Source organism: Martes martes (assembly GCF_963455335.1).
Source record: "Martes martes genome assembly, chromosome: 2".
NCBI classification, from domain to species: Eukaryota; Metazoa; Chordata; class Mammalia; order Carnivora; family Mustelidae; genus Martes; species Martes martes.
This window is the reverse complement of record NC_137889.1, coordinates 128,575,912-128,716,998: the sequence shown is the minus strand read 5'-3', so window position 1 is coordinate 128,716,998 and position 141,087 is coordinate 128,575,912. Positions and strand designations below refer to the sequence as shown.

The following is a 141,087-nucleotide window of genomic DNA, read 5'->3' as shown; positions in this document are numbered from 1 at the left end:
CCTTGGTTCCAAGCTGGGCTGGCCCCGTTAGGATGGAGTTTGGGAGGGGAGCCAAGCGCACTTAGCCCAGCCTCCTTGAAGATGTAAAGACATGATAACACAGAAATGCAGCCCCTCCAAACAGCACTTAGGCACACAAATGTTCATCTTCAGACCCCAGTCATTTTCTCCATAAATACAGCACTTATCGGATGGTCAGTTGGAAGTCTCACCTGAGGGGAAGACACTCCTCCCAGGTCTCTCAATTGGGACTCCAAACTGGTTGTCTCCACAGGGCTTCCCCAGCTGATGAGGTTAGATGTTATAGGTACCCAATTTGATGTAATTCTGTCTTATTCTCCTTACTGCTTACTATTGTTGTCATCTCTGTGCAGATTTTCCTTTTCTTCCTTCTGTTTCCTTAGATTTTTATAATATCAATAAGGTGTTATTTCCCCTTGGAAACTGACAGTATGGCTGGCATGAATCTTTTCTTCAGAACACATGGTGGAAGAGCTTACTATTGTTGTCATCTCTGTGCAGATTTTCCTTTTCTTCCTTCTGTTTCTTTAGATTTTTATAATATCAATAAGGTGTTATTTCCCCTTGGAAACTGACAGTATGGCTGGCATGAATCTTTTCTTCAGAACACATGGTGGAAGAGCTATCTAGCTATCCAGGGAGAAAACTTGATCTCTGACAGAGAAGCTATTAGAAGCAGAGAGAAGAAAGAAAAAAGAGAAAGGAAGGAAAGGAAGAAGGAAGTGGGGTGAGAGAGAGGAAGGGAGGGAGAAAGAAAAGGAAGGAAAGAAGGAAGGAAGGAAGGGAGGGAGGAAGGAGCAAGAAAATTAGCCTACCTCTTATTCTATTCCTTCCCTCCAATCTTCAGGTTTTGCCTTCCTTTGGCTGAACCTATCCAGAAACCAGATGTCAGGGAATACTACAAATATTTTCATTTTCTGTGACAATGAATAAAAAAAGAAAAAAAAATAGAACTGTTGAGGGATGGATATGAGAGCAAACTGAATTTGATAATCACGTGAATAGTATCCCATCATTTTACAGATTAAAAAAAAATAAGTCCAGAGAGATTAAATATTTTGTGAGACCCTACAGCTTTTTAAGGACTGACCTGGAAGTGGAAATAAAGGCAGGCAGACCCCACATCCCTCAGTTGTTGTCACTGATGACATTTTATGAAAAACAAAATGTTTTTTCTTGCACAGACATGGTATTTTTATATCAGTAAAAGTGAGTGTTTGTGGTTTGTGCATGTGTTTGTGTACATGTGTACAAAAATGAGTCTCTTCTAAATTAAATTGTTAGCTTAAATCCTTCAATAAAGAAAAAAGGGATTTTCTTTTTTCCAGTGATGTTTGATAATATCCACCAATGCCCGTTTTCAAGCAGTAAAGTAATTCTAACTACCCATTAAGGCACACCTCAGCAACCCATAATATACTTCCTGGCAAACAGGAGGCACTCAACAAATGCTTTTTGTTGGCTATTATGCCTTTAAGGGTTTTATAATTCCAAAGCCTCTGTATACCTGAGATTGAACAAGATTTGTGTTAGTGTGATTGCTCCTATAATTCATGTGAAGAATCAAATTTTGAATGTGAATAACTCAGGTATTTCACTTCTATTTATCCTTTGTAACATTTACTTAATACAGACTTTGTACTCTTGCTGAACCCTTATGTTATACTTTTTTAAAGGTTTATTTGCTCTGCAGATCAACTGTGGAAAGAGCGTTTCATTCAACATTATAAGAAGGACTTTCCTCTTTCTATTATTTCTACACAAATATTTTTTAAACATATATGGACTGGTTTACATTTATCTGATGATTCCCAAAAATGATTTGAGAAAACTTTAAAGTTACATGGCCTGCTTTCTATACACATAATCCACACTACTAAGTAATTTATAAAAATCCATAAAATACAAAATTAACTTAAAGGTCACTAGGCTCTCAGAAGAATAAATGACCTTTGATGCTGGAAATCACTGAAGTTTTTTTTTTTTTTTCAAGTTTTGCATAATATATTATGCTTCAGTTCTCTCATATTTCTAGTAAAAATTAAAACAGAGCTCACACAGAATGAAACATTATAGAATATGTAAGACTTTAAGACTCTCATAATTAGATGGATACCTAAAAATCTACCTTTAAAATAGAATTAGAAAATTAAGGGACATTTATCTTAAAATGGTAGCATGTTTTCTGCTTACTTAAAATAAGTATAGATAGAGATTCTGACAAAAAATGATAACATGAAATTACAACAGGAACATCATTTACTGATCAAATAAGAGATAAAACAGGATAAGAATTCTTCTTAATGATGTTCTCATCTTGGATTTGTAAAGACCATCGCCGTGTATAAAAGGCCAATTTCATGTCGTGTTATCCTGGCTTTGGTCTAAGCTAAAATCCCTAGTAAGGAATTTTTGGAGACTCTGCCTTGGGAACATTTTGTGCTAGCCTTTTCCTAATATACCCAGTGCAAAATTGAGAATCCAGGTGTATATTAGTCATGCCTCCACTTGCCACACTTCTAGGACCTTATATCCTACACTTGGTTGATCTGTAGTGTCCACTAAAGCTCTGCTAGGATCTGAGATCATTTCCTGATGGGTGATCGTCTCTTCATCACCTTCAAATTATTTATGCACTTTTTATAAGACAAATATTTATGTTATGCATTCACAATTGAGTATGAAATCATACTAATACTAATGTAGTACACATTTATTGGATACATATCACATGTGGGTTATTATTCTAGACCCCAAAAATGGCTATATGACAGACAAGTTCCTCTCTTCATGGAACAGAGAACAGATATTTCCTATGTCAGGTGCTAAAATACACTGTGAGAAAAAAGAAAAAAAGAAGAAAAGTAGGCAGGGGTTGCATTGAAAGTAGGGAGGAGCTGAAAAGAAAGGTCAATATTTTATACAAGGAAGGCAGAAAAGACTTTTAGGATAAGGTGACATTTTAACGAAGATCTGAAGAATATAAATGAGTGACACAAAGCCATATCTGAAAAGAATGATCAGTCAGAGGAAGCAGCAAATGCATATGTAATGGGAGAGAAATGTTCTTTATTTAAAAGAGAGAGAGAGAGAGATGTGAATGGCCAGAGTGGGATGAGGAAGACAGAGGGTATTAAGAGACAAAGTCAGACAGAGGACAGAAGACCTGATCACTTAAGAACTTGAAACCTTATTAAAGGATTTGATTTTACTTTGAGTGAAAATGTAGAGAAAACAGAGGATTTAGACCAAAAGAACAATTTGACTTACGTGTTAAAAATATCACTTTGAGAGCTGCAGTTAGCATAGGCTATAAATATGGAAGCAGATAAGGAAGCTATTGAAATTACACAGTCAAGAATAATGCTCTCTCCGTACTAGTAGTAAAATTGACATATTGTCACAGATGAGAACTGGACAGTTATTGTGATATATTTAGAGGGATAAACTAAGCAAGTTATCTAACAGATTTCTCTGCAGCATGATAAAATAAGATAAATAAGACTGACTCAAAAAATTTTTGACAGAGCCATAAGAAAGATAAGGTTTCTACTTATTGAAGTGGCAACAATTCTGAATTATGTTAGGATGATTTTAGGGTGTGGGGCTTATGTGGAGAACACAGGTTTGGTTTGGGATTCCTGGTGTTGAAAATATATTTTGACACCCATATAGAGAGGAGTAGCAATTTTTGTGTGGTTGAATTTAAGTATCTTTTTGCTGTTCAATATAGATGTCCAGGGTAGATTAAAAAAATGTGATTAACCACTGTCAAGGAATCATGCTTAAGACCATCTATGAAGTGAATGCCCACAGAGAAGAGAGAATGTCTAAATATTTGACAGAACATAACCTGATGTTTAAAAGTGAAGGGACTGATGATGAAGAAACAACAGTGATGTTTCAGAAGGCACCTGGAGAAAGTATTTAAGAAATGAACAAATGTTATCAATATAAATTGTGGCATGATTGATTGATCTAGATAGGACATAAAATTCAGTAATGTATTTGCTAGAGATGTGTTTCATTGAATTTATGAAGATTAATGCTTATCCCAAATGTGATAAAATAATGGAATGAGAGATAGTGGCCTTAATAAGGGTATTAGAGAAATGAGGCTGTAGCTGGCAAGGGATGGGATATTGAGAAGATTTTTTAAAATTATACTTTTCTTTGTTTTTAAAATGGAAGCTATTATAGCAAGATTTTACACAGATGATGATAGTTCAGGACAGAGGGGAAATTTATTTCATAGGAGGAAGTGAAAATAGCAGATAAAGTATACTTTTGAAAATTTGAAATGAGATGACACTGGTGGGGTAACAATGTGTATACAGCAACAGCAGAGAGGTAGATTATATGCATGTAGAGTCAAGTGCATTGGCAGATAGCATAATGCAAAAATACGGTTCTGTTATGATTGCCTCAATATTCATAGTAAATAGAAAAAAATATTGTTTTGTTGTTGCATGGAGGTATTAGACATCATTTTCTGAAGTTTTCTGTTTCTGAAGATAATGCCTTTTTACCAAGCAAAATACATGAAGAGTAGGAATTTTTGCACTGAATTGGTTTTGAGGAAGATAAAGGATGAACATATTAAACTATGTTAATTATAATGGAATTTCATAATGCTTCTCACATCATCATGTGGGCAGCTGTTAATGGCATATATGACATCCCATTACATTTGAATGTTGATCATGGAGGAAGAAGTGTCTTTTTGTGTTCTACTTACTTTAGGAATTAGGATTAGTAGAATCTAGAATGATTTTTAAGCTGATCTTTGATCTAAGAAAAATATCTAGAAAAATTAAAATGTAAGCCCTAAGATTTTTACCCTAAAATGTCATTTTCTTACAACCTCTATTTACAGGACACTGTTTTGGATAATTTATATGGATTAGATCTATAAATTTTCATGGTAAGATTATGAGAATTTATTAGTATTGTCTGGTTTTCTGGATGAGACAATTGTTTGATTATGTAGATTATTAAGTTACTAGTACAGTTTGATTATTTGAAATATTGTCATGTATATATGTAATGCAGAAGAAAATATATAATTTCATAAGATAATAAAAAAACACACACAATCAAACACACATACATTAGATGATTAAAGTAACTGACAAAGCATCAAAATAACTAAGAAAAAAAGCCTAAGAAAATATAAAAATCATAAAATAATATTTCAAAGAATTAAGCTCATCACACTTTTCGACAAACCATGCTATTGGTAAATACAGGTATTACATATTCAGAATTGTGCATTGGATAACTTGATTCAGCATTCTTTCACATGACCATAGGATATTTTCAGATATTGCTCACATTCTTTGCAACAAAAGTAGAAAATTAAGGACATATTTGTCCAAAGGAATATCCTAACAAAAGGAAAACATCTCAATTCCTCATCAATTTATAGAAAGCCTAAAAATCATCTTGTTAAAGACATGAAATCTATAGCTTAACCTCTTCAGAAGAGTGAAATGAGATCATTATGTAGAAAAGTTGTGGCTTTATTCATTGACATAATGAAGGTATTGGCGTAGAATAATATTCATTTTAATTAAATTTAAAATAAATATGACTTTGTATTTTTCAGATTATAAAATAAATGATGTTTGATAGTCTTAACTATTATTTAACATTTCTGTAATATTTCAAGCTAATGTCCTAAAAATTATAGATCTAAAGAAATGGAGACAAAATGAACTTTCTCTGTAAATATTACTACTGAATTTCTGCAGAACTTTGGAAAATATAATATTTAAGTACTACAAGTAAAGGTTCAGTAAAAAAACAAATTATAAAATATATGCATGAAAATATAAATTATATTTATTAATATGCTATAACAAATCAGCAAAATATGCTGGGGGCAACATTAATATTTAAAACATTATGAAGCTGGGGGCACCTGGGTGGCTCAGTGGTTAAGCGACTACATTTGGCTTAGGTTATGATCCTGGAGTTCCAGGATCGAGTCTCGCATCAGGCTCCCCGCTCACTGAGGAGTCTGCTCCTCCCTCTGGCCCTCCCCACTCACTCTCGCTCTCTCTCATTCTCTCTCAAATAAATAAATAAATATTTACAAATAAATAAATAAATAAAATATTATGAGGCTGGGAATATATTAAGTAATCAGGAGATATAGGAAAATAAGACTGAAGCTTTCTGATTAAAGTAAATGTTAATGCCATTAAATGAGAAAAACTATAATGCAGTAATATTTCTTAAAACTCTAAAATAGAATGAACTGATCAGGAATTAAATTAATTATTTAAAATATTCATCAAAAAAAGTGGTTTCACAATTTAATCAGGTGTTATCTTCTGTCCTTTTGTTTGTTTTTAAAGATATAATAGTAATTAACAGTTACTGAGTATATCCATATACATCAGGTATGGAAATAACACCTTTACAGTTGTTACTTGAATTATTAATTATAGTAAGGGCATACTAAAACTAAAATTGCTATGCTTTTTACACATGGGAAAATTAAAGCTAGGCTCTAAGTTAATTTGTAGTTTCCCTTCATAACTCTTAAGGTCTTTGCAGTCAAAATCATCAACGTTTCATATTATCTTGCTTTTTAAAAATATTTTATTTGACAGACACAGAGAGACAAAGATTTTATTTATTTATTTGACAGACAAAGAGAGATAGGCAGAGAGACAGGCAGAGAGAGGGGGGAAGCAGGCTCCCTGATGCTGGCTGGATCCCAGAACCCTGAGATCATGACCTGAGCCGAAGGCAGAGGCCCAACCCACTGAGCCACCCAGGCATCCCTCAAATAAAGTTATTTTCTACCTTTAATATTCTCAAATAAGATAACTTGTTTATTCACATTAAAAAATAAAGCAATACCAAAAAAAAGGAAAGAAAAAAATAGAGCAATAGCATGTTACATGAAATAGTAAAATTCCCAAGTAAAGGAGTAAATAAAAGGCTCTAATGTGCCCTTCCCAGTTCCTGCCTCATAATTATTTAAACCAGTTTTCAGAAATAAACCTACTAATATCAGTATATGGTGCACTCTCACAGAAAAAAAAAAATACATACTCATAGAATTTTTTACTATAATTGTTTAAATTTACTCCAAGGTGTTAACGCACACACCTCTGTAATTTTCTCTTGTAAATAATAATTATTCTTTAAGTGTTTTCTTTGTAATCCATATTATGTATATAATTAACTATTTTGTAATCTCACAATAAGTGGACATCTATGTTTCTAATCAACAATGTTAGAGTGACCAAATGAGCAAATTCGTTTTGGTGATTTTTCAGTATTGTATAGGATAAATTTCTATCAGTGTAATTAATTTTAAAAGATTTTATTTATTTATTTGAAGAGATATAGAGAGCACAAGTAGGCAGAGAGGCAGACAGAGAGAGAGGGAGAAGCAGGCTTTCCCCTGAGCAGGGAGCCCGATGCAGGGCTCAATCCCAGTACCCTGAGATCATAACCTGAGCCAAAGGCAGCCGCTTAACCAACTGAGCCACCCAGGCACCCCTATCCGTGTTATTGATTCTAATTTGATATGCATCATTTGGAGAGTGAATTACAAATTACCGTCCTCTAATTGTACCAATTTGAAGTCTTCTAGTGTAAAAATACCTGTTATGCCATATCCTTGGCAATAGTGTTAACATGGCATAGTATTTTTTCTACCCCATTATGTGCAATTAAATATGCTTGTGTGTGTTTTATGTACCTTACATGTATTATATAATTTATACAGCAGAAACATAATCCTTGAATTACGCTTTTAGAAAATAACATTTATACTTATAGTAGGCACTTAATTTTTCTATCACTCAGATCAAGTTAAATGTTGAATTCATGTCTAGCTTAGCTTTGTCATCTGAAATCTGAGAATACTCTATCTTTAAGACATATCCTGATAGTGTAGAGCTTACAAAACAAATTATCTCAAACGTTAGGCACTTGGTACTTTAAAAATATTTTAGCAAACCGTCTCAATGGACACTCCCCTCAACTTTGAATCTTTGAGAAACTTAGTTTTTAAGTACATCTCTTAAGTTTTTCTGCTCACTTTCTTAAAAGAAAATCTAAGACAGTCTAGGAAAGAACTGGAAAGACATCTGAGATATTTTAAATAATAATAAACGATCTCTTTTCCATCCAAAATAGTTGAGGAAAAAATAAAATTAAATAACACAAATCTGTTGAAGGACAAATTAATTAAAACTATTTTTAGACAATTTACTTTCATGATGAAGGAACTTAGTGTACTTTATGCTTACATTTGAATGAAGCACAGTATATCTAAAATAAGACATTTTATTCCTTTGGTTGAGATTATCCACACTTCAATCTGTCTATTCCTGTCAGAACCATATTGGATAAGCTATTACATTTGTGTGTATCTAATTGTCATTTAAATTCTCAAAATAATACCTTAATTTAAAAAAAAAAAAAACAAAATACATTTAAAGAAAGCAGTGAGTGGTTAACTATAGCCTCTGAGTTAGATAATCTAATAAAGATTTATTCACATTTACTGAACATTCTTGCCTTTACTATCACTGGCTCTTTTTAAGAATAATCATATAAAAAGGTCTTTTCATTTCTGTTGACTACCTGTTTCCTGCTTGTGTGAATCTCACTAGTTAGGATGTACTGTTGATTCATGGATATGTGACTACATAGGTAGCATTTACACAAAATCAGTATTTTTCACATGCTACTTAAATATAGTTTAATTCACCTTCATATTTCTCTTAATAGTTTGAAATATTATAGAAAGCTATAATAATTTTCATCTAAATAAAGACTCAAGATAATCTAAGTAAAGGGGGAAAGAACAAGCTAATTAATATATTTAGATTATTCACAACATATAAGAAGTAAGGAATAGATTAATTTTTTGATGTTTTTAATAAATAACATGGGCTAGACAATTTGTTTTTAACAAAATAAAATATATAAAACCTTCATAATTCATGTAAACATTAAAAGAAAGGTAGATATTAAACATGAATGTCCTAGTATCGTTAAAATAGTCATGGACCATTGATAAGTTCATTTATATGTGTCTTGTTATATGGTGTTTGTCTTTATTTTCAGTGAATATAACTTTCAAATCTGCAAATGGAATGACCAAAAAAATAACATCATTAAGGACTGATGTATTGTGTTAAAACAGATCATTAATAAGATACATATTATAATAAAATAGAGATAAGCTTTTTAAATTTTAATAATATTTAACAATAAAATTACAAATCCTGTTTGGAAGAGGTTAATGTTGATGCTGATACTACATCCTTTTTTAAAATAGGTTTTTTTACTTTCAGTTCCTCCATATGCTCACAAATTTTTCTTCTGTAAATAGAATATAGTTCGATTTTGTATGTTTTAGTTTAACACCTGTTTTACGTCTCATTGGAGCATGTACTCATATGTATTTCATTTAGTTACTGATATATCCCTGTTTAAAAGTCTCATTTTATTTTGTGTTTTCTTTCACACTAAACACTTTTTTCTCTTTAATGTTCCCTCGTATTTTTAATTTGTACATTTTTTGCATTTAATTGTTACCATCTTTTTGCAATTTACACCAATTTCATTCTTTAATATTTACCAATAAATTTCAACATGCATAATGATCTTATCAAATTTGAACTCATAAATTTGTTATTTTCCTAGATAACCAAAGGACCTTCAATAATGTTAACTCCATTAATCTACACATCAATTTTATGTTAGTGTTATCTTATGTTTTATTTTTCCTTTTAGCTCATTAGATATCATTATTTCTCTGTTCCAAAGTCAAATTAATATTTCCTTTGTTGATCATTTTTTTCAATTTAGAAATATTGCATATTAATCACTCTTTTCTTCTGCTTGAGAAATTATACATATGTATGTTCTTTTTTTTAATTTTTTTTAAAATTTTTTTATTTTAATAAACATATAATGTATTTTTATCCCCAGGGGTACAGGTCTGTGAATCGTCAGGTTTACACATTTCACAGCACTCATCATAGCCCATACCCTCCCCAATGTCCATTTCCCCAACACCCTCTCCCGTCCCCCCTCCCCCCCGCAACCCTCAGTCTGTTTCTTGAGATTGAGTCTTTTATGGTTTGTCTCCCTCCCAATCCCATCTTTTTATTTTTTCTTTTCCTACCTTCCCTTAACCCCCCTGCCTTGCATCTCCACTTCCTCATGTCAAAGAGATCATATGATAGTTGTCTTTCTCCAATTGACTTATTTTGCTAAGCATGATACCCTCTAGTTCCATCCACGTCATCGCAAATGGCAAGATTTCATGTCTTTTGATGGCTGCATAGTATTCCATTGTGTATATATACCACTTCTTCTTTATCCATTCATCTGTTGATGGACATCTAGGCTCTTTCCACAGTTTGGCTATTGTGGACATTGCTGCTATAAACATTCGGGTGCACGTGCCCCTTCGGAGCACCATGTTTGTATCTTTAGGATATATACCCAGGAGTTCAATTGCTGGGTCATAGGGTAGCTCTCTTTTCAGTTTTTTGAGGAACCTCCACACTGTTTTCCAAAGTGGTTGCACCAGCTTGCATTCCCACCAGCAGTGTAGGAGGGTTCCCCTCTCTCCGCACACTCGCCAGCATCTGTCATTTCTTGACTTGTTAATTTTAGCCATTCTGACTGGTGTGAGGTGGTATCTCATTGTGGTTTTGATTTGTATTTCCCTGATGCCGAGGGATGTGGAGCATTTTTTCATGTGTCTGTTGGCCATCTGGATGTCTTCTTTGCAGAAATGTCTGTTCATGTCCTCTGCCCATTTCTTGACTGGATTATTTGTTCTTTGGGTATTGAGTTTGATAAGCTCTTTATAGATTTTGGATACTAGCCCTTTATCTGATATGTCGTTTGCAATTATCTTCTCCCATTCTGTCAGTTGTCTTTTGGTTTTGTGAACTGTTTCCTTTGCTGTGCAAAAGCTTTTGATCTTGATGAAATCCCAATAGTTCATTTTTGCCCTTGCTTCTGTTGCCTTTGGCGATGTTCCTAGGAAGAAGTTGCTGCGGTTGAGGTCAAAGAGGTTGCTGCCTGCATTGTCCTCAAGGATTTTGATAGATTCCTTTCGCACATTGAGGTCCTTCATCCATTTTGAGTCTATTTTCGTGTGTGGTGTAAGGAAATAGTCCAATTTCATTTTTCTGCATGTGGCTGTCCAATTTTCCCAGCACCATTTGTTGAAGAGGCTGTCTTTTTTCCATTGGATATTCTTTCCTGCTTTGTCGAAGATTAGTTGACCGTAGAGTTGAGGGTCTACTTCTGGGCTCTCTATTCTGTTCCATTGGTCTATATGTCTGTTTTTGTGCCAGTACCATACTGTCTTGATGATGACAGCTTTGTAATAGAGCTTGAAGTCTGGAATTGTGATACCACCGACTTTGGCTTTCTTTTTCAATATTCCTTTGGCTATTCGAGGTCTTTTCTGGTTCCATATAAATTTTAGGATTATTTGTTCTATTTCTTTAAAAAAAATGGATGGGATTTTGATAGGGATTTCATTAAATGTGTAGATTGCTTTAGGTAGGATAGACATTTTCACAATATTTGTTCTTCCAATCCATGAGCATGGAATATTTTTCCATTTCTTTGTGTCTTCCTCAATTTCTTTCATGAGTACTTTATAGTTTTCTGAGTATAGATTCTTTGCCTCTTTGGTTAGATTTATTCCTAGATATCTTATGGTTTTGGGTACGATTGTAAATGGGACTGACTCCTCAATGTCTCTTTCTTCTGTCTTGTTGTTAGTGTAAGAAATGCGACTGATTTCTGTGCATTGACTTTATATCCTGACACTTTACTGAATTCCTGTATAAGTTCTAGAAGTTTTGGAGTGGAGCCTTTTGGGTTTTCCACATATAGTATCATATCATCTGCAAAGAGTGATAGTTTGACTTCTTCTTTGCCGATTTGGATGCCTTTAATTTCTTTTTGTTGTCTGATTGCTGAGGCTAGGACTTCTAGTACTATATTGAACAGCAGTGGTGATAACGGACATCCCTGCCGTGTTCCTGACCTTAGCGGAAAAGCTTTCAGTTTTTCTCCATTGAGAATGATATTTGCGGTGGGTTTTTCATAGATGGCTTTGAAAATATTGAGGTATGTGCCTTCTATCCCTACACTTTGAAGACTTTTAATCAGGAAGGGATGCTGCACTTTGTCAAATGCTTTTTCAGCATCTATTGAGAGTATCATATGGTTCTTACTCTTTCTTTTATTAATGTATTGTATCACATTGATGGATTTGCGGATGTTGAACCAAGCTTGCAGCCCTGGAATAAATCCCACTTGGTCGTGGTGAATAATTGTTTTAATGTATTGTTGGATCCTATTGGCCAGTATTTTGGTGAGAATTTTCGCATCTGTGTTCATCAAGGATATGGGTCTGTAATTCTCTTTTTTGGTGGGATCCTTGTCTGGTTTTGGGATTAAGGTGATGCTGGCCTCATAAAATGAGTTTGGAAGTTTTCCTTCCATTTCTATTTTTTGGAACAGTTTCAGGAGAATAGGAATTAATTCTTCTTTAAATGTTTGGTAGAATTCCCCTGGGAAGCCGTCTGGTCCTGGACTTTTGTTTGTTTGGAGATTTTTGATGACTGTTTCAATCTCCTTACTGGTTATGGGTCTGTTCAGGTTATCTATTTCTTCCTGGTTCAGTTGTGGTAGTTTATACATCTCTAGAAATGTATCCATTTCTTCCAGATTGTCAAATTTGTTGCCATAGAGTTGCTCGTAGTATGTTCTTATAATTGTTTGTATTTCTTTGGTGTTGGTTGTGATCTCTCCTCTTTCATTCATGATTTTATTTATTTGCGTCCTTTCTCTTTGCTTTTTGATAAGTCTGGCCAGGGGCTTATCAATCTTATTAATTCTTTCAAAGAACCAGCTCCTAGTTTTGTTGATTTGTTCTATTGTTTTTTGAGTTTCTATTTCATTGATTTCTGCTCTGATCTTTATGATTTCTCTTCTCCTGCTGGGTTTAGGCTTTCTTTGTTGTTCTCTCTCCAGCTACTTTAGGTGTAGGGTTAGGTTGTGTATTTGAGACCTTTCTTGTTTCTTGAGAAAGGCTTGCACCACTATATATTTTCCTCTCAGGACTGCCTTTGCTGTGTCCTACAGATTTTGAACAATTGTGTTTTCATTATCATTTGTTTCCATGAATTTTTTCAATTCTTCTTTAATTTCCTGGTTGACCCATTCATTTTTTAGAAGGATGCTGTTTAGTCTCTATGTATTTGCGTTCTTTCCAAATTTCCTCTTGTGATTGAGTTCGAGCTTCAGAGCATTGTGGTCTGAAAATATGCAGGGAATGATCTCGATCTTTTGGTACCGATTGAGACCTGATTTATGACCCAGGATGTGGTCTATTCTGGAGAATGTTCCATGTGCACTAGAGAAGAATGTATTTTCTGTTGCTTTGGCATGGAATGTTCTGAATATATCTGTGATGTCCATCTGGTCCAGTGTGTCATTTAAGGCCTTTATTTCCTTGTTGATCTTTTGCTTAGATGATCTGTCCATTTCAGTGAGGGGAGTGTTAAAGTCCCCTGCTATTATTGTATTACTGTCGATGTATTTCTTTGATTTTGTTATTAATTGGTTTATATAGTTGGCTGATCCCATGTTAGGGGCATAGATATTTAAGATTGTTAGATCTTCTTGTTGGACAGACCCTTTGAGTATGATATAGTGTCCTTCCTCATCTCTTATTATAGTCTTTGGCTTAAAATCTAATTGATCTGATATAAGGATTGCCATCCCAGCTTTCTTCTGATGTCCAATAGCATGGTACATTGTTTTCCACCCCCTCACTTGAAATCTGGAGGTGTCTTCGGGTCTAAAATGAGTTTCTTGTAGGCAGCATATTGATGGGTTTTGTTTTTTTATCCATTCCGATACCCTGTGTCTTTTGATTGGGGCATTGAGCCCATTAACATTCAGGGTAACTATTGAGAGATATGAATTTAGTGCCATTGTATTGCCTGTAAGGTGACTGTTACTGTATATTGTCTCTGTTTCTTTCTGATCTACTACTTTTAGGGTCTCTCTTTGCTTAGAGGACCCCTTTCAATATTTCCTGTAGAGCTGGTTTGGTGTTTGCAAATTCTTTCAGCTTTTGTTTGTCCTGGAAGCTCTTTATCTCTCCTTCTATTTTCAATGATAGCCTAGCCGGATATAGTATTCTTGGCTGCATGTTTTTCTCGTTTAGTGCTCTGAATATATCATGCCAGTTCTTTCTGGCCTGCGGGTCTCTGTGGATAGGTCTGCTGCCAATCTAATGTTTTTACCCTTGTATGTTACAGACTTCTTTTCCCAGGCTGCTTTCAGGATTTTCTCTTTGTCGCTAAGACTTGTAAATTTTACTATCAGGTGACGAGGTGTGGACCTATTTTTATTGATTTTGAGGGGCGTTCTTAGCATTTCCTGGATTTTAATGTTTGTTCCCTTTGCCATATTAGGGAAATTCTCTCCAATAATTGTCTCCAATATACCTTCTGCTCCCCTCTCTCTTTCTTCTTCTTCTGGAATCCCAATTATTCTAATGTTGTGTCGTCTTATGGTGTCGCTTATCTCTCGAATTCTCTCCTCGTGGTCCAGTATTTGTTTGTCTCTCTTTTGCTCAGCTTCTTTATTCTCTATCATTTGGTCTTCTATGTCACTAATTCTTTCTTCTGCCTCATTTATCCTGGCAGTGAGAGCTTCCATTTTTGATTGCACCTCATGAATAGCTTTTTTGATTTCAACTTGGTTAGATTTTAGTTCTTTTATTTCTCCAGAAAGGGCTTTTATCTCTCTGGAAAGGGTTTCTCTAATATCTTCTATGCCTTTTTCGAGCCCGGCTAGAACCTTGAGAATTGTCATTCTGAACTTATGTTACCTATGTCCGTATTGATTAGGTCTCCAGCCTTCGGTACGGCCTCTTGTTCTTTTTTTTGAGGTGAGTTTTTCCGCCTTGTCATTTTGTCCAGATAAGATTTGCTTTCTCCTGCTGTGGAATTCTGCTGTTCTTGGTGAGCGAAGTTGGTTTTGGCTGGGTTTCTTGTTGATCTTCTGGGGGAGGGGCCTGTTGTAGTGATTCTCAAGTGTCTTTGCCGCAGGCGGAATTGCACCGCCCTTGCCAGGGGCCGGGCTAAGGAATCCGCTCGGGTTTGCTTTCGGGAGCTTTTGTTCCCTGAGCGCTTTCCGTAGAGTTCTGGAGGATGGGAATGAAGATGGCGGCCTCCCAATCTCTCGGCCCAGAGGAGCCGAGAGCTTGGGGTTCCGCTCCTCAGTGTGCTCTCAGAGCAAAGTGCCCAACAGCCCCGCCTCCCTGGCTTGCGGTCGCGCCTCGAGGAAAGCAGTCAATTGCTGGCGCTGGAGAAAAGCGCCGGGTCGCTTTTGTCTCCGTGGCCTCCGGTCGCGCTCCGAGCCCACCCAGCCTGCGACCGGCACAAGGTAACCCCGGGCTTAGAGCTCACTCCTCGACTTTGTCGCTGTAGCCGGCTTCCCCGCTCTAATACCTGCGAGCTCTGTGGCACTCAGACACCCCCAGTCCTTCTGTGACCCCGCGGGACCTGGGGTTATGCTGACCCCGCCTGGGTTTCCCCCCAGTTTAGCCTCTGGAGCGATGTCTCCCAGTGGAGCCGACTTTTAAAAGTCCCGATTTTGTGCTCCGTCGCTCCGCCGCTTGCCGGGAGCCGGCCCCTCCCCCCGGGGTCTATATTCCCGTCGCTTTGGATTCACTTCTCCGCAGGTCCTACCTTTCAGAAAGTGATCGATTTTCTGTTTCTGGAATTGTTGCTCTTCTTCTCTTCGATTTCCCGTTGGATTTGTAGGTGTTCACAATGGTTAGATAAGCTATCTAGCTGATCTCCTGTCTCAGCCTGCTACTTCTCCGCCATCTTGACTCCTCCCCCCTACATATGTATGTTCTTAAAGATTTTCTTTGCTGAATGTTAGTTGTTCATAAGCTCAGGGTATTTTGGCTGGATTTATAATCAGGGCTGATTTTTTTTTCCTTTCATCTCATTGAAATTTTGTTTTTATAATTCTGTTGGCTTTTATATTGCTTTTAATAAGTCACTTTTTTGTCAGCCACATTTTAGTGTCTTTTTTTTTTCTTTGGGTGTTCTGAAAACTTCTCTTTCTCTGTCTCTCTGTCTTTCTGTCCCTTTTTTGGTTATTATTTCTTCTTCGTTCATGTCAGGTTCATTATTAAATGCTATCTTAGGGTTTTATTTGTTTTTTCATTTTGTTTTTGGTTCACTGCCTTGTTGAACAGATACATCACTGTCCTCCATGATTTTTAGAAATGCCTAAACCATTAACTAATTACATATTTCTTTGCCCTAACTATATTCTTTGAAAACTCTTTTTAAATAAATCATCCCACAAAACTTTCCAATTCTGGTAACCCCTTTTCATAATCTTCATCATTTTTTCTCATTGTGGCAAATTGTAATCTTTCTCTTTCACAGTCTAGCTTCCACTCATCTAATTCTTCCTTTAGTTATATCCAAAATGCTGCCAGGCTAATCCCCTTAATGTCTTGCTTCACTTATTAATTGTTTGTTACTTTATGTTTGTTACTTATTTTTTGTTAAATTGACTTGGAAGTAACATTGCACTTTTTACTCTTATTTTCAAGCTCTTCAAAAATTTCTTGAAAATAATACAAGTATTTGTTTTTTGGTGTCTTTAACAATACCAGTTTTTGTGATTTTTGTTTCTATTGTTTTTTCTGCTGTTTATTACTTATTGTGTTTTGTTTCCTCATGTGCTTTATTAACTTTAAAAGTGGGGTGCTCACTGTCTGTCAAAATTATTTTAGAAAATTCCCCCAGTCCTGAAATGAAGAATTCCCACACAGAATAATTTCCTTTATTTCTATCAGGAGGCTCTGGAAATTATTATCCAGAAAAAATAAAAATTAGTTTAATAGACCTTCAAAGTAAAACAAATAAATCCTTAAAATCCCTGTGACACCCAGTCTAGAGATTCCTCCTCACAATCAGAATTTTCCTCTTCTTTTTTTTGTAATATGCTTTAATTAATTTTCAAGTATCATTCCATAAATCTTCCTGGAGGTGGAGAGAGACTTAGTGAGTCCAGAAGTAGAATTGCTGGATCATATGCTAACTCTATTTTTAATTTTATGAGAAACCTCTGTACTGCTTTCCATAATGGCTACACTAATTCACATTCCTTCTAACAATGCACAAGTGTTTCCTTTTCTTCACCTCTTTACCAACTCTTATTATCTTTTATTTTCCAATAATAACCATCCTAACAAGCATGAAGAGATATCTCATTGTGCTTTTGATTTGCATTTTCCTGCTGATTAGTAATATTAATGACCTTTTCATATACCTTTTGTTCATGAGAAGTGTTGGGAAAACAAGATAGTCACATGTAAAAGAATGAAAGTGGATGTCTGTCTTATGCCATACACAAAAATCAAATCAAAATGAATTAAAGACTTAAATGTAACACTTGAAAACATAAAAATTCTAGAAAAAAACATAGGGAAAAATCTTGACATTGGTCTTTGGAATAATATTTTGGGTATGATACCAGAAGCTCAAGCAACAAAGGCAAAAATACACCAGTGGGATTACGTGAAATGAAAAAGCATCTGTAACTGCAAGGGAAATAATCAACAAAATAAAATGCAACCTATTCAATAGGAGAAAATATTTGCAAAGCATCTATCTATCTGAAAGGGGTTAATATCCTTTAAATATATCAGGAACACGTATAATTCAACAGCTCAAAAACAAATACCTTTTTCAAAAAATGAGCAAAGGATTTTAGTAAACATTTTTTTTTCCAGAGGAGTCATTGATTTTATTAGGCATTGTTATCAAATTATCTCCACATACTTGATGAAAGAAATATATATATATATATATATATATAGCACTATAAATTAGTTGTTTTCTCAGTTACATATAATTTTATTTATTTTATAAATAAGTAGAATATTATTTTATTAAACAAGGAAAATCAATTCTAATTATACTAAATCTTCATGATATGTTTGAATTAAAATATTTACTTTATTGAAAGAACATTTCAAATTTGAAAGATTTTTTATGCATATATTATTTGGAGTACACTGAATATTTGTACCTGAAAATATAACATACAGTTAACATAATAGATGCACTACTTATACTGCCTCACTTATTCAAAGGTGTCATTATTTACAGCTAATAACTTATTCTAGGAAGAGGATTAATTGTAGCTGAAAGCATTGCTTATGTTTAAATATGTGGAAAAGGCAAGTTTGAACATGCTATATATATGGCCCACCTTTCTTCTATCATTGCTTTTCTCTCAAGGGATTTTCCCTTCAGAGGAATTTTTGCTTTGACAATAGAGAATAGGAGATTTTAGGTTTAAATACTGTCAACACTCCCACTGCTCTATTCAGAACACTTTTTTTTAACTCAAAATACTCCCAAATACTTCAGTTTATGATGCCAGAACTCACCTTAAGAGAAGTAGTCAAGTTTTTAGTAAAGAAAAATAAATAACATAATGAGGTACCACAATACCTACACTAATGATTAAGGGAAGATTACTCTAAGATCAGATTTATCCACTTGCTTAAAATAACCTAATAATAACACACACACACACACACACACACACACACACACACACAAAGGGAGGGAGAGACAGAGACAGAGACATGACACTGGATATGAGTAAAGATGGGCAGTAACATCTGAGAGAAAAAAAAACAGAGGAAGGGGCCCTATGGACGCCCTATTTTACTTACTGACTAAAGAGAGGTGCAAGGCAGTTAGGCAGGGTAAGTGACTCCTAGAGTTGAACATTCAAATTCAAGGATTCTGGGGGAATTATGGTGGCTAAAATTGGTAGGTTTTAGAGGGTAGAAAGTCAAAGAGAAAACTCTCTCGTGTCTGCCAATATTATCTTTTGAGCATTTAACAGAGTATATTAATGCACACATCTGAATCATTTACTCTAGGCCAGGAAAACTTGTAAGGATTAAAATAGAGTGCCAGACATTCACTTAGATTATGCAGGGCTTCACCAAACTAAAAAACAAACAAGTAACAATAACAAAAGACAACAAAGCAAAACAACAACAACAACAATAACAAACTCATAGCTCAGAGGGCATTTGGTAAAGTAATCAGGGGAAGCCTTACCTCAGGAGCAGGAATTGATTACATTTATACTGAACATGACCAGAAACCATCAAAAAATCGTAAATGTCAAAATCTGAAAGGATCTGTTTCTAATAAATTATATGTGTTCCAGGGGGGAAAAAAAAAGCTCAAGGATATCCACATAGAAATGCAAAAAAACAGTATCTCCAAAGATAAAGTTAACAAAATGGTCATCGAAAACTTCAGACAAATTGAAATTTCTATGACAGATTCAAAAGAGGTTGGCCACATTAAATTTTGTAAAGCTTTAGAGCAAGAGGAACTTTCACAACTTTATGGTAGGAATGTAAAATGCTTTAACAATTTCTCAAAACCCTTTCATGATTTCTCATAATGTTAGACTCATATATATCCTATGACCAACAACTCATTTGTAAATTCCCCCTTCCCAAATAAAATATAGATGTTCACAAGATAATCTGTATAGTAATGTACATAGAAATCTTATTTAAAAAGCTAAAATTTTGAAATGTTCTAAATGTCCATCAAAGGAAGAATAGATAAACAAAGTGTGCTGTATTCAGGCAAGAAATAGCCTTTCAGAAATTAAGAATTATGAAATTCTAATAAACAAATTGACTCAATGAATCTCAAACACATGTTGAGCCAGACAAGCCAGGCATAAATGAATATAAACTGTCTGAAGTTTAAAAGGAGGTAAAAGTAATGTGTAATGATCAGAAAAAAATGATTACTTCTCTAGTGAAAGTTATTGCTTAGAAATAAGCATGAGGGAACCTCCCCCTGCTCATGATCTCCCTGTCTGTTAAATAAATAAATAAAATATTTAAAATAAAGTTGGGGTGGTGGTGTCTGGTTGGCTCAGTTTTCTGTGTCCAGCTCTTGGTTTTAGCTCTGGTCATGATCTCCTGGTCCCTGCATTATGCTCCCCATTTAGCAGGGAGTCTGCTTCCCCTTTCCCTGGGCTCCAACCTCCATTTGGCCTCTCTCTCTCTGAAATAAGTAAGCAATGTTTTATAAACATAAAAATAAATAAAAATAAAGAACAATACTTTTCTTGCCTTTTTTTTTTTTTAATGAAAGTTTCTACTAACTCCCCAAAGATGAATATTTTAAGCATTATTTCTTCTTCATCATGTCTATTCCTCCAAAAAGCCTGGATCAAGTCTCGATGTACAAGTGTGCAATAAATGGCAGCAAGCTTTACTATAACATGATCTGGCTTATTTATTTATTTGTTTATTTATTTTAAAGATTTTATTTATTCATTTGACAGACAGAGATCACAAGTAGGCAGAGAGGCAGGCAGAGAGAGAGGGGAGGAAGCAGGCTCCCTGCTGAGCAGAGTCTGATATGGGGCTTGATCCCAGGACCCTGGGAACACGACCCAAGCAGAAGGCAGAGGCTTTAACCCACTGAGCCACCCAGGCGCCCCAGGCTTAGTTATTTAATATGGGAAATGCTATGTCAAAATATTTAACAGTTTGTTTACTAGTCAGGGTTGAAGTAGGGAAGTAAAACTAGTTGAAGACATATTATGACATTTTCCATAAGAAACTGACTTATGGGGAAATCCAGTCTTTAGGGCAAGCTGTGAAGGAGGGCAGGCTGGAACTCTGGGGCAGAAGCTGAAGCTGTTGTCCACAGGGAGAATTTCTTCCTCCAGATGACCCAGGATTTTGCTTTTAAGGTCTTTCTTGTAATTGAATCAGACTCACTCAGATTTACTTAGGATAACGTCCTTTACTTAGAGTCAACTCATTATTGACTTTAACCAAATTTAAGATACATCTTCAAAGAATACCTAGATTAGTGTTTGAATACTGGGAACTGTAGCCTAGCCAGGTTGACACAAGGACAAGATCATTTAAATCATTTTATGACTAATTTATAAAAGTAAGAATAAAGGTATAGTAAAAAAAATAATTAGAAATTACAATAAAAAATAAACAGAACACACTTTTTTAAAAATGTTTTTCTGGCTTGAAAGCATATATTCCCTAACTGAGTCACATCTTCTGAATGCAATAAATTTCTCATCTCGTGTGTGTATGAACTTGAAACATATTCATCCTATAAATAATGACTCTGGGATTTAAATAATCTCTAATAAGTTCTAGCTTACTGTTAACTCTTTATTTGCTAAGCTTTATTGAGATATAATTAACATATAACATTTTGTAAATTTAAGGTATACAGTATGATGATTTGATAACCATTTATGTTAGGAAATGATTACCACGGTAATGTTAGATAACACATCCATGCCTCACATAATTATCATTTTGGGGTGTTATCAGAATTTTAAATATGGCAATGCATACCAAATACAATCACTGATAAATGAAACAAGTATTTTACATACAATTTTGCCAAAATATCTATTCAAAATATCCTTCCTTTCCTTGAGTCCTAGATTTTCTCCAGTTTGAACAAATATTGGCATTTTTAACTCTGTACCTAAATTAAATAACTGATTAAAGATACATCATGAATCTATTGAACCAATGTGCAAACGTGCAAATGTTATTTTGAAAAGCAACAAAAAAGTAAATAAGGATATTTAATTAAGTCAAAGAGTCCATTTATTGAATAATTCAATCTCATTAATTAGATGACTCATTATAATGTAGAGAGTCTACATTTTTTGTCAGTGGCTAGAGAAAAAAATATCTCATGTGTATAACATCACCCTACTAAGAAACTTGAAGATTATTTCATTGCTATTCATCAAGTTAATATGATAAGAGCAATGAGATAAAAATTAATGACAGTTACTTCTTGGGTTGGAAGCAGAGAGATTTAACAAAAGAGGAATACTTTAAAGTATTCCTGTTTGTCAGCAAACTTTCATTGGAAAGGGCTAGATACAAAATATTTTAGGTTTTGACAGTCATATGGTTTATGTTGCAATACTCATTTCTGCATTGTAGCACAAAACATACACAGTCAATATGTAAGTGGATGAGCATGCCTGTGCACCAGTAAAACCTTATTAAAAGACATTTGAAATTTTAACTGTAATTTTTACATGTCACAACAGTTTTTTTTTTTTTTTTCAAAACTGTATACTTAAAACTCTACAAACTATTACTACCTTACAGGTTATATAAAAACCAAGATCCATGGACCTAACATCTGTGTTGGAGAAACAAAATTATGGTATCAGTAAAGTTTCCCCACTGAATACACAGTTTAAAATGTGAGTATCAATTATGACTAGGAGAGTTAACTGAAAAGTCCTTCAAGCAAGATTGAGAGGGTTTTGCTGGGTATTCTTACGAGAAGGAGTATGGAGTTCTGGATAATGGCAAGTAATTTTGTGGGTTTCAACATATGTGTATGTGTGTGGAGGGGGGAGATGTCAAGAGATAATAGTAAATAATTTGGTTTAGAATAAATTACAAATGCCTTTAGACCATCCAAAGTGCTTGTAATTTATTCTAATGGAGGTGACAAGACACAAATTGGATTTAAATAGGAAATAAAAGAATGAGACTTACATTTTTGTAAGTCTCGCCTCAGATGCATAGGGAACACACCATAGAGAGACAAGACTTCAGGAAGAGAGTTTATTAATTAGATAATGCTTTCAATAATCCATGAGAAATACTGAAGGTGACCCCAACTACAGTTCACTTATATGTATATTATTTTTACATGCCACTAAATGGAAAATTAAATACATTACTACAATGGCTTAGATATTAAATCCTTACTATCAAGAAATTAAATTCATCTTAAATATCAAAACCAGTGAATTTATCTAAGTTCTAATGTACTCTCTTAATGACTGTCAAATGCTGAGCTGCCAAGTGTTGAGGTGATCAATTTAAACAACAAATTAAAATGAAAGTAATAATCAAGCATTTAATTACTTACTGAGATAGTATAAAGAGCTAAGGAGGAAAAATCAGTAGTTCCCCTATGTTCCATTTTTACCCCCAGAACAGCTCTGCGTAAGGGTCAGGTGGGTCAGCATGGATGTGGGGATCTTCTCACTACCAAGGAGCTATGAACAAAAGGTTTCTCCCAGTTTATAGATGTGGGCTTTGAGGGAGGAAAAAGAGAAAGGGCTAGGAAATGTAGTGAGTACTGAGTCAGAGTGAAGAAAAATGCTCTCAAGAGTTCCCCTTTTCCCCCCACCCCCCACCCCCCACCAAGGCAGTCTCAACAGAGGCACTTGGAAAAGATCAATAATGTAGTCTCGACAGAGGCACATGGAGAAGACCTCTGCTAAGCATCTCTAATAAAGAGATCTCAAATGGAGGTGCTTGGGTAGGAATGGCAGATACGTGCAAAAAGATAGCTGGTTAGCATGATCTTTTGGGCCTGATCATAAGGAATTACAAAGGCTTTATCTGACAGACTTCACAGGGAAAGCTGTCTGCTCTCCAGACTTGGTGCACAGACAGTACATCTCTCTCTGGAGGTAGTTGTTCCATGACCCCCAACCTAGCAACAGAACCTAGCAACAGAAGTCAGAACCTTCTTCCTTTGGACTAATCAGGAGACATTCATCAAGATGCTCTCCAATAATAATCAGCTAAGGAAAAGGCTCTTTTACCCTGCCAGGCCTGAGACTGCTCTCTCTTTAGAAACACCAAAGCAAAAGAGCAGAACCAGCAACAGGGACCCAGTTCACTGAGAAGCCTGGTCTAGAAAGATTCTTTGTGCAAACCTGAGACTCTCCTCTCCTGCCCAATGACACCTGTGTTGCCAGGAGACATTGTGGGGAATTCCACCATACTCTTTACCCGCTGAAAAGTACCCTGCTTTGGAAAAACCCCTTCCATCCTCCTGGTTAAGACTACCAGGGACCAGTAAGATCCTGAGCAGCACTATGTAACCAAACAGACAAAAATAACAATGTTAAAGCTCTAAAAATTAAGCTGGCATTAGAACCACAGCCCCAAAAAGCAGGCTAGGATCTTCATGCTATCTAAAATCAGTAAAACTGCCTGCTAAAATAATTTAAATAATAGTCAAAGTCATCTAACATGACAAACAAAATGTCTAGGATCAAATAAAAAATCATCTATCATAAAAAGAACCAAGAAAATCACAACTTAAATGAGAAAAGGTAGTCAATGGACAGCAGCACCAAGATAAATTAGATGTTAGAATCATCTGAAAAGGATTTTATGGTAAACATCACAAAAAATGTTTCAACATCAGTTACAAAAAAAACTGATGAAATTTAAAAATTGACAAAAAAAATTATCAGAAAAAATAGGCCATGTAAAAAAATCAAATAAATATTACAGAAATAAATATCATAGAAAAAGAAATTAAGAACCTGTGAAATGGCATCAACAACAGCATGGAGATGACATGACAAATCAATGAACATGAGAGCAGAATAATAGAATTTAACCAAGTTGAATATGAGAGATAACATAGAATGATCAATGAAAAGAACACATACTCAGGTTGTGTGGGGCAACAAAAGATTCAACATCCCTATTATATCAGTACCAGAAAAGAGGAAAAAAAGAGCTTTAAAATCAATCAATCAGGGGCGCCTGGATGGCTCAATGGGTTAAAGCCTCTGCCTTTGGTTCAGGTCATGATCCCAGGGTCCTGGGATCGAGCCCTGCATCGAGCCCTGCATCAGGCTCTCTGCTCAGCGGGGAGCCTGCTTCCTCCTCTCTCTCTGTGCCTGCCTCTCTGCCTACTTGTGATTTCTGTCTGTCAAATAAGTAAATAAAATCTTAAAAAAAAAAAATCAATCAATCAATCGACAGTTGATTTCTTATGTGAATCAATAGAGACCAGAAAGAAATGACACAATGTTTTACAACTGCTGGAAGGAAAGAACTATCAACTGTGAGTTTCATACTTGGTGAAACTATGCTTTAGGAATGAAGGGTTAATAATATTTTCAGGCAAAGAAAATTTGAAATAATTTGTTACTTGAAGACTTTCCATTAAATGTTTGTTAAAAGATTTTCTTCAAGGAAAAAAGAACTGATAAAAGAAGGAATTTTGAAACCTAAGGAAGGAAGAAAGTAATAACAATGGCAAAAGAATGGATATATAAGATTGATAGCCCTTTCTTAATGAGTGTTAAAACCAATCATATTTAATGACTGAAACAAAAATTATAATCTCATCGAGTTCAAGGTAATGATATTTAAAAGTGAAGAATATAAAGTGACATAGGCTTTCACACTTTAAACAGGAGTGTAAGATGTTGATATTTACAGACTTCTAAAAATCACATACATATAGGGGCACCTGGCTGACTCAGTAGGCAGAGCTAGTGGCTTTTGAGCTCAGGGTTGTGAGTTTCAGTTCCAGGCTTGGTGTAGAGATAACCTAAAATAAATAAATTTCTAAAAATCATATACAGGGGTGCCTGGGTGCTCAGTGAATTAAGCCTCTGTCTTGGGCTCAGGTTATGATATCAGGGTCCTGGGATCCAGCCTTGCATTGGGCTCTCTGCTCAGCAAGGAGCCTGCTTCCCCCTCTCTCTCTGCCTGCTGCTTTGCCTACTTGTGATCTCTCTGTCAAATAAATAAATAAAATCTTAAAAAATAAAAGAAAATTAAAAAAATAAAAATCATGGGGCGCCTGCATGGCTCAATGGGTTAAAGCCTCTGCCTTCGGCTCAGTTCATGATCCCAGAGTCCTGGGATCGAGCTCCACGTCAGGCTCTCTGCTCAGTGAGAAGCCTGCTTCCTCCTCTCTCTCTGCCTGCTTGTAATTTCTGTCTGTCAAATGAATAAATAAAAACTTTTTAAAAAATCATATATATATATTACAGTATCTAGAGTAATTCATTCACTTAAATATATCAACATTCCCAGACCAAAGAGTGTATAAAGTAGATAAACTCAAAAACTGTTTAAGTAAATCAAGATGAAAGTGCAATGGGAAAGTAAGAGAAGAGAAACAGAATGAGAAGCTGAGGAAACAAATGCATATTAATAATTTACCTTACAATGTAAATGGTTTAAATACACTAGTCAAATAAGAAATTGGCCGCGTGGATAAAAGCAGCCCAATTATATGCTGCTTACAAGAAACTCACTTCAAATACAATGACATAGGCAGGTTGACAAAGAATGGGAAAAAAAAAAAAGATCAGGGAATCATTTATAAAAATAATAAGGAAAGGAAATAGTGGTTCTATTAATATTTGGATTAATATTTGATAATCCAGACTTTAGACCACAGAAAATTACTAAAACAAAGAGGGACTAATGAAAAAAAAAGATCAGTCCACCAGGAAACAAACAGTTCTAAATGTGTATGCACTAAGTGAAGGAGTCTCAAAATACATGAAGAACAAACTGATTGAACTGAAAGAAAAAATAGACAAACTCACAATTGTAGTTGTGGATTTTGCTCTTCCAGCAACTACTAGAACTTCTGGACCAAAAAAAAAAAAAAAAAAAAAAAAAAAATCAACAACAGCAAGCACATAGGAGATCTGAACGACGTAATCAAAACCAGCAGGATTATACATAAGCACACACATGTATTAGTTAATTGTGTGTGTGTATATGATATGTGTGTGTACATACATGCAATCATAGCAGAATATGATTTTTTCAAGTGCCTATGGAATATTTGCCAAAATGGATAATCCCTTTGACCATTAAACAAACCCTGACCATTTTAAAATAATTGATATCATACAGATTATGTTCTTAACCATAGTGGAGTTACATTAGAAATCAGTAAGAGAGCCAACTGGGAGATTTCTAAGCACACAAAATTAGACAGCACCATTTTAACTAATAATCCATATACAAAATAGAAATCCTCAAATGAAATTTAAAAAATGTATAGAAATAAATGGAAAGAAAGATAGAACATATCAAGATATGTGGGATGAAACATTATTGGAAAGAAAATTTAGAGCACTAAATGCTTAAATTAGAAATAATGGAAGGTCTCACATCAATAGTTTAAGGACCTACTTCAAGAGTCTTTAGAGTTTTTTATATAAAATCATGTCTTCTGCAAATAGAGACATTTTTACTTCTTCCTTTCTTATTTATTTTGGTATATAATTACCTTAGCTAAGACTTCCATTACTAAGTTGAACAGAAAGGATGAGAGTGATTACCTTTGTTTTGTTCCTGATCTTAAAGGAAAAACTTTCAACCTTACATGGTTGAATATGATGTTAGTTGTGGGCTTATTATATATGGCCTTTATTAAGGTGAGTTATGTTTCTTCTATATCCAATTTGTTAAGACTTTTTCTCATGAAAAGATGTTGTACTTTGTCAAATCCTTTTTTTTTTTTTTTGGTATCTATTGTGATTGTCATATGATATTCTATTTCATTTTATTAATGTAATATGTCACATTTATTGATTTGCATGTATAGAATCTCAGCATTATTTCTTATAAAATATCGTGAATCTACAATTTCAATTAAGAAGTATGAAATGGATTGGAAGTAGAATTGTATTGTCAGGATTTTCTTACCATAACTAAATGATTGTTCTTTAGTATTATCAGACTTGCTTTCATATATACATTAAAGTTGTTGAGAAAATAAAGAATGTTACATTTAGATTTTATAGGGCCAAAAGTGCAGAAAGATAATACTAAGTTGAAGAGAAAGTTTCAAAGAAATATCAAACTGTATTTAATAGATAGCAACAGAAATATGCAGGTCAAGATCAGAGAACTAGAAAATAATTAAAATACCATTTATCTTCAGGGTTTGCTTAGTATCTTACTATTTTTGTTATAAAAAGAGATATATCTAAACAAAGTAAAAGTTACCAGAAACTCACAAAACAACAACATAAATTGACAAATTTTCATTATAAAGATAAACAAAGTAGTATTAAAATGTAGTTTTTTTTTTTAAGATTTTATTTATTTATTTGACACAGAGAGAGAGATTACAAGCAGGCAGAGAGAGGGGGAAGCAAGCTCCCTGCTGAGCAGAGGGCCTGATGTGGGGCTCGATCCCAGGACCCTGAGATCATGACTCCAGCTGAAGGCAGAGGCTTAACCCACTGAGCCACCCAGGTGCCCCAAAATGTAGTTTTTTATATTCTAAAGTATGTTTCAAGATATTTGTGCCCTAGCTTAAGAAAAGTGCATTTAATAGACAGCAACACAAATAAGGAAAAACACAAAACAAAACAAAACAACAACAAAAAAAACCCAACCAAGTATCTTGGGATATAGAAGGAAAAGCATCACAATAGCTCTTAAATGAAAATAATGTTTGTGGTAAATGTGTACTTCATCTGAAAAGTATGTGAGTAAATGAGAAGTTGATTTCATCCCCCATGGATTAAATATGAAATCGATAGAGGTCAACCAGCGGGAACTTCTGACAGAAGGTTTGTGGGGGGAGGAGGGATATTGGAAACAACATTAGTGTGCCCTTGGAGATTCAAACACACACACACACACACACACACACACACACATTTTTAACATAAGCTTTTGAAGAAACATGATAGAGGAGTATTTTAAATAATTGCCATTTATTTTTTAAACAAACTTAGAGGTGATCCAGAACGTCACAAATTCTGCCTTTATGCTTTTCACCTAAGCATTCTTGAAGATTCATGACTTGAGATTGTGTAAATCTAATTATGTTGTTGTTTTCCAAGCCAATATATATCAAATAGATAATTTTTATTTATTTTTTAAATAGATAACTTTTAACTTAAAATTAGAATTAGCTAGGTGATTTCATGAAAATAATTTCAAAAATATTCAAATCTTAAGATATTATTAATTTTAAATCAAAAATGATTTTTGATCACTGACCAAATCCACACTTAGCATTAAATTTTTGCATTTACTGAGCTTAATATGAAAACTGATGTGTCTTAGCATTTCAGTGTAATATCTGGACGATGGAAACCTATTTTTTCCTCATGACCTTCAAAAACTTGCTACTACTACATGTTGCCTTTGTATTATATTACCATATGTAATATTACTGACTATATGATTGTTAATATACATATTTATCAAGCTGATTTATAGAGAGGGTAAACAACTTCTCAGGAAAAAAAGCACACTTAGAAATAGAATCTTGAGGGCACCTGGGTGGCTCAGTGGGTTAAGCCGCTGCCTTCGGCTCAGGTCATGATCTCAGCGGTCCTGGGATCGAGTCCCGCATCTGGCTCTCTGCTCAACAGGGAGCCTGCTTCTCTCCCTCTCTCTCTCTCTGCTTACTTGTGATCTCTCTCTGTCAAGTAAGTAAAATCTTTAAAAAAAAAAAAAAAAAGAAATAGAATCTTGAAACAGAAAACAATCTTCACCAAGTAAACATTTTCTCTAATTTACCATATTTTCTGTCACTTACTATACCTAGATGTCAATATCACAAAATTCTTTTTTTTAAAGATTTTATTTATTTATTTGAAAGAGAGAAACACAGCGAGAGAGGGAACAAGCAGAAGGAGTGAAAGAGAGAGAAGCAGGCCTCCCGATGAGCAGGGAGCCCAATGCAGGGTTTGACCCCAGGACCCGGGTGATCACCACCCAGGATCTTAGGATCACCACCAGAACTGAAGGCAGATGCTTAACCACTGAGCCACCTGGGTTCCCCAATACCACAAAATTCTTATGTTAGCTTTATACATCATTTTATACAAATCTATTCAATAATTTCAATACCTACCATACTAACTTCCTGATTCTCTTCTACTGTATATTAATGCATTTTATCACTCATCACAAACCCCAGTGATTACTTTTTATTATCCCCAACTTTTTGGCTAATGTAGTATGGCAAGTGTATGTCTGAATCCCAAATCAGTGTTCTTAAACTATGAAACATTTCCCACATATACTAAATATTTAATAAATGCCTGGTACTTTCTAGATGTACAAATAAAGGTTTTTAAAGATTAGAGAAAATGGGAAGTGTATGATTAAAATACTTCATCAATAAGTTATTACTTAGGGAAACTAATGGTACTGGGCATAAGAATGCAACTTAATCCTGAATTTTAGGAGAAGGTTTGTGAGTACAATCTAGGAAAAAAAGAAATACCGACCTCAAAGATAATAAAAAGAGAAAAATAGCACATTATGGTGGCAAAAACAGTGTAACTGGAGTATAGAAAGAATTAAGAAAATTAAGAGGAGGTCAAGGAATATCTTAGGACAAAACATGAAGTTTTCTCTTTCATGATAAAAGTCCTAGGGGACTTTTAAAGATTTAAAGAAACGTGATGTAATGATCAAATTTATCTATGTAATTTTAATCACTTTGACTTCTCTGCAAGAATGTAATAGAGATAATATCACTGAGTAGTATCACTGAATTGTTATTATAATAATCTAGGTTAAAAATACTATTTATGTTGGGGTGCCTGGGTGGCTTAGTGGGTTAAGCCTCTGGCTTTGGCTCAGGTCATGATCTCAGGTCATGATCTCAGGGTCCTGGGATCAAGCCCCTCATTGGGCTCTCTGATCAGCAGGGAGCCCTCTCTCTCTCTGCCTGCCTCTCTGCCTACTTGTGATCTCTGTCTGTCAAATAAATAAATAAAATCTTTAAAAAAACCCAATTTATGTTTAAACTAAAATGTCACTAATTTGAGAGATGGAAAGAAAAGAGAATACATAGAAAGTAACAAATTGCAGTTGGTCCCATAGAGATATTCCTTCAAGAGAAGAAAAAAATGTCTAGTATACAATTTGAAAATATATATGAAATTTAGAAGCAAAATCTGAGTTGGTGATCTAGATTTTAGAGACATCAGACACTAACTGAAAGCATGGGGGTGCAGGATGTGAGTCCAGGAGCATAGGTAGCATGAGAAGAGAAAATGATTGAGTACAAAAACCTTAGGAACTGGAATAGTTTAGGATTAAGTGGAGAAATAGTACCCTTAATTTAAATCTTAAGAAGAAAAGATGACTGAAAGGAAAAGCAGCAATAATACTACAGCCAATAATAACATGGAAACTCTGATTCAGATTATGTGTGAGACAAAGATTAAAGTGTTTTAGATAGGTCAATTCATTTAATCTTCACAGCAAACATTTTTTTTTCCTTTGCTTTCCACATATTAATTTATTTACTCCACAGAGCTAGCCGGCGATGTAAATGCTATTGTTATCCATAATTTACAAATGAGAAAACTGAGGTAAAGAGAGGTTAAGAACTATTGCAATATGGTAACAGCAAGGAGTAGATAAAGCCTGAATTCACATCCAGTTAATCTGATTCCAGAGATGCCGTGGTTCTCTATCATGGGAAATTGCCTGAGCAGAGTGTGCTGTCACTGAAGGCAAGGGAAGAGGGTCTTCAGAAATGAAGAGAAATGGAAGATAGTGTCATCATTTCAAAAATGACAGAATAGGGAAGGAAATGTTATCTTTGGAAACATTTAAGAAACATTTAAGAAAGGGCAATCTATTGGAAATCAGGTATTAGCTTAAAAAGATTGAGGAATGAGAAAGATGTGTGTTGATAAGAGCACAGGCTTGAGTAAACTTTTTTTTTTTTTTTAAAGATTTTATTTATTTATTTGTCAGAGAGAGTGAGCACAGGCAGACAGAGAGGCAGGCAGAGGCAGAGGGAGAAGCAGGCTCCCTGCTGAGCAAGGAGCCCGATGTGGGACTCGATCCCAGGACACTGGGATCATGACCTGAGCCGAAGGCAGCCTCTTAACCAACTGAGCCACCCAGGCGTCCCTTGAGTAAACTTTAAAAGATGATTGAGAAAAAACATTTCTTAATGAATGAATGGCATAATTGATCTATTTATGGCTCTGAGTAGTTTGGAGAGGATAATGCTGAAACAAAGTTGGTCGGAATAGGTATACAGAGAAAGAAGCACATATACCCTGTCCATTTTAGTATACCCAGATGTTACCGTCATAGCAGGTAATAGATACTTAAAACATTTCAATCCAAGAAATATTAAGGCCCTTATTTTTCAGTTAATAAACTAATATTTGTTAACCAAAACACATTAGTTTATGACTTTATATGGTGTTATAGTTTTCTCCTCTGGGTTGAAACATAGTATATGCTGAATTATGTCAATTTTTCTGTCGTAGGTGCTCAAATTAAAAAAAATAATAATAATTCACAGTTTGGGTGTAGAGGCCATTGGGTTAAATATAAGAAGTATATTACTGACTAGACAACTTTATGTAAGTAATAAAACCATAAATTAAAGTTTTACGTGAATATATTTTAATTAATTTTAAATATAATTGTGCTGAGGCTGTATATCATATTCTTTTAGTTGATAACCAGTTCTCATGATATCTCAATTAGCTTGCTTTTGTTTTATAACTAGATCAATTTAGAATTTAATTACAGCTACTTAAAGGAACAGAAGCCTCCATATTGTTTGCTTCTTTACTAGTGCCATACATCTAGGGGAAGAAAACTGATGCTGAATTGAAACCCTTATTTAAGTTCTTAAATTTTTTAAAATATTTATTTAAACTTCAGAAAATACCATAATATAAACAAATACCTAATATGTTATTAAGCAACACAATAGCTGATTAGGCTATTGAAATAAACCTATCAATATAAGAGGTTGGAAGGATTTTAACAATAAACTATACAAGATTTTCATTTGCAATATAATGATATATATTGGTCTCCAATATCTTTATACTTACAATAAAATTAGTGAAATGGTAGAAATAAGATTGAGACAATGTATGTATTGTGACAATTAGTTGAGTGAAATTCCTGTCATGTTGACTTTTTTGAAAAAGTCTATTCTAACTACTATCTATTCATATTTATTTATTTATGTATTCATTTATAATCATGTCCTTAAGCATGGTAGCTGGAGATGATTTAAATATTTATTTATAAAAATATCTTATTTAAAAAATATCTTATTTAAAAAAAATATCTTATTTATTTATTTATTTATTTATTTATTTGACAGAAAGAGAGAGACACACAGTGAGAGAGGGAACACAAGCAGGGGGAGTGGGAAAGGGAGAAGCAGGCTTCCGGCAGAGCAGGGAGCCCGATGCGGGGCTCAATGCGAGGCTCAATGCGGGGCTCGATCCCAAGACCCTGGGATAATGACCTGAGCCGAAGGCAGACGCCCAACAACTGAGCCACCCAAGTGCCCCTGGAGATGATTTTTTCAGTTGACTTCAAGAATGTTAAAGTTTTGAAACTGTGATCAGTTTTAAGAAAGAACATTATGGCAGTATTTTGGATATGATACATCCCTCAAACATGTTACATTTTGAAATATAATTAGTTCTAAACAGTCCCAGGCACTATCTATAAAAGAGGTTCTATAAATTCACAGGTTTTCATCTTTTAGAGATTATAACCAAAAACAAGTTTATTTTTCAATAGTTTTATGTAATAAGTATTAAATACAGAAAACAAATGTACAACATTAAAAATCATAAAGAATAGATTTTTTTTTGGTCATGTCACAGTTTTATTTTGTCTGTTATGTGTTAGTTTGTTTCTATACAAATGAAATACCTCACAGGTCAGCAAACATATTAGTACACGTTTTGAAGGGGTATTTCCAATAATTATTTGTCGTTGGAAACATGTGGAATAAAAAGTTATGAACAAAACAAATAAAACATTGGGTCTAATTTGTGATTTGTTTTTTGATCTCTAAGTAAATCATCGGAATTATTTATGATAGCTTCAATTTAAAAATGTTTTGAAAAACTTGCTGAAAAAGCAGTAGCATCCCTTTAACTAGCCAGATCCCTCAAGAAGTTACATTATGACTTTCATGATCACTCAAACTTAGAAAAGATGTGTTGTAGCAAACCATTGTTCTGCTGGGATATAGATAAATAAAGGATAAATAAATAATTGAAGAGTTTTGGACAGCTGGGTGTCTGTAGCAATTGAAGCAAGGGGAATCTCGCTGTGAAGCTTTGAACTAAAGCATCTTGTTCACATAAGCTGACAGGGTAATGGAGAGGATAGGATAAGATAATACATATATTATAGTCAGTGCTTGTCTATGATACATGATTCACTAAGCTGGAATTCATTATTTATATTATTTATGGGGATTATTGGTAACTGCCTTTTGATTCTATTACAAACACCTTAGAAAAATTCATGATAGGCCTAGAGAGGGAATAACACTGTCATACACATCATTTTAATAACCTTTGACTATTATTAAGTGTTAAGCTTTCAAATACTCTTTTTTTTTTTTTTTTGGTACATCTTTCCTCCACAGAACCGGGTAATAGAAACAGAAATTTAAACCATTTGTCCTTCAGTCATATAATAGTAATTCTCATTCTACAATAAACTTAATAAGGCATCGTTGAGGGAGAATGTTTGTGATTAATCATATTCCATTATTTCAGACATTCTTTTTTTTCACCTCACAAAAATCATATCATAAATACATTCTAATACACCTGTAAAAATTGAATTATTTATCCAAAGCTTTGTATCATTCTGATAAATTAGATCAAGACATAATTTTGGCATGCCTGGGTGGCTCAGTTGTTACGTTTCTGCCTTCCGCTCAGGTCATGATCCCACCGTCCTGGGATCAAGCCCTGTATTTGGCTCCCTGCTCAGCAGGAAGCCTGCTTCTCCATCTCCCACTCCCCCTGCTTGTGTTCCTCTCTCACTGTGTCTCTTTATGTCAAATAAATAAATAAAATCTTTTTAAAAAGTTTAAGACATAATTTTATTTCATTCCCGTTATAGGATGTTATATGAAGACAAATTCTGGGACTCAAAAATCTGTGTATATTTGGGTGAGTGAGTTAGATAGCTTGTAAAATACATTTATATGTTTTTAAGCTAAGGGCATACATTGTGTCCATGTGTGTGTTTGAGTATACATACACATTATACATTCTTCTCACTTAAAGATTGTATTTATTTATTTGAGAGAAAGGCACATGAATGGGGGTCGTGCAGAGGGAGAAGGAGAAGCAGATGCCCCGGTGAGGATGGAGCCCATGCAGGGCTCCATACCAGTACTTTGAGATCATGACCTGAGCCAAAGGCAGACACTTAACTGACTGAGCCATGCAGGTGCCCCACATTATATATTCTTAACTTATATATTCTTGATATGACCATATATATGAATATATAGGCACATTATATTCTACAAACAAACAAACAAACAACAAAAAAAAAACTCCAGGCATCAAGGAGTCCTGAGAATATTCAGTAATAACTGCTAATAAATTTTAAAGAAGAATATATTGCATGAATAATTTATGAAAGACAATACAAAATCATGGATATTGTAATTTAAAAATATTTTTAAATTACACAAAATTAAAAACTTAATATATAAAGTGTTAATGGTATAATATAAGTGATGGGCATATTGATGTTCATTGTAATATTACTTCAGCTATTTAGGTCTTTGAAATAAAATATTGAGAAAGAAGTAAAATAAAAACAAATGCATAGCTCAATGCATTTTCATAATGTAAATGTGCTGAGATAACCACCTCCCAAACCAAAGTGTAGAACAGTAGCAGAATGAAAAAAAATCTACCCATTTCCAGTAAGCAATCTCCTCAATGTCAAGTTCTTAATGACAAAATTAGTTTTTCCTGTTTTTGAATTTTCTGTAAATGGGTTCACATATAATTTACTCTGTGTCCAGAGTCTATCTCCGTATTATGTTTGTGAAAACCATGCCTGTTCCATTCCCTTTTTGAACATTTTGCTTATATCCAGTTTATATCTATTATGTACAGTTCCATTTTATTATTTTATGTGTGTGTGTGTGTATGTATGTGTGAATGTGTTGAATGTATGAATGCATTTCTACTGAATATTTTGATTGACACTGAGATGCACCAGCCCAGATCCAGGAAGAATATACTGCCAGCTGCAAAATCTTTGGTCAGCAAATAACTAGAAGCTGTCACCTCCTTTATCATTGCCTCAGGTACAGAGAGCTGCCTTGCTTGCCATGCATTCTTCTTAGAAAGCCTGAATTGTTTCCCTTGCCTGAGAGACATATCTATAATTTTATTTTTTTAATTTTAAAAGATTTTTCTGTATTTATTTTTCTGTATTTTTCTGTATTTTCTGTATTTATCTGCATTTATTATTCTGTATTTTCTGTATTTATTATGTTTTCTGTATTTATTTATTATTTTCTGTATTTATTTCTTAATTTTAAAATATTTTTCTGTATTTATTAGAGAGAGAAAGAGAGAGAGAGAGAGCATGCACAAGCAAGGGGAGCAGCAGACTCTCCGCTGAGCAGGGAGCCGAAGTTTGGGCTTGATCCCAGGGTCCTGGGATCCTGACCTGAATGGAACGCAGATGCTTAATCGACTGAGCCACCTAGGTGCTCCATGGATACGTATCTAGAAAAAGTTGCCAACCCAGTGTCCAAGAAATTATTGCCTATGTTTTCTTTTAGGAGTTTCATGGTTTCAGGTCTCCAATTTAGATCTTTAATGCATTTTAAGTTTACTTTTGTGCTTAGTATAAGAAAGTTGTCCATTTTTATTCTTTTGCATGTAGCTATCCAGTTTTTCTAATACTATTTTTTGAAAAGACTCTTTTTTCCCTGTTGTGTATTCTTGCCTCCTTTGTCATAGATTAATTAGCCATATAAGAATGAGTGTATCTTTGGACTCTGTTCTGTTCCATTGACCTATGTGTCTACTTTCATGCCAGAACCATACTGTTTTGGTTACTCTAGGTTTGTAGTATCTGATACTGCCCTCTTTGTTCCTCTTAAAGTATCTAGTTTTTCCTTCTTTTTCAGGATTGTTTTATTTATTCTTGATTCTTCATATTTCTATAATTTTAGAAATGTTTGGGGAGAATTAATATATTTATTAATATATAAATCAGATTGGGGAGAATTCATATATTTCTAATATAGAATCTCATAATTTGTGAGCATGATATACTTTCATTTATTTAGAATTTACTTATCAACATTTAGTTGGAATTTACAATACAAAGTTCTGTCACATTATATGTATTTTTTTAGGTTTCTTTTTCCTTTTTTTGGTCAAGGAAATGATTCTTTTTTCTTGTTTGTTGCTGGATTCTATTTGTAAGAATTGTGTGTAGTAACATTATATCTCTGCTTATAATAGAGTTGGAAGCATGATTTCTTTTCTGTTTCGTGTTCTTTCAGTATCAAGTTTATTCTGGCCTAATTAAAAGGGTCAGCATTTCTGGTTTCTACATAGAATGTAACAGCTAGAGAGTGCACTCCGACATTAAAAATAGGAAAAAGCCAGATAAAAAGAAATTCTGAACCCATCAGAATGCTGAGACTGGAAGGCAATCAACCAGCCTCAAATCTAAGGAAAAATACACACTTCTGAGGGTAAATATGAGCACAAGCATGGTTGTGGAGCGGAGCGCTAGAAAATATGGGAGTATCATTAAAGTAATTAAGAAGATTTCAGTTAAAAAGTTTAATGAATTGTTAAAAGCCAGCTAATTAGCTAATGTGTATAAAATGTCTAGGAGCCACGGACAAAGGATGGGTTTGCACAGACTTGCAGGCTCTTCCTTACAGACACCACTATGTGCTCATGAGAAAGACTGTGGGCAGATAGGAGGCTGAGCAAAGCTTCAGGCACCTGTGCAAACTAGGAAGTCAGGAGCAGTCATTTCGGATGGAAAGACAAAGCGTTCCCCTTCTCTCCTATCTCTCTCAGGGAACAACAGCCACAAGCCCCAGGGAAGGAGAGCAAGCAGTCATCCGCAAGACATGTGTTTGTCTTTTTTATTTAAATCCCCTTTTCTTGAAGATCACCTCATAAAATGAAATCTCTTTTTAAAATCCGCACATGAAAAGTTGAGGTAATGGAATTTCCAAGAAAAATCCAAAAATGTTTCCTCTAACCAACTACTAATCTGTTCATATAAACAAAATGTAGTTGTTTCAGATTTAATCAATGTCCTATATAGTGTGAAATTTTAGACCAAAACTATTAAACTCTATTAAGCAAAAGAGAATCTCAGTATTGCTCTTGAAGAACATTTGATTTGGTATCAGCATAAAGCTGAAAACATTGTTTGCCAGCAAATCAATTAATGTATATGTTAGATGGATTTATTTTATATTGTTATCTTGAACAATGAAAGAGAGTTCTGAAGCACAGAAAATTTGATTGTACAAAATTATTTATTTAAATTAAATTGTTGAAATATTCAGCTGCTCCTCTACTTAGCATTTTTTAAAATTTAAGTATAATTGACAGAATATCACATTAGTTTCAGATGCACATCATAGTGATTCGATATCTTTATATACTATAAGATAATCGTCGCAATAAGTTTAGTTACCATCTCTCACCATATGAAGTTTTTATAATATTAGTGACTTTATTTCTAACGTGCATTACATTCTCATCAGTTATTTTATAATGGGGAATTTGTACCTCTTAATTCCCTTCACCTATTTCTCTCTATTGGCTTTTAATAATAAGATAATATCATAAGCATTTAATAGTATATCAGTTAAGAGGTCTTTGGTTTCAAGTAACTAAATGTGGAAATAAAATAAATATGATAATGTGTTACCCTACAAAATACATATATAATGTGTTACCATACAATATAAAAAGAAACATTCATTAGTTAAATGCTTTACTCATTTCTCTCTTGTCTTCTAAACAATTATTTTGGCTTTACTCTGATACTTTTTACAATGACTTATGAAGCTCTAAGCATCATCCTCACGTGGCAATATCTAAGACAGTAAAATGTTAGCTTCTGTGCTGTTTTATTTAAACTTTCTCAGGAACATCAGTGGACTTATCCTTAGGCGTTATTGGCTAGATATGTGACATACTCATGTTGATTTCCAATTACTGGCAAAGGAACAGAAATGCCACTGTTGCCTTGTACTAATCAACATCTACCAATTACCCAAAGCATGGATAAATAATGGCTCTATTCTTAAGAAAGTAGTAGGAGGGTAATAGTTGTTTTGTAAGCAGCCATGTGAAAATATTATTTTAAATAGCAATTGATATGTTTAAGAATCACAAGATCTAATATTGGTCTAGTAAGAAGGGACCTTTTTTTTCTTCTCTTCAGAAATCTTTGAATCTTATTGCTAGTGTAGGATTGACGTCAAACACATGCAATTTTCTAAATGTTGAGGCCAGTCTCCTATTGAGAAAGGAGTTGTGGGTGTAAAATGTACATAAATACACATACAGCCTGAAAGTATGAAAATTAACTCATTAAGCCACAGATGAAAGTTTCTCTTTCTATAGATACAATTTCCAAATACATGAAACAGGCTTTTAAGGGCTACTTTAAATATGAAGAGGCTTATAAAATTGGTTTGATTTTTTTTTTTTTTTTAATTTGACAGATAGAGATCACAAGTAGGCAGAGAAGCAGAGAGAGAGGGGGAAGCAGGCCCCTGCTGAGCAGAGAGCCCGATGCGGGGCTCGATCCCAGGACCCTGAGACCATGACCTGAGCCGAAGGCAGAGGCTTAACCCACTGAGCCACCCAGGCGCCCCTGCACAGTGACTTTTTAAATTCCCCCTGTATATATGGCTGCTTTTCACCCACAAAAGTGGAGAAAAAGGAAAATGAAGATGAAATAAAAGACATTGGCCCTTTAAATTCCCTGGAAGTCATTTTGGCCAGATGGGGAGGAACTCTAATAATGTGGATGGGTGCAAAAACAATGGCTTCCCAATAATTGAGGATCTGAAACAGACCCCCAATATTTGAAATACGGAGTTCTATTTGCCTAACCCAACCCCCGGCAATTTTCAGTCTCCTCTTGAATCTGAGTCTCCCGGATTTAAATTCCTTAAAGACCCCAAATAAGCTTTTGGTTTGCTTTGCCTTCTCAGTTTCTAGTTTCACACTTTTACATTCCTATTCAAAGAAATCTGTTCTACACATTGAGAAATTATCATTTGCATTAAATCAGAGATGTGTGATTGACATACATAAACTTAACTTTAGATTTTGCTCTTTTCTTCTTTTTTTTTTTTTTAAGATTTTATTTATTTATTTGGCAGGCAGAGATTACAAGTAGGCAGAGAGGCGGGCAGAGAGAGAAGAAGGGAAGCAGGTTCCCTGCTGAGCAGAGAGCCCAATGCAGGGCTCAATCCCAGGACCCTGGGATCATGACCTGAACCCAAGGCAGAGCCTTAACCCACTGAGCCATCCAGGCGCCCCATAGATTTTGCTCTTTTCTAAGTAGATAACTAATAACAGTGAATGAAAAGTGAAAGCACCACTGATTTTGAAGAAATCTAGAATGTATGATGGAATTTTTTTTTTCCTAGTAAGTTGTTGTATAATGAAATCTGTTAGAAAAAAGGTGTATCTTTTAATTAATTAATTCATTCATTCATATATACATATATGTGTGTGTGTGTGTATATATATATATATATACACACACATACACACACATACACACACACACACACACACACACACATATATATATATTTTTTTTTTTTTTTAAAGATTTTACTTATTTGAGAGAGAGGGACAGGGCAAGTCGGGAAAGGAACAGAGGAGAGGATAGGAATCTCAAGTAGATTCCTCGCTGAGCATGGATTTTGGCTTAGGTCACAATCTCAAGGTCCTGGGATGGAGTGCCATGTGAGATTCTGCACTCATAAAGAAGTCTGCTTGAGGATTCTATCCCTTCCTACCCCTCCTTTTGACCTTCCCTTTCAAAATACATAAATAAATAAATAAATAAAATCTTTAAAGAAAAACACAACATATTGCATGGAGCACTGGGTGTGGTGCAAAAACAATGAATACTATTGCGCTGAAAGTAAATAAATAAAAAAAACACACACACAACAAATCTTATTCATGGAAGATACTATCTGCTATAATTATTTTAGGTATGATAGCTTATCAAAGTGGAATAGTATCTGATTTCAAGTCAAACGTGCCAAGTATAATATTATTTCACTATTGTACTTATACTTTGTATCAGTTTATTTTATTTATTTTGGTGTAAAGGAATTTATGAAATTTAGCCACTTTAAATACTACTATATCAAATAGATGCAGCATTTACTTTACTTCAACTCCAAAAGAAATGCTAGGGTCATTATTGGATTTAAAAGTGGCAGAGTATGTTTAGTCTAAGAGATAAATTGATTTTAAGAATATTTCAAATGTTCAGCCTTGATGACTAGAGAGTAATGGGCTCAATGAAATAGTCAGAACATTTGAATTTTGTTTTCTAACTCTGTGCTTCAAATATGAGCAAACTGATGCACTAGGCTCACAGAATAGCAAAAATAAGTTAGATGCCAAACATATGTGTTTGGGTATTTGTATGTTATGGGCTTTAAAAAAGAAACATTGGAGGTGGCTTTATTTTGAATTACCTAAATTAGTGGTAAGTTCTTTTCTATTTGTTTTGACATGGGATAGTTTTAAAAAGCTCAAAATGCCATCTACAAAGACTATATGATTCTATTAACACTTGTCCCTTTAAATTCTATCTTTACAAAATATATGGCATGCTCCTCAGAACTTCTCCACTGTGTTATCACCTAGGGAAGTTTGTCAGTTATTCAAGATTATATTATGTAGCTCTGCAACCTTTCACAGAAAGTTGCCACGAAGCTTCCTTCCCTTTTGTTTCATGTTAGGCAGAGTCACTTCCTTTGTACTGGTTTCCATGTCTTTCTGTAAGAGACATAGCCAAATAAAAGACTATTTTTGATATATTTATCTTATTAGGTATAAAAGACAGCTGGACATTAAGGTCTAATTCTCCTTGATATGCTTGAGCCTTCCAAAGAGTTTCCAGGAGCCAGTCAGCCCAATTTATTCAAATTGGCATATGGATGTTGTTACATCGTCATGCTCTTTGCGCACCTGGCTTGGGAAAAAAAAAAAAAAATCTACCAGGAATTTGAATTAAAAGGAATAATCCTCATTTTACTTAAACTGCTGTGGTTACGAATATTATGTGTCTGGATGATTTACTTTGCTTTGCGTGAAACCTTTAAGGACTGTGGCAAATGTACAGCAGAAAACAAAATGATATGGTATTTCTCATTTCAAAGCAAGGGTAAAGATACACTCACAGAATGCAAACCTCAGTTGGTTCTGTTAGGAAAATAATACATATTTTTAAAAGATAGACCGCTATTAGGTTCTACTGTGTCAATAAAATACCCTTGTTATATATTTACCCAGTGGATTTTAGTGAATTCAGAGAGAGAATCTTAACATTATGATCAATCAGGTCAATTACAGGGTTGGGGTGGGGTAAATGATACTATTATTTGCATGATAAACTCTCTTTCATTCCTTACACTGCTTCAAACCTGCACCTGCTTATGCAGCTGCAGAAAGAAAGAAAAAAAAAAAAAAAGAGCAGCAAAAAGCAGAGTCTTAGAAATATTATAGTGAATTACAATGACAGGATGGGGTTAAAAACAGCAAGATTTTAGGTTATGAAGTTTATTACACCTACCAGCTATTAATCTATGTTTGCTTCTGCTCAACTTCCCTTTGCTAGAGATGTATGGAGGATATATGATAACAAATACAAAAACAGGTGTTTCATAATACGATAAAATGGAGTCTTTTCGAAAACTGTGTCCAGAAAAGTATCATAAACACATCTCCACACAGATAAGCAGAACAAATGAGACTACTGAACCAACAGTAATGCACTTCTCAAACTGATAGGTGCTCTGTGAGACAAAGCTTTTAGTCCTGAGGAAAAGGGGCTGGTGATCTGTTGCTTAACGTGTTTCAAACTGTAACAGCCTTTTTAATTTTCAGACTTTTACTAAAATGGAGACTACATATATATTCTGTTTAAAAAGAATATGTTGCCACACATTACAGATCTCATTCTACCTCATGATCCATTACATTCTTAGTTCAAAAAAATTACATAGTTCAAAAAAAAAAAAAACTAAGAGACTTTAAGTTGAATATTTTAAATAAAATATGTGTGTGTTTTAGATAATATATTGTGTATTTAAGTATATAATAAAAGTTAAAAAATTTAAAAAGTTAAGAGTGAGGCAATTCCATAATTACAAAATATTTCTAAATGTATAAATAATCAATTTCCTCTACCTCAAAACTAAATTGACACACACATGTAATACCGAGTTCCAATTAAGATGAATGAGTCCTTGGGATCAACTTATCTTCTAGTCTTAACTATAAACTGAATGAAAAGCAGTGGTTTTCAGACATTGATAACAAAAGTACAGGAGTATAATCTCTCAGCAAAGGGGGAGTAACAAGAGAGCCAGAAGATTCTCTTAGCTCTTGCCTAGGGGTACTTTTTGAACTAAGGTTCAGGAAGGGGAAACCCAATCAAAGCATTAGAGCTTGTTGAGTTAGAGAGATAGAAGTTGATGAATACGGAGGAATGAATGGCTGGAATTTACAGGTAAAGTACTAAAGATGGGAATCAATGGTTGACCCTTGAACAACATGGAGGTTAGGGAAGCCAACTTCTGCATAATTGCATAGTCCACATAAAATTTTTGACTCTCCAAAAACTTAACTCCTAGTGGTGTACTGTTGATTGGTAAAGCTTTACTAATAACATAAACAGTCAATTAAAAGATATATATTATATTCTGTATTCTTACAATAAAGTAAGCTAGAGAGGAGAAAATGTTATTATGAAAACCACAAGAAAAAATACATTTATAGTTCTGTATTGTATTTATTGAAAACAACCTGAATGGACCCACACAGTTCAAACCCAAGTCATTTAAGAGTCAATTGTATACAAAGAAACAGCCTCAAAAATCTGCAAAGGAGTCCTCTTGATATATTTGCTGAATAATAAAATATATATTTACAGAACAAAGAATAACAAGGATGTTGGAAGCTGAAAAATGAAATGAACTCACATAGAATTGGACATTAATTTCAGTTCTAGCCATTTAGAATGATGATCTTCTTGGAACATCTGGAATATTCAGTATAGAACTGGGTAGGGTCACAATTTAATAGCTGGATTAAAGTATATTTCAATTAAAGACTACTCTAGATCTGTCCTAACAAAGCTTAAAAACAAGCTTTGCATTGTTAAAGTTCAAGCTTCAAAACACTTTAAAGGAGCATAGTAAAGGAACATTCAACAATATTAAATAGGTGATGTCCTACATCTGATCAAAATTAAGAACCATGTGGAACTTCTAAAGATAAAAACTACATATTGAAATTAAAACAATTCTGAATGGAATTAATAGTTACCACAGAAGAAAGAATCAATCTACTCAATGACAAAGCGATAGGAACCACCAAAGTAAAGTAGACACACAAAAAGTACTAATATAAAAAGAAAACAATAGAGATTCCATGACCAGTGGTGAAATAGTGAGCCATCTAGCAGATGTATAATTATGGACCATGAAGGAAACAAAGACCTATAATAGGATAAGAACAAAGATAACCACACTAAGGCCCTTTTAAAGAGTTTTGAGAATCTTAACCAGTCTCTGTCCCCAGCCTGCGTGGAGCTGGATGCCAGGCTCAATCTCATGACCCCAAGATCATGACCTGGGCAGAAATCAAAAGTCAGACATTTAAACAACAACTGAACCACCACGCACCCCCACATGAAGGCCCATTTAAATCATAGTGCTGGAATTAGTGGTAAAGAGAAAAATCATAGAAGCAGAGGGAAAAAAAAATGAGAGCATATGTAAAGAAAAGACAATTATAAAAATTCTCCCTCTCCCTCTGCCCCTCTATCTGTTCTCTCTCTCTCTCTAAAATAAATAAATAAATCGTAAAAAAATAAAACTATTTACTTCAAAATTTACACTTGAACACTCATTGCAGCTGTAGTCATAATCATCCCCAACTGAAAATAATTCAAAATTTTATTCAGTGGTAAATGGAAGAAAAAAACTGTGATACATCCATAATTGAGATAGCATCCTGTAATAAAAAGTAATGAATTAGGGACACCGGGGTGACACAGTCGGTTAAGCCCCTGCCTTCAGCTCAGGTCATGATCTCAGGGTCCTAGAATTGAGTCCCCCGGCAGGCTCCTTTCTCTGCAGGGAACCTGCTTCTCTCTCTGCCTCTGCCTGTCACTCTGCCTGCTTGTGCTTTCTCTCTCTCATTATGACAAATAAGTGAATAAATAATATCTTTAAAAAAAGTAATGAATTACTACTACACACAAACACAGATTTATCTCTAAAACACTGTGATGCTTAAAAGAAAATGGACATGAAAGTGTTCATACTGAAATATTCCACTTCTATGAAAATTCAAAAAAAGGAAAAACTAATTTATAGTGACATATATGACATCAATGATTACCTTTGTCTGAAAATTGACAGCAAAAAGTGATAGATAAACTTTTTGGGGTGATAGAAATGATCTGTATCTTAATGTTATTTATATAGGAATATGTATTTCTTAAAGCTCATCAAAATTACAAATTTCAATTCAATAAATTCAAGCAAAAATCTATAGTCAGAAAAGTGAACATTATGAGGAAGTATGTTGGGGTCATGTAACACAACTAAATATTTCTAGTATAAAATAGGATACTGTAATTAATCTGTTCACTCTGGCATTGCTGATAGAAACTGGTGGCCTACAAACTGCTAATTAGTATTACTTTTATATATTTTATTCCCATTTTAAAACACATATTATTAATCAGAACTGAAATTTGTTGGAGTGTCTGGTTGTCTCAGTCAGTAGAGCATGTGATTTTTGATCTTGAAGCCATGTTTGAGTCCCACATTGGCAGTAGAGTTAAAAAAAAAAAAAAGACAATATTTTTTAAAAAGTAAAATTTGTTGTATTTATAAATAATTGCCATAACTTATTATAAAATTAATTCCAAGATATTCTAATTTGAATGATAAATGTCCATTTAGTACTTTTGAGCTACTCTAACAAAACACCAGAGCCTGAGTGAGTAGCTTTTTAATACAACAGAAATTTATTTTTCACAGTTCTGGAACTGAGAAGTTAAATATCAAGGCAAAGAAGTTCAAGATCAAAGCAGAGCTGGTGTCTGGTGAGAGCTTACTTTCTGATACATAGATGACCATCTTCTTCCTGTGTCTTTACATGGCAGAAGGGGCTAGAGAGTTCTCCAGGCAGTCTTCTGTAAGGACATTAAACCTATTCATGAGGGGCTCATACTTAGGATTTAATCATCTCTCAAAGTCCCTATATTCAGTAATGTCACAAGGAGAATTGGTTTCAACAAACCAATGGGGGTTATAAATATTCAGTTGCTAACAACACGTAAATATTTTCACTAATTATGTCAATACTTACTCATCCTCTTGTTCTCATTTTTGTTGTTGCTCCTGAACAGTTTGATCCATTTCTATTTAATTTTTCTTGGTCTGCCTCTTATCATCTCTTTGTAAATAGTAGCATGTGTTAGCATTACATCTATCCCTATCCTCTGTAGTCTCCGGGTTTGTCTGCTGTAATCTGAGAACTGCAAAGCACACTGGGCATGCAGGACTCTATTCAAACCCCTGTGCTAAGAAATTTGAACAAACCCTAGCATGCCTTCCAACTGGTTCAGATGGAGTCATTAGGAGGATCCCACCTTCCTTTAAAATTTGTCTTGAGAAAGCTCAAGGCTGCCAAAAGAATTTGCTACTTGTTCCAGCTAAGAACTCCCTGTCCTAGAGCATTTATTTTTTAAAAAGCTTCCTCTGTTCTTTTGATAAATATATGTATGTATCTCCTATAACCCAGGAGTATCTTTCTCAAGGACCTGGAAGCCATGCCTTTGAAATTTCTTTCAGAAAGGATAAGGACTCTGTCTCCCAAACTTTGTTGCAGAATAAAATTCTACCTTCAATACTGCCAGGTAGCAGACCCAGATGTCTGAATGGCTTTTACACTGACCAAGCCTTCATAATTTTTCACTTCCCTGACCAGACTAAGCCTCCACTTGTCTCTTCTCTAATCCCTCATTATCCCATAAAGCACCCAGGCATCCCTGCACAAATTGGAGTCAGCCACAACACTTTCCCCTACTGCCAGTAGTTGTAGAATAAAATGTTTCCATTACTTTAGTTAATGTCCAGCTTTATCTTTGAACAACTAGAGTTAAAATGATGATGTAACACAGTAAGTTAAACATACAAATGTTTCTTCAAAGTGGACTAATAAGTCAATACTATCATGAACACCATCATCAAAATTATTCCTATTTTTAACTTTAAATTGTATTTATAATGAGCAGTTTGCTCAAATCAGCAAAGAAAATAAAATCAAGTTTTATTAAATTTTATAACCTTCAAAATTAACTTTATTGAAAATTAATTCAATAAATTGTTATTGAACATTTTTTAAAACTTTGAGTTAATCTGTATAATATGGTTCTTTCTGATTGTAAACATTTAAGAATATTTGTTGACCTTAAATCATTTCTTATTTGCTAGAATCCAGTAAAGGTAAACATGACTTCACTAGAGAAGAGAAAAAGAATAAATAAAACATTCCTAAAAATCACAAATAGCAATGCATTGTATAATATTTAAAAGGCAAACTTTAGAATCATATTACTATTCTTAGAAATTGTATGAGGTACATGAATTGTTTTATAAATTTTAGGAAATAGCAACTAAAAATAGGAATAAAATGATGACAGTTGTTTTTACAAATTTTAGTAAGCACAAAATTCTTTAGGAATTTTTAGAACTATTAAAAATTATCCCAAGGTTTCAAGGCAATCAGAAATAACTAGAATCTTCCTTTTTGCTATTTTGCATTTCATTCTAAATCTTAACCTTCTCCTAAGTTTATTATTATCTTGCAAATATTTTCTATATTTGCATATGTTTCATTTTAAAATGAGCTTAAGCAGGTTAGTTTATCGATTTAGAATCTTTGCAGTAAATAACAATCTAGATTTACTTTTTTTTTAACCTCAAATGAGAACACCTTTCATCTTCGTCACTGAAAATAGACGATACATAGATGATAGATAGATGATAGACAGATGGATATTGTGTATGAAAGGCAATCAATTATTATCAGAGAAAAATAACCCGAGTATAGTGATTAAAATAAAACATTTCTGAAGATAGAAATTATAATTGCTTTACTGAACTTAAGCTGCACTTTATACTCTGAATAAATTAGGCCATTATTATTCTATGTTCAAATTCCTAAGGGTATCTTGCCTTTGGTTTGTATCTATTTAATTCAGATCAGTTAGTGAACACCTTTGGTTAATGTCATGATATTTCCATTATAAAATTCAAACTCTCCTGAAAGAAGTGTGTCAAGTTGCTACCCTTCAGTGAAGGTGCATTCCATTAAAGACTCTTTGCTTTTGGAGATTCTTTAGAATGTGTTTTAAGAGGAGAAGTTATTAAGAAACACTGTACAAAGGTGCAATTGATTCATTGAATCTATTTCTTGCTAACATGTGCTATTTTTGTACATTTATTGCTTCTAATAAAGTCTTTCGTATTTTTTTCTTTTTCTTCATTTCACTTGTCCTGTTCTAATCCATTTCCTTGCACTCTCATATCCAATATATTTACCTGTCACACTTTTATTGTTTTCCAATGTGAATCCTACAAAGAAGAGCTTTTTCAGTTGAGTAGAGCTCACAGCATTCATTATAGCCAATCAATTGTGCAAGTGGTGTAATGAATAATCAGAATATGGGAAAAAATTATCAAAATAGAAAAGAGTAATAAATATAAATGAGACAGGACTAATCATTCCTTGAATATTGCCAGGATAATAGTACTTTTGATTTCATACAAAATGAAAATTACAGAACATTTATCAATTTGTTTTATCCTGAATGCAAATGTCAGATCATATAGGATGTTCTTGGGGATACAGAACATAGAAAATAATAGGTGAAGATGGTCTGTATAAAGTTGAAGTCCTAAATTTAGGGTGAAGTCATAAGGATTTGGGGCTTTAAACATTTCAAAAATCACATTTAGAAGCTTTCAAACACTGCTGTGCTTGAAAGTTTATTTTTTCTTAGTTTACCAAACTCATGGGCAAGAATCCCACTGAGAACAAAAGTATTATTATTCATTAGTTCATTTTGTTGACCTTGAGATGTCAGCATCATGTGTATAGCTAGCAATATTGTAGGTAAATAAAAGAAAAAAGCAGACAGAGAAAGTAAGTAAAATGCATAAGTAGGAAGAAATGCTAAGAAAAATGTCCTTTTCTAGAAGCTTGAAGTAAAAGATTAGATTATAGTTTGCAGCATCAAGGGCACACAGGAATGGCATGCAATGATCATGATTTATGGAAGTATTTTGGAAGGTGGAAAATCAATATATATTCTAAGAGTTCTGTTTTTCCCAGATTAATCTGAACTGCTCTCTCTCTTTTCATATCACACTGGCTTAATTGTGATAGTGATTTTAAAGTATATTCACATACACCCACAGTCATTCTTACACATATATATCAGAATGCTTTATTCTAATTAAAATACACATTTATGCATGTATTTAGCTTCACGAATTAAATATAAAAATCACTTTCAGAATACTCACATTTAGAGTTTTGAAAATTGAATAGGTTAATTGAGTGTTTGGTTCTGGAAATTTTAAGAATTAAAATTAACAAATCACTAGTCTATGTTTAAAATGCTCTGGATTGTTAGGCAAAATATAACTCCAATTCTGACTTCTTATATTTAAGAAAACCCTACATATTTTTTGTAGGACTTAGCAAAATTTATTAATGAGACAGTAAGGTGTTCATGAATTACCTGTTAGCCCCAAATACATAGGCAAGAGTGCTAGGATTTGGGGATGTTATCTACATTCATTTTGATAGAGTCAAACCAAGAGAGAAAGACAGGTGGTAAACTAACTGATCCTAATTGCACATCTATTACCAGCCATGTTCATCTGGGGATGTGGACAGAACATTAAATTCTTATTTTAACATCTTATTTTAAATCCTCAATGCCATTGCAAGAAATAAGGTTGTTTTCCACCTCAAAAATCTGTATAGGATATATATATATATATATATATATATATATATATATATATATATATAGGATATATATATATAGGATATATATATGTATAGAACATATAGAATATATAAAATATAAATCAATATAGAATATAAAACAACTCAGTTATTGAGAGAGTAAAATACATTAAGAAATCTGTCTTACTTAAACAAAGAAAATGTTGAGAACCCCCCCACAGTAAAATACAAATAGATGATAGAAAGACAGAGAGATTGATTGATTTATAAAGCAGCTTGTATGGGGGCGCCTGGGTGGCTTAGTGGGTTAAGACCTCTGCCTTCAGCTCAGGTCATTGGTCTCCGGGATGTGGGATGTGGGATTGAGCCCTGCCTTGGGCTCTCTGCTCAGCGGGGAGCCTGCTTCTCCCTCTCCCTCTGCCTGTGTCTCTGCCTACTTGTCTCTCTTTCTTTCTGTCAAATAAATAAATTAAAAAAAAAAAAACAAACTTGTATGGTATTTTCAGTTTGGGCTTTAGACAATAGTGACCATGGTAATCCCCTGAGTGTTATAGTCAACCTCCTCATTGAGTTGTTGACAATATTGTTTTATCTAAACAAAATATATATTTGTGTTTTATATAACACATAAGGGTTTCCCAAATTAAATATATATGGCAAAAAAGTGAAGCAGAAGCAAGTTATGTGACTGTGTTTGTTGTTATGGGATTGTGAGGCCTAAAAGGACTCTTTTGGTAAAATTAAAGTTTGTTTAGAAATGAAGGTTTATTTTTTATTTTTTATCTTTTTTTTAATATTTTATTTATTTGACAGGCAGAGATCACAAGTAGGCAGAGAGTCAGGCAGAGAGAGAGGGAAGCAGGCTCCCTGCTGAGCAGAGAGCCCAATGTGGGGCTCGATCCCAGGACCCTGGGACCATGACCTGAGCTGAAAGCAGAGGCTTTAACCCACTGAGCCACCCAGGCGCCCCTGAAGGTTTATTTTTTAAAACGTTCCTTCCAAGAGCTTTTTATTACTAAGTCAAGCATATCTTATATATTATTAAGGAGCTAAAATTGTTACATACTGCTCAGCTATCTTAACACGAGTTTAAAATCAAGTCTAAGAAGTTTGTTGGCTTGAGAAATATATTATTTTTATCCTTAGAACCTATACATTTGGATCCTAAGTTGAACTTGTCATATTTCCAAAACTTACATGAATATAAAATGTCCTTAAAATAGCCAGTGCTTTAATATTTTCCTAGAAATACAAAAAAAATACCTATTTTGGTGATTTTATTATGAATACCTATTCATTTTATAATACAAAATGCATGTGAAAATAGTTTTTGAGCAAAAATTTATAATATAAACATCCGTCAATAATCACTTCTTATAATTCAGAAACTGATATTTTATTACTTCCATTAAAATACAAAATGAAACAATCACTGTGTTTAGTTAATCCTCTGGTTACTAGTATAATCTTTAATGGACCATATTGGTTATTATGAATATAATAGATGAATATTATAGATAGGCATATGTTGATATAGATATATAAATAGTAAATGCAGAAGTAACAAATTATTATTATTATCAAAGAAATAACTAATAAGTGTTTATTCAAATATGAATAAGAGTTAGAATTTAAATAAATCTAAATGGCTGTTATGAAAGACATCTGCATGTATCATACAAAGCCGTAAATGAGCAAAAAGTCTTGTTAGACTGTTTCTTTGTCTCCCAGACTGTTTGAAATCATTAAATAATAGAAAAAAGAAATGATAGAGTGATTCATTTCATGACATTTGCAAGACAAAGTCTGAATGTATCCCTTGGCAGGGTGTAGCTTATATCTGATATGTTATATATCAGCATTTTATGCTCCTTAAAAATTTTAAAGAACTTAACTGCCTTTCCATTAGTAACTTGCACTTTCATTGGAAATGTTTTGAATTCTCTTCTCTTTGTATTTCAACCTCCTTGCATCCACACCTAAACACTTAAATAAGTCATATCACTTGCAGTTGATCATTCAGAAGTATCTACCTTCTAAAAAAAAAAAAATGTTAACTCAAATTTACACAGTAAGCTTTCTATACATTTCCAAATATCAGTTATCTCTTTAACAAAGATAAATTCTTAAAATACCAGTAACTATGAAATTTAGTTGAGTGGATGGCAACTTTGGTTTCCTTCCAGTCAAACGGGGAACCCCTACTTCCTCAGGTGGGGGAGGGGTTGACTCTACAAGGTTTGTACAGGAACCATCATGGCAGCCTTTCTCCATGGTTGGGGAGGGGCTTGGTTGCTGCAATGCAAATACATTACAGTGAGTCTAGGGCTTGCCCTGGGGCAGAAGTGGAAGAGGAGAGCATATACTCTGCATTTATGGCTCTTGTTCTGTCGGCCTCAAGGTCTTAGAAACCAGAAGTTCAGGTTGTAGTGCTCCTTGTCCCCAAACCCAGGGTTTTAATTTATTTAATTAATTTTTTAAAATTAATTTAATTTAATTTATTTGTCATAGCCCTTGCCTCCAGCTCATGTCTCTATCATTCCCCTTCAAGGACTTGGGACTCTGCCTCCCAACATTCCTTCTCCTCTGATCTAGCTTCTCAGATCTAGAAAGAGAAGGTTTATTTTTTTTTTAATTTTTTAAAATATTATTTATTTATTTATTTGACAGAGAGAGGGAACACAAGCAGGGGGAGTGGGAGAAGGAGAAGCAGGCTTCCTGCTGAGCAAAGAGCCTGATGCAGGGCTTGATTCCAGGACCCTGGGATCATGACCTGAGCCGAAGGCAGATGCTTAATGACTGAGCCACCCAGGCATCCCAAAAGAGAAGGTTTAAATAGAAGGTTGAGATTGAAATATTTGTATATGCATTATTTAAAATTCATATTCTAAAAAAAAATTAGAATGAATGAATGAATGAATAAATAAAACATATTCCACTGCAGGATCCATCATGGTCATATTATCCTTCATAATGGAACACACTGTAGGTATAAGTTCTAAAACATTGCAAATCAGTAAATAACCAGTTTTTCATCGTCATTTGTGAATAATACCTCATCTAAGTAGAAAATTCACGGATGGCAGACTTTTTTTTTTCCCCTGTCTTTTATTTTATTTCCCTGTCTTATTTTATTTCCTGTCTTATCTTTTATTTCCCCTCTCTTTTATTCCACTGTCTTCTGATGTGTGTTGTTGCATGAGAGGTATCACAGTAAACTAATTTTTTGTTTGTTTGTTTTTGGTGTTAACTTGGGCTTTACCTGTCTGGGAGCTTTTCCAGATTTTCCCTTCCATCTTAGAGTTCAACATTTTTACCAGTATTTCTGCTCAACCCAGCTGAAATGAAACTAAATTAGCCTTTTTAATCTTCTGACTCAAAATCTCTTTAAGTTCAATACAATTTTTTGTACTATTTTTGTGAAGTCCCTTGTTTTCCACCATCTCTTTCCATACTTCTGAATGTTCGTCACTTGCATTTTAAGTTTCTGCAGTGTTCTTCATTTTTCCTATATTTTCTTTCCTTTGTTATTCCCATTTCTTTGTATTTTGTAGTGTTCATTCTGCTTTATCTTTCAGGATACTAATGTGGGTTATAACAGTAACGTCTACTGGAACAATTACATATAGATACCTTACATTTTAAAGGTATATTTCTATTCCACAAATATTTGTTCTAATGTAGAACTTGAAGTGTTCAACTCTTTCCCCATTTTCTCCTCCTCCTACTCTTCCTACTCTCTCTTTTTTTACACTTAAGTATGCTATTTATTTTTCCTTTTTTTCCCCAGTTAAGTGTATGTCACTTTTTTTTTTCTTTTTCAAGGTTTTATTTATATTCCAGTTAGTTAACATATAGTGAAATATTGGTCAGGAGAATTTAGCAATTCATCACTAACCTACAACACCCAGTGCTCATCACAAGGACCCTCTTTAATCCCCATCACCCATTTAACACAACTCCCACCTACCTCCTCTGTAGCAACCCTGTTTCTTCTCTATAGTTAAGAGTCTGCTTTATCTCTCTCTTTCCCCTCAATATTCATTTGTTTTGCTTCTTAAATTCCACATAGAAGTGAAATTATATGTCATTTGTCTTTCTCTGACTTATTTCATTTAGCATAATACTCTCTAGCTCCACCCATGTCTTGCAAATGACAAGATTCATTCTTTCTTATAGTTGAGTAATACTCCATTACACACATAAACACACACACCCCACCACCTCTTTATCCATTCATCAGTAAATGGACATTTGAGCTCTTTTCATAATTTGGCTATTGTTCATAATACTGCTATAAACATTGGGGTGCATCTGCACCTTCAAATCTGTATTTTTGTAGCCTTTCTTCCTCATTTTTTTTTCCTTAATCTTTCTCCTCCTTGTTTTCTCTTTCGTCCTTCTGTTACTCAATTTGTTACCTGTCTCTTCCGAAGCTTATTCTACTAACAATGACTTTTTTTTACCATTTTGATTAATTTCCTTTATGTGGCTCCTAGGTCATCCATCTCAGTTTTAAAGCCATTTTCTTTGTGGATACTCAAACATAGTTTATGCAGGCTGGCAGATATAGATTTCACTCTTCAGAAGTGGTAGTCTCTGTTCCATCAAGCCAGCAATGAACCAGACTGTGTTCTTTAGTACCAGGAGGAATTCTCTTTGCTTTCCAGTTGTTCAATTGCCAGAATTAGAGCTCTATTTCATCTCTCTCTATGGGTCCCCAGAACGCCAAATGCCAAGGTCACACTCACCAGGTGTTTTCTGCCAGAAAACAACTATTACTAATGGAATTCAGAAGTGAGGGCAGGAACATGTATTCAAAATAAAGAAAGCAGCTTTCTGACAGCATAATTTTATTTTATTTATTTATTTTTTAAAATATTTTTATTTATTTATTTGACAGAGAGGCAGAAATCACAAGTAGGCAGAGAGACAGGCAGAGAGAGAGGAGGAAGCAGGCTCCCTGCAGAGCAGAGAGCCTGATATGGGGCTCGATCCCAGGACCCTGAGATCATGACCTGAGCCAAAGGCAGAGGCTTTAACTCACTGAGCCCACCCAGGCACCCTGACAGCATAATTTTAGAATTATTCTGTACCTTGTATACACATAGCACCTTAATTTTATTGCTAACATTAACTGTAGGAATATTTATTAAACTCCTAATATGTGCCAGTTGTACAGAATACATTGGAATTAAAGCTTTGACAACTAGAAATAAGAGGCAAATGGAAATAGTGCTTTATGCATAGTTATTGCTTCACAAAAAAATATTAAAAAGAGATGTATTAAAAGTCAGTGATTCAATGATGTTGCTGTGCTCTTTTTTCCTGTGTGAAGAGGTAAAAAAATATAATTATCAGCACAGTATTGTGACTGTAGTGATTCATATTAAGATGCCAGCACTTTTACTTTTCATTGTTTTTGAACTGTGACTGAAAATGTCAACATAGTGGAAAAGGAAAAACAAGTCTTGGTATAATTATGAAAATAGTTTTGACTTGGTGAACCCCCTAAAATGTCTTCCCTAAAAGAGGGAACTCCAAGTATCTGTGAACCACATGTTAGGTATCAATGTCCTCAGAAATCTTAGGTAACATTAGATATTGGCACCAAGTTAGGGTGAGAGATGGTTTGTGGAAAGGAAGGAAAACCAAACAAAACAAAAAAGCAATCAAACCATACCAAACAAAATAAAACCAAATAAAAAGGAAGTTGGAAGGTTCTGACACATTTCTCTGACTCTCAATTTTGTTCTTATTAATTAATACTGGATAATTTGTAATACATTGCAAATATGAATATTTATCACAAGCATGTTCTACTGACTTTTTTCACTTTAATAGATTCCTTTCTAAGATCTATAATTCCTAGACTTCAAATTTTATTTAAATATATACTTTCTTTGACTCCATTAGTCTCCTTAAGGAAAACTACTTTAAAAATTATTTATGCTGGGGGGAGGAGTCAAGATGGCGGAGAAGTAGCAGGCTGAGACGACATTGGGTAGCAGGAGATGAGCTAGATAGCTTATCTAACCATTGTGAACACTTACAAATCCAACGGGAAATAGAAGAGAAGAAGAGCAACAATTCTAGAAACAGAAAATCAATCACTTTCTGAAAGGTAGGACCTGCAGAGAAGTGAATCCAAAGCGACGGGAAGATAGACCCCCAGGGGGAGGGGCCGGCTCCCAGCAAGCGGCAGAGCAACGGAGCACAAAATCGGGAATTTAAAAGTCTGCTCCACTGGGAGACATCGCTCCAGAGGCTAAACCGGGGGGAAGCCCAGGCAGGATCAGCATAACCCCAGGTCCCATGGGGTCACAGAAGGACCGGGGTGTCTGAGGGCCGCGGAGCTTGCAGGTATTGGAGCAGGGAAGCCGGCTACAGCGACAGAGCCGAGGACTGATCTCTCAGCCCGGGGTTACCTTGTGCCGGTAGCAGGCTTGGTGGGCTCAGAGCTCGGCCAGAGGCCACGGAGACAAAAGCGACCGGGCGCTTTTCTCCAGGTTCCAGCAATTGACTGCTTTTCTCAAGGCTCGACCACAGGCCAGGGAGGCGGGGTGGTTGGGCGCTTCTCTCTGAGGGCGCACTGAGGAGCGGAACCCCAAGCTCTTGGCCCAGAGGAGCCAAGAGATTCGGAGGCCGCCATCTTCATTCCCGTCCTCCAGAACTCTATGGAAAGCGCTCAGGGAACAAAAGCTCCTGAAAGCAAACCCAAGCGGTTTACTTAGCCCGGCCCCTGGCAAGGGCGGTGCAATTCCGCCTGCGGCAAAGACACTTGAGAATCACTACAACAGGCCCCTCCCCCAGAAGATCAACAAGAAACCCAGCCAAAACCAACTTCGCTCACCAAGAACAGCAGAATTCCACAGCAGGAGAAAGCAAATCTTATCTGGACAAAATGACAAGGCGGAAAAACTCACCTCAAAAAATAGAACAAGAGGCAGTACTGAAGGCTGGAGACCTAATCAATACGGACATTGGTAACATGACAGAGTTCAGAATGACAATTCTCAAGGTTCTAGCTGGGCTCGAAAAAGGCATAGAAGATATTAGAGAAACCCTCTCCGGAGAGATAAAAGCCCTTTCTGGAGAAATAAAAGAACTAAAATCTAACCAAATTGAAATCAGAAAAGATATTAATGAGGTGCAATCAAAATGGAAGCTCTCACTGCTAGGATAAATGAGGCAGAAGAAAGAATTAGTGACATAGAAGACCAAATGACAGAGAATAAAGAAGCTGAGCAAAAGAGAGACAAACAAATACTGGACCACGAGGAGAGAATTCGAGAGATAAGCGACACCATAAGACGACACAACATTAGAATAATTGGGATTCCAGAAGAAGAAGAAAGAGAGAGGGGAGCAGAAGGTATATTGGAGACAATTATTGGAGAGAATTTCCCTAATATGGCAAAGGGAACAAACATCAAAATCCAGGAGATGCTAAGAATGCCCCTCAAAGTCAATAAAAATAGGTCCACACCTTGTCACGTGATAGTAAAATTTACAAGTCTTAGCGACAAAGAGAAAATCCTGAAAGCAGCCCGGGAAAAGAAGTCTGTAACATACAAGGGTAACAACATTAGATTGGCAGCAGACCTATCCACAGAGACCTGGCAGGCCAGAAAGAACTGGCATGATATATTCAGAGCACTAAACGAGAAAAACATGCAGCCAAGAATACTATATCCGGCTAGGCTATCATTGAAAATAGAAAGAGAGATAAAGAGCTTCCAGAACAAACAAAAGCTGAAAGAATTTGCAAACACCAAACCAGCTCTACAGGAAATATTGAAAGGGGTCCTCTAAACAAAGAGAGACCCTAAAAGTAGTAGATCAGAAAGAAACAGAGAAAATATACAGTAACAGTCACCTTACAGGCAATACAATGGTACTAAATTCATATCTCTCAATAGTTACCCTGAATGTTAATGGGCTAAATGCCCCAATCAAAAGACACAGGGTATCGGAATGGATAAAAAAACAAAACCGATCAATATGCTGCCTACAAGAAACTCATTTTAGACCCGAAGACACCTCCAGATTTAAAGTGAGGGTGTGGAAAACAATGTACCATGCTAATGGACATCAGAAGAAAGCTGGGGTGGCAATCCTTATATCAGATCAATTAGATTTTAAGTCAAAGACTATAATAAGAGATGACGAAGGACACTATATCATACTCAAAGGGTCTGTCCAACAAGAAGACCTAACAATCTTAAATATCTATGCCCCTAACATGGGAGCAGCCAACTATATAAACCAATTAATAACAAAATCAAAGAAATACATCGACAGTAATGCAATAATAGTAGGGGACCTAAACACTTCCCTCACTGAAATGGACAGATCATCTAAGCAAAAGATCAACAAGGAAATAAAGGCCTTAAATGACACACTGGACCAGATGGACATCACAGATATATTCAGAACATTCCATCCCAAAGCAACAGAATATACATTCTTCTCTAGTGCACATGGAACATTCTCCAGAATAGACCCATCCTGGGTCATAAATTAGGTCTCAATCAGTACCAAAAGATTGAGACCATTCCCTGCATATTTTCAGACCACAATGCTCTGAAGCTAGAACTCAATCACAAGAAGAAATTTGGAGAATGCAAATACATGGAGACTGAACAGCATCCTTCTAAAAAACGAATGGGTCAACCAGGAAATTAAAGAAGAATTGAAAAAATTCATGGAAACAAATGATAATGAAAACACAACAGTTTAAAATCTGTGGGACACAACAAAGGCAGTCCTGAGAGGAAAATGTATAGGGGTGCAAGCCTTTCTCAAGAAACAAGAAAGGTCTCAAATACACAACCTAACCCTACACCTAAAGGAGCTGGAGAGAAAACAACAAAGAAAGCCTAAACCCAGCAGGAGAAGAGAAATCATAAAGATCAGAGCAGAAATCAATGAAATAGAAACTCAAAAAACAATAGAACAAATCAACAAAACTAGGAGCTGGTTCTTTGAAAGAATTAATAAGATTGACAAGCCCCTCACAAGACTTATCAAAAAGAAAAGAGAAGGGATGCAAATAAATAAAATCATGAATGAAAGAGGAGAGATCACAACCAACACCAAAGAAATACAAACAATTATAAGATCATACTACGAGCAACTCTACACCAACAAATTTGACAACCTGGAAGAAATGGATACATTTCTAGAGACATATAAACTACCACAACTGAACCAGGAAGAAATAGATAACCTGAACAGACCCATAACCAGTAAGGAGATTGAAACAGTCATCAAAAATCTCCAAACAAACAAAAGTCCAGGGCCAGACGGCTTCCCAGGGGAATTCTACCAAACATTTAAAGAAGAATTAATTCCTATTCTCCTGAAACTGTTCCAAAAAATAGAAATGGAAGGAAAACTTCCAAACTCATTCTATGAGGCCAGCATCACCTTGATCCCCAAACCAGACAAGGATCCCACCAAAAAAGAGAATTACAGACCCATATCCTTGATGAACACAGCAAAATACTGGCCAATAGGATCCAACAGTACATTAAAAGGATTATTCACCACGACCAAGTGGGATTTATTCCAGGGCTGCAAGGTTGGTTCAACATCCGCAAATCCATCAATGTGATACAATACATTAATAAAAGAAAGAGTAAGAACCATAGGATACTCTCAATAGATGCTGAAAAAGCATTTGACAAAGTGCAGCATCCCTTCCTGATTAAAACTCTTCAAAGTGTAGGGATAGAAGGCACATACCTCAATATTATCAAAACCATCTATGAAAAACCCACCACAAATATCATTCTCAATGGAGAAAAACTGAAAGCTTTTCCGCTAAGGTCAGGAACACGGCAGAGATGTCCGTTATCACCACTGCTGTTCAACATTGTACTAGAAGTCCTAGCCTCAGCAATCAGACAACAAAAAGAAATTAAAGGCATCCAAATTGGCAAAGAAGAAGTCAAACTATCACTCTTTGCAGATGATATGATACTATATGTGGAAAACCCAAAAGACTCCACTCCAAAACTGCTAAAACTTGTACAGGAATTCAGTAAACTGTCAGGATATAAAGTCAATGCACAGAAATCAGTCACATTTCTTTACACTAACAACAGGACAGAAGAAAGAGAAATTGAGGAGTCAGTCCCATTTACAATTGCACCCAAAACCATAAAATACCTAGGAATAAATCTAAACAAAGAGGCAAAGAATCTGTACTCAGAAAACTATAAAGTACTCATGAAAGAAATTGAGGAAGACACAAAGAAATGGAAAAATGTTCCATGCTCCTGGATTGGAAGAACAAATATTGTGAAAATGTCTATTCTACCTAAAACAATCTATGCATTTAATGCAATCCCTATCAAAATCCCATCCATTTTTTTTAAAGAAGTAGAACAAATAATCCTAAAATTTATATGGAACCAGAAAAGACCTCGAATAGCCAAAGGAATATTGAAAAAGAAACCAAAGTCGGTGGTATCACAATTCCAGACTTCAAGCTCTATTCCAAAGCTGTCATCATCAAGACAGTATGGTACTGGCACAAAAACAGACATATAGATCAATGGAACAGAATAGAGAGCCCAGAAATAGACCCTCAACTCTATGGTCAACTAATCTTCGACAAAGCAGGAAAGAATATCCAATGGAAAAAAGACAGTCTCTTCAACAAATGGTGCTGGGAAAATTGGACAGCCACACGCAGAAAAATGAAATTGGACCATTTCCTTACACCACACATGAAAATAGACTCAAAATGGATGAAGGACCTCAATGTGAGAAAGGAATCCATCAAAATCCTTGAGGAGAATGCAGGTAGCCACTTCTTTGACCTCAACCGCAGCAACTTCTTCCTAGGAACATTGCCAAAGGCAACAGAAGCAAGGGCAAAAATGAACTATTGGGATTTCATCAAGATCAAAAGCTTTTGCACAGCAAAGGAAACAGTTCACAAAACCAAAAGACAACTGACAGAATGGGAGAAGATATTTGCAAACGACATATCAGATAAAGGGCTAGTATCCAAAATCTATAAAGAGCTTATCAAACTCAAAACTTAAAGAACAAATAATCCAGTCAAGAAATGGGCAGAGGACATGAACAGACATTTCTGCAAAGAAGACATCCAGATGGCCAACAGACACATGAAAAAGTGCTCCACATCACTCGGCATCAGGGAAATACAAATCAAAACCACAATGAGATACCACCTCACACCAGTCAGCATGGCTAAAATTAACAAGTCAAGAAATGACAGATGCTGGCAAGGATGCGGAGAGAGGGGAACCCTCCTACACTGCTGGTGGGAATGCAAGCTGGTGCAACCACTCTGGAAAACAGTGTGGAGGTTCCTCAAAAAACTGAAAAGAGAGCTACCCTATGACCCAGCAATTGCACTATTGGGTATATATCCTAAAGATACAAACGTGGTGCTCCTAAAGGGCACGTGCACCCAAATGTTTATAGCAGCAATGTCCACTATAGCCAAACTGTGGAAAGAGCCTAGATGTCCATCAACAGACGAATGGATAAAGAAGAGGTGGTATATATACACAATGGAATACTATGCAGCCATCAAAAGACGTGAAATCTTGCCATTTGTGATGATGTGGATGGAACTAGAGGGTATCATGCTTAGCGAAATAAGTCAATCAGAGAAAGACATCTATCATATGATCTCTTTGATATGAGGAAGTGGAGATGCAATGTGGGGGCGGGTTGGTGGGAGGTAGGAAAAGAAAAAATGAAAAGATGGGATTGGGAGGGAGACAAACCATAAAAGACTCAATCTCAAAAAATAGACTGAGGGTTGCTGGTGGGAGGGGGGACAGGAGAGGGTGGTGGGGAAATGTACATTGGGGAGGGTACGTGCTATGATGAGTGCTGTGAAATGTGTAAACCTGGCGATTCATAGACCTGTACCCCTGGGGATAAAAATACATTATATGTTTATTAAAATAAAAAAAAAGTAAAAAAAATTATTTATGTTGCAAGAATAACAGCAAAGAAGAGTTAATTTATTGAGATCTTAACTTTTTAAACCCCCCCCCCCCTAAAAAAAGCAAAGAGTATGCACCATGTTTAGTCTAAATACATCTTTTCATGGGGTGCCTCTGTGGCTCAGTTAAGTCTGCCATTCTTGATATCTGGTCAGGTCATGTTCTCAGGGCCCTGAGACCAAGTCCTGCATTGGGCTCCCTGCTCAGTAGGGAGTCTACTTCTCCCTCTCTTTTTGCCTCTCCCCCACCGCTTGTGTTCTATCTCACACTCTCTTTCTCTCTCAAATAAAATCTTGAAGAAAAAAATTGAGACCCAACCTCAAACTGACTGTAAGTATCTCATTTAAATATAGACATAGATAGATTTAAAGGAATGGGATGGAGAAATATATTCCACACAAGTATTAACATCCAGAAAGTAATTTAAAGGGAAATGAAATAATAATATTGAGTCAATTCTACAGGAAGTTAAAAAAATCCTAAGTGTGTATTTACCTAACATCAGAGTTTTGAAATACACTAGGATAAAATATACACATTTAAAAAATGAAAATAGAAAAATCTAAAAGTGTATTTGGAAACATCAATACTTCTCTCAAAAACTGATAAAATAAGTGGGTAGAATATCAGACAATTTGGTCAAATTAACATTAATAAAATATCTCACATAACAGCAGAATATATTCTTCTTAAATCTGCAAGAAACAATAACCATGGTAGACCATATTTTATATCAAAAAATAACTTTTGAAAAATTTAAAAGAAGAACAACTGTACAAAGTATGTTCTTTGATCCTAAATGAGTTATCCTGGACATTAAAAACAAAGATATTTGAAAAACTAACTCAAAAGCTATATGTACTCTTATACTCATTGCAGTATTATTTACAGTAGCCAAGATATGGAAATGACCTAAGGGTCCATATGGATGAATGGATAAAGAAACTGTATGTTATTTAGCCATAAAAATATAAAATCTTGCCATTTATAACAACCTGGATGGACCTTAAGAGCATTATGCTAAGAGACAGGGAATAAGATAGGAAAAGTTAAATATTGTATGATCTCACTTATGTGTAGACTCTGATAACAAAACAAAACAAAACAAAGAAAAAAAAACAAAAAGCTAGTAGATATAGAAAACAGATTGTTGGTTACCAGACACAAGGGATAGGAGACATGAGTATAATTAAAAAGATATCTGGGAAATTTCCAGATAATTGGGAAAAAATTCACATCAACATAACCCATATGTTAAGGACAAAGTCTAAGAGAAATTCAAAATATTTTCAAATGAATAAAGGTGAAAACAAAATATGTCAAAATGTGTCAATATAGCCACAGCATTGCTTAGAGGGAAATTTATGTCATTAAAAACTTGCATTGGAAAAGCAAGATCTAAAACCAAGTAATCTAAAAGTCCACCATAAGAAACTAGGGAAAGGAAAACAAGTTAAATACGAAACAAGTTGAATAAGGAAATAATAACTAAAAAAAACAGAGTAGAAATCAATAAAATTGGGAAAACCACAACAAAACAGAAGACCGGTCTTTGAAAATATCAGTATTATTGATAAGCCTCTAGTAATGCTGACCAAAAAAAGAAAAACACAGAATAAAAAAATTATCAATATGAAAAGTGGAAGAAATGACATTATTGATCATATGGTATTTATACAAAAAATCTTATGTCAATAAATTTGACAACTTATATAAAATAGGCAATTTCTTGAAAACCTCAAACCACCAAAACCCAATCAAGATGAAATACATAATTTGATAATTCTACACTTACTAAATAAATTGATTTTTTTTTTGATTAAAAACCTTCTAAAAAAGAAAACTCCAGGGCCAGAAAGTTTCACTTTTAAATTTGAATAAAATTTAAGGAAAAAAATAATACCAATACCTCATAATATGTTCCAGAAAATACACAAAGAGGGAATACTTCCTACATATTTCTATGAGGCCAGAATAATACTAATACCAAGCAGGCACAGATAAACTATATACTAATATCTTTCATTAATACACACACACACACAGTGTTTGAGCTTCCAAATGCAGTCTCAACAGGGTAAAATGAAGACTATAGAAAGTGAATCTAACTGCATGATTAAAAAAATGATAGGTGAGATGGATGGATGGATAGATAAATTGGTAGGTTGGTAGATAGATTAGATGATAGATGATACATACATACATACATACACACATGCATTCATATATAGACAGAATTTAAGCTCACTGACAGAGTTGGGGGAAAAGACTTGACCCACATATTTTGGAAAACTGTTTTTTTGTTTGTTTTTGGTGTGTGTGTGTATGTGTGTGTGCTCATGCACACATGTTTTTGGAAACTCTAATGTTAAATACAATAGAAATGTATGTAAACACTATACTCTAGTTAGTGAATTTCTTTAGCACAGGGATACAGATTAATACAGTAGTCCCCTTATCCAGGGTTTTGCTTCCCACAGTTTTAGTTACCCATGGTTAAGTGTGATCTGGAAGCAGATAATCCTCTTTCTGAATATCATCAGAAAGTTAACACTTGCCTAACACAACATCACAATGTGTATGCCATTCCTCTCACTTCCTCTCAACATACAGGCATTTTATCATCTCATATCATCACAAGATGAAGGTTGAACAGAATACAATAAGGTATTTTGAGACAAAGAGAGAGACCACATTTACATAACTTTTATTATGGTATATTGTTAAAATTGTTCTATTATTAGTGATTATTGTTAATCTTTTACTTGGCCTAATTTATAAATTTTATCATAGCCATGTATGTATTGGAAAAAAAGAAATTTTGTATATATAGGGTTTGGTTCTATCTGAAGTTTAGACATCCACTGGGGGTCTTGGAACATATACCCACAGATAATGGGGGACTCCTATAACTCTGAAACTGCTTTTAATTTATGTAGTCTCTAAATTTGGTTTCAGAGTCAAATGAAATGATCTTCCACCTTATTCACAGCTTTAATAAAATATAAATCAATAATCACATTTGGCACATTAATTTTAAGATATTTCTTGAAAATTGATTTTTGGTTAATGGAGAGAAGGAAAGAACAACTTGATTTAGACGTAATATAGTTAGGCTTCCTCAATTACTATTCAAAGAAATTCCAGGCCTTGATACGGAGTGTTGTTAAACCTTCTGCTTGACAACAATTTTAGAAGCTGCTGACAAGTCACAGGGTAATGAGCTTTTCCTAAACCTCATCTTATACTAACGTCATTGAATTAGCTATAGAAAGATAAATGTTTATGTGTGTATTTGACTTAAAATTGACCCTCAATCCTGAGAAATATAGCCTATTATTAAAACAAAATTGACAAACAGGAAAATAATATGTGAGATAATATTATTTTTTATTGCTTAAAACTAAAGCACAAGATGACACAAGATGAATAGCAAACAATGTGAGTATGGAGAATGACAGAAGATGAATAGCAAATAGTGTGAGTAATAGAAACAAATTACACACATATAAAATGAAAGAGATGAGGGATTTTTTTTTCCTTTAAAATGATATCAATAATCATATTTACTACAAACCTACAGCAATCATTCTTAAAACACACTTCTAATTTAAGAATATGTGCTACACAGAGTTTATGGTGCCATCAAAATCTTTGTGTTATAAGCCTGTTTCTTCATCCTCAATCTGAATTGTTTTGACAAGGTTAAGGGAAAGATCAATAATTTCTAGGAAGAGATAACTGATATTTAACCGAGAATATTTTTCCATATTAAATGCCAGAATTGTGGTTCACCATAATAATAATGCATAGTTATTCACCAGTTAAACTGCATATATATATATATATATACATATATATATATATATATATATGCAGTTTAACTGGTGAAAAACTAAACCAAGAAATTGTGGAAAAATATGCTTGCCCCCTAAATCATAAAAGAAACAGCTCCAAGTAATATCTAAAAGAAAACCAGATATAAAATGAATTATCTAATAAAAGCCAAATCTAAAAAAGGTTAAATAAAATCATAGTAAATGATTACTTTATTTAGAGCTGTGGATAATCTCATCAGCCTGTCTTTTATCTGTATATCTAAACATAGCCTTTATTAACATATATGACCATTTCTAGAACCTGATTTCATCTCAGCTTCTCATTTAGTGATCACAATGTATTATGTATGTATGTGTGCTTGGTTACAAGTAATAATTTGGCAAAAGGAAATTGCTAATACTTCAATGATGAATAAATGTCACTTTCACTAAGAAATACACAACTAATGAAGAAAATGCATTATTGGTTCTCATATTCAGAAATTAAGCAGAGGATTGGAAAGCTTGTCATAAATATACATAAATACACAGTATTATAGAACACATTTTTATTATTATCTAACATAAAATTATATTTTACTATCTTTCATATTGTTAAATGTGCAATAAAGAGAAAGTCAATATTCCTTTTACCACTTGGTCTAGTTTTATGTTAGTTTTAATTTTATTGAGATATCCATCGGCAGGATTCTTAACACTCTAATAAGTCACTTCTGTATATAAGAAAAGGTTATGGAGAGAGAGAAAGCTAAGAAATATTTGCATTTTGTGTTGTTTCAAAGTCATCACCTCCAAATCTAAAACACAGAAAAAATAGCTACCCAGACATTGCACTTCTTGGTTGTTCAAATAAATCAGGTTTTTCAAATAAGTCAGGTTGAGGCAGAGGGACGTTGAGATGTAGTAATACACTAAGATAGGGCTTTCATATGCATGCAGAGATACACTTCCTTTTACTGTCTCTGACTTAGAATTATCTATTTTAAAAATAATATTGTCAGATACATGGAAAAATTCACATACTTTAAATTTGGAGTGGGAGAGACTGCCTTGATTTCCAATCCTTCATATTCATGGATGAAGATAAATAAGAAAAAGGGTAAAAAGTACAGTACAGACTTATGTCAGATACCTGTGCACTAAGTTCTTTTTGAAACAAATACATCCAAGCAATTGGAACTTCTAATGAATTTGAAATGATAAATCATTTCATATATGGAGATAAACTTACTTCAGTTTTCCATCATCAATGAATACACACACACACACACACACACACACACACACACATATACACACACACAGGCATATATACATATATATGATATATGTATAATATATATGACACATATATATAGATATGCCAACACTCATAGAGTTAATTTTTATTTGATGGTTTTATTACGAGTGTGTAGACTTAATAAAGAAATTCCATTTGCCTGTGAGTTGCACAAAGCAGAAAAAGAGTGAGGGATCAAAGCTTTTCTTCCTGTCTCCCCATTCTTAGTGAATTTCCCAAAGCTTTGCTGGCTGCTGTAGCAAGCTACCAAAAAATATATCATGACTGAAACATTGCACAAGTACATGTGTCATTTATTACAAATCCAATAGAGGTTTTCTTGGATGGTTCTAACTCAAGAGGTGGAGAGACACAGGATCCTCCATCCTCATGGTGCTATCACTCTTGTCTTTGGACATAGAGGGACATGTGTCTCTGTCCTGCTCTCCTTTCTTCAGCTGGAACTATGCCTAAATTCTAGTTAGAGAGGAAGAGAATAGGGAGGAAGATAAAAGGCATGTGATAGATGAGTGACTCCCTTTATAAAATCCATGGCAGTTTCTCCTAGTAACTGTCCCCTATATCCTTTGGCCAAGTATGTTGTTTGTTTGTTTGTTTGTTTGTTTCTGACATAATTGTAAATAATTGTAAAGGAGGTTGAGAAATATATTTTTGTTTATTTTTTGTTATGCATACTGTCTACCTAAATAAAGCTGGAGTTTATGTTCCATGGACAGATGAGATTCATGCATGCTACACATTATAAAGCTAGACATGTTCCTCTCTGTTACTACTGATGTCAACAGTATTGCACCTCACACCAATGGTGCTACTCTATATTCATGAGCAGTCAACAATTCTGATTTCCTAACCTGTTTATTATTTATATAACCTATATATATATAAATAATATACATATAACCTAATTATTATTAGATCAACCTTCTATCCACTTATAATGACAGAGAAAGGACTATTGATCTTTAAATAGGAAAATAAAGACACTTATGTCCCAGGAAAGCTATTTTGAATATCATAGCACTTTCCATTGATATATATAACACTGAAGTATTGCCTAGTTTTAGCTCTTCATCCACCTTCATAATGTACACTGAGTAGTAATAAGTACTTCAAAATAGTAATGTCTTAGCAAAAGGATTTCATAAAAGTCATAGACCCCCACTGTTGCCAAATTAGCCCTTAAAGGAGGCATAAATGCAGGGAACAACAACTTGTCCTTATGAACTTTCTAAGTCCTACACTACTTCTCATTTTCCCTTCCTGAATATCACTACCTCTGGCCACATCTATCTGGAGGTACCTGCTTATCTCACATTGGCTATAATTAGAGTGTCCCCAGGCTCTGGTATGCCAGACAGTTATAGGTTTCTCTTGTCCCAGCATTCTATCCAGACAGTGAACAACTCTACTTTCACTTTTAAAAGTATCTGTTTCGATAACAGTTTTAGTGGTCACCTAGTTAAAAAGTTCACGGACAGAGTTAAGTGATCATGCAGGTTCCTTATGGAGGAGGGTACACGGTTCTTGGATTGTTTGTCCCTGGATTCCCACTACAGTATCAGGTAATAAAAATATCTAGAAGATTTAATCACAAAATAACCCTCAAACTCTTAATAATATGTAATGTAATCACAAAATAACCCTCAAACTCTTAATACTAATAACAAAAGTAACATTAATTACAAACAAAGACCAAGCATATTTATAATAATTCAACTGGGTTTCAGTGTTTCACAATTTGAGGGGCTGTGAATATCAGTGTTAAACCAACATTCAACAGGGCTTCTCAAGCTTTAATGTAAATATAAATCACTCTGGAGGTCTTTCCAAAATCCAGATTCTGACTCATGCCCTGGGTGGGAAATAAGATTCTTTGTCTCTAGCAAATGTCCAATTGATGTAGATGAGTCGATCACACATTAGCCTGGTCTATTTCAAGATAATTAATTTGAACTTGGAAAATGCAATTGGTTCCATTTATCAAAAGTAAATAGCAATACTAGTACTCTTTGAATTCAGATGCTTTGTTTCGGTACATAAAAGATTAGAGATAAATTAAACTGAGCAAGATTTTTTTTAATTTAAATTAAAATTAGTTAATATATAGTTTATTATTAGATTCAGAGTAGAGTTTAGTGATTCATCAGTTGCATGTAACATCCAGTGCTCATTACATCAAGTGCTTTCCTTAATGCCTCTGGAGATGCATCCAGCAAGAAGTTGCTGCAGCCTAGGTCAAAGAGGGTGCTCCCTGTGTTCTTCTCTAGAATTTTGATGAATTCCTGTCTCACACTTAGGTCTTTTTATCTATTTTGAATTTATTTTTGTGTATGGTGTGAAAAAGTGGTCTAGTTTCATTCTTGTGCATGTTGCTGTCCAGTTTTCCCAGCACCATTTGTTGAAGAGACTGTCTTCTTTCTATTTGATATTTTTTCTTTCTTTTTCCAAGATTAGTTGAACAAAGGGTTGAGGGTACATTTCTGAGTTTTCTATTCTGTTCCATTGCCAGGACCCCACTGTCTTGTTGATTACAGCTTTTTATTATAGCTTAAAGTCCAGAATTGTTGTGCCTCCAGATTTGGTTTTCCTTTTCAAAATTACTTGACCATTCAGGGTTTTTCTGGTTCCACACAAATTTTAGAATCATTTGTTCCAGATTTGTGAAAAATGCTGCTGTTATTTTGATAGAGTTTGCATTAAATGTGTAGATTATTTTGGGTAGTGTGGACATTTTAACAATATTTTTCTTCCAATCCAGGTGCAGGGAATGTTTTTCCATTTTTTGGTGTCTTCCTCAATTTCTTTCCCAAGTGTTCTATATTTTTCAGAGTACAGATATTTTAACTCTTTGGTTAGGCTTATTTCTAGTCTATTATGGTTTTTGGTCAATTGTAAATGGGATTGATTCCTTGATTTCTCTTTCTGCTGCTTCATTGTGAGTATTTAGAAATGCAACAGGTTTCTATGTGTTGATTTTATATTCTGCAGCTTTGTTGAATTCCTGTTTCAGTCCTAGCAGACTCTTGGTGGAGCCTTTTTTTTTTTAAGATTTAATTTATTTATTTAACAGACAGAGATCACAAGTAGGCAGAGGGAGAGGGAGGAGGAAGCAGCCTCCCCGCTGAGCAGGGAGCTCGATGCAGGGCTTGATCCCAGGACCCTGGGATCATGGCCCGAGCCAAAGGCAGTAGTTTTAAGCCACTGAGCCACCCAGGCACCTGCCTTTTGGGTTTTCTACATGGACTATAAAGTCATCTACGAAGAGTAAAAGTGTGACTTTTTTTTCAAATTTGGATGCCTTTTACTTCTTTTTGTTGTCTAGTTGCCAACGCTAGAACTTTCAATACTATTTTGAACAACAGTAGTGAGACTGGACATCCCTGTTGTGTTCCTGACCATAGAGAAAAAGTTCTCTTTTTTTCCCCACTGAGAATGATATTAGCTGTGGGGTCTTTCATATACAACCTTTATGATGTTGAGGTATATTCCTTCTATCCCTACTTTATTGAGGGTTTTTATCAGGAAAGGATGCTGTATTTGTCAACTCCTTTTTAGTTATCTATCAAGAGGATCGTATGGTTCTTATTCTTTCCTTTATTAATGTGGTGCATCATGTTGATTGATTTGCGGTTTTGAACCCCCTCTGCATCCCAGAAATAAATCCCACTAGGTCATGGTGAATAATCCTTTTAATGTACTGTTGGATTCCATTAACTAACATCTTGGTGAGAATTTTTGTATCCATGTTCATTGGAGATAATCGTCTGTAATTCTCCTTTTTGGTGGGGTCTTTGCCTGGTTTGGGGATCAAGGTAATTCTGGCCTCATAGAATATGTTTGGAAGTTTTCCATTTCTATTTTTTTAATAGTTTCAGAAGAATAGGTATTAATTCTTCCTTAAATGTTTGGTAAAATTCCCCTGGGAAGCCATCTGGCCCTGGACTCTTGTTTGTTAGGGGATTTTTTATTACAGATTCAATTTATTCGCTGGTATGTGTTTGTTAAGGTTTTCTATTTCTTCCTGAATCAGTTTTGGTAAATTATATTTTTCTAGGGATTTACCTATTCCTTCCAGATTGCCTAATTTGTTGTCATGTAATTGTTAGAAATATTCTCTTTTAATTGTTCACATTTCTTCCATGTTGTTTATGATCTCTCTTCTTTCATTCATGGTTTTATTTATTTGAGTCCTTTCTCTTTTCTTTTTGATAAGTCTGGCTAGGGTTTTATCAATCTTGCTAATTCTTTTAAAGAACCAGCTCTTGGGGCGCCTGGGTGGCTCAGTGGGTTAAAGCCTCTGCCTTTGGCTCAGGTCATGATCCCAGGGTCCTGGGATCAAGCCCTGCATTGGGCTCTCTGCTCAGCAGGGAGCCTGCTTCCTCCTTTGTCTCTCTGTGCCTGCTTGTGATCTCTGTCAAATAAATAAAAAAATCTTAAAAAAAAAAAAAAGAACTAGCTCTTAGTTTCTTTGATTTGTTCTACTCTTCTTCTGATTTCTACATCATTGGTTTCTGCTCTAATCTTAATTATTTCCCTTCTGCTGGAGTTAGGCTTAATTTACTGTTCTTTTTGCAGCTTTTTTAAGTGTAAGGTTAGGCTATGTATTTAAGACTTTTCTTGCTTCTTGAGGAAGACTTGTATTGCTATCTATTAACCTCATAGGACCAACTTTGCTGCATTCCAAAGGTTTTGAACTGTGATGTTTTCATTTTCATTTGTTTCCATGTATTTTTTTTTTAATTCTTCTTTGATTTCCTGGTTGACTCCTTCACTCTTTAGTAGGATGTTCTTTAACATCCATATATTTGTGCTCCTTCCAAATGTTTTCTTGTGGCTGCCTTCAAGTTTCATAACATTGTTTTCTGAAAATATGCATGATATCGTTGGTCTCCATCTTTTTGTACCAATTGAGTCTTTATTTGTGGCCCAGCGTGTGATCTATTCTGGCGAATGTTCCATATGTACCCAAAAAGAATGTGTATTCTGCTGCTTTAAAATGAAAGCCTTTGAATGTTTCTGTTATGTCCATCTGGTCCAGTGTGTCATTCAAAGCCCTTGTTTCCTTATTGATCTTCTGCTTAGATGATCTGTCCATTGCTGTGAGGGGGTGTAAAAGTCCCCTATTATTATTGTATTATTATGAAGAAGTTTCTCTAAGTTCTTTTTTTTTTTTTTTCATTTCATTTCTTTTTTTTTTTTAATTTTTTATTTATTTTCAGCGTAACAGTATTCATTGTTTTTTCACCACACCCAGTGCTCCATGCAATCTGTGCCCTCCCTAATACCCACCACCTGGTTCCCCCACCCTCCCACCCCGCCCCTTCAAAACCCTCAGGTTGTTTTTCAGAGTCCATAGTCTCTCATGGTTCACCTCCCCTTCCAATTTCCCTCAACTCCCTTCTCCTCTCCATCTACCCTTGTCCTCTATATTATTTGTTATGCTCCACCAATAAGTGAAACCATATGATACTTGACTTTCTCTGTTTGACTTATTTCACTCAGCATAATCTCTTCCAGTCCTGTCCATGTTGCTACAAAAGTTGGGTATTCGTCCTTTCTGATGGAGGCATAATACTCCATAGTGTATATGGACCACATCTTCCTTATCCATTCATCCGTTGAAGGGCATCTTGGTTCTTTCCACAGTTTGGCGACCGTGGCCATTGCTGCTATAAACATTGGGGTACAGATGGCCCTTCTTTTCACTACATCTGTATCTTTGGGGTAAATACCCAGCAGTGCAATTGCAGGGTCATAGGGAAGCTCTATTTTTAATTTCCTGAGGAATCTCCACACTGTTCTCCAAAGTGGCTGCACCAGTTTGCATTCCCACCAACAGTGTAAGAGGGTTCCCCTTTCTCCACATCCTCTCCAACACACGTTGTTTCCTGTCTTGCTAATTTTGGCCATTCTAACTGGTGTAAGGTGGTATCTCAATGTGGTTTTGATTTGAATCTCCCTGATGGCTAGTGATGATGAACATTTTTTCATGTGTCTGGTAGCCATTTGTATGTCTTCATTGGAGAAGTGTCTGTTCATATCTTCTGCCCATTTTTTAATATGATTATCTGTTTTGTGTGTGTTGAGTTTGAGGAGTTCTTTATAGATCCTGGATATCAACCTTTTATCTGTACTGTCATTTGCAAATATCTTCTCCCATTCCGTGGGTTGCCTCTTTGTTTTGATGACTGTTTCTTTTGCTGTGCAGAAGCTTTTTATCTTGATGAAGTCCCAGAAGTTCATCTTTGCCTTTGTTTCCTTCGCCTTTGGAGACATATCTTGAAAGAAGTTGCTGTGGCTGATATCAAAGAGGTTACTCCCTATGTTCTCCTCGAGGATTCTGATGGATTCCTGTCTCACGTTGAGGTCTTTTATCCATTTCGAGTTTATCTTTGTGTACGGTGTAAGAGAATGGTCAAGTTTCATTCTTCTACATATAGCTGTCCAGTTTTCCCAGCACCATTTATTGAAGAGACTGTCTTTTTTCCACTGGATATTTTTTCCTGTTTTGTCAAAGATTATTTGACCATAGAGTTGAGGGTCCATATCTGGGCTCTCTACTCTGTTCCACTGGTCCATGTGTCTGTTTTTATGCCAGTACCATGCTGTCTTGGTGATCACAGCTTTGTAGTAAAGCTTGAAATCAGGTAACGTGATGCCACCAGTTTTATTTTTGTTTTTCAACATTTCCTTAGCAATTCGGGGTCTCTTCTGATTCCATACAAATTTTAGTATTATTTGCTCCAGCTCTTTGAAAAATACTGGTGGAATTTTGATTGGAATGGCATTAAAAGTATAGATTGCTCTGGGCAGTATAGACATTTTAACGATGTTTATTCTTCCCATCCAAGAGCATGGAATGGTCTTCCATCTTTGGCCACACTAATCCAAAAGAAAAGAGAGAAAGCCCAAATTAATAAAATTATGAATGAAAAGGGAGAGATCACAACTAACACCAAGGAAGTAGAAACAATCATCAGAAGTTATTATCAACAGTTATATGCCAATAAGCTAAACAACCTAGATGAAATGGATGCATTCCTGGAAAACTATAAACTCCCAAAATTGAACCAGGAAGAAATTGACAACCTGAATAGACCGATATCTAGTAACGAGATTGAAGCAGTGATCAAAAACCTCCCAAAAAACAAGAGCCCAGGACCTGACGGATTCCCTGGGGAATTCTATCAAACTTTCAAAGAAGAAATAATACCTATTCTCCTGAAGCTGTTTCAAAAAATTGAAGCAGAAGGAAAACTTCCAGACTCTTTTTATGAAGCCAGCATTACCCTGATCCCCAAACCAGGCAAAGACCCTACCAAAAAGGAGAATTTCAGACCGATATCACTGATGAATATGGATGCTAAGATTCTCAACAAGATCCTAGCAAACAGGATCCAACAGCACATTAAAAAGATTATCCACCATGACCAGGTAGGATTCATCCCTGGGTTACAAGGATGGTTCAACATTCGCAAATCAATCAATGTGATAGAACAAATCAATAAGAGAAGAGAGAAGAACCACATGATCCTCTCCATTGATGCAGAAAAAGCTTTTGACAAAATCCAGCATCCGTTCCTGATTAAAACACTTCAAAGTATAGGGATAGAGGGAACATTCCTGAACTTCATCAAATCTATCTATGAAAAACCCACAGCAAATATCATCCTCAATGGGAAAAAGCTTGCAGCCTTCCCATTGAGATCAGGAACACGACAAGGATGCCCACTCTTTTTTTTTAAGATTTTATTTATTTATTTGAGAGAGAGAGAGAGGTCAGCTGGAGAAGCAGACTCCTTGTTGATCAGGGAGCCCAATGTGGGACTCGATCTTGGGACACCAGGATCATGACCTGAGCCAATGGCAGTCACCCAAACAACTGAGCCACCCAGGTGCCCTTCTCTAAGTTCTTTTTTAAAAGATTTTATTTATTTATTTGACAGACAGAGATCAAAAGGAGGCAGAGAGGCAGGCAGAGAGAAGGAGGGGAAGCAGAATCCCTGCTGAACAGAGATCCTGATGTGCGGCTCAATCCCAGGACCCTGAGATCATGACCTGAGCCGAAGGCAGAGCTTTAACCCACTGATCCACCCAGGTGCCCCTCTGAGTTCATTATTAATTGATTTATATATTTGGCTGTTCCCAAGTTTGGTTATAAATATTTACAGCTGTTAGATCTTATCATTTGATAGACACTTTTATTATGATATAGTGTCCTTCTTTATCTCTTATTACAGTATTTGGTTTTTAATTTGTCTGATATAAGGATTGCTACCCAGTTTTCTTTTGATGACCATTAACATGATAAATGGTTCTCCACACTCTCACTTTCAACCTGGAGCTGCCTTTGGATCTAAAATGAGTCTCTTGGGGCGCCTGCGTGGCTCAGTGGGTTAAGCCGCTGCCTTCGGTTCAGGTCATGATCTCAGGGTCCTGGGATCGAGTCCTGCATTGGGCTCTCTGCTCAGCAGGGAGCCTGCTTCCCTCTCTCTCTCTCCCTGCCTCTCTGCCTACTTGTGATCTCTCTCTGTCAAATAAATAAATAAAATCTTTAAAAAAAATAAAATAAAATGAGTCTCTTGTAAACAGTGTATCAATGGGTCAGTGAGTCTTGTGTTTTTTTCTTTGTTTGTTTGTTTTGTTTTGTTTTGTTTTATCCATTTGGATACCTTATGTCTTTTGATTGGAGCATTTAGTCCATTTACATTCAAAGTAGTTATTGAAAGATATTAATTTTGTGCCATTATATTACCTGTAAATTTGCTGTTCCTATAGATTGTGTCTGGTCCTTTCTAGTCTTTGTTACTTTTGGTCTCTCTTTCCACTCCAAGGGCCCCCTTTAGTATTTCTTGCAGGGATGGTTTAGTGTTCATGAATTCCTTAAGCTTTTGTTTGTCTTGGAAAATTTTTATCTTTCCTTTTGCTCTGAATGACAGCCTTCCTGGATAAAGTATCCTTGACTGCATTTTTTTTTTCCTATTTAACATGTTGAATATAATATGCCAATCTTTTAAGGCCTGCCAAGTCTCTGTGGACAGGTCTGCTGCCAGCCTTATGTGTCTACCCTTGTACATTAAGGAATTCTTCTCCCACACTGCTTTCAGAATTATCCTTACCTTTGTATTTTGCAAGTTTCACTATGATATGTCATGGTGTTGACCTGTTTTTCTTGATTCTGAGGAGAATTCTCTGTGCTTCTTGGGCATGAATGCCTGTTTCCCTACAGATTAGGGATGTTCTAGGCCATAATTTGTTCAAATAAAACTGCCCCTCTTTTCCCATTCTTCTGGGACTCGATATGGATATTATTTTGCTTTATGGAATCACTAAGTTCTCTAAGTCTACACTTGTGATATAATATTTTTCTTTCTCTCTGCTTTCAGCTTCATTGTTTTACATAGTTTTATCTTCTGTATTACTGATTCACCATTCTCCCTTGTCCATCCTCATTTTTATGGCCTCCACTTGGGACTGCATCCCAGTTATGGCATTTTTAATTATGGCCTGACTTGATTTTAGTTCTTTACCTCTACAGTAAGGAATTCTCTAGTGTCTTTTATACTTTTTTCAAACCCAGATAGTACCCTTATAGTCATTGTTTTAAATTCTAGGCAGACATGTTACTTAATATCTGTATTGATTTAAAAACCTGGCTGTGAATACTATCATACTGAAGTACTCTTGTTCCTTCTTTTGGGATGAATTCTTCTGTCTTGTTATTTTGTCTCAAAAAGAAAAGAAGAAATAAAAAGAAAACAGTAACAGCTTCCCAACAACAACAAACTAGATCTGGGGTGTTTTGGTCTGCTTGTTAAAAGAAACCAGATCCCAAAATAAGAAAGAAAATTTATTTATTTATTTATTTAATAAAATATAATCAAAGGGAACAAAAAATTAAAAATGATATAAAAATTAAAAAGAATAAAAAAGAATTGGGAAAAAAAGAAAATAAATGAAAAAAAAAAAACAAAAACAAAAACAAAGAATAACATTACAGAGGAGAGGAAGATAGATGCTATTTTTCCATGGAGCTGAAGACTTGCAGCCCTCTATAACCAGTTAACTTAGTGAAAGTGAGTTTTTGTGCTGGTCTTCTAGGGAAGGGGCCTATGGAACCTGTTGGATTGATTCTCTGGTGGACTTGCCCTAGTAGAAATGCTCCTCTAGTGTGCAGGGAGGTAAGGCCAAGGTAACTTGGCCTAAGTTGCTCCACACTCCACTAGATGGTGGTGTTTTGCTCCCTGGAGGCTTTCAGCTCTGATGCGCAGGATGGACATGATGGTGCTCTGTTCTCTAGGCCTGGAGCTGAAAATTCACACTCCCCACTGTTCATTGAGCACTCACAGAAGAGCAACCGATCACTCTCTTCTCCCTAGTTTCTTCCAGAACCCTGTGTTCATCCTGCCTATCTCTGAACTTTATTATTTCATGCGTGCACCTGGGTTTTATTTCAGGCACTCCAACTTTCAGGGATTCCTGCAGTGCAGACCCACATTGTTCCTCCTGGGGAGGGTCTCCCCACAATTCCTTCTTTTGTCAGACCGCTCCAGGAAAGTGGTCTCACAACTGCAGAGTCCGTCACAGTTTATGGCAATACAGAGCAGAAACAGGGCACCTAGACTCACTGTTCTGTTGGCATCCAGGTCCCCGTGCCTGGGAACAGTGCAGCACTTAGGCACCGTCTGTTCTTCTTGTGACCCAGGGGATCTTCAAAACATAGTATCACGCCTGGGATTCCATTCTACTTCACCACCTGCACACCTTTAAGCAAGGCTTGTCCCCAATTCTGGAAGCTTCTAAAGTTCTGATGTTGCACTCCACTGCTTATAATACTTTATGATAGCCTCTTTAAGTAGGGTCCCTCCCCTCCACTGTATTCTTAGCTATATCACTGATTCAAATCTCCTCACCTTCTACCAACCAAAGGTGGTCACTTTTCAACTTGTAGACTTGCAGGTTTTGTTCTGATATCTGATATCTGATATTTTGTTTTGATATCTGACTGATTTCTCAAGTATTCGGAATGATTTGATAACTATCTAACTATATTTGATGGACTAGACAAATTTGGGTTTTTCCCTATTCCTCCACCATCTTAATGCTTCCTGAGCTGAGCAAGTTTTAAAAGTAACTATATTACCTTTGCTAGGGCTGCCATAATAAAGTGCCAAACACTGGGTAGCTAAAACAACAAAAATTTACTTTCTCGTAATTCTGGAAGTTAGAATTTGGAGATCAAGGTGGGAGTACAATTGATTTCTATTGAGGTTTCTCTTCTTGGCTTGGTGATAGCAGTTTTTTCCTGTGACTTCACATGGTTTTATCTCTGTGTGAGTCTGTGTCCTAATCTCTTCTTCTTATGAGGACACCAGTGATATTGAATTAAAACCCACCATAATAACCTAATTTTAACTTATTACTTTAGAGAACTTATCTCCAAATAAGTCACATTTTGAATTATTAAGGATTAGAAATCAACATATGAATTTAGGGTTGGACACAATTCATTCCATTTCAATAGTATTCAAGCTTCCTGGACATATAAAGTGAAGCATAGTTTTTCCTATTGAGCAATCTTTTGTAGAGTATGAAATATTATAATTTTTTTTCTATTTATTTTAATAAAATTTTTATAATTGCCTTTTAAAAACAATTTTCTTCAGGTTTTGATTACATTGTCAATATTAAATTATTACACAAAACTGTCAATATTTCCTTTGGGTTGAAACTTAATCTAAAGAGAGATTATTCTTTGGGCTTTAATCTACATGAAGTCGATAAGAGGACCCATTGTGTTGTAGTAAAAAGAGTCTCATTTTCAGTTAAACTATAATGTTATTAAATAAATGATCCATAGTACATATGTAGGTTTTTCTAAACTTCATGATAGAATTACAAGTAGGATGTAGTAACTACCAATATTCAGTATGTAATATATGGGGAAGTTATGAAGATAATGTACACTAAACAGTAAAATATATTTAAGATTTTGGACAGAGTGGAAAAAAACTTATAGAAAAGAAATAAAATAGGTTTTGTCCTTAAATCCTAGCTGCATGAATCTGGGTAAGTCACTTCATTCCTCTAAGCTACTATTCCCCTTCTTATAACATGAAATCACAATGTTAAATATACAGGGATTTCCTAAGTTTATGTAATTGACTTGTCCATAATAGATGCTCATTACATTTTACTTTTGATGTCAAATTATGGCTTTCCTTGAGAAAAAAATGACCCTAATATATCTCATTACAGTATGTTAGACATTTCTCCAATTTATCTGTATGCTGACTATGCAAAAAAAAAAAAAACACAAAAATAATGATGATAAAAATATAAAGTAAATAAATAGACATAGTAAAATTCTGAGATTTACTTCCACCACACACAAAAAGTTAAAAATGTTTGCCTGAAGGACTTCTCTTGCTTAGTCACCGTCCAGAATGTTTTTTATTCTCTACTATCTATGGCAAGTGGGTGAAGCAGAAATCAAAGTGAAAGGGAAAAAATAAGGAAATATTTGTAAACAGTATTAATTACATTTCAAAATAAAATAAAAATTGGGTTTAAGCAATTAATTTGATAAGAAAAATTATATATGCTATGCAAGAACTTCGGCTGTTCAGTTTCAAATAGGAGATCTTGAAATTTATTATCTTATAAATAAGGAACATAATAGGTAAAGAGCAAAATAACCAGTCAAATTACATTAAGTTGTTTTGGAGTTGTGAGTAGAAGAATTATTAGAAAGAGATAAATATGTTTCAATGTTAATGAGAACATAAATACATGCTCTACTTCCCTCCACCCTGAGCTGATCCCTGAAAGTACAGATTTGGTGATGGAAACCCGAGTGTTTGGAAGAACTGAATTTAAAAGCCTTGCTTTACGATCTGTGTGAGGGCTATGGATATGGTGAGACTTGAGAAGGATTTTCCTTGTGGATATTGGGGAGGATTAGTGGAAAAATGAGTTTAACCAAAGGGTCTTGAGGTCATTGCCCTTCAAAACCTCTACCCTGATGTCCTGCAGTTTCCCTTATTTCCAGACAGAACATCCACATTTTCCAAATCATGGCTTTTTTAGAACCACTGACAGTTAAGAAAAGTAGTGGAATGTAAAGCAATAATAAAGGAAAAGATAGGGTAAGTTTTTTTCTCATTGATATCAATGGGAGACAGAGGGTGGTTTTGAATGAAAGGACTCTATGAATTAATGTTATACTATAGATGGTTCCCACTCCAGAAATTATACAGCAACTAAGAAAGAATTAGGACAAGCTAAAAGGACACACTGAGAAATGGCAACAACTAACTACCTTAAGTTGGCTAATTTATAATTTAAAATATCATGAAAATGGGAGTTTTGTTACAAGATAAATAAATTACAGAAACATAGAGAATATCATAGTTCCTTACACCTGAATTCCTGTAACAGCAAGACTTTCCCTACTAGATATTGCAGCTAACTTTTAAATGATTATCTTAAATAGCATATGTTCTGTATTAATCTGCTTGAGCTGTCATAATAGGTATCACAGGTTGAGTGGCTTAAACAACAGAAATTTATTTTCTCACAGTTCTAGAGGCTAGAAGTCTAAGACTGGGTGCTGTTAGGGGTTGGTTTCTGATGTCTGGCTTGTTGATGATCACCTTTTTGCTGTGTCCACATAAGGCCCTTCTCTGATTGCACAAAGAAAAATCTCTGGTATCTCTTCTTTTTTATAAAGACATCAATCATACAGAATCAGGCACCCATACTTATAAACTTCTTTATTTTTTTTTAACTACCTCGCTTAGAAATTATATCTCCATGTTATATCTTCCATTGAGGGGTTAGTGTTTCAACATATGAATTGAGGTGGGGGCATCACAACTGAGTGCATAAGAATATTCCCGAGATTTTCAAAGTAGATTCTGAAAATTAAAAACAAACAAACAAACAAAAAACTAATATTATTTCAATCAGAATCTGTTCTGAAGATTTGCTCATACTCCATGTTAAGATTTATGGTTAATTCAAACATCAATACAACATGTCAATTTAGAGAAATATAATATTTCAAGTGAAGACTTATTGGAAATATCATAATTAAAATATAATAATAATTTCTGATCCCCAAAGCAGACAAAGACCCCACCAAAAAAGAATTACAGACCAGTATCCTTGATAAACACAGGTATGAAAATTTTCACCAAAATACTAGCCAATAGGATCCAACAGTACATTCAAAGGATTATTCACTACAACCAAGTGGGATTTATTCCAGGGATGCAAGGCTGTTTCAATATCTACAAATCAATTAATGTGATACAATACATTAATAAAACAAGGAACAAGAACCATATGATACTCTCAATAGATGCTGAAAAAGCATTTGACAAAGTATAGCACCCTTTCTTTATCAAAACTCTTCAAAGTGTAGTGATAGAGGGTACATACCTCAATATCATCAAAGCTATCTGTGAAAAACCTGCAGTGAATATCATTCTCAATGGAGAAAAACTGAGAGCTTTCCCACTAAATTCAGGAACATGGCAGGGATGTCCATTATCACCACTGCTATTCAACATAGTACTAGAGGTCCCAGCCTCAACAATCAGACAACAAAAAGAAATTAAAGACATCCAAATCTGCAAAGAAGAAGTCAAACTCTCACTCTTTGCAGATGATATGATACTTTATGTGGAAAACCCAAAAGACTCCACTCCAAATCTGCTAGAACTTGTAGAGGAATTCAGTAAAGTGTCAGGATATAAAATCCATGCACAGAAATCAGTTGCATTTCTATACACCAACAAGACAGAAGAAAGAGACATTAAGGAGTCAATCCCATTTAAAACTGAACCCAAAACCATAACATACCTAGGAATAAACCTAACCAAAGAGGCAAAGAATCTGTACTCAGAAAACTATAAAGTACTCATGAAAGAAATTGAGGAAGACACAAAGAAATGGAAAAATATTCCATGCTCATGTATTGGAAGAACAAATATTGTGAAAATGTCTATGCTACCTAAAGCAATCTACACATTTAATGCAATCCCTATCAAAATACCATCCATTTTTTTCAAAGAAATGGAAAAAATAATCTTAAAATTTATATGGAAACAGCAAAGACCCTACATAGCCAGAGGAATGTTGAAAAAGAAAGCCAAAGCTGGTGGTATCCCAATTCCAGACTTCAAGCTCTATTACAAAGCTGTCGTCATCAAGACAGTATGGTGCTGGCACAAAAACAGACACATAGATCAATGAAACAGAATAGAGAGCCCAGAAATAGACCCTCAACTCTATGGTCAACTAATCTTCAACAAAGCAGGAAAGAATGTCCAATGGAAAAAAGACAGCCTCTTCAATAAATGGTGTTGGGAAAATTGGACAACCACAAGCAGAAAAATGAAATTAGACCATTTCCTTACACCATACACAAAAATAGACTCCAAATGGATGAAAAACTTCAATGTGAGAAAAGAATCCATCAAAATCCTTGAGGAGAATACAGGCAGCAACCTCTTCGACCTCAGCCACAGCAACTTCTTCCTAGGAACATTGCCAAAGGCAAGGGAAACAAGGGCAAAAATGAACTATTGGGACTTCATCAAGATCAAAAACTTTTGCACAGCAAAGGAAACAGTAAAAAAAAAAAAAAAAAAAAAAAGACAACTGACAGAACAGGAGAAGATATTTGCAAATGACATACCAGATAAAAGGCTAGTATCCCAAACCTATAAAGAACTTATCAAACTTAACACCTAAAGAACAAATAACCCTCAAGAAATGGGCAGAGAACATGAACAGACATTTCTGGAAAGAAGACAGCCAGATGGCCAACAGACATATGGAAAGTGTTCCATATCACTCAGCATCAGGGAAATACAAATCAAACCCACAATGAGATACCACCTCACACCAGTCAGAATGGCTAAAATTAAAAAGTCAGGGAATGACAGATGTTGGTGAGGATGCAGAGAAAGGGGAACCTTCCTACAAGAGTATGCAAGCTGGCGCAGCCCCTCTGGAAAACAGCATGGAAGTTCCTGAAAAAGTTGAAAATAGAGCTACCCTATGACACAGCAATTGCACTACTGGGTGTTTACCCTAAAGATATAAATGTTGTGATCCAAAGGGGCACATGCACCCAAATATTTATAACAGCAATGCCCACAATAGCCAAACTATGGAAAGAACCTAGATGTCCATCAACAGATGAATGGATAAAGAAGAAGTGGTATATATATATATATATATATATATATATATATATATACACACACACACATACATACAATGGAATACTATGCAGCTATCAAAATAAATGAAATCTTGCCTTTTGCAATGACGTGGAGGAACTAGAGGGTATTATGCTAAGCAAAATAAGTCAATCAGAGAAAGGAAATTATTATATGATCTCCCTGATATGAGGAATTTGAGAGACAATGTGGGGGGGTGTTGGGGAGTAGGGAAGGAAAACACAGAAACAAGATGGGATTGGGAGGGAGGCAAACCATAAGAGACTCTTAATCTTACAAAACAAACAGAGTTGCCAAGGGGGAGTGGGGTAGGGAGAGGGTGGCTGGGTTATGGACGTTGGGGAGTATATGTGCTATGGTGAGTGCTGTGAAGTGTGTAAGCCTGACGATTCACAGACCTGTACCCCTGGGCTAATAATACATTATATGTTAATTAAAAATTAAAATAATAATAATTTCCATAAAGATTTTAAATAAAACTAAACCTACTTATTTTACAGATAAAATGACCATAATTATAAAATATAAATGGTAGAATTATCCATATGTGTTGCATTAAAATAATTAAGGTGATTCATTTAGGACATATGATGCCATTTCCTATCAGAAGAATACCTTGTGGTATTTCTATCATTTTTGTTCTTTTTAAGTGGCTCTTGGAAACCATTTAAAAAAAAACCTCCTTTTTGAGTTTTATTCACTAACTTGTGGACAATGCTTAATAACCAGGTCTGTTGAACAGATAGATGAAAAAGCCCACCTTGCCAATAAAAATCTGCATTTCAGAGATTTTCCTTCTTTGAATTCTGTGTGTCTTTGTCATGTTCATAGTGCTTTTAAAGGATATATAATTCACTACTGTTCTTCTGAGGTTTAAAATATAGGCAGTGGTTATCAACCCATTGATTTATTTTTCCTTTCAGTATATGGACATTTGAATTGCTCATTTTAGGTTTTGGTTTTACATTTAGAGAAAGTAGTAATCACTGCTATAATGCACAAAGTATGCCGCCACTTCAGTATGTTTCTAAATAAGAGAAAAAAGAAATATCCTTTAGGCCTGGGAAGCTAAGTTGGCATGAAACTATAGCCAGGGGACAAGGTATAGAAGTAACTAATTAAGTAAACACAATATAAAACTGGGATCATTTATTTTTGTAAATCTTTCTGAGACTAACTATGCAATGCATTGTTATTATACAACTTTTTAAGTTCAAATTGGTACTCTGCAATGCTTAGACAATGAGCTGTGACTACTAGATTTACAAACAGCAGGGTTGTTCGCAGTGATATTATTAATTTTACTCAATCTCAAAGGAAAAAGAATTAATTATTTAAGTCTGATTGAATAGAAAGTAAGTGAACATATTGTTAGACTTTGAAAATTTGCAACCAAACTTAACACTGTATTGCTCTGTGGTTGAGAATTTATTCCATAAGTAGTGATGTTCACACCCTCTTAATGCCAGTAGAGGGAAAATGTGCCCTCACCTGTAATTTAAGTTGTTCTTTTTCTTACTATGCAAACATAACTTAGGAAACAAAGAATAATTTTTCATTGTGAATATCATATATAGTAGAAAATTACCTATAATATAATGTGCTGTTTAGGAATGAAAAGAATGAAATGTCATAATGTTTTGTTTTTTTTTTGTATTTAAAAAAAATATTGATTTATTTCACAAAGAAAGAGAGAGTGCAAGCAGGAGGAATTCAGGCAGAGGGAGAGGAAGAAGCAGGCATCCCAGTGAGCAAACAGCCCAATATGCCAGGGCTCGATCCCAGTGTCTTGGGATCATGACCTGAGCCAAAGGCAGACACTTAACCAACTGAGTCACCCAGGTTCCCTGGCATTATGATTTTTTGTACACAAATTAAAGTTGTATAAGTGAAGTTGAGTGGAAGCCACAATAACAAAACTTACCAATCAACAATGCATTCAAATTATTCACTAATATTCAGCAAGCAAGGTATGTAGGTTAATGGGAGGGGGGTATTATAATATGAAAATTAAAACTATTACATAGAGAACTGAACTTCTTAAAATATGATCTATTTTACAATTTGAATCAGCATGGACAACTCCAGTCAGCCAGAAGAGGATTACTAAACCATTTCTTTTACTTATTGTCAACTGAGAAAAGGAGGTAGAACTGAAAAAGAACAAAGATATTTATTTGGGGGTCTTTGAATTACAATTCGGGAGCACAGATTCCAGAGTAGTAGAAAGGAGTACTGTTCATATATAGAGAAGTAAGGGAAAAAAAGAGGGGGGAGGGGATAATTACATTACTGAGATGTGAAATGAAGAGAAATTAACTGTTAATTTGGTGCTAACCAGTTGAACTGCTTTTGATTTCTATCTAATTTGTTATTTTATTGTTACTGTCAAACTATTCCTGGTATTAATTTGTTAACTCTTCTGTCTTTATGAAGTTTATATCAACAGTTTCATGGTCCTAATGCCAATTATTCTGTTGAATTTTATGAGCAACTGCTTGTAAAACAATTATCACTCCTGGCTTAGTTGAAGAGTTCATTGGTTAGAAAGGAAAATGAAATCTCTTATGTCCAGAAACCTTATATATTTCTACTATGATTGTTTTTCTAATAGAATACAAAAAATAATTTAGTGAATTTTTATATGTTTAATATAATTCATGTGACATGAGAATTTCAACATGCATAGAAATCATGTTTTTTGAATTTGCATACCAATTAAGAGACATTAGAGATAGACTATAGTAGTAACTAGGTGATATTTTACTTGTACCTGTCTTATCAGTTCATGGGCTATTAAAATAATATTTTTAGAAACTGAAGTAAAAAGAATAGTATAAATTAAAAAAGAACAGAAAGTAGATAACAAGTTTTTAAAAGATTTTTTGATACATTTTAGAAGGAGAGAGCATAGAGGGGAGGAGCAAAAGGAAAGGGTGAAAAAGAATCTCAAGAAGACTTCCCACCAAGTGCAGACCCCAATGCAGGACTTGATCCCATGATCCTGAGATCATGACCTGAGCTGAAATCAAGAGCCAGACACTTAACCAACTGAGCCATCAAGGCAGCCCACAAACTTTTTAAAATACTCAGCACATTTGAATTTTCTTGGGCAGTTTCATGGTATATTTGAAACTTAAAAAAAAAAAAAAAAAGAAGAAGTACATATTCTGTCTGAATAAAACTTATACCACTATTTTTTTTTTTGCTTGAAATTTAGAAGCTGAATTTTCAGGAAAATATATGAACATTAATTATTAACTTGTAAGAAAGATATGATTCTATAATATAAATGTCATTGTTAGACTTAAGGGGAATATGGTGGGGTAGGAAGACTCTAAGCTCATCTCAATCCATGGATACAACTAGATAACACCCACTTCAGTGTAAATAGCCCAAATATGACCCAAAGACTAATAGAAGATTCCCCACAGTTAAATGTGGAGAAGGGGTTACATCAAAGAAGGTAGGAAAAGCAGAGATGCAGAATGGACCTGCAAGACTCTGCAGGAGGGAGGGATGGTAGATGCACAGAGAGGAGAAAGGAGCAAGTCCCCATGTCAGGCATTCTAGGAATGGGAGACCATATGAGGAAGAAGAACCCCATAACACTTGGCTTTGAAAACCAAAAGGGCTGAATTTCATGAGTTCTTACAATCAGTAGGGCTTAACACCTGGAATTTTAGACATCAGTGGGCTTGGCTCTGGGAAATCCAGGAGGGTGATAGGAAAATGAGTCCCCCACCCTTAAATAGACAGAACAATAAACAGCCCCATTAAGATACTGCATAGAAGCAACAGTTTGAAAAACACCTGGGGTAGACAGGGCAGATATTTGTTTACTAATCTCAGAACATGTGCTGGAGGGGCAGGGATCGTTGGGGAACTTCTCTAGGAACAGGGGAGCCTGCATGTGCCATTTCCCTCTCCCTACCTCCTAGCCTGGATACAGGGACACCTACAGTACTAGCACTGCACAAATACTGGTTACCTAACTTGCTAACAGTGCACTCTACCTATGCATTCTTCTCCAGACATGCCCCTTACAACTAAGTCTTGGTTCCAGGTCTCTTCCCACAGCAGAACTACTCAAACATTGCTAATACTGTTCATCTTACCCCTGTATACTTCTATGGATCTGCCTCCTTGATCTTGCCAGCTGCAAGTACCCTCCTGGACCAGCGTCACAGACCTTGCTAGCAGCACAAGCCTATCCCTGTGTTCTTCTATAGATATGCTCCTTCCATCCTGGCCTAAGCAGGAGTTTTCCTGGGTGACTTTCAGCTCCCTCCTGCAGTGGATCACCACAGACCTTGTTGGCACCTATGGCCCAACCCCATGTTCTCCTGCAGACTTGCCCTCTCCAGTATGCCCTCAGTCAACCCACCCAAAGTGGTGTCACAACCTGGTAGTGTGCAAGCAATCCTGACAGGAGCCAGCACTACTCCAAAGTGACTTCTGCCTCAGGGAGAGGGCAAAGATAACCACACAGACAAAGAGTCTGATTGCAGCCCCAGTAGTGTGCTGGGGCAGACATCTGGTCTGAATATGGGCCCCACCCATCAATGAAAGCCTCTAGGGGACAAAACATGGACAGCACCTGGCAATTTATTTCCACTGCATCTTGGATAAATGACTGCTCTGACTCAACTTAAGCCCATGACAGCTCCCAGACTGGCCCACTAACAAACTGAGACCAAACTCTACCCACAATATGCAAAGAGAGCTATTGCAGATGATTGGACGGAATGCAAAAATGGCTCAGTCACAATAGTAGAGTACCAGCAACACATATAGAAGACATCCCTGAAGTATGAGGTTCTGGTGAACAAGGGACACTGGACTGCAGGGCACTCCAGGAACTCTTCTTCATATGACTACTACTTTCAGGAGCAGGAGACAAAGGTGACTTTCCTAACACATAGAAACAAAAAGTGTTAACAAAATGAGGATACAAAGAAGTATGTCACAAAGGAAAGAATAGGACAAAGTAAGGGCAAGAGACCTAAGCAAAATGGAGAAGAGTAATATGTTTCATAGAGAATTTAAAATAATGATCACAGATACTCCCTGGAATTGAGAAAAGAGAAAAAAAATAGTCATGGGATTCACAAAGTTAAGGATGTAAAGTATGACACTGTATACCTAACATGTGGAGGGGAGGGAAGTAAAGAATGAGTTCAACCATAAATGATTATCAACTTAATGTACACTACTATATGGGTGCCTGGGTGGCTAAGTTGGTTAATCATACAACTCTTGGTTTTGGCTTAGGTCATGATCTCACAGTTGTGGGGTCAAGTCCCACTTTGCACTCTGTACTCAGCATGGAAACTGTTTCAGATTTTCTCTCTCTCCCAAATAAATAAATAAAATCTTTAAAAATTTAGAATATAGAAAATATAGAAATATAAAATATATGGTGTATATATATGTGTGTGTGTGTGTGTGTGTGTGTGTATACAATATAGAAGATGTTATATACAAAGTTAAAGTAACCATAAACTAAAAATGAGAAATAGATATACAAAAAATAAAGAGAAAGGAATCCAAGTATATCACTAAAGAAAGCCAGCAAACCATAAGAAAAGAGAACAAGAGAAGAAAGGAACAGAAAAGGACTCAAAAACAACCATAAAATAAGTAACAAAATGACAAGGAGTACATACATATCAATAATTACTTTGAATGTAAATGGACTAAGAACTGCTGTCAAAAGACATAAGGTGACCAAATTGATTAAAAAAAAAAAAAAAAAAGTAAGACCCATCTATGTGCTTCCTATAAGAGACTCATTTCAGACCTAAAGACATGCAGATTGAAACAGAAGTAACAGAAAAGCATTTGTCACACAAATTGAAGTGAAAAGAAAGCCAGGGTAGTAATAATTAAATAAAATAGACTTTGAAACAAATACAATAGTAACAAAAGACAAAGAAGTACACTATATAATCATAAAGGGAACAATCCAACAAGAAGATAACAATTATAAATATTTATGCACCCAAATACATAAAGATTTTATTAACATACATAAAGGAACTAATTGATAATAATATGATAATAGTAGGGGACTTTAACACACCATTGACATCAATGAATACATCACCCACTCAGAAAATCAACAAGGAAATTTTCTTTTAATGACACATTGTACCAGATTGATCTAACAGATATTTTCAGAACATTCCATCCTAAAAAGCAGAGTAAAGGTTCTTTTCAGGTGCACATAAAACATTCTCCAGAATAGATCACATATTAGGCCACAAAGCAAGTTTCAACAAACTCGAAAAGATTGAAATCATGCCATGCATCTTTTCCAACCACAATACAATGAAACTAGAATTTAACCACCAGAAAAAAATCTGGCAAGAACACAAAGACACAGAAGTTAAATAACAATGACTGGGTCACCCATGAAATTGAAGATGAAATTAAAAAAAAATATATATATATATATATATATATGGAGACAAATGAAAATGAAAACACAATGGTCCAATATTTAGGTGGTAGCAGAAGTTGTTCTAAGAGTACAGTTTAGAATAATACAGGCCTGTCTCAAGAACCAAGAGATATATCACATAAACAACTTCACTTTACACCTATAGGAACTAAGAAAAAACAAACAAAACTCCAAACCAGCATAAAAAAGAAAATAATAAAGATTAGAGCAGAAATGCACAAAATAGGGGGCCTGGGTGGCTCAGTCAGTTAAGTAACTGCCTTCAATTCAGGTCATAATCCTAGGGTTCCGGGATGGAGCCCTGTATTGGGAGCCTGCTTCTCCTACTCCCTTTGTCTGCTATTCCCCCTGTTTGTTCTCTCTCTCTCTATGTCAAATAAATAAATAAATAAAGTATATTTTAAAAAGAAATTAAATAGAAAGAAAAAAGCAATTGAAAACAAGCAAACAAAGCCAACAGATTGATGAAACCAGGAGCTTGTTCTTTAAAAAAATCAACAAAATTGATAAACTTTTTCTTAGACCCAACATGAAGAGAGAGAGAAAAAAAGAGAGAGGGAAAGAGAGGGGACTCACACAAAATCAGAAAGAGGAGAAATAACAACTGACACCATAAAAATACAAAGAATTATAAGAGAATACTATGAAAAATTATATGACAACAAACTGGACAATCTAGAAGAAATGAGTAAATTCCTAGAAACATATAACTTTCCAAAACTGAAACAGGAAGAAATAGAAGTATTTGAATTGACTGATTATCAGCAATGAATTGAATCAGTAATCAAAATCTCCCAACAAACTAAATTCCAGGACATGACAGCTTCACAGGGGAATGCTACCAAACATTTAAAGAAGAGTTAATACCTATTCTTCTGAAATTATTCCAAAAAAACAGAAAATGAAGGAAAGCTTCCAATTCATTCTATGAAGCTAGCATTACCCTGAATCAAAAACCAAATAAAAACACTATTAAAAGAGAGAGAGAGAGAGAGAGAGAAATACAGGCTAATACCTCTGATGAACAAAGATGAACAAAATCCTCAATAAAATTGTAGCAAATTGAAACACACAATACATTAAAAAAACCCATTAACCATTATCAAGTGGAATTTACTCCTGGAATGCAAGGTGGTTCAATATTCAGAAATTCATTAACATGATACATCACATCAAGAAGAGAAAGGATAAAAAATAATAAAAAATAAATTTAAAGAAAGAAAAAAGGAAAAGAAAGGATAAAAGAAACCCATATGATCCTTTCAATACATACAGAAAAAAGTATTTGACAAAGTGCAACATCCATTCCTGATAAAAACCCTTAATACAGGGGCGCCTGGGTGGCTCAGTGGGTTAAGCCACTGCCTTCAGCTCAGGTCATTGAGCCCCACATCGGGCTCTTTGCTCAGCAGGGAGTCTGCTTCTCTCTCTCTCTGCCTGCCTCTCTGCCTACTTGTGATCTTTTCTGTCAAATAAATAAATAAAATCTTAAAAAAAAAATCCCTTAATACAGATTTAGAGGGAACATATCTTAACATATAATACAGGCCATATATGAAAACTCACAGCTAATATTATATTCAATGGTTAAAAACTGATAGCTTTTTCCTTAAGACAGGAAAAATATAGGAAAATCCACTCTCACCACTTTCATTCATCACAGTCCTGGAATTTCTAGCTATAGGAATGAGACTACCAAAGGAAGTAAAAGGCATCCAAATTAGATGAAATAAAGGAAGAATTAAAACTTTCACTATTTGTGGATGATATGATACCATATATATATATATATATACACACACACACACACACACACACACACACACACACACATATATATATGCTATATGATTTGATACTATATATAGAAAATCCTAAAAACTCTACCAAAAAACTACAAAATTGATAAATGAATTCAGTAAGGTCACAGGATACAAAATCAATGTATAGAAGTCTGTTGCATTTCTATATACTAATACGAAGTAGCAGAAAGAGAAATTAAGAAAACAATTTCATTTCCAATTGCACCAAAAAGAGGATAACGTCTAAGAATAAACTTAACCAAATCCATGAATGACCTGTACTCTGAAAACTATAAAATATTGATAAAAGACATCGAAAATGACACAAATGGAAAGATATTTCATACTCATGGGTAGGAAGAACAAATACTGTTAAAATGTACATGCTTCCCAAAGTAATCCACAGATTTAATACAATCTCTATCAAAATGCTAACAACACTTTTCACAGAACTAGAAGAAATAATCCTAAAATTTGTACAGAATCACAAAAGATCTGAATAGCCAAAGCAATCTTGAAAAAAAAGAACAAAACTGGAGGTGTCAAAATCCCAGATTTCAAGATATACTATAAAGCTGTGGTAATCAAAACAGTATGGTACTGGTACACACACACACACACACACACACACACACACACACACACACAAAGCCCTTATAGAACAATAGAACAAAGTAGCACAGAAACAAGCCCACAATTATACGGTCAATTAATCTTTGACAAAGGAGGCAGGAATATGCAATGGGAAAAAGTCTCTTCAGTAAATGGAAAACGGGACAGCTACATTCAAAAGAATGAAACTAGGTCATTTTTTCACAACATACACAAAAATAAGTTAAAAATGGATGAAAATAAGACCTAATGTGAGACGTATGGCCATAAAAATCCTAGAAGAGAGTACAGCAGTAATTTCTCTGACATTGATCACAGAAACATTTTTCTAGATATGACTCCCAAAGCATGGGAAACAAAAAGCAAAGATAACTATTGGGACTACATGAAAATAAAAAGCTTCTGCACAGCAAAGGAAATAATCAACCAAACTAGAAGACAGCATGCTGAATGGGAGAAGATATTTGTGAATAGAATGTCTGATAAAGGATTAATATCCAAATATACAAAGAACTTATGCTACTCAACACCTAAAAAACCCCAAATAATCCAATTAAAATAGGCAGAAGACAAGAACAGACATTTCTTCAAAGAAGATATCCAGATGGTCAAGAAACATGTGAAAATATGCTCAAAATTACTCATCAGGGAAATATAAGTAAAAAGCACAATGTGATATCACTTCATAACTGTCAGATGTCTAAAGTAAAAAAAGAATTAAAAAAAAACACAAGAAACAACAAATTTTGACAAGGATGTGGAGAAAAAGGACGTTGTGCACTCTTGCTGGGAAGGCAGATTGGTGCAGCCACTGTGAAAAACAGTATGGAGGTTCCTCAAAGATTAAAAATAGAATTTCCATATGATCCAGTAATTCCACTGCTGGGTATTTACTCAAACAACACAAAAACACTAATTTGAAAAGAAACATGTTGCCCTATGTTTATTGTGGAATTATTTATAATAGCAAAATTATGGAACCAGCCCTAGGGTCCATACTTGGATGAACAGATAAAGAAGATGTATACACACATAACGGAATGTTATTCAGTCATAGAAAAAAATAAAATCTTGTCATCTGCAACAGCATGGAAGGATCTAGAAAGAATAATGCTAAATGACATAAGTCAGACAAATATATATTTCATTCATATGTGGAGTTTAAGAAACAAAACAAAGAAAATAAGAGAAAAACTGAAAAATAGACTCTTTTTTAAAGATTTTAATTATTTATTTGACTGAGAGAGAGCACAAACAGGGAGAGCAGTAGAGGGAGAGGGAGAAACAGAATCCCCACTGATCAGGGAATCCAACGTGGGGCTCTATCCCAGGACCCAGGGATCATGACCTGAACCTAAGGTAGATGTTTAACTGACTGAGCCACCCAGGCACCCCTGAAAAATAGACTTTTAACTATAGAGAACAGACTGATGGTTACTGGATGGATGAAATAGGTGAAGGACATTAAGAGTATACTTATAGCGATGAGCACTGAGTAATATATAGAATTATTGAATCACTATATTGTACACCTGTAACTAAAATGCCACTATGTGCTAAAAAAATAAAAGGCATAAATAATGTTGGTTTTATTGTCACAGTTCATTCTCAAGTGAGAAGAGAGTAGTGATCATTCTGGTATGATAAACAGGCATTAAATATTGCTTTATTTAGCAACTAACTTATCTCTTTTAAACTGTATGTCATTAAGAAATAAAGTAGCTTATGCCATTGGTAAAATATCATATTGTAATTGTGGCAGGCTGTATAATAGTCCTCCAAAGTCGTCCCTGTCCTATCTCCAGAACCTGTGAATGTCACATGATATGTTACATTATATGGCAGAGGGACTTTGCAGATGTGACTAAGCTAAAGGTCTTCAGATGACTAAGCTAAAGGTCTTCAGATGGAAGACTATCCACCCACTGGGTCCTAAATGTTATCAACAGGGGCCTTATAATAAGACACCAGGAAGGCCAATGAAAGAGAAGACAATGTGCCAATGGAAGTAGAGATAGAGTCATGTGAGCAGGAGTCAAGGAAGAGCAGTAGTTTCTAAAATCTGGAAGAGTCAAAGGATAGATTCTCCCCTGAAACCCCCAGAAGGAACCAAACCTGCCGACATCTTGAGTTTAGCACCTTACACTCATTTTGGGGTTCTAACCCCCAGAACTGTAATATAAATCCTTGGGTTGTTTTAAACCACTAAATTTGGGGTGTAATTTGTTATAGAAGCAATAGAAAACTAATCTAGAAAATGGATAGAATTTTAAATCCATTTGGTAATTTGCAAACAGCAACACATTTGTCTCCAAAAGCAACGTCTGGGATAATACATGTGAAATATTTATGACAGCTTTATATTACTAACTAATGCTAAGTAGTATTAAAAACAATGATTTTGCTGATACAATCAACAGTAGTGAAAATGTTCACCTCAGTACACAACTCTAGGTGCACCATTTACATATTATTCTAAAAAGGTCATGCTTTCTTAAATTGCATACTACACTATTGTTTCAGAGGCTCATCATCTTACTTTCTTCACTCAGTATATTTAATATTTTAGTATCCCAAATCCTTGTACCAAGTTTTGTATTGATGTAGTGTCACACCAGTTACAAATACAAAAAATCTATTTCCTTAGATTAAATAATAAGGATATTTGTATCTATCAGAAGTTGGAAGACAGTAACTCAATATGTCATCAAGAACTCTTGGTTCTTGCTTTCTCTCCTCTGTACTGACCACAATGACACCTAGATGCTATAACAGGGTTTTGTCATTATTATACAGTTATCAATAATGAAATAGACTATAATATTTCACTGTTCATGAACAGTACATAAAAAGAGTGAAGGCCTCACATATGAATGCAATAGAAGTCTCCTTAGCAACTTAATTTTGGTGACAAGAATGAGATATGCATGAACAAACATGACCTTCAAAAGAAAAAGTGAGGAGTTTGTGCATCAGTGTTAATAGATAGCAGATATGTTGAAAATTATTTGGTTGATTGAGAAATATGTGTTTTTTTATTCCACTCTGCTGCCCACTGAGAAAGAACTTGGGAGGCAGATGAAGTCCAAGTAACAGAAGGTAAGGTTGAAGCAAGCAACCTGAATAGTGATTTCATTTTTTACTCTTTCTATCCTCCAAGCAATAAGAAAAGGATCCAAGTGTTCTAAGAACGAGTGGGGCTTTGGTGAACCAAATTCACTTTTTTCTTTTTTTAAGCAATACTCCTTTATTAGCTCACAGCTCTGTAACTCATCATGTATATTGAAGATCTATATTTTAATTTATTTTATTTTTATGTTTAAATTATTTTTGTTTATTTTTTATTTAAATTCATACATCATTAGTTTTTGGTATAATGTTTAATGATTCTTTTAAGAGCAGAGACATTTTCTCTGTGGCCCCTTATTCTTTGCTTTCTTCTATCCTAATCTCAGCAAATTTATTTATTTTTTTTAAAGATTTTATTTTATTTTATTTATGTGTCAGGGAGAGAGAGAGGGAGAACACAAGCAGGGGTAGCAGCAGAGGGAGAGGGAGAAGTAGGCTCCTTGCTGAGGAGAAAGCCAGATGTGGAGCTCTATCCCAGGACCCGGGGCCATGACCTGAGCTGAAGGCAGATGTTAAACCACCCAGCACCCACTTCTATTTTTCAAGAATTTATTTATAAATCTCAGCAACTTTAAGGATTAGGGGTGAGATCAAGGTCTACATCCAGGGATGATGGAAGACCACACACAGTCCGGGTTTATTAGATATACTCATATTAAATGCAGCTTTCTGATGTGCTCTTGTCAAACTGGATGTCATAAAACCTGGTGGCTCTCTTACCTGATGTCATTTTTTTTTTTTTTTCTGATGTCGATTTTTTTAGTGGACCAAGTTAAAGTCTGTGGTTAGGAAGGCAGAGAAGGCCCCAAAAGTCATGCTTGTTGAATAGATGTGGTATAGTGAAGACTGTAGCCAGCCTATCCCCATTAGCATCTCAGCTCTACATGAGAAAGTGGGAGTGTCTTTTTGAGGGAAGGAGGTGGTATGGCTGTAAGGTGGGATTTATCTTCAACTTCACTGTTTAAAGTAAAGCCAGAGATGCTGGCTTTTGGGGGATTCTTGACTCACAGAATGCCCCCTAAATGCCAGGGCCTGGCTGACTGATATTTTTAGCTAACTTAACTCCTTGATGTCTGCTGTAGCTGTTTTAGCTCAGTATCAGGTATTCCAAACTGAAATCAGGCATGGTCATTCTGCTCCATGGACAGAACTCAGACTCTGGGTCTGAGGCAGATTAAGGATACCATTTTTGGGAGTCATGGCTGTGGAAATAAATCATGTTGTGTCTGGAACAGTTCATGTAGTTATACTTGGGTAGTGTCTGTTCTCAGACGAGACCAACTGAGATTGAGTTACTGAGTGTGTCTCTGTTTCTGAGAGAGAGTAAGTAACTACAAGTCAGGTTTATGACTTTTGTCATAGATGCTCTCTTTATCTCTAGATTGGGAGGTGACCCTGCATGGAGGGTGCCTCCAACCTCTTTGGCACATTGACAACGTAAGACTTTCAACCAATTCTCTGGTCTACTAATTGGCTGAACCTGGCCATTCTTATGTTTTGCTTAAAGCAAATTAATGCCTGTGGTGCCTGGGTAGCTCAGTTGGTTAAGCATCTGCCTTCAGCTCAGGTCATAATCCCAGGGACCAAGGAGATCAAGCCCTTCATCAGGCTCCCTACTCAGCGGGGAGTCTCCTACTCCCGCTGCTTGTACTCTGTCTCTTTCTCTGTCAAATAATAAGCAAAATCTTAAAAATAAATAAATAAATGAATAAATAAACAAACTCTAATTAGTGTCTTGTGTTTGGATTTTTGGATAAATCATAGTTTAATAATGATTTTTATGCCAGATGTTATTCAAAAATGAGCTGATAGGCTGACTTTACTCCTCCCTTTTTCTCCTTGTCTGCCTTAGTAAACCAGTTTGTTGTTGCTGGATGTTTTCTAAAATGTAACTGTCCCCAGAAAGGGATATATTCCCAAGTCTGATGCATAGGTAATAATCAGGGTAGTAGGAGACATTAAGGAGTTGTATTTTGAAACTTCAGAACTATACTCTGATCATCCCTGAGCATGATATCATTCTTTCTCTCAACAGCAACCCCAGGTCATCCTGGTTGGCACATCCTAAGGGTGGCAGCCTACACAAATGAGGATCTAGAGAATTCACACCTATTTCTAGTTAAATTATATGAAAAGCAAAACAAAACAAAACAAAAAAATGTTTTGTCTCCTTGCATCAGGTACTTCTGGATAAAGTTTGGATAAGAGTAAGAGATGAGAGAACTTTATTTTCAAAGTAAGTTCTCTCCAAAGAATTTCATCTGAATGAGAGTGGTGATCCATCTTCAAAGTCCACTGAAATCAAATGGAAATCTGGAAAGGATTTGACGAAACGTTCAAGTCAAACACAGAATAAAGCCAGCAGGAAGAGACAGCATGAGGAACCAGAGAGCTTCTTCACCTGGTTTACTGACCATTCTGATGCAGGCGCAGATGAGTTAGGAGAGGTCATCAAAGATGATATTTGGCCAAATCCATTACAGTACTACTTGGTTCCTGATATGGATGACGAAGAAGGGGAAGGAGAAGAAGATGATGATGATGCTGATGAAGAAGAAGGATTGGAAGATATTGATGAAGAAGGAGATGAAGATGAAGGTGAAGAAGATGAAGATGATGATGAGGGGGAGGAAGGAGAGGAGAATGAAGGAGATGACTAATGGAATACTGATGGATTCCAACCTTCCTTTTTTAATTTTCTTCAGTCCCTGGGAGCAAGTTGCCGTCTTTTTTTTTTTTTTTTTTTCCTTTTCTTTTTCTTTTCTCCTCTCGTTCTCATTCGCCCTGTTTTTTGAAGTCTCCTTTTTCTCTCCCTTTATACCATGGTTCTCAGCTTATTTTGGGGGAAAATACCTTGAGCAGAATACAGTGGGAAAAGAAACTCTACCCCTTTTTGTTCCAAATTCATTTTTGTCCCTTCCTGTCTCAACAAAAGCAAAAACTTTATGGAATCAACACCACTGTGCTCTGTGGGAAAAAAGAAAAACCTTCTGCTCCCTTAGCTCTGCTGGAAGCTGGAGGTTGCTAGGCCCCTGTGTAGTAGTGCAGAGAATTCTAGCTTTTTTCCTCCTTTCTCTGTATATTGGGCTCAGAGATTACACTGTGTCTCTATGTGAATATGGACAGTTAGCATTTACCAACATGTACCTGTCTACTTTCTTTTGTTTAAAAAAAAGAAAAAAAAACTTTAAAAAATGGGGTTATTGAAGGTCAGCAAAGGGTGGGTTTGAGATGTTTGGATGGGTTAAGTGGGCATTTTGACAACATGGCTTCTCTGTTGGCATGTTTAATTGTGATGTTTAACAGACATCCTTGCAGTTTAAGATGACACTTTTAAAATAAAACTCTCTCCTAATGATGACTTGAGCCCTGCCACTCGATGGGAGAATCAGCAGAACTTGTAGGATCTTATTTGGAATTAACATTCTCTATTGTAATTTTGTTCCTGATTATTTTTAAATTTTCTTTTGTTTCAATGGAAAGGAAAATGATACTCAGTTTTAAACATTAAAAGCGTACAAATTGCTTTGTTACAATAAAACTAAATGTGTACACACACAAAAAAAGAGTAATAGATGATTGAAAAAAAAAAAAAAAGACAGATTGTACTGGCTACCCTCAAGCAGTCCCTCTGTATCCACAATCTAGACTGTTATTCACACTAAAATGGGGCACCCATGTCTTACCAGAAGGTACCATGGGACTTGTCGGCAACTCGCACCTTCTGGCAACTTGCACCTTCTGACTAATGTATGTCCTATTTGGGAGATCTCAGTGATTTTTTCCAGGGTACCATATTTGCTTCACGATTGCACTTCATTTTTTATTTTATTCATTTTTATTCATTTATTTATTTTTAAATGTTTTATTATTGAAATATAGTTGACATACAGTGTTATATTACTTTTGGGTGTACATTACAGTGGTTTGACAACTCTAGATATTACTCAGTTCTTACCACAATAAGTATAGTCACAATCCATCGCCATGCAATGCTATTACAATATTATTGACTACACTCCATATGCTGCTATTCATCTACATGGCTTATTTATTTTGTAACTATAAGTTTATATCTCTTAATTCCCATCACATATTTTGATGATTCCTCCCTTTCCTATGGCAACTAACTACTAGTTTTTGTATTGTTGTTTTTTTCTGTAGTTATGAGTCTGTTTTTGGTTTTTGTGTGTGTGTGAGAATTTTCCTTTTTTAAAAAATTCTACTTATTCTTCTTAAATTCTACTTATAAATATGGCCTTTGTATTTCAAACTTTGATTTATTTCACTCAGCATAATACTCTCTAGGTCCATACATGTTGTTGCAAATGGCAAGATCTCATTATTTTTATGACTGAGTAATATTCTATCATTCTCATATATATATATGTATATATATATGTGTGTATATATATATGAATAAATGGTAATATGGTATGGTAATGAGAATATGGTAAAGAGAATGTGAATATATATATATTCACATTCTCTTTACACACATTCTCTTTACCCATTGATCTATCAATGGACAATTAGGTGACTTCCATATCTTGGCTATTTTAAATAATGCTGCAATAAACACAGGGTGCATATATCTCTTTGTATTAGCGTTTTTATTAAATAAAATGGACAAATGCTTTGGGTAAATGCTCAGGGAGGAATTACCAAATCATATGATATTTATATTTTCAATTTTTTGAGGAAACTCCATACTGTTTTCCACAGTGGTTGTACCAGTTAACATTCCCACCAACAGTACATGAATGTTCTCTTTCCTCTGCTTTTGTTATTTGTTATTTCTTGTTTTGTTTGTTTGTTTGTTTGTTTTTGATACTAGCCATTCTGACTGTTGTAAGATGACTGTGGTAAGATGATTGTGACTTGCATTTCCTTGATGATGAGTGATGTTGAGCATCTTTTCATATGTTTGTTGGTTTCTTGGGGTCATTTGTGGTTCCATACACAGTTTAGGATTGTTTGTTCTAGCTCTGTGAAAAATACTATTGGTATATTAATAGAGGTTACATTGAATCCGTAGATTGCTATGAGTAGATGGGCATTATTAATTCTTCAGTCCATTAGAATGATTTAACTTTCCATTTGTTTGTGTTGACTTTGATTTTTTATATCAATATCTTATGGTTTTCAGAGCACATGTCTTTCATCTCCTTGGTTAAATTCATTCCTATGTATTTGATTACTTCAGAAACAGTTACAAATAGGTTTGTTTTCTTAATTTCTCTTTCTGCTACTATGTTATTAGTGTATGGAATCACAACAGATTTCTATATATTAATTTTGTATTTTGAAATTTTACTGAATTCACTTATTATTTCTAATAGTTTTTTGGTGGAGTCTTTAGGGTTTACTATTATAACATAATCTTATCTGCAAATAGTGACAGTTTTACTTTGTCCTTACCAATTCGGATTTTTTTTTCCCTCTTGTTTGATTGCTGTAGCTAAGACTCCCACTATTATGCTGAATAAAAGTGGTGACAGTGGAAATACTTATCTCGTTCTTTATCTTAGAGAAAAAGTTTTTAGTTTTTCAGCATTGAGTATGACGCTCATTGGGTTTTTTCATATATGGCCTTTATTATTTTGAGGTATGCTTTCTCTAAACCCTTTTTTTGTGTAGAGTTTTTATCATGAGTGGATATTGCATTTTGTCAAATGCTTTTTCTGCAACTAATAAGATGATCATAAGGTGTTCATCCTTCCTCTTGTTAATGTGATGTGTCATACTGATTGATTTGTGAATACTGAGCCACCCTCGCAACTCTGGAAAAATCACGCTTATATGATGTATGATCTTTTTTTATACATCACATTCAGACACACAGACACACATGTGCACACACACACTATCTGTCACATAGGCTGTTATCTTAGACTTTTGACAGCTTCAAATTTAACAAGTCTAACTGAAAGCCAGTTGAATAATTTAGAAAATCAGCAGTATTTTAAAAATTTCATGCATTCAGTATTTTTTTAACTGTGTCTTGTCCATTACTACAAGTTGAAGTATGATAATTCTAGTCCAAGTTTTGGAAGTTCTTGACGCAGCTACATTTTAAAATGATCAAAGTTAATCAATATAGGGAAACCTAAGGGGGTTTACACCTTTTAAATGGCCCTTAAATAAAAATCTCATTACAATCATGTATTTTAATAATGGTTTTATATCTTTTTATTAAATTTTGTCCTTTAGGGATGCTTGGGTGGCTCAGTCAGTTAAGCATTGGCCTTCAGCTCAGGTCATGATCCCAGAGTCCTGAGATCTAGGCCCACATCTGGCTCCTTGCTCATCAGGCTGCCTGCTTCTCCCTTTGCCAGCAGTTTCCCATGCTTGTGCTCGATCTCTCTCTCTCTCTGACAAATAAATGAATAAAATCTTTCCAAAAAAAGGTTGCCTTTTATGGGCATAAATAATTTTTATTTATAGAATTCTTCCTGAATTAGAATCTCCAAAGCATCATCATAAACTTTATCTGAACATGATTTTTATAAATATACTTGGTTTCATGATACCATATAGTTTTTAAAAAGAAATTTTATTGGTGATTTTAAGATAATGAAAAATATGTATAATTTCAATGGATTCTTAACTTTTTTTTTTACTTTTAAAATAATTTTTGAGGTTTAATTCTGACTTCAGTATATTTATGTGAGATGTAAATGTATTTTATTTATAGAAACTTTACAGTTTGGTTTATCTTGGGCTACTTTCTGAAAACAATCAGTAAAATAATGACAATGAGCTCTTTAGTAGTGGCAGCTGGTTTGTAAACTGACAGTCATAAGCTGATAAACAGAAATTATTAGTCAATACTAGCAACACTAAGTCTATTAGTTACTAGACTTAGTAACATTATCTAAAGTCACAGAGTCAAAATTAAGGAAGAGAGATTACATTGATTGAATTCTATATGATTTAATTTGATAATGAAAGAAAAAAAAATGAGTGCATCTTAACAAACTCCCTTAATAACATCATCTTCATTCATATATATATTAAAAAAATGATTTTCTTGTTTTCTTTCTTTCTATTCTCCTATTCAACAAAGTTGTTTCTGTCAATATGTAATTGATCTGCCATTGTTCTTAGTCATCCTTGTTAAGGAATGAATGTTTGTGTCCTCCCCACATTTATATGTTGAAGCCCTAACCCCCACTGTGATAGGTTGGCCTCATTGTGGGGTTAAAAGAGGAAGAGAGACCCAATCTTTCTCTCCCTTCATATAGGCAATCTTTCTCTATCTTCATATAGGCACAAAGAGTTTGTAAAAAATAAATAAATAAAATAAAATGGCCACTGCCTATAAGCCAAAAGAAGAGATCTCTGAATGAAATCTACCTTACTATCATCTTGACCTTGGACTTCCAGCCTCTAGAATGGTGAAAAATAAATTTCTATCATTTAAGTTACTTAAGTCTATGGTATTTTATCATGATAATACAAGCAGACTAAAACAATCATCTTTTGTCCTAATCTCATATTCTGCAATCTTTCCCTCTATAGTGATGACATCTGTTCCAAATAAGAGCAGTATCAGTTCACAATATCTAGACAAATATTTTTATATGGGTGGTATTTATCACTAATTCAGTTTATATTACTTTGCTCAGATCAAAAAGTTAATAACTCAGTGTCAAAATTGATTCATGGTCCTGATAATTTTGTGGAATTAAATGTATTTTCACTATTGAGAAAATATTTGCTTTAGTGCCCTAGCTTCTTGCTTCAAAATAACAAAGTTCTAAAATTATAGCAGCTATAAATTCTTTTGAAATGTTTTGGGAAATTTACTTCTTTATTGTAGTTAATGCTGTTAAAACAAACAACAAAGAGCCATTAATTCATGCAAACAAGAATATTTTGTTTCATTTTGCTTTTTCACTTTCTTGCTTTCATGAATTAACATTGCGTTATCATTTGTTTATTTGCTAAAAAGCCAGTTCTTTATTCTAATTATTTTTGAGATTTTTAAAAAGATTTTCTTTATTTGTCAGAAAGAGTGAGAGAGAGAGATAGAGAGCTCAAGCAGGGGGAGGGGCAGAAAGAGGGACAAGCAGACCACTGCTGAGCAAGGAGCCTGATGAGGGACTTGAATCCAGGACCCTGGGATCACCATCTGGGGTGAAGACAGATGCTTAACTGACTGAACCCACAGGCATCCCTATTTTTGAGATTTTTAAATTCTTCTTTCGCTTAACTTACATGAAAGAAATAGGTGGCCAGTGGGTTTTCATTCTTCATGGGACCATACACAGACTTTTATCCCTCTAGAGATGCTTACTGAGTGACTGGATAGAGGAAATTCATCTTGTGAAAATGAGTTTCCCAAATTATACTTTTCTTTTCATAGGATACTCTGAAGAAGAAACATGCACACTTATTGATTTTTAACTAAATATTTTATCATAATAAACAAAGTTAGTATGTTTTGAGGGGATTAAAACAATCACCTAAATTAAACTATTGGTGTGTAGGAACAGAGAACAAATAATTATGAAATTTTTTTAATGTATTATATTGTTAATTATCAAACATTATACTCTTTAACTACAAATTTGAAGATAAAATTTTGTGTTTTTTTTATGTGTATAATATATTAGTTTCCTTTATTCTCATTCAACAGAAGCTAAAATGACTAATATCTCAATCACTTTCATCATAATTCATTTTGGAAACTACATATATCATAATTCTTTTTAAATTTAGACACAGAAATTTCTCTAATGGGTTGATATTTAATTTTTTGTCATGTTTTGGCTTCAAACTGCTGTTATACTATTCAATAATAGATAAATAGTGTTTACGGATGCCAGTCATTCCATAGTGTCAATTTATTAGACATGAAATATTTGTCTTCCTTATTCTGAAGGATATATAGATTTAATTATGCATGTTTACATTCATTAAAATGTTGTAGGCAAAAGAAAATCATCAGTATAATCCAGTTTTTGACAACTTTACCACATATTACAAAACAGATTTAGATTTATCCGCTTTTCAAAGTATAAAAAGCTTGAGCTCACTGAGCCTAGGCCATTTACAGTGACTTTACTCTATTTTGGAATAATTACTTTCATATTGACACTGAGGAAATATTACAATAGAGTAGCTGTAAATCTAACAAGACCTCTTATGATGATTAGTACCTTGGAGCCTCTTTCTATTGAAGCCATAGACAACAAAATTCTGGATGAATATAAATTAAATAAATTTATTAGTGAAAGTCAATTGACTCTACAACAAATACAACCTTGCTACCAACCACACACCCTTAAAAGGAGAGGACTGTGTTCATTGAGGGAATATAGGGATACATATTTGAGGATAAAGAAATTAAGACATTTCTCACTGTTTCTGAACTTTGTGTAAATGTGGAAAACTGTGTAGATATAAGATTATGAGAAGAAATGAGGCTATTGGGCCTTACAAATCTCAAAATTATCTAGCAAATGCTTCTTTCTAGAGTTTCACCTTCATGGATGAATATTGTCACAGAAGACAAATTGCACTACATAGAAGGGCACAGCATAATAGAAGAGTTTCAGATAGCCAGTGCAGAGGGATCTGAAGGACTTAGATTCCATCTTGAAAATGCCAAATGTTCTAGATCAGACTTGACCATGAGGGACAGTGGTTATGTACAGATTTCGTATTTTGAGTCTTTTTAGGTAAACACATTGAAGAGAGCTGTTAAGCCAGTGGATGTAATAGCACATACTCCACTGTAAAAGTCTCTATCAACAGGCCCAAAACATCCTCCACATTTATCTGTGGGAAACAGAAAATAGAGGGGAACCCTCATCAAATGAGTAGTTTAAAAAGACAAAAACAAGTGATATATGCTTGCAATAGAAGATGAGAATGTATCAGAAAATGAGAAAACACAAAATGGAAACAAAGCTTACTATTTCAAAATAATCTCAAAGGAAACCACTTAACATGAATAGAAAATATTATAAGGGGTATAGATAGCCAAAATTCACATACCTGTCACATAAAAAGTGATCAAAATTTAGTAAAATTACAGAAGACCTGAAAAACTTAATTATTAAATACATATGAAACCCTAAAACCACAATAATGAAAACACATTTCACATGCTATGGGGCATTCAGAATATTTAATCACATATAAAGTAATAAATAAAAATTAACTATAAAAATAAAAATAAATAAAAATTTAAACATTATTGGCAATAAAAATTTTCTTTCATGGGAGATTTATAAAAAGTTACTTTTGAGGGGCATCTGGGTGGCTCAGTGGTTTAAAGCCTCTGCTTTTAGCTCAGGTCATGATCTCAGGGTCCTGGGATCAAGCCCCTCATTGGGCTCTCTGCTCAGCAGGGAGCCTGCTTCCCCTTCTCTCTCTCTGCCTGCCTCTCTGCCTACTTGTGATCTCTCTCTCTGTCAAACAAATAAATTAAATCTTAAAAAAAAAGTTGCAACAATATTTTAGTTACATGAATATTTTTTTTTATCCATAAAAGGAAAGAATAGTTAGCTATTAAGGATTATATCCAATGCTAAAAACATAAAGAAATTTCCATTATTTATTAAATGAGAAAGTATGATAATAATAATGAAACTCTTGTAATTATATAGTAAAAGTTTATTCTTCAGACTTGTTATTGTGAACGATCCAAAACATATAGGATTTGATTGAGGAGAATAGGAACAGAAAATTGCAATGTATAGTACAATTCTAAAATTGACACATTCATATTAAAATCCATGTCTCATTTTCTAATTATATTACAAAAAGCGAGAAGAATTTGTTGCAATGCATAAAAATGTCATGAGGGAAAGAAGTAAACTAAGAGGCCATGATCTCAATATAGCTGTATTCTTTTACCAATTTGTATTTTATATCTTTGCAACATGAAGATTTGGGGAGAATTTGTTAAAAGTTACAATTGATTACTTAATGCTATAATTTAATAAATATATTTAATAAATTTAATTTAATTTAATAAAATTTAATTAATAAATGCTATAATTTAATAAAGTAAGATATCTTTATTTTTCTCTAATTATTTTCCCTAGATCTCAAATTAAAATGTAAAAAAATGGGTAATGAGTTCAGAAACATTGGTTAAAAATTACAATATTTAAATTATATAGGAAACTGATAATAGCGGTATATGACATAAGAAATTAGCACTTATGTACTCTTACAATGGACTGAGTACTGTGTTAAACACATGATATGTTTTATCATAAAACCTATCATTCTGAGATAGGCTATTTTTAATCCCATTTAATATATGAGCTATATGAAACAGGTTAGGTAATTTCATCAAGGTTACAGAGTAAACAGTAAATTCAGAATTATAAGCCAAGTTTACACTGTTCTAAATAAAAACTGTTAAAGTTGAGCATTACATTTAACATGAATTTCAAGACTTTTTTTATCCAATCATTGGTATTTTAGAACAGATCTGGGAATAATATCTCTGAAGATTGTTTTTGCAGTCCCCTTACAAAAATCGTTCTTGACGTCCATATTTTAAATCAGGGTTTGGTCTTTCATCTTTCATACTTTCATGCATTCTTTCACCCATGCTTTTGTGATTATATAGGCAAGATTACATGAAGTAATATTTCCATCATGCTTTCTAGAGTTCTTCAAAATCAGTGGTGCTTTCACTTTTCATTCATCAAATTAGTGATCTACCCAGAGAAGAGCAAAATCTAAAGTTTATGTATGCCAATCACGCACCTCTGATTTAATGCAAATAATAATTTCTCAATGTGTAAAACAGAGTTCTTTGAATAGGAATATAAAAGTGTGAAACTAGAAACTGAGAAGGCAAAGCAAACCAAAAGCTTATTTGGAGTCTTTAAGGAATTTAAATCCAGAAGACTCAGAATCAAGAGGAACCTGAAAAGTGTTGGGTGTTGGTGTAGGTAATTAGAACTCTATATTTCAAATATTGGAGGTCTGTTTCAGATCCTCAATTATTGGGAAGCCATTGTTTTTGTACCCATCCACCTCCCCACCTGGCCAAAATGACTTCCAGGGAATTTAAAGGGCCAATGTCTTTTATTTCATCTTCATTTTTCTTTTTCTCCACTTTTGTGGGTGAAAAGCAGCCATATGTACAGGGGGAATTTAAAAAAGTCACTGTGCCCATCCAGAGAAACAGATGTTTTTCCAAAGAAGACATCCAAATGGCCAACAGACCCATGAAAAACTTCTCACCATCAGTTGGCATCAGGGAAATACAAATCAAACCCACAATGAAATACCATCTCACACCAGTCAGAATGGTTAAAATTAAAATGACAGATGTTGGCGAAAATGCAGAGAAAGGGGAAACCTCCTACAGTGTTGGTGGGAATGCAAGTCAGTGCAGCCACTTTGGAAAACAGTATGGAGATTCCTCAAAAAGTTGAAAATAGAGCTACCCTATGACCCAGCAACGGAACCACTGGGTATTTATCCGAAAGATACAAATGTAGTGATATGAAGGGGCATGTGTACCCCCATATTTATAGTAGCAATGTCCACAATAGCCAAACTATGGGAAAAGCCCAGATGTCCTTCAACAGATGAATGGATAAAGAAGATGTAGTATACATTGTAATGGGATATTATGCAGCCTTCAAAAAATGAAATCTTGGCATTCGCAGTGATATGGATGGAACCGGAAGGTATTACATTAAGGGTGTTGAGCTTCATTTCCTGAAAAAAAGGAATAGTCATGTGTTAAAATCATCACTGTAGTATATAAATTTGGGGAAAGAGTTTAAAGTTATGCAAGTATACTGTTTTTCCATAAATGTTTTATTCAGTATTTTGAGCATTCATCAATGTTTCCAGCAAGTATTATTCTGGTGTTCTCTTGGTGATGACTGAAGGATTTTCATTTCATTGTCTTGTTATCTGAGAATAAGGCCTATATAATTTCAGTTATTTGGGCTTCACTTAAAAACTTTTTTTAGACCAAGTACATTGCACATTTTTTGTAATTATTTCAGATTGTCTTGAAAGTAGTTTATATTCTTTCACTTTTGAGAGTAGACTACTATACGTACATTAGACAGGGTTTACTAAATTGTTTTCATCACATCTTCCAAATTCTTGCAATTACTTTTTTTTATGGATGTATTGGTTTGTAGGCCACTTATATTAAATCTCCTAATCTACTTGAATTAATAAATTATTCCCCAATATTTGCCAATATGCATCTTACTTAAGACAAAATTGTTATAGTTATGTTTTCTTTTTGTTCACTTAAAAAAGTTTATCTCTTAATTTTTAAAACCAATATTCGTATTTTGTAACAGGCTCTTCCTTTGGTAGTATTTTGCCTATTATACCTTATGAATCATTTTTAAATGTTTATTTTTTAAAAGATTTATTTATTTGAGAGAGAGAGAGAGCAGGGAGGAAGGGCAGAGGGAGAGAGAGTCAAACAGATTCTGTGCTGAGCCTGGAGCCCTATTCAGGGCTCGATCTCACCACCTTTAGATCATGACCTGAGCTAAAACCAAGAGTCAGAAGCTTTATAGACTGAACCACCCAGATACCACTGAATCATTTTAATTTTAGTGTTTTGGTGCTATTTAAAAGTAGTAAGATATATACAAATAAATATATGTTTTAAAAAATGCAATATGATAGATATTTTGGCTTTTAATAACTGAGCATAATCTATAAATGCTGTGATTTCTGGGATTACAATTTGAGGGTTAGTCATGAAGGATAAACACTTCCAGCTTGACCCCTTGGGGACACAGCTATGTTCAATGAGTGTCAGAGTTTATCCTGAAGTGCTAGTTGAAATCTCATTCTCCTGGGGCAGTATAAACAGAACCAGCCATATCCTTTGTGGAATTCAGTGAAAATTGAAAATGTAGGACTTCCTGTCCAAAAATAGTTAAGAATTTTGAGATGGCTACAGACAAACATTGAATCGAACATGATACTTTTCTGAGGGCAGGCTCTATGTGTCTTGGCTGTACACCCATGAAATCATCTCTGTCTATAGAGTTAGCATTCTTGGAAATCTATGAGGTTTGGAGGAGGTCCAATGACGGAGCCTTTATATCCTGAATTCTGGCATCAGAATATATTGGTTCTGATTTTCCCCAAGCTCAAATAAACTTTTATTTCATTCTGAGAAAAGAAAATTGATAAAGAAGCATGACAAATTTCATGTAAAATGTGTATTATTAATTAATATGAACATATATACACATCTTATTTATAAAAAGCACCACCACTGACACGTCTATTTTGCTGAAAAAGAATTTCAAGGGATTATTAAATTAAAAGAGTATGGTGAGTATTAGAAAACTTCACATTTGTTAGTCTTCTCTGAAAAGTTTTTGTGTTATTTCTATATTATTTGATAGTTTTATAGAATACATTTGCAGTTGGCATGTATCTGTATCTGTAAACATATACATATATGAATATGTTTACACTTATAATGTAAGTGTAAACAAAACCAATAATTTTTTAGTACTTATTTATACAAATATAATTTTAATCTTCTTGTTTAATTAGCTAGAATATCCATATTTACAAAGATTATATTTGATCTACCCCAAGATGTATTTTCCTCTGCACTTTTATATTAACAGCATTATCAGAATTAATAACAAAAATAGGAGATTTTTAGTTTATTATTTTGCTCTTAATAACCCTTTACATGTTTTTGTTTAATCAATAAGAAACATACAATCTTAGAACATAGGTCAATTTTTGTAGACTTATAGTCTATTTTATATTTACCTAATATTTTGTGATGTGATTTTAGTTTACATTATATATTTTTTTCAACACAATAAATTGACAAATGCATGTGAAGGACTGAATTACAACTGCAAGAGTACCTAAAACTAATTGAGATCACTGGACAACCTGGAGTATTTTTTACTATTACATCTAAATGTCATAGAATTTGAATAAAACCACAAATTCTGTAAGTATAATTACTTTTTATTTAAAACTAAAATCATTGAACACTGCATTCCAGAAATATGCAAACCTTAACCGTGCAAAAACTCATAGTTTAGACTTTCAGTCATTCTCTCCCCAAACATACATGTCATGAAAGTCTTTTCATATATCATGAAACAAACATATCAGGACTTTTAAGAAAGCTTCAATATCAGAAGAAATAAAAAGAAAATGGATAGAGGAAAAAACCGTAAGTGAGTTCATTGAAAAAAAAAAAAACTATATATATACTTCCCTAAGGGAACAATTTTAAGCAGGATGCACTTGCATTTGTGTGTAAGGTAATACAGATATCCTCATGCAAATAATACAATAACATGTGTATGGGAATTGCACTTGGAAAGATTTGGAGATAAAGCAAAGAATGGGTGGGTAATTTGACTTGCATAAATTTGACTTGAAGTTGCAATTTGTTTCTGGGACATTTGTGGTAAGGTCCATAAAAAATAAATGCACCATTTGCCTGATACTACAATAAAAACATTAGAAATTAAAATGGATAAACTCTGTTTGAACCCCATTCTTCCTTCTTATGAGTTAAGTGACCCTGATCACACCAAAGCATCCCTTTGAATGTTATTCTTCTAATTTCTTAGGTCAAAGTGGTAATACTATACAAAAATAAAGATTAAAATAATGTAAATAAAAAGAACTGTGAAACTAGCTTATATTCTTTAATAATTATTTAATGATTATTCTTTAATAATTATTAATAATCAATAATTATATTGAGATATAATTTTTTTTAAAGATTTTATTTATTTATTTGTCAGAGAGAGAGAGAGAGTGAGTGAGCACAGGCAGACAGAGTGGCAGAGGGAGAAGCAGGGTCCCTGCGGAACAAGGAGCCCGATGTGGGACTAGATCCCAGGACGCTGGGATCATGACCTGAGCCGAAGGCAGCTGCTTAACCAACTGAGCCACCCAAGTGTCCCGAGATATAATTGCAAAATAAATATTGATAAATATTAATATTGGCTTTCATATTAATTGTACATAATGAAAACTGCTAATTTTGTTTATAATGACATTCTTGACCCTAACTATGTTTATAATTTCTATATCACTACCAAGTGTAAAGACAATATAAATTTATAGACAGACTATTTTTAAGGACAACTGCTTGAATATTTTAATACTGATTATTTCAATGAGATACATTTAGTACTAAATATTGTCTTTTTTTATAAATCTATGCAATGGCCTTTTTACTATCTCTCCTCTCTAGCTGATCAATGGAATCTGAATGGAAATATATTTTTAAAAATAAAGTATTTCTCAATTTCTCAGATTGTCAGTCAATAGTTCCTGAATTTTATGGACTTGTTTTTCAAAACTGCACAATAGAAAAGAGTTTCCTCTTTTGACATGAAAAATGATGGTAACTAAAAGCCAAGACACTAGGCTATTCTTTCAGAGAATTAAAAAAAAAAAATAGAGAAAAGAAGACTGCCAATTAGAAAAGAACTTGATATAAATTTAAGCATAATTCTCAATTGAATTTTTGTCAAATACTATGGAAATGATCATCACCATTTTGATCATGCAATGAACCTCATATTTTTGTGCACAAAAACTAAGTCTTCTTAACACTTACTAGCTATCTATACTGTCATTGTTTATTATCTTTTAAAAATTATAATTTATAAATTTCTAAAATTTATAAATAATATATATATCCTATTGCAAGAATTTTTTGTCTTTGTTGATACTCTTTATTGTATAATTTTATCTATTGTTCTTTTAATCTTTCTTCTCTCTTACTTTGCTTATCACCAATTTTTTTCCTTTTAATTTCATAGTATTTATCTTGCTCCTCTTTTCCTAACTTTTTAAGACAGATGTTGTCATGCAAATAAGAGTGAATTGTCAAACAGTACCATATATGATAAAGAATTTTCACTGAAAAAAGAATCACATAACCAGATCACTAAAAGTGTATGTGTCGCCTGCCAACTTTCTACTCTGCAGCACATCCAAGAAATATGGCAAAGCTGAATGTCAGACTTCAGGAGAGAAGGCTCTCCCTTTGGGATGAAGGACTTTTATTTTTGGCTGCCTAATTAGAGTCAAGTGGAAAATGCTTTCACTTCTCTACTAATGGATAGATATTTCTGAGAGAAATTTCTTACGGATTCCCAAAAAGACCTGCCCAATTTAACAACCAATTCCTGGCAATAGCCATCTTGGTGCTGAAATGCTTATTTTTTATTGGCTTGCCTTTTCCACATTTGGCTCAATTTGGTTCTCATGCTTGCTCTCACCTCACATTCTCTTACAAAATAAAATCCAGGCATTTGCCTCAGGTTCTGCAATCTGCCTAAGCTAAGTCAGAGAAACTCCTTATTCTCTTATTCTTCATATTGATACCCAACAAGCATGATGTAAGAAAGGACAATTTTAGTGCCACTCATAAACATAGACATAAAAAACAACATTCCCTATAGAAATTATTAACAAACTAATCCAACTTTATAGCCAAGTGGCAACTAGACAAAGATATTATTGACCAAAGATAATTAACCAAGTTGTACTTATCCCAAAAATGGAAGTTGGAATTTACTTTAGAAAAGTGAGTCAATATAATTACAAGACATATACAGAATCATAGATAAAAAATGTGCAATTATCTAATAAACATGGGAAATGATAAAATTCTATATCCATATTTGATAAACACATATTCCAAGTGAGAATTAAATGAATGAATTTAACCTAGAAAGTGGTAAAAATTTTTCTCACATCAATAAATATCTCAATATATTGAGACATATATTTTTTTATCAGGTTGAGAGATTTCTTCAACTTTGTTTTTCTCCTTCAAATATATCTTGAAATAAATAAATACACACACACACACATACATACATATATGTGTGTATGTGTGTGTGTGTGTGTATATATATATGTAAATAAAACTGAAACATATGGAGACAAATGGCAAATGGATTCATGGAAGTATGGAGATTACTTTAAAAGTTAAACACAGAACTACCCTTCAATCCAGCAATTGCAGTACTAGGTATTTACTCAAAGAAAACAAGAATACAAATTCAAAGGAATACATATATTCACCCCAATGTTTATAGCAGTACTATCTACAATATCCAAATTATAGAAACAGCCCCAGTATCCACCAATTGATAAATGGATTAAGAAGCATATATATATATATATATATATACACACACACACACATATATATGTGTGTATATATATACACACATATATATGTATGTGTGTGTGTGTGTATACGTATAGCCATAAAACAGAATGAAGTCTTGCTATTTTAAAAAATGTGGATGAAACTAGAGTGTATTATGCTAAGTTAAGTAAGTCAGTCAGAGAAAGACAAATACCATATGACTTCTCTCGTATGTAGAATTTAAGAAACAAACCAGCAAAGAGAATTAAAAAAAGAGAGAGGCAAACCAAGAAACAGACTCTTAACTATAGAGAACAAACTGAGGATTATTAAAAGGGAGGTGGGTTGGGGGATGGGTGAAATACGGACTAAAGAGTGCACTTGTGGTGATAATATGGAAGTTTTGAATCACTATATTGTACACCTGAAACTAATATTGCACCCTATGTTAACTAACTAGAATTTTCAAACAAACAAACAAATAAGTGAAATTTCCAGCAAGAGGAAAAAATATATCCATGGATAAGAAAACTCAGTAACTCAATATTGCATAATAATATCATCCTAAAATTTATCTATAGATTTCAAAGTTATCCAAATCAAAAACTCAACAGGATATTCTGTGGCAGTTGTGGTGCATAAACAATGAATTTTAGGACACTGAAAAAATAAAATAAAATATAATTTAAAATATATATAAAAATACAAATAACTAAAATAAGATAAACATGATAAAAAATACAAATTTGAAGGAATATCCACCTTATAACCAGATTTATGTATGTATGTATGTATGTATTTTAAAGATTTATTTATTTTATTTTAGAAAGACAGAGTGAGAGCAAGTTGGGGGGGAGAGCAGAGGGAGAGAATCTCCAAACAGACTCCCCCTGAGCTGATAGCTCTACATGGGGTTTGATCTCATAACCCATGAAATCATGGCCTAAGTCAAAACCAAGAGTTGGAGGCTTAACTGGCTTAGCCACCCAGGCACACCTTCACTTTATAACCAGATTTATTAAAAATATCTAATAAGTAAGATACTGGTATATTGATGTGAAAATTAAGAAAAATACCAAATGGAACAGAATAAATAGTTGGGAAAAATTTATGCATATACAGAAATTGATGCATAATAAAAATGACACAGAGGAGTTGAGAAAAGATTGTCTTTTTAATAACTGACACATACATGCACAGTATAAGTTCCAATTGACAAAAGACCTAGTTAATAAAGAAAAAGTAGTAAATCTCTAAAGGACAATAAGTTAATGAATTAATGGAGATGATTTCTGAATAAAGATCAAAAACACTAAATAAAAAGGGGGAACTAATGAACTTGACTAAGAAAACAATGGCATTTTTAGCTAACATATCTGTTTACCAAAGAACATCAGAGACATTGTGAAAAATGAGAACAAGATTGGAAGAAAATATCTGCACAAATTATCACCCAGAAAAGTGCTTATATTCAAAATACAAGACTTCCTACAAATAACTAAAAAAAAAAAAAAAAAAAAAAAAAAAAAAAAGTTTAGCCCAAGGAAAGTAAATATGAGCAAAATCTTGAACTCTCACCTCAAAACAGAAGAAATCTAAGTGACCAATGAACCTATGAAATAGTTGGAAATTCAAAAATGTTTAGGGAAATGAAATTGAAATCATAGTAACATATAACTAGTCAGTGAAAAAATTAAAAGTCTAACAATAATAATAAGAACTCTCATATTTTAATTGAAGTATGATTAATATGCAATGTTTTATTAGTTTCAATTGTACAGTGTAGTGATTTGACAATTCTACACACTAATCAATGTTCACCATGATATGTCATCATCTGTCACCACACAATGTTATTACCATATTATTATTGACTATATATATATATATATATACACACACACACACACACCCCATATATATATTGACTATATATCTCCTATGTTCTACTTTTCACCTACTTTGTGCCTTTTAATCCCAAACTAGAATTCTCATGTATTCTTGGTGAGAAGGTAAACTTGAATGACTACTTTGACTTTCTGTATTTATTTTATTATATTAAAAAAATTATGTATTACTCTATAACCTAGAGATTCTACTCTTATGTTATGCAATTGTCACATGCACAGACACACATTCATACCAGATTCTATATTTAAAATATTTATTGAAGGATTACTTGCTATGACCACAATTTGATAACAACACAGATTAAGCAACCAATATGTAAGTAAATACATTGCGATTGTATGCATCCAAGAGAACAGTACAGAATAACAAACATTAATGAAGTAGAGCTACTAGTAAAGACCTTGATGAATCTTAAAACCATATTACTAAAGGAAAGTTGTCACAGAAAGGGACATCAAATGAATAAACGATTTATATAATTTTTATAACAGACAAAATAAGCTATATTGCTAAGGACTGTATATATGGGTGCTAAGCTGAAACAAAAATTAAGAAATGAATTTCTGTAAATTTCAGGGTAATGTTAACCTTTAGAGGACAGAAGAGTTTGGATCAGGAAGTTGTAGGAAGGGTCTACTGGAAATGCCAGCCATGTTCCATTCGTTAATAAGAACAGTCATTGCATGGGTTTATGTTATTGTAATTTTTATATTTCTATACTGTACATTTTTTCTATTTTTGAATTTCACATAAAAAATCTTTAAAGATAAATTTTCTTTAACTTTTTCTCTTATTATCGAAATGAGTTTCTCCCCCTTTTGACTGTATTCTTTGTTATAAAGGAGGTATATTTACTTTCTGAAACCGATGTAGTAATATTATATTTTATAAATTATTTTTAGTAATAGTAAGAAGATAGGGCAAAAGCAAACTAAATGTAAATTATTTTTTATGATATTAGGGATAACCTTTTATATTTTATTATCAATTATAAAATCGGTGTAATAATGATAAGTTTATTGAGTTGGTACCCTACAAAGAATCTAATAAATCTTTACGTGATGGGCACAGTAAGGAGGAGGCAATTTTAAAACATTTATATATGAAAATGACTTCTTTAGAGTCCCTCACCTATGACTTGACTAAAGCAATTTAGAATGAGCTGATTGAAACTGATCTTTTCACCTCAGATCATTGGCCTACAGTAATACTGATCTCATATAAGTTTCACAAAGAAAGCTTAAGTTATAACTACCTCACCATCTTCTAAATTCTTCAATTCAAATCATTATCTAAAGATCAGCATCAAAATTTGCACAGCATATACACCAATTCTGCATTTTAAGGAGATCCACAGTGATTTGTATGAACATTAAAATTTCTTAAGGACTGAGCTGCAGTACTCTAAAGAATCAAACTTTATGATCTGAAAGTATAAAATATCACATCCTGTGTTATTAGAGGTTATATAAATGCCATAGCAAATTGAACATAAAAGCTAAAATTTTTGCGGTTGAATAATTTCAATAAAGTGCTTAAAAGATAAATAAATAAATAAAGCATAAGGGATGCTGAAGTGGAGAAATGTTTTCAAAAATCAAAGCCAATAGAATTATTGCAGATATTTGGAATGAAATATTTAGTACAGTAGAATTAAGATGAAAAAAAAAAGGAAGATTATAACACAGAATATATTAAGTATAATCGTGATCAAAAAGCTGTATGTTTTGTGGGCACCTGAGTGGCTCAGTCCATTAAGCATCTGCCTTTGGCTCAGGTCATGATCTCAGGGTCCTGAGGTGGAGCCCCATTATGAGGCTCCCTGCTCAGTGGAGAGTCTGCTTCTCCCTCTCCCTCTTCCCCTCCTGCTCATACTCTTTTTCTCTCCCTCTCTCTCTTTCAAATAAATAAATAAATAAAATTTTAAAAAGCTGCATTTTTAAGTAAATTCAAACTGAATTTTTCCTATAAAATATGTAATAAAAATGATGCACTTAATTTTAGTAATATTGCCTTCCAGTTGTTTAGAACCTCAGCTGCTCATCAGGAAGACAAAATGATATAGGAAAATTTTGCTCATGTCTAGTGCCTAACACCCTTAAGGTTTTCATTATTGTGTTTTTTTTTCCTATTTTGGGAAATACCAAAGTCTTTATTTATACTTTAATTTTTACAATGTACAGAACAGAATTTATACAATTCAGTTAGTAATAATTTAATGCACATGTTCCATATACTATTTGTTAGAGTGACCAAAGCATAGTAATATCTTTAAATGTAATATTCAAGCATATTATTACTTACATTTTCATAATAGTAGGGTATTAAAAAATCCACATAATATTTACTCTGCTTTATTTTCCTCCTGTCATTCCAGAATTATGTAGGTGAATTATAAATCACAGTGACAGTGTGCTCTCCTTTGTCAGCTCCCAGGGAGGTCATAGTTGCATAATTCCTGGTCTTCATGGAAAAGCACTTCCTGGAGTTTTGCAAGACATGATCTTTGTGTACAAATGTCAGGGTCCTGTGTACTGCTGTGCTTCTTCGAGGGATTACAACTGCTTACATCCTGAAAACACTCAGACTCTCCAATTGCATTGTCATGTATTATCTGTGCCCACCAATTATGGAATGGCAGCATCCTCAAATAACCCTCCATACCATCTGTTCTTTATTAGAGGATAGGGGTATAAATATCCATAATATTTCATCTTGACAACGTGTGTCAGGTAGAACTGTGAAACACAATGACTTTCTCTGCAGCATCCTTCATTCCACACCCTCCACTCTCCTCCTCCCACCACCAGTCTTTTCAACTGCCCTTCCTAGCAACTTCTTGCAGCTTCTTGAATTCCCCATTCCCACTTTCTTCATCTTTAAATTAGCCAACTAACCCACGAGATGAAAGTTCTAAGAAGAAATTAAGTTAAATATGTGGAAAGCAAGCCATTGTCTTGGCCCGCAGTAAGTGCTAGATCACTCCCAAGTTCAAAATGATTGTACCTATTCAGTTTCCATACAGTTCGTCAAGATTTTGTGAGTGCAGCAATTAAATATTGTAGTGACACTTTTGGCAAGACTTATCTCTCAGGAGTGACTTTCCTACTGGATTAGAGTATATTTCATCTTTAGAAAAACACATGGAGATTTAACAGGTCATACAGGCAGACACTTGGTAAAATACAAATGCAAATATCCATATTTTACATATATATATAAACATATATATACACACATATAAGCATATATATATATACACACATAGACACAAATATAATATCTGCATCAGTACTTATGCACAAATTTGGGTTATTGTTTTATTTTATGTGTTAAACTACATGGCTTATATAATGGTCACTATAGAAATGGTACCTTCTTTTACATAAAAGTAATTAAGATGCTCAGAAGGTTACTATGTTCAATCTTTTGGTTTCACCTTCCTGAAATTGGAAATAGAATATTGTTTATAGAGGTCTTTCACTCCTAAAATTGCATTCTTGCATTTATGTTGGCCTTCAGGGAAAATGCAAACACATTGATTTAACTTGGTAGAAGAGGACACAACATTTTTAAATGTAATTTTTGTGTTAATGGAAATGCACCCAGAGGATCAAGGGCTGATCCACATTTTAAATCAATTTGAATGGGCAAGATTCAAATTCTAAATACCTCTTTGATTACCATGGGGAAAAAAACCTTATTTAGTATAGGTTTTAAAAAGTGCACCTTAAAACATTTTAAATAATAACTGTGCTATAAATAAAGCATAATAAAAATGTCATTATTTTAGTAATCAACACAGTAGATAAACAACCCAATTTTAAGTAAATTTGATATTGGCTTATCTGAAATATATTTTTAAATACATTATTAAACAAGATTAATATGACTAACCCTACAATGGCTGTTCTAAATTATTTAAATTGGAAAAACATTAAAAGCAACTCAATTGTAGTAAGAATGAATAAAAGCTTGCATTTAGAAAATTATCTCAAATCCTTAGATTGATTTAGTGGCAATTCTTTGCCTCTGCAATAAATGGAGCAAGCAAGAAGTTAGTAACATAGTAATTTTTAATATAGAAAAATGTGTAAATGCACTTATTTTATATCTGTTTCTTTGAACTCTATTCCCTCTGGCTAATTTTGGCCCAAACATTTTGGTTTTGTATAGTTATAAAACAAGAAAACCCCTAGATATTTTGGTTTGCATGTAGGATATTGGGAGATTTTCCTGGCCTAAATAATATTATGTATGTATGTATGTATTTATCTATTTACTTTAAGGGATTTCATTTATTTATTTGACAGAGAGAGAGAGAGAGAGCACAAGCAGGGGGAGAGGGAGCCCAGTGTGGGTCTTGATCCCAGGACCTGGGGTTCAGAACCTGAATTGAAGGCAGATACTTAACCTCCTGAGCCATCTAGGTACCCCCTGGCCTCAATAGTTTTAAGCTATAAAATATTTCCTAATTTGTGGTCTTCTTTTCCATCATCTCTTTCATCAAAATGAATTTTAGCATGCTTTGATACTTACTGTTACATATAGAATAATACTAATTTGACAGAATAAAACAGTTGAGTTTATCATCAGATGCAACACTGATGCAGACAGCTGGCAGGACATAGAAAACTATCTATTAGTGGATTTCACAATATACATAACACATAATAGACAAGGATCTCTATAGATTTAAATGAAATGTTGAGCTTGATCAGCCAGTGCTATGTAAAGAGAAAAGTTCAATATATGATATTTGGCTACAGAGGGATATTTGATGATTTGCATTCTTTGTTATTTGTGTTCTTTTTGGATTTTTTGGCATTGTATTCTTTTCTTTTTTTTTTTAAGTGAATCACAATGAAGTTGGTAGTTAATGCATGTGAGCAGTCCCAAAGTTTAAAAAAACCTCATCATGTTTGAAAGTTCCTTTGTAATCAGTAATAGACATTTTATAATATGAAATAAAACTGATGTATAAATCTTGAAAATGACATCTGAAAAGAACCCAAATAGGCTGATGAAAAACAAATGGCATCTAATGTACTTTTCACATTGACTATGGCATGATTTATGATGTTGTCTAAGATGCTAAATATACATCATAAATCCCTTCAACAGAAGTCTTATTGTTTTCATTCATCTCTTTTCCACAAGCCAACACTTCCTGTTTTTATAAACTTCATTGTATGAAAAGAATCATTATTTTTTAAATGCCACTTAAATACAGATTTTACACTGGATATAAAAACACAATGAGAGGCATTTTGTTTGTTTGTTTGTTTGTTTGTTTTGTTTGTTTGTTTTACTTTAACTTCAGTAGAGAAGGTTCCCAACTGGAAATAAGTGTTTCCATTCAAGATTTCCTCTCTGTGATGAAGGGGGAAAAAGAAAAAAAAGGTGAAATGTACCACAGTTCAATGTGTCAAGTGTGTGTCAAGTTCATCTTGTATGACACACTCACCTAACAGAAGGATGAAAGACAAAGAAAAATGAGTGTAAAACGTATATAATATTTGCACATTGCACTAAGTCCAGTAATATGTTACTTATTGTATATATTCTGGCTGAATTATAAATTTTACTATTTTACTATTTGTTAGTGCCCATACCAGTTATATTTCAATTCATTTCTCAGTGTTTCTATAAGAATGATGTTAAATAACATGAAAAATGGAAACATTAACATGCACAGAACATAGAGATTAGGGCCATGAATTTATTACTGCTTGTCCACTTGTCTACTAATGAAAGAAAATAAATGTTTTCATCAAATAAAAATGTAAAATATGTTTTTTGAGCTTACTTTAACTTTCCCAGGAAACATTATGCAATCTATTTTTCCCTGAGGATAGCTTTCTATAAGAAAAGAGGAACCAAATATCACTGAATAACTGGGTTCAAGGCTATCCAAAGTAATGTAAAGTAATATTTGCATCCTTTATCAAAGACCATTGCCATCAGAAGTTTGCATCATTTGTGTACTTTTGGGTTAAACATTCTGCTAGAAAAAAAAATGTTCTCTGCTTGTTGCATGACTTTTAACATGATTTACGTTATTATGCACAATGACAATGTTTAGGGAACTTAAAAATACTGCTTGTATTAGACATTATTTCAAACTTTATAACAACATCCTTTAATTTGGGAGTGGTCTTGATAACATAAGATATGGAAAAGAAAATAGGTGTGGAGCATAAACTAATATATAGTATTAAAATTAGGAACCATCTAAATAAGATAAAATGATTAGAGCAGGAGGAGTGTGAAAAATGTCTTTCTAAAGACTTTGGAAAGGTAATATATTTGAGTTTGAAATCTGAATTCTGAACTTTGTATTAAAATGTGCTATAAATGTGCTGTAATCCAGGTTTTAGGATTCTCAACCTACAAAAATAAGAAAGATCTAATTCTGAAATTAAACAAAATCAAAAGTAAACTACTGTTTATGGATTGATTCTTAATAGAATAGAAATTTAAGAAGATTCCAGAGCTGAAATGGAGTTCTCAACTTCTATGTGAAGCTTGACAGCACAAGACTACATAAGGAAAGTTAACTGTGAGTGAAAAATACTTTATAGGAATATTTAAGGTATTAAAATACAAATATGTATCACTTCAACCTTGAGTATTTTTCTTAGAATGTGTTTTTAAATTTTAAATATTTGTTAATCAAATTGAACATTTTTATACTGCTAATTTTGTCATGCTTGCATTCATTGTGTTCTTTAGATTAAGAAATAAAGAATAATTGGGACGTCTGGGTGGCTCAGTCGGTTAAGTGTCCAACTCTTGGTTTCAGCTTGGGTCGTGGTCTCAGGATCATGAGATCAAGCCCCTTCTCAAGCTCCACACTCAGAGGGGAATCTGCTTGAAGATTCTATCTGCCACTCCCCACACCTGCATGTTCTCTCTATGTCTCTTTCTCAAATAAACAAATAAATCTTAAAAAAAAAAGAATTAGAAAATAATTTATATGACATGGTCTCTGACATCAAGATGCTTATATTGAAAAGGGAGAACAAATTGCATATATAATACAAGTTAACTATATAACTACATTAGTTAATGTGCATTTTGTAAGTGAAAGATGAAATTTAGTTACATAGTTAGAATTTAACTTAAACTATAATTATAATTACATTACTCTATAGACACAGGATACATAGATGAGTCTGAGAGGATATTAATATGCAATGGATATTTAGTAAATAAATTTCCCAAACGCATGATTATTTGGCTATAAGGAACATTTATTGATTCTTGAAATAGTAAAGAATCAAAGGTGTATTTTTTAATTAGTGTTATGCAGAATAATTTAGTAATATTATTGAAGTGAGAAAGATTATGTGGCCTTGAATTTGTGAGAGTCAATGGAGAGTAATTAGTGTGTCTTTTAAGCTCTGGGAAAACAAGTATATTAGAACGACACACAGAGCATTCTTGTCTGGAAAACTTCATAGTTTCTTTATTCACATTCTGTAAAAGCTGGTGAAAGGGCCATTCAAGACTGACACTGAAAGAGAATTTCAGAGACCTACCTAAAAAAGTAGAGTCAAAGAAAGAAAGCTTATGTCAAAACACTACTAAGTGAAAAATGCATATATTTATTGTCAGTGAAAGCACAAATTAATATTTGGAGGCTGCTGGACAATTTCTCTATGTCAGATCTAATTTCTCTTTCCTCTAGACACTCAAGGTTTTTTTGTTTGTTTGTTTGTTTGTTTTGTTTTGCTTTGTTTTAATATTTTTCAGTGATCTCAACTAATGGGTCAGGCAAAATAATTGTGAATATAATAATGGAGGTAATTTTGGGTATGTAGATACCCAGTGTATATATGATGGATATTTATACTCACTATACTTTTAGGTTTGTTTTGTGGGCTTTCTGGGTATTACAAACTACTGTCTAAAAATTAGACATTTCAATGAATGTTACACAGCATCCTAAGCATCTGAATCTCACCCTCAAGTGGGTGGCTCATCTATCATCAGTTACAGTCAGCTTGAGTTCACTTTAAAAATTAATGGATAGCTTTTTCTCTACAAGAAATATGTAAATACCTCATATTAAAAATGGAATTCTAAAACGTTCTGTTTCACATTTCAAAGCTTCTTAATCAATCCCTTTATTTTAAAAAAACCCAAAAGTTTTCATTGAATCTGAGAATTTTAGGTAAACTATAAAAAAATAAAACATTTCCAGGTCTATTAGAAGGAAGACCTTGGTGGCAAAATCTACTTTTTGAAAACTATTTCTTGGGGCGCCTGGGAGTTTCAGTGGGTTAAAGCCTCTGCCTTAGGCTCAAGTCATGGTCCCAGGGTCCTGGGATTGAGCCCCACATTTGGCTCTCTTCCCAGCAGGGAACCTGCTTCTTTTCCCCTCTCTCTGCCTACTTGTGATCTCTGTCTGTCAAATAAATAAATAAAATCCTAAAAACAAAAACAAAAACAAAAGAAAACAAACAAACAAACAATTTCTTGCCCATGGGAGAAGATATTTGCAAACGACATATCAGATAAAGGGCTAGTACCCCAAATCTATAAAGAGCTTATCAAACTCAACACCCAAAGAACAAACAATCCAGTCAAGAAATGGGCAGAGGACATGAACAGACATTTCTGCAAAGAAGACATCCAGATGGCCAACAGACACATGAAAAAATGCTCCACATCACTCGGCATCAGGGAAACACAAATCAAAACCACAATGAGATACCACCTCACACCAGTCAGCATGGCTAAAATTAACAAGTCAAGAAATGACAGATGCTGGCAAGGATGCGGAGAGAGGGGAACCCTCCTACACTGCTGGTGGGAATGCAAGCTGGTGCAACCACTCTGGAAAACAGTGTGGAGGTTCCTCAAAAAACTGAAAAGAGAGCTACCCTATGACCCAGCAATTGCACTACTGGGTATATATCCTAAAGATGCAAACGTGGTGCTCCGAAGGGGCATGTGCACCCGAATGTTTATAGCAGCAATGTCCACTATAGCCAAACTGTGGAAAGAGCCTAGATGTCCATCAACAGATGAATGGATAAAGAAGAGGTGGTATATATACACAATGGAATACTATGCAGCCATCAAAAGAAATGAAATCTTGCCATTTGCGATGATGTGGATGGAAGTAGAGGGTATTATGCTTAGCGAAATAAGTCAGTGGGAGAAAGACAACTATCTTATGATCTCCCTGATATGAGGAAGAGTAGATGCGATGGGGGGGGTTTGGGGGGTAGGAAAAGAATAAATGAAACAAGATGGGATCAGGAGGGAGACAAACCATAAGAGACTCTTAATCTCACAAAACAAACCGAGGGTTGCTGGGGGGTGGGGGGTTGGGAGAGGGTGGTGGGGTTATGGATATTGGTGAGAGTATGTGCTATGGTGAGTGCTGTGAAGTGTGTAAACCTGGCGAGTCACAGACCTGTACCCCTGGGGATAATAATACATTATATGTTTATAAAAAACAATAAAAGAAATTAAAAAAAAAAAGAAAACTATTTCTTGCCAAGAAGAAAGAAGTTCCTAAGCAATTGTGTGTCAGGCATTTTGCATTCTGTTGTTCAGTGGAGACTTAGGTTTCATTTTTCCCTTAACAACGGTTCCATTCTACACCCACCCCCATTTTGCCACATATTGAAAATACCATTTCTCTGAAATAAGCTAAACAAGTTTTTCCCAACATGCCAGACACTTTACTTACAACATCTTATTTACTGTGGTAAATAAAACAGATTATTCTCCTTAAGATTTAAATTGCTACATTAATTTTATTTGTAACCTGGCTAAGTAGTTCATGAGGGCAATGTTAGTAATTAGCTTTTCTCTCCTCTGTTAGTTTTTAAATATTTATGATTCTTTTGCTTTCACCCACCTTTTTTTAATATTCAAGTACTATTTTGCACAAAATAAAAATTAAACATAGATGAAAGCAAACTCCATACAAGGCTTCAGACTTCTATTTGAAATACTAGCTCTTCTTCAAGGGTTGACCTGCCCTGATGCTGCCCCAAAGCAGCCCCAAAGCAAAGTATTCAAGATAGCAGCATCCTCCAAAAGATCAATATGAACAGCCAACTTCTCATTTCTTCCTAGCCCATGCATACTACCAAACACAAACATTATTATGAAACAGTAACTATGTGATTGGTTTAAAGTCATTGTAGGGGCACATCAGTGGCTCAATGGGTTAAAGCCTCTGCCTTCAGCTCAGCTGCCTTCAGCTCAGATCATGATTCCAGGGTCCTGGGATTGAGCCCTGCATGTGGCTCTCTGCTCAGCAGGGAGCCTGCTTCCCTTCCTCTCTCTCTGCCTGCCTCTCTGCCTACTTGTGATCTCTGTCTGTCAAATAAATAAATAAAATCTTTAAAAAAATAAAGTCATTGTAAGTAGACTATTGGGAAAGAGAGAGGCAAGCTGGACTGCATGAATAAACAGAAATTAAAACAATTTGATTTCATTTAGGAAGATAATAGAATAGTGCTTTACCGTTCTTCTCACCAAGAACCAGAATGTTCCATTGCAGAAATGTGTTCAGGAAAAAAAAGAAAAATATATATATATAATATATAACATATATAAATAAATGCATTATATGTGACATATATAACACAAATATATACATATTTATATAAATGGATGAATAGGCATATGTAATTATACATATAATAGATGAATGGACATTAAGACTTCCAACTATTGTGTATTCCTGTTTACATGTTATATATAGTTTGAAATTTTTAACAATGGTATAATCAGGATTAGTATCCCAGTTTGAATGTTTAATGCTTAGTCTATTTGCTTAATTTAGAATATTAAAAAAAGGAATACTATACTGGGGCCATTCTTTATATATGAATGAGTATGGAATAGAGAAGGAATTTTTTCAAAAAGAAGTTTAAGAGGGATGTCTGGATGCAGAATTCTAGTACATATACTGCTACTTGTGTATGTATCTGTGTATGAATGGTAGATTAAATAATAGTTGAATAGATGATAGACGGTAGATAGATGGATTCAGAGAGACAGACAGACATCTGTGTGTTTCTTTAATCTGAGCCAGAAAAGGGAAGCATAGAATAAGGCCACAGGCTGTGGCTTTTCCCATGACACTAGATTAAAGGATGCCAACAGGTTGAATATAAACTTTGAGCTTAGCCACCAGAAATGAACTGTCTCCTTCTCTCAGCTACTGCTCAAGAAAATTTTGATGACTTCCGTTTGGATCATAGATCCTATTTTCAACCAATTACTGTGATTAAGGGACTATCAACAACACAACTTCATTTTGAAATGAAATATTAGATCAGATTGGAGCAATTTGAATAGCAACAACAACAATGATAACAACAAAGTTGGGGTTGGTGTTACTGCTTTTTATTTTCCAGAAGAAGAAAAAGGTTTTGGGTATAAAAATAATTCATCCCCATTAGGGGCATGTTAATGTAATAGGAAATCCACACTTCAGAAACACAGAATTCTCAAACATTTAACTATCAAAACCTACCCACTTAAAGCAGTCTTCTCTTCACCAAAACTGAATTTGATTTTCCAGCTCTGTCTCTCTTTGTGTGCTTCTCTATCTAGTTTTATTTCCCTTCTTCCTAGTAGACAACAATCATTTCGAATATGTCATTAGTGATAAATGTCATGATAGATTCAGAATACTGTGGCAGACTGAATAATGACCACCCCCCCCTAAGATGTACACATCCTAATCTCCAAGACCCTAAATATGTTACCTCACATGGCAAAAGGAATCTTGCAAATGTGCTTAAGTTAAGGATGTTGAAATGGGGAGGTTATCCAGATGGACCTAATGTAACCACAAGGGTCAGAAAGAAACAGAAGTATCAATCAATGAGATGAGACAACACAAGAGGCTGGTTGGAGGGGTGTGAGAAAATGGCCAAGTCACCAAATGTAGACAGCCTCTGGAAGATGGGAAGGAAAAGAAACATGTCTTCTAAAGCTTCCAGAAGACTCACAGTCCTGCTGACACCCTACTTTTAGGTTTTGATCTCCAGTAGAGTGAGAGGCAAAATGTGTCGTCCCAGAACTGATGGTTATTTGTTAGAGCAGCAATAGAAAATGATTACATGTATTGCCAAAGGAGATTCGGGGACAGAAATCCCTTTTTGGCTCAATGATTGAAGAATGCACTGGGAAGAAAATTATAACTGAATAGTACTTTGAATGGTTTATAGGATTTCATTTGATGGATATTGATGAAGTTGTGTCCTTCTGTTCCTAGGACCTTAATAATCAAAACTGATATGTGAGCTACTCATTTTGAATTATAAGTGATGTAAATTAGCTATCAATGGGAGTTCATTGTGTTACTTGAGTGAATTCGTGCATGAATGAATGCACATATAGGCGTTTTGTCAGGAAATAATAGAAATATCCTGAAAATGGCAATTAAGACTATATGGATAGAGAGTACTAAAAGCACAATGAGGGTAGAAGACTAGTTATCAAGACTCATTTAATTATCAAAATTGCATGCCTGAGTCTCAATTTCTTGATTTGTAAACTGAGATGGAAGTAGATGTTCTGTATGATGCCATTTCATATAAAGTAGAAAGATAATAAAGGAACTTTAAGTATGTAAATGATTAAAATTTTCATTCATTTGATATTAGTGAAGGGATGTGATAAAGAACATTTTTCAAACTTTAATAAATATGTGTATAATTTGTCTTGATATATTATTACTATGCCAGTTTTGTGTTAGTAAGTATGGAGTGTGACTCTGAGAGTATGCATTTCCATCAAACTCCTGGCTCAAGCTGAGAATTATGTTTAAAATACAGATTACCAAGCTTTGACCTTTAATGTCTATTTCTTTATCTTTGTGAAAACACTGAGACTGCAATTTTATTAGGGTGTCAGGAAATTCTTACAGTCCCCAGAAGTTCCAGAATCATTGAATCAGAGCATTTAATCCATATTTTTGACTTACTAATTACTAATCAGGTAAAATAGCTTTAAAAACATCAAATCATTTATTATCAGCATAGACACCAGGCAGTAACTGAGCAAATTGTGTACACTCAGAAAATTTACTGAGCCTGCGATTTTTTGTTTTCTTTCAGGTCTAAGGAGAAAACTTAATTAAAGCTAGCAAAAAAATGTGGGAGGAAAGCTGTCAGGAAAAGCAAAAGAATAGCACAACTGAAGTAAATGTAAGTCACTGTAGTCTTTTTAGTGATTGTTTTAATTGAGATACTAAACTTTTGATTAAATACTAAGATTTTTGCATGTATATGTGTGTACACATCCATGAGCACACACACACATACACACACACACACATACATACACATGCATACACACACAAATTAAAATCCCTCACTCCCAATGACTATTATCAAATATTTTAAAATAAAGAATTGATCCCATTTACAATTGCACTAAAAGCCATAAGATACCTGGGAATAAACCTAACCAAAGAAGTAAAAGCTCTGTACTCCAAAAAGTATAAAATACTTATGAAAGAAATTGAAATGGGCAAACATTCTATGCTCATGGAGTAGAAGAACAAATATTTTTAAAATGTCTATACTACCCAAAGCAACCTACCCACTTAATGCATTCCTTAGTAAAATACTAAGAGCATTTTTTCACAGAGCTAGATCAAACAATCTTAAAATTTGTATGAAATAAAAAAAGACCCCAAGTAGCCAAAGTAATCTTGGAAAAGAAAAGCAAAGATGGACTTCAAGTCACATTACAAAGCTGTAGTGATCAAGACAATACAGTACTTTCATAAAAATGGACACATAGATAAGTGGAACAGAATGGAAAACTCAGAAATGGACCCACAACTATATGGTTGACTAATCTTGGACAAAACAGGAAAGAATATTCAGTAGGGAAAAGACAGTCTCTTCAACAAATGGTGTTGGAAAAATTGGACAGCAACATGCAGAAGAATGAAACTGGACCACTTTCTTACACCATACACCAAAATAAATTCAAAATGGATGAAAGACCTAAAGGTGAGATAAGAATCCATCAAAATCCTAGAGAAGAACTCAGGCAGTAAACTCTTTGATCAGCAGTAGTAATGTCTTACTAGATATGTCTCCAGAGGCAAAGGAAACAAAAGTAAAAATGAAGTGTTAGGACTTTATCAAAATAAAAAGCTTCTGCACAGAGAAGAAGCAATGAACAAAATTAAAAGGCAGACTTAAGAATGGGTGAAGATATCTGCAAATGATATATCTGATCAAGGGTTAGTATCCAAAATCTATAAAGAACTTATCAAACTCAATACCAAAAAACAAAAACAACATCAACAACAAAAAGGGCAAGGAGACATAAATATACATTTTTCCAAAAAAGATATACAAATGACTGGCAGACACATGAAAAGATGTTCAACATCACTCATCATTAGGGAAATAAAAATCAAAACTACAGTTAGATATCACATCACATCTGTTAGACTGGCTAAAATTAACAACACAAGAAACAACAGACATTGTCAGGAATATGAAGAAAGGGTAAAACTTTTACATTGTTGGTGGGAATGCAAACTGGTGGAGCCACTGTGGAAAATGTATGGTGGTTCCTCAAAAATAGAACTACCTTATGATCCTGCAATCACACTAAGTATATATCCAAAGGATGAAAAAAAAATACTGATTTGAACTGATACAGGCACCCCGATGTTTATAGCAACATTATCTTCAATAGCCAAGAGATGGAAAGAGCCCAAATGTCCATCGACTAATGAATGGATAAAGAGGTGGTAAATATATACAATGAAATATTACTCAACTATAACAAAAGAATGAAATCTTGCCATTTGCAATGACATAGATAAAGCTACATAGTATCATGCTAAGTGAAATAAGTTAGAAAAAGACAAATGCTACAAGATTTCAATCATATCTAGAATTTAATAAACAAAACATGAGCATAGAGGAAAAAGAAAGAAAGAGGCAAACTATAAAGTCAGCTCCACTGTAGATAACACACTGATGGTTACCAGAGAGGTGGAGGGCAGGGGATGGGCCAAATGGGTGATTGGTATTAAGGAGAGCTCTTGTGAAGAGCATTGGGTGTTGTACATCAGTGATGAATCACTATATCCTACTCAGGAGACTCTTACATTGTATGTTAGCTAACTGGAATTTAAATAAAAACTTAGAAGATACAATTGAAGGACAAAAGCAGAATTATGGAACCAACTGTACTTTATTTTTCTTGTATTTAGTGCTCACAAAATATAAATGCATACTCACTGATCAATGCAACATCGGAAAAAAATGCTTTCAACAGAAAATAATTAGAATTCCAAAGTGCTCTTTGATTTAGTCTATTTATGATAGTACCTGTTTTCCTTCTTCTTGGCTATGAAAAGAATGTACAATATCCTGTGGTTAACACAGATCTTTAGGACAAATGGATATTGCTTTATATCTCCAGGCTCAAAAGAGTGGAAAGAGTGTTGAGTGAGTGACTCATCCTTGGTTTAAAATGGCCTTTTTCTCTTCCTGGGAATGATGATATGTGTTGCAAGCTTAAGAGATAAGTACTTAAAAGTGCAGTTTTATTTGTGTCCATTATTTTAAAAGTCTCTCTTCTTTTTCTATTACAGGTTAAAAATGGAAACCTAAAGTATAGTTTTGTTTGTCCTAGGATTTTTAATCCAGAAGTGGTATTTTATAGATTAATCTATACTTTAAAAGTATTTTAGGACTGTGTCAGTGCTTCTTGAGTGCTTTTCTTATGTAAAAAAAAAATATATATATATATATATATATATATATATATATATATATCATAAAATACCATCCATAAGAATAGACAATTTCCTTTCCTCACAGTTTGGCCTACTTCCAGATGCTTTAATGTCTTATATTATCAGTCCTGCTGTCCAAGTCATACCAGAATTGCAAATGGGCACATAGAGATAAATCATTTAAAGTAACTGCGGCTAAGACTACTACTCACTAGCACAAAAATGTTGATGATGCCAAATATGCAACTGAAGTGACTTTCAGGCAAGAAAACCACATTTTTTAATTTAATTATCCTTCATATTATCCTTGGCAACCTTGTAAGGAACAAGTGTTATTCGAGTTGTATTTAAGCTGGAGAATCTATGTCAAAAAGATTAAGCTTATCATCATCTCTAGCAGAACCAGATAGAACAACTTCTTAAACAGCAGAGAATGCCATGAACTAAGTCATTCTGCCTTACAAGAAAATAATTTTACTTAGAGATTTTAAAATGCATCGTAAAGTGTCCTTAGAAGAATAGCTTTATTTTTGAGTAATGAAACATTACAAGATGGTTTTGATACATTATCCTATATGACAGATAATTATAGATCCTCATAAACATAACAACAACCCTTCTATGACAATAAATTAGAATTTTTAGCAATTGGAGGATTAAGATGGCAGAACATTTAAGAGTCATGAAGCAAGGCTACTGCTTGTGATTGGAAAAGGGAGCAGCTGTCATTCATGCTAAGAAGCATATAGGAAGAGTTGGTCATTTTGTGATTTGGACAACATTCATGATGTTGTCTGTGTTCAGCACTGAGAGAGAAATAATCTGATATTTTTCTTCATCCTCATGGCCATAGAGGGGACTTGTCTGATGTTAGCTATCTGTGAAAATGTTTGTGCTGAACAGGAGAATACCAAACCATAGGTATGTCTAGTAGGCCATCTTCTCACACTGAGACCTAACTGACAGTGCCAGAACAGATTCTAGCTATCAGGGACTACTCCATTTTTTCACAAAATTTTTTTCTGTAATGAATTACATGTGCATTCTTGGAACAGATCCTATTTGTTAATGATACATTATTTTATATACCACTGCAATTCATTTGCTAATACTTTTAAAACTGTCATTTATTTTCATAGGAATTTCACATGCGGGTGCCTGGGTGGCTCAGTTGGTTAAGCAACTGCCTTCGGCTCAGGTCATGATCTCGGATTCCTGGGATCTAGTCCCACATTGGGCTCCCTGCTCCATGGGGAGTCAGCTTCTCCCTCTGACCTTCTCCCCTCTCATGCTCTCTCTCCCTCTCTCTCTCAAATAAATAAATAAATAATATTAAAAAAAAAAGAATGTTCAGATGGTAACTGGTTTCTTCAACATTCTTGTCTAGTGTTGAAAACAAGTTTATATTGGCTTCACGAAATAAGTTGCAAACCATCCTGTTTGTTTGTATGAGTTTATGTTTACTTATGCATTTTTAAGTGTAAAAGCATTCAATAGTGAATCTATGTGAGCTTTTCAGTTTACTTTGTAAGGGTATTTTATATTATGCATGGATTTTAAGTACAATGGTCTCTTCACCTGTTTATTTTTTCTTTTTTGCTTTAATAGTTTTCCCAAAGAGCTTGTCTATATTCTTATTATTGTCAAATTATTCATATAATGTTTTTAATATTTTATGTCTGTTTAATATTATAGGACCTATAGTGGTGTCCATTTTCTTTACATACTTTGGTAATTAGTTTTTAAATTAGATCAGCCTTGCTATGAGAATATTAATTTTATTCACATTTTTAAAGAATTGGTCTTTCTGGTTTTCTTTATTGTGCATGTTTTGTCTTCTCTTACTTCTCATTTCCCTGGGTTTTATTGTACTTTCCCTGCTCTATTGATTGAGGAATAGATCATTTATTTTTAGCTTTTCTCTTTTTTCCTAATATATCCATTGAACACTGAAAAGATATTGAAATTTAAAATCTGTACACACCAAATAATTTTTTTCTAGTGTAGTAAACCCCACACCATTGTGAACTATCCCATATAGTACTTTGTGTCTTATTGTTTTGTATTGTTTTGTTTTGTATTAGAAACATCAACTTTCTTTTAATTACATTTTTATGGTATGTTTTTATAGAGTTTCATCTGGGTCTGTATGTTTAATGATATGTCTGTTGTAAATAGTATGTAACCCATTTTTTTGATATTTGTGCTTGTTTTTCAGCTTTGTATTTGTCACTTCACTTATTTGATTTCCTTTCTTTTCACTTAAAGATCAGACCTCAGTCTGTGAGTTCTTTTAAGTTGGTGTATCTTCATTCTTACTCATTCTACCCACTGCCTTCCACTTTGGTTTTAAGATTCTCTCTTTATCTTTGTATTTTTTTCAACAAATCAAAGACATTTTTAAGATATGCCCCATGTTTTTTTCTTTCAATTTCTTTAATTTCTTAAAATCTTTTCCTTAGATTTGATGAAACTTATTGCATCTCTGAAGGGATGTCAACTAAATTGGGTGAACTGTGTGATTATCATGTTTATTACTTTTGTAACATTCTCTCCTCTTTTTTTCCCCCTAAGGCACAAAGTATACATTGCTTAGGTCTACCCATTAGTGTCTACCATGCTTTTATTGTTATTTATCTTGTTCTCTTCTTTCTGGTTGTTTCAATTTGGTTCTTTACTATCAACACACTTTTTTATCTACTACTAATGTGGTGTACTCTTTGTCATCTGCTATTAAAACCTGCTAAAAAGAACGACATGATCCTACAATAGATGGGAAAAAGCATTTGACAAACTACAACAACCATTCTTGATAAAAACCTTCAACAAAGTAGGGTTAGAGGGAGCATACCTCAACATCATAAAGGACATACCTGAAAAACCCACAGCTAATATCATCCTTAACTAAAAAAAAAAACAAAAAACAAAAAACAGAACTTTTCCTCTAAGATGAGGAATAAGATAAGGATGTCCACTCTCACCACTGTTAATTAACATATTATTGCAAGTCCTAGCCTCAGCAATCACAGAACAAAAAGGAATAAAAGTCATCCCAATCAACAAGAAAGAAGTCAAACTTTCACTATTTGCAGATGACATGACACTTTATATGGAAAACCCAAAAGACTCCACCAATAAACTGTTAGAACTGATACATGAATTCAGTAAAGTTGTAATATACAAAATCAACATACAGAAATCTGTTACACCAATAACGAAGCAACAGAAAAAAAAAATATATATATATCAAGGGATTGATCCCATTTACAGTCACACCAAAAATGATAAGCTACCTAGGAATAAGCCTAACCAAAGAGATAAGAGATCTACACTCCAAAAATATAAAACCCTTATGAAAGAAATTGAAGGTGATGAAAAGAAATGGAAAAACATACCATGCTCATGGATTGGAAAAACAAATATTGTTAAAATGTCTATACTTCTCAAAGAAGTCTACATACTTAATGTAATCCCTATTAAAATACCAACAGCTTGTTTTGCAGAGCTAGAACAAAAATCCTAAAATTTGTACGGAACCACAAAAGGAACTGAACAGCCAAAGTAATCATGATAAAGTAAAGGGAACCTGGAGGCATCACAATTCCAGACTTTAAGCTATATTACAAAGCTGTAGTCATCAAGACAGTATGTTACTGGCATATATATCTATAGATATCTATATATAGATATATAGATATATAGAGTTGAGGTTCCATTTCCATTATATATATCGATATATATATATCGATATATATATATATCTATATACATATATATCTATCTCAATGGAACAGAATAGAAGAGTCAGAAATGGAACCTCAACTCTTTGGTCAATTAATCTTGGAAAAAGCAAGAAAGAATATACAATGGAAGAAATACAGTCTCTTCAAAAAATGTTGTTGGGAAACTGGACAGCAACATGCAGAAGAATAAAAGTGGGTCAATTTCTTACACCATACCATACATAAAACTAAATTCAAAATGGATAAAATACCTAAATGTGAGACAGGAAACCATCAAAATCCTAGACAAGAACACAGGCAGCAACCCCTTTGACCTCAGCCATAGCAACTTCTTACTAGACATGTCACCAGAGGTAAGGCAAACAAAAGCAAAAATGAATAATTGGGACCTCATGAAATAAAAAGGTTCTGCACAGTGAAGGAAATAATCAACAAAACTGAAAGGCAGGTTTCATTTGCAAATGATATATCTGATGAAGGGCTAGTATCCAAAATATAAAAAGAACTTATCAGGGATGCCTGTGTGGCTCAGTCAGTTAAGCATCTGCCTTTAGTCCAGGTCATGATCTCAGGGTCCTGGGATGGAGCCCTGCATCAAGCCCTGCTTCGGGCTACCTGCCCAGCAGGGAGACTGTTTTCCCTCTCTACACTCCTGTGCTCTCTCTCTCAAATAAATAAATGAAATCTTCAAAAAGTTTTTACTACAAAAAAAGAACCTTATTTTACAAAAAAAAAAAAAAACACAAACAAACAAAAAACTCAAATTCAACAGCCAAAAAACAATCTGGTTAAAAAATGGACAGAAGACCTAAATAGACATTTTTCTGAAGAGTACAAATAACTAACATAGAAATGAAAAGATGCTCAACATCACTCATCATCAGGGAAATGCAAATCAAAATTACAATGAGATATCACCTCACACCTGTCAAAATAGTTAAATAAAAAATACAAGAAACAATAAGTGTTGGTATAGATCTGGAGAAAAATGAACCTTCTTACACTGTTGGTGGGATTGGAGCCACTGTGGAAAACAATGTGGAGGTTCTTCAAAAGTTAAAAATAGAACTACCTTATGATCCAGAAATTGCATTAAGTAGGTATTTGCCCAAAGAATACAAAAATACTAATAGAAAGGGCATGTGAACCCCAGTTTTTGTAGCAGTATTATTAACAATAGCCAGATTATGGAAACAGCTCAAGTGTCCATTGACTGATGAATGGGTAAGGAAGAGGTGCTATATAATATATATGTATATATATGTGTGTGTGTATATATACATATATACACTATATATGCATATATAATATAAATATAAAATATTATATATGATTGTATATGTATTTATAATTTATAATAATAATATCTACTGTATATAACAATATTAGTCAGCCATCAAAAAGAATGAAATATTGCCATTTGCAATAATGTGGATGGAGCTAGAGAGTATTATACTAAGTGAAATAAGTTAGTCAGAGAAAGACAAATACCATATTATTTCACTCATATATGGAAACAAAACAAATGAACACAGGGGAAATAAAAAAGAGAGAGAAACCATAAAATAAACTTTTAACTGTAGAGAGCAAACAGGTTTGCTGGGGGGGAGGTGGGAGATGATGGGTTAAGATGGGTACTTGTGATGAAGAGTGGGTATTGTATGTAAATGATCAATTACTAAATTCTACACCTGAAACTAATTTTACAGTGTATGTTAACTAACTGGAATTTAAATTAGGATGTGAAAAAGAAAAAAAAAACTGCTAACATTAACTTTTTAATTATATATAAAAATTGTTATTATTCAGCCTTAGTATTGCTATTCAACCACATTTTTAAATTTCAATCTTCTGTTAAAATCTTTCATCATTTCTTCTGTTTTCTTCTATGTTTGCTTTTATTTTTGGGTGCTTAATATTCAATGATTTTGATATTATTTTTTAGGTAACTCCAATATCTGGATCACCTGTGGTGATCTGTTCTGTTACTTTTTTTTCTGACCTGTTCTGTTACTTTTTTTTTTTTCTTGATTATTGGATATGTGGTCCTGTATTTTGTTGTTCACATAAATATTTTACCCACTGCCAGGCATTTGATGTTGTAAAAAATGTGGTGCTCCAGGGGGCACATCATTCTCTGCTCCTGGGTACAGTAATAAATGTTTAACATAATCCAATAAGACAGGCTATCTTGGATAAAAAACAAAACAAAACAAAACAAAACCCTCTAAAAGCCCCTATTAAAACTCATTCTTTCTCCTGTTCACCCTGGCCCCCAGAGTTTTTCCCAATGACTGACTCTGGTATATTCATTAGGACCTTTACATCTGATGGGCCCCCTTCATTGTTATTTCAACCTGCCACAGAAAATCCTGCTCTGCTTTTTAGAAGCCTTCTGCATATTTTTTTCCTCCTTTCCCATATAGCCCCAGTATATATCAAACATTCTCAGGTAAAATAATCCTCATTGGGCCACTCAAATCTTCATCAAAAGCTCTCTCTATACTTCTGTCCCTTTATAACAGTCCTCTGCCTATTTTGTGTTAAGTTCTACAAAGATCCCCAGTCATCTGCCCCAGTTCAGAACTGGCAAATTTTTCTGGTAGTAAAAGCAATTCTAGAGGCTCAGCCTTTTTTTCTGAGTTTTCTCATTCTCCAGCGTTTTAGCCACTCTAGATCTTTTTAAGCAGAGCTCTGTTATGTTTGAATGGAGGATTCTATGTGTTATATAACTTTTAGTTTTTCTAGGTGGGACATTCAGCTGTGGCCAGATATATCATCCCACCCAGAAGCAAAATGCATGTGATATTTTTAAAGTACAGAGTATACAACAGCATCTAATCAATGCTGAGTTGATATATTAATATTTCTATTCATTTGAGAAATTTTCACCTCCCTTCTCCAGCTTTTAGTTTAAGGCAAGAACTCATACTAGATGTGCCTGGATGGTTCAGTCATTAATTGTCTGCCTTTGGTTCAGGTCATGATCCCAGGGCCCTGGGATTGAGCTCTGCATTGGGCTCCCTGCTTGGCAGGAAGCCTCTTGCTCCCTCTCCCACATCCCCTGCTTGTGTTCCCTCTCTCACTGTCTCTCTCTGTCAAATAAATAAATAAAATCTAAAAATAATAATAATAATAATAAAAATAAAAAGAGCTCAGACTAGTGTAATCCAGGGTTTTCTGGCCATAAGTTTTCCAGACAGAAGAATATATTTTCAAATATGGTCATGGAGTGATTTTTCACTGAATATTGAAAATTTAAATTGAATGGATCAATTCTAATTAGAAAATTCTACATTATGACTCTAATGTATGACTGGCATGGATAACATATAGTAATAAAGATAGTGATGATAATATTAATGATAATTATTGACATTTACAATGTTCCAGACACTCTGCAAATTCCAATTTTTGGATTATTTTACTGATTTTTATAGCATCACTTTAACAAACATACCATTATTATTCACAGTTTCAGGAAAAGTTTGAAACTGATATTCAGGATAGTTCATTTATTGTACAAAAGATATAGAATCTGTATATAGTTTATTTCAGATAGCACTCAGGCAGCCAAATTCCAAACACATTTACCACTACATTGTACAATATAAATACAGGGTTAGTCTTTAACTAAGGAAATGGACACTGTTTTGTGTTGTTAATTTTCTACATTTCTAGAAGCCTTTAGTAAGATGTCTGAGTTCAGCAGCTTTATTTTATACAAAAGCATACCAATTGCTCTTTGTGTGCTCTTGAGCAGAAGCTAAATTCAGAGAAAAATGATAAATAAATGAAGTGACATTCTCCTTTCAGAGATAGGGCAGCACACATTCCAAGGGAGGAATCATTGAGGAAGGATAATCATTGAGGAAGGAATCAAATTTATTTTTCAAAGAGTTTATTTATTTATTTGTTTATTTATTTGTATTTATTTTGGAGAGAGAGAGGGAGGACGGGAAAAAGAGAAGGAGAGGGACTCTCAAGCAGATGCTGTGCTAAGTGCAAATCCCCTCCCAGGCTCTATCCCACAAAAGTGAGGTTATGACTTGAGCCAAAGCCAAGAGTTAGGTGTTTAACCAACCAAGCCACCCAGGTGCCCCAGGAATCAAATTGATTCAACTAATAAATTTCATATACTTTGAAGAATATTCAAAATTCAGAGAGTAATGATTGACTATGCTCTCACTTTTACCTTTTTTTAACATCTTAAGTTTACTTTATTTTTTCATGATCCCAGATTTATTGTTTATGCACCACACCCAGGGGTCCATGCAATATGTGCCCTCCTTAATACCCATGTTCATCTCCCCCTCCAATTTCCCCCAACTCACTTTTCCTTTCCTTCTCTTTGAGTCCTCCATGTTATTCCTTATACTCCACAAGTAAGTGAAACCATATGATAATTGACTCTCTCTGCTTAACTTATTTCACTCAGCATAATCTCCCTCAGTCCCATCCATGTTAATGTAAAAGTTGGGTATTCATCCTTTCTGATGGCTGCATAATATTCCATTTTACATATGGACCACATCTTCTTTATCCACTCATCTGTTGAAGGGCATCTCAACTCTTTCCATAGTTTGGCGACCTTGGCCATTGTTGCTATTAACATCGGGGTACATATGGCCCTTCTTTTCATTACATCTGTATCTCTGGAACAAATACATTACATCTGTATCTTTGGGGTAAATACCCAATTCCAGGTTCATAACATAGCTCTATTTTTAATTTCCTAAGGAATCTCCACACTGTTTTCCAAAGTGGTTGCAGCAACTTGCATTCCCAACAGTGTAAGAGGGTTCCCCTTTCTCCCCATCCTCCCCAACCCTTGTGGTTTCCTGTCTTGTTGATTTTGAGCATTTTAACTGGTATAAGGTGGTATCTTGATGTGGTTTTGATTTGAAATTCCCTGATGGCTAGTGATGATGAACATTTTTTCATGTGTCTTTTAGCTGTTTGTATGTTTTCTTTGAAGAAGTTTCTGTTCATGTTTTCTGCCCATTTTTGACATTATTCTCTATTTTGTGGGTGTTAAGTTTGAGGAGTTCTTTAGATTAGAAAACAACAGTATGGATAATAGCGACATTGTGTAATTGGCTATATTCCGTCTCATACTTATGGAGATGTATCTTAGGTAAACATTAGGACCAAGGTCTAAAATCACAATTTTAGAACTAAAATATTTTAGTGATTAGCAACATAGGCTAGTATTTGGTGCAGGAGAGTTTCTTGAGCTTTCCCAAACTCCAGAGATGCTAATGAAGGAAATTAGGTAGGTGAAAGACAGATGGGTAAATGAGGGTGTTACCAGCTGGGGAGGGGAACCCTCACCCAATTTCAATAGCAGCATCTTGTTTTGCCTGTGTAAGTTCTAAGAAAGATTTTTGTTTGAACAAAGCTATTATGAATTTAAAATATTAACAGCTAAAAAAATTTTTTCAAAATACAAACTCTTACTAGATAGATACCAAAAATATCAAGATGTTAAATCTAGAGGTTTGAAAACTCTAGATCACTTTTACCTTGTAGTAAACAGTGGGTTATAAACCACTTCTACCTTTGATTCATGTCAGTTAATATTTTGTACTTTTGTGAAAAAGTACCATAAATCTTGTTATAAATGGTAATTATAATGTAGTACAAATTACTGAAAAATCAGAGTGTAAAGAACATTTTGTATGCTTTTGTCAGACTAACATTATTTCATGAAACTCAAAAATTATTTATAATTTGTTGGTACTGTTTTTCCAGAAACTGATAATCTCATCCATTTTCATATAAAAGGAATGTTAGGAATTGTTATTTTTTTTAAATTACTAATTATATTCTTAAATTTTTAAATAAATCACTTTCCTTCTGAGAATCATTTTACTTTATTATCCTTGAAAATGTATTGTATTAAAAAGCCCTAGAAAAAAGGCATCTGAAAGTTTCATCCCAGAATGTTTGGTAAGACAAAATTTGTTTTTTGTTTTTGTTTTTGTTTTTGTTTTTTCAATTTGAGCATAATGCATAATTACCTAAACATGAAGAATTCCCTTATTTTTGCCAA

At 34.2% G+C, this 141,087-nt stretch overlaps 1 protein-coding gene across 1 annotated transcript; it reads left to right on the top strand.

Moving 5' to 3' along the window:
• Positions 1-19,413: 19,413 nt before the first annotated feature.
• Positions 19,414-98,643, top strand: LOC308338325 (protein SET-like; the record flags this gene model as incomplete). The annotated part of the gene is made up of 2 exons (XM_080796342.1): positions 19,414-19,525; positions 97,724-98,643. 2 exons carry the CDS (start codon positions 19,414-19,416, stop codon positions 98,140-98,142), a joined length of 531 nt encoding a protein of 176 aa, XP_080652468.1. The 3' UTR covers positions 98,143-98,643.
• Positions 98,644-141,087: the final 42,444 nt, after the last annotated feature.